The sequence below is a fragment of the Cupressus sempervirens genome, chromosome 6, assembly GCF_028749045.1.
Source record: "Cupressus sempervirens isolate cs-2001-9-10 chromosome 6, ASM2874904v1, whole genome shotgun sequence".
NCBI lineage: Eukaryota > Viridiplantae > Streptophyta > Pinopsida > Cupressales > Cupressaceae > Cupressus > Cupressus sempervirens.
In genome coordinates this window covers 546413485-546557663 of record NC_143123.1, presented here as the reverse complement: position 1 = coordinate 546557663, position 144179 = coordinate 546413485, and positions in this window count along the sequence as shown.

The window sequence follows — 144179 nt, the reverse complement described above, 5'->3', positions numbered from 1 at the left end:
GAAGATTTTGGTTTAAAGCTTAGGTGTGTCATTTGAATTTAGAAGCTGATATTGTGGGTATGGCTATCCAACTTGAGTGATTATTCCTTTTTGTTATATTTTAAATTTTTTGCTTGATTTGGGCTCAACAAAATTATGCTAGTTGCTTACTTGCTTCAGAGAAAAAAAAAATAGAGCATAGTATTGACACTAGACTTACAAACTACAAAGCTACATCTGTCATTCATAGCATTCTTGCAGAAACACAGAAACTTCAATACTACCAATTCTTCTTGACTGTCCAAGAGGAATAAATTGTCTCATAGTTGCAATATATTTCAACCCAAGACTAATGGTGTTTGGGTATAACATTTATATCATTTGTTCCCATTATCCTATAACCAATGTTGAACATTAATAAGAAAATTACTTCAATGAAAAACACAAATGGTCATCTACTAATTGCCCCCTTCCAACCCACAACCTCAATTAGTTATGCTATCTAGAGTTAACTCCTTTGATGTTTGATGTAACTTTTATTGCAAATTTGGAAAGATGGCAAGGATTCGGAAATTGTTTATAAAATGCAATAGATAGCATAATGCCATTCAACCAAGCCATTCCACAATAGTGTATAAAAAAATATTTAAGACATGTGATACACATTGTAGAAGCAAATAAAGGTAGCATAAAAGTAGCATTTGGATGTAGGAAAACTTATTTAAGTTCAATGTGAAAAAAATTCAACAATAATTTGACTTGTGTGTGATTCCATAATAATGAAGTACACCACAAAGTTATGTCCCTTGTTATTTCTTTCCAGTTTGCACACCTGTCTCATAAAGAATAGCTAGTAGAAAAAATGAATTGAAAATTTAAAAGTAAGAGCTAATTGTGATGCTAAGATCATTCCTTCATGCATTACAAGTAATTTTTTTGAAGAGAAAACTTGATCCTTATGCCAAGGAATATCATGTCAGATCCAATAGTGCTAACACTGATTACATAAAGATGATTGTAGTTACATTGTGGTCTAGTTATGAAAATCAAAGTATAGTGCAAATTTTGAAAATTATTTTTCAAAAACTTCCATGCAGAGATGACTCTAGAATACATTTATGTTTATTGGTTTTAGTTGCAAGTAAATAATGCTTATTACTGACACAATGTTTAGTGCATATGAATTTGTCGCATAGAAACTTGTTTTAAACTAAATTACGATTTGTGGGTTGTTTTTCCCTTACATCCTTTACTATCCTTGCTCATCATTTTGTGACTTAGCAAAGTAGCCCAAGAAGCAACTAATCTAGGTACTTGGTCAAGTAAAACATGTTTGCCCATGTTTTATGTTTAGTGGAGTCAAGAAATATTTTACTCTAAAAATATGTTAAGGTACAAAATGCCTCACAATTTTGTAGCTTACATGGTGTCCCTTGCTCGACATAAACATAATTTTCTACAATTGGTAATGAGAAGTAGATGTTATAAATAATAATAGGTCCTTGAATCATAGCCACACTTCTATAAATATATTCTAGCATAAATGGAAAGGCCATTATTGTAAGAACTAAATAGCCACCAATCAATAGATAATGCTCATCTTTTACAATTCAACTTCTCCAAATAAATTTTGTAAAGTGACAATGAAATCTTAGTTAGGGAACATATGAAGAACATGAGTTTAATTTAGGAAACTTGTTCAAGAATGTTATTTCCAATGACCAGATGGATTCAAGGGTGGGTTGCATACTAAATGAAGATATGAATGTCATGGAATGGGTACATTTTACAGATGGGCCAAGGGGTTTCATTTCTATTCCAACTTAATGCTATCATGAAGACATTTCAAAAAGATTGGTGCCACAAATTGTGTTTATCATATGCAACAAGGATTAGAGTGTTCTTAGGATGTAATTGATGGAATTTTTGCATAGATTATTTTGTGATTTCAAGGGGTATGCATACTATGTCATAATATTTTGTCCTTATGCTTATGTACTGGTCTAACTTTGATGTTTGTGTTGAACTATTCTACAAGGGTGTTGAATAATAGGCTTGTCCAATTGGAGAGCTAGAGTTCTTCCCTAGACATGGATTCCATGTTTGAAATCCAATATGGGGAAGAAAGGAGAAGATTAGGATGAATATAATCATTTCAATGATTCAGTAACCTTGAAACCCATCGACAAAGTCAAACCTCAGACATGAATGATGAGAATGTATGTTGGTAAATTAGGATTTTATTTTATTCTTACCTTTAATTGAATACATATTGCAAAGTTCTATATTTTAAATTTCAATCATTGTTTTGGTGGAGATTCCTTGTGTTTGAAAATTTCATTTTTAAATCTATGTTCAACATGGATTTGGGGATGTTGGGTTTTGAAATCATATCAAAATAACTCCTTTTAACCTTATTAAATCTACAACATTTGTGCCAACCCTGCTAGGAGTTGTGGAAGGCAAAAGGACCCACTATTGAAAGAGCTTTAGGGGAAAGACTACCTAAATCACTATCTAACTATCCTTAGTAATATTCTTCATAAAATAATAAAATAAATAACTATCCATAGCAACCTCTTTTCCAAATAGAGTCTCTTTTTCTTCTCACCATGCCTTATCTGCACCAAACACTTCTCTCATCAACAAACATTCAATATTGGGTTCACTGGATCTCACATCCAAGTCCACATATTCCATTACATAGAATCTCATCAACCACGTACTTACTGCAAGGAAAACAAATTTCCTTTATACCAAGTCTTAAAACTAATTATTGAGTCACCCTTGAGACTTTATCAATTTACAATTATAATGGGACCACACTAAGATAATATATTACACGTTACATTAACAATTAAATAATATTATCAACTCTCAATCTTCACAATTTTTCACACATGCAACATCCAGATGTGCATGTTTGACCACTACATCCTCATCATGACTTCTTCCTCTGTATAACTATGCTTAACTAGATTCTATCTTTGTTAGGATATATAATCCAAATGTCAATAACTACATCTTAGGAACTCAGTCTGAATAATGTCTTCAATAAATCTGAAAAACTATCATCTATCTTTTTATTTCTATAGTTGAAAACAGATTGATACAAGTATGAGAATGTGTTTCAATCATTGTTTTGTCACTGATGTCAAACCTGCTACTTGCTAGGAAGACAACTTCCTTGTTGATTTGAGTACTATCATTTATTTGATTGATGAGGAGGTTTTGATCAAATGAGATAACAATAGCACCTAGAGAAAAGGTTGAGTTATGGTATGAAAAAGGAGTACAAAGATTAGTTAAGACAATGATGATATAGTGCATTGATTATCTACTTAATGTTTCAAAAGACAGATACATTGATTTAGTCTAGAAGAACAAGTAAGAAGAATTGAGTCTACCAAGCTTGATTGAGTGGATAGCAGGTGCTGAGAAAAGTTAGTACAAGCCAAGTAGAAAATTAGTTGGAACTGAGCAATATCAAAGTTTAATGTATCTTGAGTGATATAGTGTAAGTTAAGTAAAGTTTAGTTGATGTTGAGCACCATTAAACTTTAGTGTTTTCTGAGTTATCTAGTTGATACTGAATGGAAGAATAGTATGGAAGCCAAGTGACGGTGTATTGATGCTGAGAGTCAATTTTCATGTTAAATCATGGATTTGATGAATTTGAGTAGACTATTTTATTTTCTTTAATTTTTTGAAGGGTGTGGAAGATAACTATGTTGAGTTGGTGGCATAAAATTCATGGTAAACCATTTTGAGGTGAATTTAAAAAGGATTGAAGGAGAAGTTTCTAGAAGGGACTAAAATTAAAAGATGGGTAGATTCATTGAATCCTACCTAATCCTACCTAACCCTAAAATGGACAATAGAGGATGAACCGCAAAAGATCTTAATTTTCTATTTATAGAGATGACTGGTTAGAAGCAAAAATTGTCATGTGTGAGAACCTAAGGAAGATAAGGAGTCTAGGGTATTGCATCATTTAGAGACCAAATACAAGAGACTACTATTGGAAAGAAAAGCGAGAAGGCTTAAGGGTATGAATGCTCGAAGGGTGAACAAGCTATCAAAGCTGAAGTGTGTGAAAGCCAAATAGAATGGAGGACTAAAACATTGATACATAATCTATAATGTGAGTTTTAAGTTGTTATTAGATATAGCCTTACTATTACTTTCTAATCATTGTACCAATCTAGGGTAAATCCTTTGATTAAGGTTGACCTAATAGTCATTTGTAAATCTTTTATCTAGGTGACATTCCAAGTGAATGATCTAAACTCCTCTAACAAGGCTCACTCATAATAGGGTGATTAAAATCCTCTAACTAGGTCACATTTAATAGTGTGTATTGTAACCTTTAACAGGGTTGGCTTTTTATAGGACACCACTTCAGAAGAGTGAGAGTAAGTAGCATATTACTAGTGGTTTCTCCCAAATTGAGTTTTCACATAAAATTATTGTGTCAAATGTGTTATTGAATCTGTTATGTTTCACATTTACATTTATGCAAAGTTGATTTGACAGTAACCTAGAAAGTTTAAGTGATTGTATGATCTAATGGATGCATGCATGAATATGTTATATGGAAATGAGTTCACTAAGTTGTGAAAATTTTTATTTGTACATCTAGACTTTGCATCTAATTCACCCCCCTCTCAGTTATTATAAAGAATTCCAACAATTGGCATTAGAGCCATCTGCTTAAAAGGACTAGTTTGAAGGTACTCAAAGAAAAAATATCAAGATGTCAAAAAGAGAGGTACCCAATCTTAATAGAGACAACTTTTCTACATGGAAAAGTCTAATGAAGCTACACCTAGGAGGTCTTGAAGACTATGCACTCTCTACCATTGCCAATGCGCATGTTAATCTTGTTGGAGCCCTAACTACTAAAGATCTGAAAAAGAAGAAAGAACATAACCAAGCAATGTTGGAGATTGCCTCTACCCTAAGCTATGCCGATTTTGATGATATCAAAGATTGTGACAGTGCAAAAAAAATGTGAGATGCTCTTCACACCATCTATGGAGGTGATGCAAATATTTTGAGAGCCAAATCAAAAAGTTTTATAGGTAAGTTTGATGATATGAGAATGCAAGGTGAGAATATTGCTCAATATTGCTCTAGGATAAAAGATGTTGTTACTGCTATAAGAGGATCTACCGGTAAGGTAGACGATGAGACTATTTTAAGAAAAGTTTTGATAACATTACTACCCACCTATGCTATTAGAGTTTCTACACTATAAGAACTGAGCTGTATACTAGGTTCTAATCTGACTCTTGAAGGTTTGGCAGGTAGGTTTAGTGGTTTTGAGCTATCCAATTTTGACAAATTCAAATTAGACAATGTTGAATCTGTTTTCAAAGCTAAGCCGTCATTAAAGGAACCTAATGAAAAGAAGAAGAAAAATGTAAAATATGTTTCCAGTGATAATGGTAGAGATAAGGAGGATGTAGAACAACTTGAAGCACTACTAGCAAGGAGATTTCATAGAGGTAAAGGAAAATTCAAAGGTAAGTTACCTATCATGTGTTTTAATTGCAATGAGGTTGGTCATATTGCTGCTAGATGTCCAAAGAAGAAGAATTATAGAGGTGGAGACAAGTAAAAAAGTAGGAGAGATGAAGATAACAAAGATTAAAAAGAAAAAGGCAAGAAGTCTTGCTACATTGCAAAAGAGGAAACCAAAGATGAATCTGACGATCATGGTGACGTAGTGGTGTATGTTGCAATGAAGGATGATTTTGATGAGGATGAGGCAACTGCACTAGTGTCTTGTGTGAACAAGAATGACAGATGGATCATTGATAGTTGGTGTTCACATCATATGACTAGAGATAAAAGTAAGTTCATGACCCTGAATTATTATGATGGAAATAGTGTAAGGTTTGGTAATGATGCACCCCGTCTGATAAAAGGAAATGGTTCTATCAAAATCATAGAAAATATTTTATGTGACAATGCTTATTATGTTGAAGGACTTAACTATAATTCATGGAGTGTGTCACAATTGAATAGTTCAGGTTGCAAGGTTGAGTTTGAGAACAAGATTGCTAAGATATATGATACTAATGGAAAACTAATTGGAAAAGGTGATCAAACTAGAGGTAATCTATTCTACCTTGATATGGATGATGCTACATGTCTAGTTGTAGAATTTGATGATGTGTGGTTATGGAACAAGAGATTATGTCATGTTAATTTTGATAACTTGGTTAGTAACAGTAACATGAGAAGAGTCAAAGGTTTCCCTAAGTTGAAGAAACTTGACAATATAATTTGCAAACAATGTCAGTTAGGCAAAATGACAAAGTCTAGTTTTAAGAGTAAGAATTATACCTCTAAAGGAATTTTGGAGATTGTTCTTACTAACTTGTGTGGACCAATTGATGAGAAAATCTACAGAGGCGATAAGTACATTATGCTATTTGTTGATAATTATTCTAGGATGATGACAGTTATGTTTCTAAAACATAAATTTGATGATGTCCAAATGTTTAAGTGGTACTTAGAAAGAGTTGAGAAGGAAACTGACAAAAGTTTGAAATGTTTAAGATCTAACAAAGGAGGATAATTTACATCAAACGAGTTTGAGATGTTTTGTAATGACAGAAAAATAAAAAGACAAACATCTGCCCCTAGGACCCCTCCACAAAATGGAGTTGTTGAAAGGAGGAACAAATCTATAATGGACTATGCTAGGGCACTCATGATGGAGAAGTATTTTTCTTTGAAATACTAGATAGATGTTGTAAGTATAGTTGTATATACCTTGAATCATGTGCAAGTCAAGAAAGGTACTCATTCCACACTTTTTGAACTATGGTATGGATACTCACCCAATGTAAAATATTTTAAGATATTTGGAAGCAAGTGTTATATTTTCAAAGATTTCAAGAATTGTAGACTAGATGCAAAAGGTGAAGAAGGTATATTCATTGGCTATTCCACAAGAAGTAAAGCTTATAAGTGTTTAAATACTAATACTAACAAAGTTATGGAAAGTGCAAATGTGAAACTTGATGAATATACAGAAGTACATAAGGCTGAACCTATGAAGGAACCAAAGGAATAAAAATCATTTGTATACTTTTATGAAGATCCGCCTATTGATGAAGATGTTGTAAATCAAGTTGCAAATCAACAAAAAGTTTCAATGACTGCTGAGTAACATACGATGAATGCCAAGTTGCATTCAGGAGCTGAGCTACAATCAGGTGCCAAGTTATAGAATGAAGTTGACTCACATTCTAATTCTGAGATTAGTGTACATGAAAGAGATGTTGAATTACTTTACAAAGAAGTACATAGTTATTTAGAAGTTGATAGACCAAACGAGGAAAATCGAGCAAAACCAAGATTGTCAAAATATGTCAAAAGACATCACCTTGTTGTACAAATTATTGGAGATAAAGATGTAAGATCAATGACAAGAAACAAGTTGAGAAATGATACATGTTTTCTTAGCATGCATGAACCTAAAACAATGAAAGATGCCTTAGAATATGTGGACTGGATTAAAGCCATGAAAGAAGAGATTGAACAAATTGAGAAGAATAAAACATAGACACCAGTTCCTAGACCAGAAGATAAAAAAGTGATTGGCACCAAGTGGGTGTATAGAAAAAAGTTAGATTAAAATGGTAAAGTTACAAGGAATAAGGCACGATTCGTTTGCAAGGGGTATGCACAAGAAGAAGGGATAAACTATGGAGAAGCATTTGCTCTTGTTGCAAGATTGGAAGGAGTAAGAACTTTTCTTGTTTACTCTACATATAAAGGTTTCAAAGTTTATCAAATGGATGTTAAGTCTACATTTTTGAATGACATATTGGAAGAAAAGGTTTATATAGAACAATCAGAAGGATTTTTTGATGCTAACAACAAAAACATGGTATGTAGACTACACAAAGCTTTAAATGGTTTGAAACAAGTACCAAGAACATGGTATGAAAGACTTTACAATTATCTTGTGAAAATTGGATTTGAGAGGACTGATGATAACAACAATCTATACCTGAAGATAGAAAAAGGAAAAGGTATTTTACTATCTCATATTTTTGTTGATGATATCAAATTTGGAGGACAAGATACTTTATGTAAAACTTTTGCAAATAAAATGAAGAAAGAATTTGAGATGTCTATGTTTGGAGAGATCAAGTTCTTTGTGGGTTTGCAAGTACATCAGATAAAATATGGTATATACATCACTCAGTCAAAATATGTAAATGAGATACTTTTTTTTTTTGGATTGGAAGATTCTAAGCCACTAAGCACACCTATGGTGACTTGACATAAATTCTCTAAGAATGATGATTCAACTGAGGTGAATCAAACATTGTACAAGTCTATGATTGGAAAATTGCAATATGTAGTACATAGTACACCTGATATTGCATTATCTGTTGGGATAGTTGCAAGATTCTCTACTAATCCCAGGGAGAATCATTTGATGGCTATTAAGAGAATAAGGAGATATCTGAAAGGAACATAAGACTATGGTCTATACTACAAGAAAAATGATAAATTTGAATTGAGAGCCTACAATAATGCTAATTGGGCTGGAAATATCGATGACAGAAAGAGAACTAGTGAAGGAGCATTTTTCTTAGGAAAAAGGCTGGTTACATGGACTAGCAAGAAACAAAACTACATATCTCAATCTACTACTGAAGCTGAATATGTTACTATTGCAGTAAATTGTACAAACATTATATGGATGAAACAACTACACAAAGATATGAAGGAGGAAATCACTAAACCTATGATACTTTATTGTGATAATATAAGTTCTATTAATATATCAAAGAATTTTGTGATGCATACAAAGACTAAGTACATTACAATCAAGTATCATTACTTGAGAGAGTTAGTTCAAGATAAAGAGGTGAAGATGGAATATGTGAATAAGAAAGAGAAAATAGTTGATATCTTCACAATAACATTACTTCAGGATGCTCATGAGTATCTAAGAGGTAAACTAGGGGTGATACCCCTATCCAAGGATATTTAAGAAGCATGAGAAGTGTCCTGCATCAACTGAGATGATTGACATATGTTATACATTGATGCAGTGGATCTTACTTTAGGAGCTGCCTAAAGTAATCAAAGAGTTGGAGCTACAAATCAATCACAAGCTAGGTGACAGAGGGAGAAACTAAAAAATGTTCATATCTACATATTAAGATGACAAGTCATTGGAATTGTTGTCAAAGAGGGAGATAGAAGATACAAGAAGCAAGAGATAGAAGATATAAGAAGAGAGAGAGTTATTTTGAAAAAGAGAAAGGAAGAAAGCAAGAAACATGGAATATCTACTCAGAGGGAGATAGTGTACTTGATGATTACTATAGAGAAATGGTTAAAAGATTACATCTACCTAGTAAGAGGGACATATTACTGAGGGAGATATAAGAAGTGATCAAGAGGGAATCATAAGGATGATTTGATTATTTGTTGATTAGAACAAAGTTTTGTAACCAATATAGAAGATGAAGGTTGATGATAGAGGTAGAGATTTCAATACAAGGAATTATTTACTTTTTGGTATTATTGTTGGTTGTACTAGTTATACTAGTTTTCCATCAATGCCAAAGAGGGTGATTGTTGAAAACAGATTGACACAAGTATGAGAATATGTTTCAATCATTGTTTTGTCACTAATGTCAAACCTATTATTTGCTGGTAAAACAACTTCCTAGTTGATTTGAGTACTATCATTTGTTTGATTGATGAGGAGGTTTTGATCAAATGAGATAACAATAGCACCTAGAGAAGAGGTTGAGTTATGGTATGAAAAAGGAGTACATAGATCAGTTTAGACAATGATAATATAGTGCATTGATTACCTACTTAATGTTGCAAAGGATGGATACAATTATTTAGTCTAGAAGAACAGGTAAGAAGAATTGAGTCTGCCAAGTTTGACCGAGTGGATAGTAGGTGCCAAGAAAAGCTTGTGCAAGCGAAGCAAAAAATCAATTGGAGCTAAGCAAAGTCAAAGTTTAGTGTATGCCGAGTGATACAGTGTAAGCCAAGTAAAGTTTAGTTGATGCCAAGCACCAATAAACTTTAGTGTTTACTGAGTTATCTAGTTGATGCTGAGTGAAAGAATATTATGGAAGTTGAGTAACAAAATATTGATTTTGAGTGCTAGTTTCATGTAAAATTGTGGATTTGAAAAATTTGAGTTGACTTAATTGTTTTCTTGAATTTTGTGAAGTGTGTGGAAGATAACTATGATGAGTTGGTGGCATAGAATTCATGGTAAACCATTTTGAGATGAATTCAAAAAGGATTGATGGAGAATTTTTTAGAAGGGACTAAAATGAAAAGATGGGTAGATTCATTGAATCCTACCTAATCGTACCTAACCCTAAAATGGAAAATAGAGGATGAAGGGAAAAAGATCTTAATTTTCTATTTATAGAGATGACTGGTTAGAAATTAAGGTTGTCATGTGTGAGAACCTAAGGAAGACGAGGAGTCTAGGGTATTGCTTCATTCAGAGACCAAACATAAGGGATTGCTATTGGCAAGCAAAACAAGAAGGTTTAAGGTTATGAATTCTTGAACGATGAACAAGCTATCAGAGCTAAAGTGTGTGAAATTCAAGAAGAATAGAGTACTAAAAAATGATTTGTAATCTGCAAAGTGTGTTGTACATTGTTATAAGATCAAACCTTACTGTTACTTTCTAATCATTATACCAGTTTGGTATAAATCCTTTGGATTAAGATTGGCTTAGCCATCATTTGTAAATCCTTTAATTGGGTGACATTCCAAGTGAATGATCTAAACTCCTCTAACAAGGCTCACTCTTAACAAGGTAATTGAAATCCTCTAACTAGGTCACATTTAATAGTGTGGATTGTAACCTTTAATAGGGTTGGCCTTTCACATGGCATCACTTTAGAAGAGTGCGAATGAGTAGCATGTTATTGGTGTTTTTTCCCAAATTGGGTTTCCACATAAAACCATTGTGTCAAATGTGTTATTGAATATATTATGTTTCATGTTTACAATTCTACAAAGTTGATTTGTAAGTAACCTACAAAGTTTAAGTGATTGTATGATCTAATGGATGCATCCATGAATATGCTATATGGCTATGGATTCATTAAGATATGAAAAGTCTTATTTGTACATCTAAAACTCACATAACTAATTCACCCCCTCCCAATTATTCTAAAGAATTCCAACATGTGCACTTAACCACATCATGAAGACAATCTATAGAACACTTCTTCAACCATGTATAGCCTCATCTTCAATCCTTTAACCATGTGACCTCCATCTTTGGTTGCTGCTCTATCAACCTCTACATAATAACACATATGTTGACATCAAATGATAAAAAAAAGTCATGAATGCAACATATGATCACTATATCATCTCTCTAGCAATGTTAGGATACTTGCACAAAGGAATACCATCAACATTCATACTAAAAGAGGTTTAGTCTCCATGATATTTTTTTGTGAAATTAAAATCCATTAGAAAATATAGGATCATAGGTTTAAAGTGTTTGAATGGAAACCTTACTATCATCTAGGATTATCTCAGATGGATCTCTAACTGGTTTGTGTATCACAAATGATGACCTTGGATGGAGGAGTAAAGGATACATACTTAATAAAGAAGTAAGAAGGGAGCATTTTATAGGATCCATGGGCTAAAGCTCATAACATGTGCAGATAATGAGATGAACAAGCTTGTTGAAGAGAATATCTATTATGCTCCAACAAGGACATGAGTTCATGAAGCATTCACCCTAGTTCAATAGAATATGGATCACTATCTATTAAAGGAGAGATTTCTTGGTAGTTTGAACTCAAAATTTGTAGCCTAGCCCTAGTGAAAAAATTGGAAGGCAACAATATTTCTTATTTATAGGGGAAAGTTTAGATATAATGGACGATTTTGGCATAGAGCATTTGTAACACAAGCTTGCAAAGAAAGTATTCAAGATGAATGAGTAGTTTGGTAATACAAGGAAAATAATAATGAGTTCTTATGCTATCAAAGCTACACAAATGATTCCAAAATTTTATTTCTTTAAATGCCATAATAGAAATAAACTCATATAAATGGCTCATCATTTTTACCTGATAAAAATAAATCATGGCACGAAAAGGCTAAATAATTTCTTATCAAACACAAATGGTTCAGAGTTCAATTAACTTCTTATTTTTTTCTCATAATCAAGAAAGAGTGCACACAAAGAAACCTAGATTCACATAAAAGAGTATACTAGAGTGAAATGATGCCCAAAATTCTATTCAAAAAATATGATATATTTTTCTTTATTTTTTAGTTTTAACATTGTAAAGTTTGAGAAAAAAAAGATTCAAAAATTAGGGGGCAATGACCATGGGCATGCACAGATGCTTGTACTACTAGTAAAAGAAGGTGCATGTGATGGAGCCCTACAGTCAGATCCACAATTTCCATTTTCCCATTGCAGTGCTAGACCTTCTCCACCTCTATCCACATCATTTCCTCCACCACATTTCTGATTTGAATCTCAATCTTGACATGGAGCTTGAAGGCGGGGACCCTTACATGTTTTTCCCTCTTCCAAGGCTCTTTTGAACAAAGGGAGTGACAAAATATGTATTCTAGAATGATACGAATGAGGTATGCAATTTAGAATGATACCATATGAGGGCTTGAATAGAGAGAGGTTCTAGTGATGAGAAAAAATGATTTAAAAAATGTGAGGATGATCTAGATAAAGTAAAGGTCTCCATTAGCGTGACATTTTTTAAAACATTTTCCTCCTAATTTTGATTTGGAAAAAAAGATTTTTCTCCTTGCCTTTTTCGATGGAATCCAATAAAAGATTAGTTAATTAATGATTTTCCAATTTTAAAAAAGTCTGAAAATAATAATCTATGTAACACAATCAAGAAATTAATTAATTCTAAAATATTAAATTGTTTAATGAATTTACTAAGTTTTATGCACCTAAGGAATGCATAAGTATTCCCAAAAAACTAAATAGAGATATATAAAATAATAAATAAAACTTTAATGTGTAGAACAATAAATATCCTAAACAAAGTAAATTTAATATAAAAATTCTAGGTTGAAGTACTTATGAATTATTTCTTATTTGATAAATAAGATTCCTACATCTAAATATGAAAATGAAAGATCATACGTAATATGTATAAAAAGAAATGTTACTATTTCTCACTTTATAATTTTCTTCTAAAACAAATTCTCTTTTCACCTTGAAAAAAACATTTGTTGTCAACTAAAAAAATCTATAACTATCTAGCTCAATACAATTGCTCTATTCGAGCAGTGTAACATATTTTACAATTTCAACTAAATAGATATGTGGAAAAAAAGTTCACATTTATTTTATAATCATATAATTTAAGGAATACCCCTATGTCCAAAAAAAGTGGGAAACCTTACTGGTAAGACAATTGCTAATAGTGTAGAGTGCCATATCATTTGATTGATGAATATGATTTGAAAAGAAGAGATAGCAAGGTGAGCAAGTGAAGTTGTTGAGTAAAGAGGAGTAAGAATGAACATTAAAGTTACAATGGGCACTTGTTCAGTTAGTATTTGACAAGATAATGTGTTTCTTGATCATTATATTGAGTGAAGAAGACACATGAGTTGAAGCATAGAAGATTTTTTGAGTAAAACACTAAGTTTAAATGAGTGATAGTTTAAGATCAATGAAGAAGTTAAAGCTAAAGATTAACTAATTTAAGAGATAGCTAGGAAACAAAAATTAGCCGAGTGATATTTATCGCCAAGCAAGTTGGAGAGAACATTGAAGTAGTGACCAAGCACAGTAAAGGACAAGTGAGCCAATGTAAGTCGAGTGAGAAAGAATCATGGGAGACTGAGCTACATTGGGATCACCGAGATGGAAAACATAGTGATGACTGAGTGTCATCATTTTAACACTTTGTGAAAGAATTGAGTTTTAGGCGACACACTTGAATTTAAAGATTGGTCAAAATGCACGAAAGATGAGGATTGATGAGCTAGCATATTTAATGCATGAATTGAGTTTGTTAAGTGATCAAAGGTAAGGATTTTATGAGAAGTTTCTAGAACTTTCAAGAAAGAAGTAGAAGGACAAAATGAAGGACAAATTCAATGAACTTGATCAAACCCTAAGATCTACAGTGATGTTTAAGTGGCAAAAGATAAAAGATACCTATTTAAAGAGGCATAAGAGATGTTTTATGGTTGCTGATTGGTGAATTTGTGAAGGACTTTTGAAGACTAGAGTAGAAGATGAAAATTGAGAAGTTGGTGAATAGTGATTGCTTGAAGGGTTTCCAAGAAGGTCAAAGATGGAGTATATAATGAAGTCTAGTCAATGAAATAGGAATGAGCCAAATGGAGATATGAACATGCAAAGTTCAAGTTGGATTTTATTAGATCAACCTAGTTGTTACTTTCTAAACATTGTGGTAGTAAAATCCTTTAATCAAGGTTGACTTAATAGACATATTGTAAATCCTATAATCAAGGTCGAACTCTAATGGAATGATCTGTAGACCTCTAACTAGGACACTCTTAACAAGGTGATTAATCCTTTAAGAGGGTCACATGTAATAGTGTGTTTTGGAACCTTTAATGGGGTTGGCTTTGAACCAAGCTCACTTTAGAAGAGTGAAAATTGGTAGCATGTTACTTGGTGTTAGATGAATAAGTTAAATTTAAGATGAGTTTCTATATTGGCGAAGTGGATTTATGAGTTTGAATAAGTTGTTTGAAGTAGTTAATAGTTGAATTGGTACATTTAGACCTGAGGATAATTGATTCACCTCTCCTCTCAATTATCTTATGATTCTAACAAAAAGCTCCTACCAATTGTTAAAAAAAATTGTTCAATTATATATTGTCTTTGATGTTACACAAAATGTCAAGTCTTTATCGAGCAGTTAGTGTCTACCGAGCTCACTTAGGCATCAAAGGAAAGTTGGCATGGAACCAATGCTAACTGAGCTCATTGGGTTATTAAAAGAAAGTTGGCACGAAACCAATGTTAACCAAGCTCACTCAGTTACCAAAGGAAAGTGTTTTCTGAGTTAGTGTTGATCAAGTTAGGTCAGCTAATGAAGGATTTTTCTATAAAAACATATTGAGTCTAATGGATTTATTTATTAGTTCTAGTTGACTCAAGGGTTGATTATTGATTGTTTAAAAGTGTATTCAAGTTGACTTGATAAGGTAATTCATATAAGTATAAGGTCAAGTTGAGGATTGAAAGTGTGAACATGTGGAATTGAAGAAGATGAATTAAGTAAGCGAATTAGAAGGACATCTGCAAGAAGAAAGAGTATCCGAGTTAACTAAGCTACAAAGAATATTATGATCGAGAAGGATCAGGTAATCGAGCCAGAACTAAGATCTAAAATTAGAAAGATAGCTTCATCATCAATTAGGTCAATTCATTGTTACTCTCTAATAATTGTAGCAGTAAAGCAAATCTCCTAACAGAGTTAGCTTAACACCTATTCATCAAATCCTCTAACAAGGTGATGTTTCTAGATTGAAGTGTTTGAAAACCTCTAACATTAAGGCCACTCCTAATAGGGTGATCTAAATCCTTTAATAGAGTAACACATAACGGTGTTTTTTTAACCTTTAATAGGGTTGGCTTCTAACAAGACTCACTTCAAAAGAGTGAAAAACAATAATTAGTTGCAATTGGTGGTTTTCCCAAATTGGGTTTCCACGTTAAATCTTGGTGTCTCACATGTTCATCTTATTTTCTTTATGTTTCTACAACTAAGTTAATTAAGGTTAATCACACCTAATATCTTAAGTTTTTCATTGTTAGTATTAACCGAGTGATTACTGAGTAATAGTAATTCTTAGAGTCAACCAAGTGATTATGTTCTAATCGAGTTATAACAGTTTCAACAGAGTTTTGGTCTTTTATTATTGACATCTTAAGGGACTTGGATTTTTTTTTTGTGGTAACTAGTTCACCCTCCCCTCTCTATTACTCCTCTTACATTTCCAACAATTAGTATTAGAGAATTTGGTGCCTGTAGATAAGGTTTCAAGGACCTAAGCTAAAGATTAAGATGATTTACAGAAAGGAAATTCCTAAGTTGAACAGAGATAAGTTCAAAGCATGGAAGGAACTCATGAAAGTACATCTAACAACAATTTGAGACTCAAGCATAAAATATATGAACACTAAATATGTGGCACCTATTGGAACTTTAACTATGGAACAAATCATAGAAAAGAAGAATCATAGCATAATGATGATTGATATTGCCTCTACTCTCAAATATGTTCAAATTGATGAAGTCAAAGATTGTCCTACTACTCATGCAATGTGAACCAAGCTAACAGATATCTACAATGGAGATGAAAATGTAAGGAGAGCTAAGGAAGAAAGTTTAAGAGGTCAATTTGATCAAATGAAGATGATAGAAGATGAAAGCATTGCAAAATATAGTGAAAGAATCAAAGCAAGTGTAAGTGCAATCAGAGCCTCAGGAGGGTAAATTGATGATGTGACTATGGTAAGCAAGGTACTCAAAAATCTTCTTCCTATTTATGAAATTAGAGTTTTAGCTATTATAGAAATGAGATGTGATCCCAAAAATGATATAACTTATGATGCACTAATATCAAGGTTGACAACCTTTGAGTTAGACAACTATGATGACTATGTTCCCAACTCTCGTAATATTGAGTCTGCATTTCAAGCTAAGCTATCACTCAAAAAGAAAGTTGGAAATTCTAAAAGAAAACAATCTAATAGTGAAGATGAAGAAGATTATGATGATGATCTTGAAACCATTGAAGCCCTTCTTGCAAGAAGATTTCTTAAAGGCAAAGGAAAGTACAAAGGTAAAATACCTTTAGTCTATTTTTCTTGTGAAGAAGTTGGTCACATTGCTACAAGGTGTCCAAATAAAGAAGGAAAAGAAGAAAACAAGTACAAAAAGTACAAAGGCACAAAAGATTTCAAAAGCTACAAAGAGAAAAAGGATAAATGTAAGAAATCTTGTTACATGGCTATAGATTTTGATAGTAATGATGAAGATGAAATGGTTTACATTGATACTAAAGATGAATAAGATGATGAAAATGATAAGATGGCCCTCATTTCTCATATTAGCAAGGATGACACATGGATCATAGATAGTGGTTTTTTATCACCACATGACTGGCGATAAATCAAAGTTTGAGAACTTGGTACACTATGATGGTGGAAGTGTTAGATTTGGCAACGATGAACTCTATTATGTAAAAGGAAAAGGATGCATTGCATTAACCAATGAACTCAGATGTGATAATGCTTATTGGATTGAAGGAATGAAACATAATATACTTAGTGTGGCACAGTTGAACAACATTGGACTCAAGGTAGAATTCATGAATGGAAAGGCCAAGTTGCTAGATAAGAAAGAAAATTTGGTTGGGACCGGCAATCCAACAAAAGGTAATCTATTCTATCTTGATCTAACTGAAAGTTCATGTTTCCTGCTTAAGTAGAGGAAAGTTGGTTATGACATAAAAGGTTGTGTTATGTGAATTTTGATAACTTGGTCAACATAAACAAGAATAGAAGATTGAGAGGCATTCCAAGCCTCAAGAAACCTAACATGGGCATGTGCAAGAATTGTTGAATTGGGAAGATGGGAAAGAAAAGATTCAAAAGAAAGAATTATAATTCTAAAGAAATTCTTGAGCTGGTTCATATAGAACTTTGTGGACCTATTGGCATAGAAAGCTACTCTAGAGATATGTACTTAATTTTATTTGTTGATGATTATTCTAAAATGATGAAAATAATGTACTTGAAGGATAAATTAGAATCTTTTCGAAAATTCAAGTGGTATCTGGATAGAGTGGAAAAAGAATAAGAAAGAAACTCAAATTTCTAAGGTCAAACAAAGGAGGCAAATTCATCTCAAATGAATTCTACAATGAAAGATGAATCAAAAGATAGGTATCTGCACCTAGTACACCTCAACAGAATGACATAACACAAAGAAGAAATAGATCCATCATGGATTGTGCAAGGACACTGGTGTTGGAGAAAAATGTTGTAATCAAATACTGGAAGGAAGCAATCAACACAATAGTTCATACCTTGTACTGAGTTCAGCTGAAGAAAGATTTAGAGCAAACACTTTATGAGTTATGGTATGGCTATAAACCCATGTCTATTATTATAAAGTATTTGGAAGCAAGTCCAAGGAGTTTATCTTAGCTGGTTGAAGCAATGAGTTCTCATTATGGACACCTTGGTTCAAATCCCAAGAGGGACATCTTTGTGGAATTCTAAGTTGTGACTCTTGGTCTTCTATTGGCTGTATTTGTCTCATTTGTAAGAAGTAGATTCTAAGTTGGTCTTCCAATTGTTGTTTCTAGTGTGATTTCTTGAAAGGAGCTTGAATAAGTTGTAATTTTTGCTCTTACAAAGCACCCATTATGTAAATGATCTTAATATAAAAAAAATGTATTTGGAAGCAAATGTTATATCTTAAAAGAGACAATGACTGGAAAATTTTATGTGAAAAGTGATGAAGGAATATTTCTAGGATACTCCAACAAAAAAAAAGCATATAAATGTCTAAATCTAACTACTCACAAGGTCATAGGAAGTGCACATGTAAAGATTGATGAGTTTGTAGAAAGAGTGAAGAATAAAGCAGCAAAGAACTTGAAAACTATAGAAACTTTGTCTACTATGAACTTGATACTTTACCTGAAGTTCAAACTAATGCAATTAGGAATCAATAGTCTTCACCACCCAAGCCCCCAAAATCTTTGGTTCAAACCAAGTTGTAGCTAGTACAACCTAAATCACAATCAGGACCTAAGTCTCTATCGAAAGGACCCAAGTTTCAACAAGAGGAAACTGAGTCATAGTCTGAAGGACCCAAGTCATAGATAGTGGGACCCGAGCATGATTCAGAAGATCATTTTGAACTTGGTGAACCCAGTCATTCAAGTCCAAAATCCAAAGAGAAGATACCTATACTTGCTAGATATGTTAGAAGGTGTCATGCACCCAAGAAAGTCATTAGAGATCAGTTAAAAGGAAATATGACAAAAAATAAACTAAAAGGTACATGTTTTAGTACTAGATTTGAACCTAGAATTATTAAAGATGCATTAGACAATGAAAGTTGGACTGAGGCAATGAATGAAGAGATAGAATAAATTGAAAGAAATAAGACTTGGTCTCTTGTTCCTAGACCTAAGGAAAAAATGTAATTAGCACAAAATGGGTATTTAGAAATAAGTTGAATGAGAATGGATAAGTGTCGAGGAATAAGGCAAGTCTAATACGCAAAGGTTATGCTCAAGAAGAAGATATTGACTACGGAGAAATTTTTTCTCTTGTTGCAAGAGTAGAAGGAGTTAGAACACTACTTGCTTATGCTGCACATAAAGGACTCAAAGTATATCAGATGGATATAAAGTCAACTTTCTTGAATGGAATCCTAGAAGAAGAAGTCTACATTGAGTAGCCCAAAGGTTTCATTGATCCCAACAAAAGGAATATGGTTTTTAGATTAGAAAAAGCTTTGTATAGTCTCAAGTAAGCTTTGAGAACTTGGTATGAAAGATTGCATAGTTATTTGGTAAAGATTAGTTTTCAAAGAACAAATGACAACAACAACCTATACATCATGGAAGGATGACAAAAGAAGATATTACTGTATGCATGAATTTGTGGGCCTCTGAACTTCACACACACTTCAATGTGGTCATTACCTATGGAATCATCTTGAGATAAACATGTGGTCATTTATCCAAGACACCCGATAGTGTGACCTGTTGCCTTCTATCTAGAAGGATTTTTCCTATGAGCTCTTAGAGTAAGATGCAGGCAACCAGACCTTTCTAGAATGAAAGATTTATGCAAAGAAAAATGAGTGTGCAAGTAATCTATATGATATGAAATCTATTCTATTGAACAATAAAAGAAAGCTAAGCTAAATGTATGCATCATCAAGCTAGATAATTTAAAACATTATGCAAAAGCACATGTAAAAGCTTATAAAAATAAGTATTCAATTTGGTAGCAATTCAATATCATCATAATTCAACCTCTATAATGAGGAATTAGGAGTCTCTTAAATAGAATTCTTGGAATCCATCAATGGTTGAGATCAACTTAGATCAATAGTCAGGACTAAAGCCAAGATTTAGTCAAAGTGGAAGATTCCCAATACAGATGCAGTTAATTGACTTAGATCCTGAGTGCAAGTTATAGTTAACTTAGATTCACTTTAGTGTGAGAGTAAGTGAATCAAGTCACTTCTAATTTGAGAAGTAGTTAACTGAGAATTTCCATTTTGAACTGAGAAATAGAATTTGGAAAAGATATTCAATTTAATAAAATGCGATATGACCTCATAAATGCCTTTTCTATTTAATTGAATAATTACATTCAATTAATTAAAATAAGCATAGTTATTAAATTAAACATTTTTAATTCCTTAGTACATTAGCCTTAGGAGATAATTTAATTTAATTAAAGTATAAACACTTTAAATTAAATTAAATCTTAATCAATAGGTTTAATGTGACTAATATGAGTCAATACTTTAGGAATTAAATAAATAACATGATTAATATAGATTAGGGTTTTCTGCATTTGATAATTAAGTCAAGTAGCGAATATCAGCGTAAGATTTGCCTAGTGAAATAGGACTTTAGAATTGATTAGAATAAACTAGAATTGGTGATCATGGAAATGAGCCAATTTTGGGTTATTACATTTTCCCCCTCTTTGAATGAAAGCTAGCAACACATTCGATTCAAAGAAAATTAGAAAGTGTGATGCACAGATCAGGAAATAAGATTGGTTCTGAAGTTGATGTCACAGAGACCACTTGATAAGCTTTTAAAAACCATCTCCAAAATGAAGCTTAATCCTAAGGAATCCAAGTAGAGCACCTAGATACCTAAATTAGAATGAAGTTTAACCTTTAAGGATCCAGACAGAACATCTAGATACCCGAGATTGATAGCATTTTAAAGGTTTTCTTCAGAATGAAGTTTGACCTTTAAGGATCCAGATAGAACACCTCGATACCTGAATTGATAAGAGATAAAAAAAATCCAATTATGAGTCATAGAATCATCCCAAAAATGGGGCTTGATCATCAGGAGTTTAGGTTTAGATTGTTTTGATACCTATCCATTGAACTCTTTATAAGATGTAATAGATGGAAAAGATGCTAGAAAGAGGGAAATAAGATGCCTTAAGTGATGAGATGCCCCAAGTGATGAGGACATAAGATAAGAACAAGATACCCATGATCAATAAAGATTTAGATTAATTTGGAATTTAAGTTCAATGATGTAATCATCCTGCCCCCTCGGGAGCGAAATCAAAAGATGACACACTATAAATATGATGTAAGCAGTATGTTGAGAGATATAGAAAAATACGAGATTCAACAAAATGTAGAAGAGATTAGAATGATCAGAAGAAAATTTAGAGTTAATTCAACATGATTTCAAGGTCCTAAAGACGAAGTTTGACCAAAAGTTTACTTGAATTGACCATAGTTGACTTGAGTTGACTTTCTCTAAAATAAATTTTGAAAACATGATGAATTTTGAGTTGAAAAAATTCCAAGAATCACAAAGTATCATAAAAATTTGGACTACACAAGCATTCGATCGTGTCAATCCAAAATTTTTAAAACATGTTTTTGAGCCACTTAAGTGTGTTAAATTTCAAATTCTATCCCAAAAATGGATTCAGAATGGTCAAATTAGCTAGAAGGTGATTTTTGTGCAAATCAGAGCACTTTAAAAAATTAGGTCAAAACCTATATAAGGGCACATGGGGTCATTTTCAAATCATTTGTGCATTTTATCTTTAGTGGAGAAGAGAGCTCTGAGAGAGATATGGTAGTCTCAGTGCGATTACATTATTTCAAGCACTCTAGATGACACAGTCGACCAACAAATTATGGACCTCTGGTGAGTAGTTGACAAACTCACTTTGCATTTGAAATTTCACACATTTCAAGGTTTTTTAGCACATTTTAGGCATGTTTTTAGGTTTGGTCAATCGATCTTTATGTGAGGGTGTCCTTCCTTGTGCGAGCCCAATGTTTCTTCATGCGAAGATCGACTAGCCTGGTGTTTCTTTTCGTGCGTCGATGGGAATCTCGTATGGGAGATACCCACCTTTCGTGTAAGATGCACAAGATTTTGGGCACTCTTCACTCAAACTTTCATTGCTTCTTGCACAAGATTATGTTTCTTTGTGCGAGGAATTGTTTTCTTGTGTGAGAACATGTTTTCTCATGCGAGAGCATGAATCGTCATGTGAAAAATTGCATTTTGTGTGCTTTCATCATCATTTTGCTTCCTATTTTCCATCTTTTGACTTGTCAAGTGAGTACTAACTATTTCTATGTTGTTCTTGTTCGTGTGTGCAAATGGTCTTTGATGACGTCGCATTCAAGTCACATTATCCACCATACGGGGCTCTGTTGAAGAGCTTAGATGATGTCGATATGGCATATATTGATCATTTGGGACTTACCTCTCTATGCCAGATCCCAGTAGTGTTGGTAAATCATGGCCTCTTGACATCATTGGTGGAGCATTTCCATTCAGAGACAAACAACTTTCATCTTCGATAAGGGGAGATGAAGATTACACGAGAGGATATTTACCGTATATTGTGGATACCCTTCCATGGTTCGAGGGTAGTCTATGACACAGTGCCCTGAGTAGGTATAGAGGCACTAAGGGCCATATTCCAGTGGGAGTTGGTGATAGGGCAAGCCATCACATGTGATGAGATCGTCCATACCTATGGTACTACTCATAGGATGGTCTCAGTGTTAGCCATTTTCATTAGCTACTTCCTAATGCGAAACAAAGGATAGCATGGGCTGGAGTGTGGATGGGGGATCATGTTGTAGCAGATTCTTGATTCTCTTGAGTGATTTGGATGGGGCCAGTGCATGCTGGCACACATGTTCTACGAGATGCACAAGATTGTTTATCATGAGTGGAAGAGCATGGCTGCTAGAGTATATGTTTTGCAGATTTGAGCATGGGAACACCTGCTAGTGATGAGGCCCATTTTTGAGGATGCCCATGAGCCTATGGGGCCATACATATGTAGATACAGAGGGTAGCTTACCTAGGTAGGCCTAGGTAAGACAGAGCATTGGAGGATTCATCTCAATGACCTAGTCTCCATTGTATGGTAGCCTTGGAGAGAGATTGAGGATTGGGATGATGCTCCCAAAGAGCTAAGCTAGATGTTCTCCTTGTGGCCACTATTAGGCTAAATGACCCAGATTATTGAGAGATTCCCCATCACACAGGTGTGAAGACAATATGGGTGGCCACAAGATATCTCCCAAGAGTACTCTGCCTATGCCAGGTTAGTCTAGGACTTGACATGGGGATGGCCAACAAGGTCAGACCTTGGGAGATCTATGATCGATGTGCGCAACTTAGTTGTGGCACAGTGGAACTACCTCCTAGATATTGCAGATGCAAGGATGACACCTGCATACCAAGCATATTTTGTTAGTCACCCTTCTCCCAATTCACAGATCCAGTGGGGATGATAGCATAGGGACAATCGCAAGCGCTCATACAGGGTCCAATCTAGCAGCTAGCATAGCAGCAGGCACCATAGTAGCAGTCACCACAAGGTTCATCACTGTAGGTGTGAAAGAGGGTCTAATAGGTACAGATTCCCCCATGCTAGATGGGGTCTGATCCAAGTGTTGGTGGTAGTGGTGGGGAGTAGGGCCGATAGTAGAGGCCGTGAGTGGAGGAGTAGGCACCTGAGTAGTAGCTCGAGATGTTGGATTAGGAGATGTAGGAGTAGCCTGCTATTGGGCCTTAGGATTTCTTGAGGAGGGCGATGGAGAGGATTGGGTAGGGCTCCCGACAGTTGGGAGATCTATATGTACAGGTGGTGGTGAGGGATGTGTGGATTGTGGAGCAAGACCATGAGATCTAGAGGCTGTGAGAGTGAGTTGTGGCAGTTGAGGGGAGGGCGGAGATGTTACAGGATGAGGTGAATTGTAGTTAGCCCAAGCAACCTATTACTTCATAGCATATTCCACAGTAGTGCCCAATGAGGCTCAACAAATGCCACACTTCTCTTAGTATGCACAAGATTTTGAAGGTGTGCACCCACCAGCTAGGCTAGACATGTGTCCTCCTCCTCTTGCTCCTCTAGGAGCTAAGTGCAGTGGACATAGTTAGATCTTTGATGCTCTTACATTTGAGTTTTGTGATTATGGCTATGTATTGATTGGTGTGCTAGCACCATTTTGTGCCATTTTTGATCGGTAGCGCTCATTTTTTGTATTAACACATTCTTCAATATATATGAGATTTTGGAGCTGAGTATCAATGTGTTCATGTCATTTTCAGTCTCTATCTTTTGCTTTGATTTACATGAGATGTTATATGCTATGAGTATGGAATGCAAAATATGATGTTGATGTATGAATGCACATTCGATTTGAGTTGTTTATGTAGATGAAATGACTTTATGGATGTATGGAATGAAATGTACAGGTGAATGGATTGACATCTCATGTAGTGTTCCATGTTTTTTCTTGACAGTGACAGGTATCTCAGTGAGGAGTGTGGGGAGACGAACCAAAGAATCAAATGCTTGTGTAATCGCGAAGTATCATGATATGTTGAAGAGACTAAGAATCCCTCAACATAGAAGATGAAAGTAGATTTACAATTGAATCATATGTTGAACTAAGTAATGCAATCCTATGTGATATGCAACGTTAAACTAGATGCAACCCTAGGTCTAGTTACCAAGTCTTGACAATTTATCATCACTGAGCATAAGACAAAATCCCATACATTGTACAATTCCCACTAACATTGCAATATTGGAAATATGAATAGGACATATTCTATAGGTTTGTCAGGAGGAAATGTAAGCATTCAAGGAACAAGAAGCTAGAATGACCAGAACATTTATCTCTTTTGATGTAGCAAGTTAACATAAGCATCAGAGCATAAATGCTAGAATGACCAAAATGTTGCTTGCACGGAAGACACACCAAACGCACTAGAGATCTGTCTTATGCTAGGCATTCAAGACTTATTCTATCCACAAAAACCCTTGCATTTTCAACCTAAGATAGAAGTGTGCTAGGTATACTCGTAGTGACCCATACGTTCACTTAACAAGATGAGTATTAGTATGTACTGTAGCATGAAGAGTTTAGTCCAACAGACAAGGAGAAGAACCAATGTTATTGACATATCCATATAAAAGGAGTCGAGGTACACCCAACCATCAAATACGAGATGGAGGTTCTTATAGTGGACACCCCTCTTATAAGAATATGTCATCTTATCTAAACTAAATCACAAATAGAAAGAAAAGAAAAGATCATGCCCCCAATCATTACTTCTCTAGTCAGAAATGACATCATCGAGTTGCTCAGGGGGACATGATGAAAGCAAAAGCAAAAAAAACAAAGAAAACACTCAACAATCCAAACAAGTATGTCATTTTGAGTTCAATATTTGTCATGGGATTGATGTCAAGTATTAATGTCCAGAACATAGATGAAAGAAATCTCTTTAGTAGGGTGACAATAGTAGACAAACACAGCCAGAATGATTGGTGACTGAGGTCAAAAAGGAATCTTCGAGGTGAAGAAGCCAAAGAGAACTGAGTGACGGTAGACAGATGCAACTAGAATGACTGGTGATTGACACAAGAGAGATCTTCCATAAAGGAATCTTGAAATGTGACATAAGCAATAGTAGGAAGATGCAGCTGAAACAACTGGTGACTGTTGCACAAGAAATTTTATTAGAAGAATCTTGAAAAGTAGTGACACTAGCAACAGTAGGCAGACATAGCCGAAACAACTAGTGACTATCGCATAAGAGATTCTATGAGGAGAATCTTGAAAAGAGTGACACTAGCAATATTAGGTAGACACAGTTGAAACAATTGGTGACTAACACAAAAAAAGACCCTATGATAGGGAAGGTTAGGGCCTCCAAACTGTGACAAGGCTCAATCCATGGATACAAGAGCAAAAAGTAGGAAAAGCAGAAAAGCAATTGTACAGGAAGCCAAAACATATGCTGCCAGATGGAGCATTAGGAACAAGAGGTGCCTATTTGCCAAGTTTTCACCTTCTTGGTAGAGCTTTCATTTTTTGCTACCATGATGCCTATTTTCAGGTTTTCACCAATGGCACTTTTTATTATTTTTCAATTTTTTTTTTTTTTTTTTTCTCTTTTTCTCTTTTTTTGTATTTTTAGAATTTCCAAAAAAAAATTGGTACTACCAAGGTGCCTATTGCTTGGTTTTCACCAAGGTAATAATTTTTTTTCAGGGATTTTTCTAATTTTTAGGATTTTTTTAGGACATTTAGATATTCACAAAGAGCTTTTACAATAAAATCAGCTATAAAACCACTTTAGGTGGAGAGTGTTAACAGGATCCTTGAGCACTTCTTCCTCGACTATAGAAAGCTGGTAAGCACCAGATCCATACACTACAATGATTAGGTAAGGACCAAGCCAGTTTGGTTTAAACTTCCCTTTTTGGACTCATTGTTGTTGATTCTTAGGATTTTCTCTTAGGACGAGATCACCCAGTTGGAAGTCACGTGGCCTAACTTTTCTATTGTAGCTTCTTGACATTTGCTATTGATAAGCTTGCAGATGATCCCATGCCACTTGTCGATGTTCATCTAGTAGAACTAGCTCTTGAAGCTGAGCTATCCTACAATCTTCATCAGTAATAAGGCCTTTCATAGAGATTCTCAGGGTAGGAATCTCAACCTCTATTAGAAGCACAACATCCACTCCATAAAACAAAGCAAAGGGCATTGTACCTGTCGAAGTCTTGATGCTTGTCTTATACCCCCACAAGGCTAGATTAATTTGGAGGTGCCAGTCCCTCTGAGATTTACTGACTATGTGATGGAGACTCTTAAGGAATGACTTATTGGATGCCTCGGCCTGGCCATTACTCTCGGGGTAATAGATAGAAGACCAATATTGTGTGATTTTGAATCACTTGCATAGTTCCTTGAGGTCTTTATTTTTGAATTGTCCTCCATTATCAATAATGATGGAGGATGGTACACCATACCTGTAGATGATGTAGTTTGTGATAAAAAGAGCTACAGTTTTTCCATTTTCTATTGTGAGAGGTACTACTTCTACCCACTTTGTGAAGTACTCTGTAGCTGTGATAATGAACTTATGTCCATTAGAAGAGGTTGGGTGAATTTGACCCACCAAGTTGAAGGCCCATTGTTGAAATGTCCATGTTGTAATAGATGGGATCAACTCCTTGGTTTGAGCATTAACCAAATTCTCATGGAGCTAGCACTGCTTGTAGGACTTAGCATACTTGATTGCCTCTTGCTCCGTTTTAGGCCAATAGTAACCAACTCTAATGAGTTTGCAAGCTAGTGTCAAGCCATTTGAGTGTGATCCACAAATACCCTCATGAATGTCAATTAGTGTGCATTTGGAATCTTTGGGTTCTAAACACCTAAGGAGTGTTCCGTCGAGACATCTCCTAAACAGATAATCAGCAATAATAACATACCACAAAGCATTACAGATAAGGTAATGTTTCTCATTTCAGGTTAGATCACTTGGAATGGTTTGGTTACGGAGATAGGAGTAAATGTGATGGTAGTAGGATGAGTCTTGTCATATGATAGAATAGATCATCTTGGAATTAGGGGTATCATAGGAAAGGTAGTGTAATGCTTCCACCAGGAACTCATGTCAGAGATCATTTTCAAGCATCTGTAGCAAGGAGGCCAAAGTAGCCATAGCATCAGCTGCTTTATTATCTGCTCGAGGAATTTTTTGGAAGGTGATGTGCACAAAATACTTCTTTAGATCATCAACCATGCATTTGTAAGGGATCAATTTATCATCCTTTGTTTGATACACATCATTAACCTAGTTGATTATGAGCTAAGAGTCCCCAAAAATATCTAACTAATCCACCCTCCATTCATCTACAATTTTCATGCCATTAATTAAAGCCTCGTATTCAGCAATTTTGTTTGTACAAGGGAATAGAATCTTGTATGCCTTGGGTAATGAGTACCTCAGTGGCATGATTAAGAGTAATCTAGCACCATATCCCTATTGTGTGAAGGACCTGTCAAAGAGCATTACCCACGTTTGGTGTGTGAGTGTCAAAATTGACTCATTAGGGAAATCAATGTTCATTAGGAGAAGATTCTACATAGGTGCATCTACTAGCTGATCTACAATTGCTTGTCCCTTGATGGATTTTCATTCAACATATTGAATGTCAAATTTTATGAGTATCATGACCCACTTAGCCAATCATCCTATGAGAACTGCCTTACTGAGAAAGTACTTCAATGGATCTATTTTAGCCACTAGCCACATTGTGTGAGCAAGCATGTAGCATCTCAATTTTTGTGAAGCAAAGACAACTGCCAAGAAAGATTTCTCAATGATGCTATAATTCCTCTCATAAGAGATCAGTGTGCAACTCAAATAATAAATAGCTCTCTCCTTGTTATCATTGTCCTCTTGAGCTAATAAGATTCTTAGAGATGTTTTAGTTGCTGAAATGTACAAAATCAAGGGCTTCCCATAGATAGGAAGCATCAAGATTGGTAGATTGGCAAGATATTGTTTTATTTGTGTTAAGCTTTGCTCACAATCTTGACTCTAGTTGAATTTCACACCCTTATGTAAAGTCTTTGTAAAAGGCTATGATCGATCTACCAACTGTGAGGTGAACCTACAAATAGACTAGAGTCTACCTTGCAGACCTCTCATCTGGCTGATGTTTTGAGGTGGGGCCATACCCATAATTGCTCGAACTTTCTCTGGATCCACCTCAATTCCTTTAGCAGATACAATGTATCCTAGTAATTTTCTTGATGTGATGCCAAATGCACATTTCTTAGGGTTGAGCCTAAGAATAAAATTTTCCATGCGATCTAGGATGGGTCCCAAGTCTTGTAGATGAGTATTGCATTTGGTACTTTTGACCAAGGTATCATCTACGTAGTCCTCCATGGTCTTATGCATCATGTCATGGAAAATTGTAGTGACCACTCTTTGATAGGTACACCAACATTTTTCAAGCCAAATGGCATTACATTCTAGTAGAAGGTTCCCCATGCACATGTAAAAGCAGTCTTTTCATGGTCTTCTAGCACAATTTTAATCTAATTTTAACAAGAAAACTCATCCATGAGTGAGTACATTTCATATCTTGCTATCATATCCACTATCATATCAATGTTGGGAAGTGAAAAATCATCCTTAGGACATGCTAAGTTGAGATCACAGAAGTTAGTACAAATTCTAATAGATTTATCATGCTTGGAGACTAGGAAAATGTTCAATATCCATTAAGCATAATCAATTGTACAGATGAATCCTACTTTCAAAAGTTTCTCTAGTTCTGCTTTGATGAGTAATGCAACATGAGGATGCATTTTTTGAAGTTTCTGTTTAACTAGTTTAATGCCTGGTGTGATGGACAGATGATGCATGATTAAATCAAAATCTAGTCCTAGCATGTTAGAATATGTCCAAGAAAAATTTATCTTCTTCTCTCGGAAGAAGGAAATGAATTCTTCCCTTTGTTTAGGAGACAATGATTGTGCTAGATGTATCATATGAGGATATTATTCTATACCCAGGTTGATTAACTATGTTAGCTCTATCAACACTAATGATCTCTCTTGAAAGTGACTCAGAAGTGCATCAAATATCTCATCCACAGGTGCCTCAAAGAGGTTTTCACCCTTGGATACATCTTTTTTTTTTTTTATTACTTTATTGGGTTTTGACACTGCCACAATGTGGTTTTCACCATTAAACCTTTTGCATTTTTTCTTTTTAATTGTATGACTGAGATATTTGATGTCAACTTCAATCATGTTGATGCTCTGGTCACTGGTGGAAGACATTATAGGTTCAATAGCATTTAGGTAACAGGCAAGAGCATAGTCATTTTGGAATGTGGGGATTTCACTAGATGCATTAGCGTTCTAATCTATAAGCTCAGGATGTGTGAGTGAAAGAGTAGTGGCAGGTTCAATTGCATTCATGGTATAGTCATTGAATGCTTGGACTAGCAATTCAAGTCCTATGATGACTTCATCCACAAGTGTGTTCAAATACCTTTGAGTACTAATGTTAGGAACTGATGACTTGAGGACACTAGTTGGATCAGATCCATTCAACCTAACCCTAGAAATTTTACCCACTTCAAGTTGGTTTTCATAGACATGAACTTGGCCAATATCTTTATCTATAGTCACCTCTGAAAGAGAGTCAAACTCATATTCTTTGGAATCAATGTTGCATGGTGACAGGCTATAGAATTCCTTGATAGTGATGGGGACATACTTGCCTTCATCATCTAGGTTCTTACACAAGTACTCAATATGCAATGACTAACAAGACTCTCCCTTTTTTTAATGAGTACTATGTAGATTATTATTGTCCATAGAAGAATCACTAGTATCATCCACAGTGTTGACATGTGGCACAAAGTCATTTGGCTTAGCAAAGAATTTAGCAAGATCATGAGGAATAGGATAAGGATAAGGATCCTCATCATTTGAATTATCTTCTTGAGTATCTAACTTAGCTTTTGACTCATTTTCAGATGAATCTTCAGACTCTGGTATGAATTTTTTAGCCCCCAAATGAAAGGGAACCTTCTTGAAGCCTAGACTAGATGTATCTCTATTTCTTCAAGCTATTTCCTTGATAGGATCAACTAGACCATTGTTATTGCAACCAATAGGACTAGTTACCTTATAGTTGAAGTGCTTCATGAGTCTAAGACCAGGTCCATATTTCTCAGGAGTGATCTCTCGAGCTTTCTCAGTTAGGTCTACTAGAGTATCTTCTTTGTAAAGCCATGCAGAAATGGCTCTGTTTTCACTTTCATCCTCTAGGGGAACTGTAGCCTTAACAAAGGTGCCATTATACTTGGTTTGAGGTGTCAACACAAATGGTTTCTTTGCCTCAAATGGTCTCCCATAATGATGAGGGGACTTAGGAAGAGATGTTAATGACAACACTGGTTTGATATGGTACTCCCCCATGCTAGTTTCTTTCATCTTGAGTGACTAATTTTTTTTCAGCTTGTTGTCATGATAATTAATAGATTCCTTGTTGTGGGGAAAAAATTCTCAGCAGCTTTGAGCATATTGCAGGTATAGCTAGTAGTGGCAGGAATGGTGACTTCGGAGCCATGAAATGGGAATTTGATGCATTGGTGATATGTGGATGGCACATCACGCATCTCATGTATCCATGGTCATCCTAGCAAAATGTTATAAGCCAAGGGAATGTCAAGCACTTGAAAAATGACATCCATTTCTACAGGACTAACGTGAAGGGGTAAGACCACAAGACCTGGAGACTTTCATTCGACTTCATCATACACTTTGATAGTGATCTTGCATCGAGGATCAATAGAGTACTTAGAATAATTCAATTGTCTAAGCAAAGAGGCAGAGACAATGTTCAACCCAGTGTTGTTATCAATGAGAACCCAACAAACACATGTTTGATGTATCATGATCTCAATGTGTAGGGGTTGATTGTGTAGGTGACTCAATGAGTTATTATCCTCCTCAGAGAAGGACATAAAGTAAGGTGAGGTTAGGTGACCTACCATAGATTGAAATCGCTCAAGCTCAAGATCTTGAGGAACATTTGCCTCAGTTAGGGCTTTGTCCAAAATTTTCCTATGAGCAGGCAAGATTTTAAGCAACTCAAAGATGGATATTTAAGCATTAGTTCATTTCAATTGATTGAGAACACTATAGCTAGTTACTACTGAATTCATTGCAAGTTTTTCTCCTTTTCTAGATGGACCAACAAGGGTTTTGTCTTTATGTTGTTCATTATCGGGAGCAAAAGGTGCAGGGCCTTTGAGCACCAACTTGGTACAAGAGCATGTAATAGCATTAGCACAGTGTTGCGAAGGTGTGTTGTGCATTATGTTGGAAGTAGGGCCTCTCAAGACAAATGGTGTCTTGGGTTTACTGCTATCTTGCTTTCCCTTAATGGTAATGATGTCATAGTATTCAAAATTCATAGGTTCAACCATGTTGATTATCTCATCATCATTGTTAGAATATGTATAGTTGACCTTGTTGTTAGGTTTTGGTTTTGAAATCTCTCCTTTTTCATAAGCCAAGAAGGACTCTTTAAATGCCTTGTGATCTGAGTTCTTGTTATGTCCATCTACCACAATGTCACCAGCGTCAATCATGTCCTGGACTTTGTGGCATAAGTTTATGCAGTTGCTAGTTTTGTGCCCCTTATTTTGGTGGTACTCACAAAACACATTTTCATTTGACCATGGTGGGCATGGTTGCGGATCATAAGGGAGAGAGTTTTTCAATGGTGAAATGAGCTTGTTTTGTAAACCACATCCAAATGTTCAGCCAAAGGTGTATACTCTCATTTAGGGCATGTAGCCCATGAGTTTCTTGATTTATTCCTAGACATCTTGTTGTCAGGAGGAGGTTTCTTAGCATTTTTGGCCACATTGAGACCATCTATGAGATTAAAGGATACCTTAGAAGGTTTAGGAGTGACATTGTCATGAACCCTATCATGTACAATTTCTCGATTATTGTTGACATACTTGGTTTTGTCCTTGTTGGGTGTGGAGCCTTGTTTTGTGTCCTTTTGAAGAGTGAGTTCACCTTTCTTTACCATGAATTCCTCTATGCAGATGGCTTGTGTGATCATGTCTTCAGAGGTACGTGGACCTTGAAGTTGGACTCTATACCCAAAATCAAGTAGGAGATTATCAGTGAAGATGTCAAGCTTTTTCATTTCTGGAATGTTGCATGAATACTTAGTGTAAAGTTGTCTCCACCTTTGGAGGAATGTGAGGAAGGGTTCCCCAACCTTCTACTTAAGGTTACATAAATCTTGAATATTGACAGGGTGTTGAATGTTATGAGAATACTGCTGGACAAACAAGTTAGCTATTTCATCAAACATTTTGATACTGGAAGGCAAGTGTGAGAACCACTCCAAAGACTAACCACCTAGACCTCTGGGGAATAAATGCATCAAATATGTCTTGTTATGCATAAATTCCATAGACATGACACCAAATTCCTACAAGTGATCTTGGGGATCGATGGTTTCAAAGTATTTGTCATACTTAGGTAGTTCTACTCCTCTTGGAAAAAGAGGAATGTCTATGCTCTTGTCAAATGGAAATGGACAAAGAGCGTCTAAGGTGTATGTTTTGTTAGAAATGCTTTAGAATAACTCAGGTGGGGGGGGGGGGGGGGGGTGTGAATTAGTTATTCAAGGTTCTAATGTCTAATTCAAACTTTTTCACTAAGCGTAGTGAGCCCATTCAACTATTCATTCATCCAAGCTTTAACTTTCCTAATCAGCAAGTTACTATAAATCAACATGCAAGCATAACACATAAAGAATCAATACATAACATAGTGATTTACATGAAAAACCAATTTGGGAAAAACCATTAGTAACATGCTACTCAATTCTCACTTTTCTGAAGTGATGGCCTGTGAAAGGCTTGCCCTGTTAAATGTGACCTTGTTAGAGGATTTATCCGCCTTGTTAGAAGTGGGCTTGGTTAAAGGACTTTAAAACATTCACTTGAAATGCCACCCTATTAAAGGATTTACAAATGGCTATTAAACCAACCTAAGTCCATAGTATTTTCATATGTAATAAAATTGCTAGAGAGTATTAGAAATAATTTGACCTAATTACAACATACAACTTAACTTGCAGATCTTAGATAGCTCTTCAGCTCCTTCACATTGCTTGGCTTTCAGTCTCTGTAACTCTGATTGCTTGCCCTCTTTTGAAGCGTAGTCTCTTTGAGTCTCCATGCTCAACATACCAGTGCAATCATCTCTCTTTGAACACTTATTGAAGTAGACCCCCTATGCTCTTCCTTCTCCTAGATGCCTTCTCCCTGACACCCTTTTGACCACTTCACAATTTGGCACTTCAACAGTAGCTTCTTGGTCTGTCACTCCTTAAATAGAAGTCTGGAGTTCCTTTTCGCCCTCGATTCTTCCTTCTTTTAATTTTAATTCATATGGATTAGGTAGGATTCATTGAATCTAACCCATATTTTGTTTCCTCTAGAAACTTCTTGAATAATCCTTTTGAATTTGCTCAAAAATGGTTTACATAAAATTCTGTGCCACCAACTCATCATCCTTTTCCTTCAACTAGTTCACAAAATTCAAGTTAACAACTATGTCAGCTCAGATTTGGTAAATCTTTGACATTTCTAATAATGCAACAACTCAACACTATTGAAATACTGGTGCTTGACACATACTATGTTACTCGGCATCAACTACATTTTATTGATACTCGACACCTACTCAGATTTTCTAATGCTCAACACCTATTACTTTGCTTAGCACTTGAACTTCACTTAGCACCTGAAGTTCATTCTGCACACACTAGATTTTACATTTGCTTGGCTCCAACTGAGAATTTTCTTAGCTTCAATTAGCTTGCTCGGAAACCACTATTGAACTTAATTTAAGCTTTACATTCAACCTTATTACAACTTATTCCTCCAATGTTTCTAAGTGTAGCCAACCTCTATATCTTCAAGTATGTTATCAATACATCATTTAACCATTGTCCTAACTGATCCTTGCACTTCTTTACAATATCATAAGTCAACCTTTCCCTTAGGTACTCTTGTTACATCTTGTTGATCAAATCCTCTTCATCAATCAACTAAGTGATAGTACTTGGATCTTATAAGAAAATGTCATTCTTACACATAATAGGTTTGACATCAATGACAAAACAATGATTGAAAACATTCTTTTAACAACAATCTTCCTCTTTCAATCAATCTTCTTTATCAATGATCTTTTCAATCAGATTTCCAACAATCTCCCTCTTTGGTATTGATGGCAAACCAAATTGATCAACCATTAGACTAAACTATTTAACCAAGTTATCAACATGCTAACTAGTTTAGAACAGTAAGTCAAATGCCAAAAAGTAATTCTGTAACCATCAGTTTTCACATCTCCCTCTTTGTGCTAACTTCTCTTCTTAGATGTTGTATCCTTTTTCTTTCCTTTCTTTCTTTCTTTCATTCTCTCTCTCCCTCTATATTTATTGCTCATCTTCTGCTATTTTTTGTTCTGATTAGTTTCTGCACTTTCTCCTGCTATTGATTAGTTTCTCTACTCTTTCTCCCTCTTTGACAACAATGCCAAAGACATACTATTCCAACATCTTAATATGCAAGTGTAGCTTTTGCAGGTTCTTTCACTTTCTACCTCTGTCACCTTACTTGTGACTAATTTGGAACTTCATCACTTCAATTACTTTAGGCATGAATCCTAAAGTAAGTATCCTTTACATCAATATGTAATATTTCAACAATTAATTCATTTGATGCATAGGAGTCTTTCCTTTTCTTCAAGTAGCCTTGGGTAGGGTATCACGCCTAAATTACCTCTAAGATACTCAAAAGCATCTTTAGGTAGTGTTTTTGTGAAGATGTCAACAATCTATTCATTTGAGCTAACATATTCCATCTTCACTTGTTTGTCTTCCACCAATTCTCTTACATAGTGATACTTGATTGCAATATGCTTGGTTTTGGCATGCATTACAGGGTTCTTTGATATGTTGATAGCACTTTTATTATCACAATAAAGTATCACATGCTTATTTACCTCTTCCTTTATACCTTAAAATAGATGTTTGATCCATACAATATTGGTGCAATTGATAGTAGCTGCAACATATTCAGCTTCTGCTATGGACTGTGAGGTACAACTTTTCTTTTTATTGGTCCATGTAATCAATCTTTTTCCCAAGAAAAGTGCTCCTCCACTAGTGTTTTTTCTATCATCAATATTACCTCCCCAATCTGCATCAATGTAGGCTCTTAGCTCAAACTTTTCCCTTCTCTTGTAGTACAAACCAAAGTTATCAACTCCTTTTAGGTATCTCAATATTCTCTTTATTGTCATCAGGTGATTTTCTCTTGAATCTGCAGAAAATCTTGCCACTATCCCAACAACTAATGCAATGTCTAGTCTACTATGTACAACATACTACAACTTTTCGATCATTGATCTATACATTATCTAATTCATTTTAGCTAATTCATCATTTTTGGATAACTAATGTCTTGTTGCCATTGGTGTGCTAACTAGTTTTGACTCTTCTAATCTAAATGTCTTGAGTATCTCCTTGATGTATTTTGATTGGGTCACAAATATGCCATTCTTCAATTGATGTACTTGTAATCCAACAAAGAACTTGATTTCTCCAAACATTGACATCTCAAACTCATATCTCATTTGATCAACAAAATCTTTGCATAGAACACCTTTTCCTTCAAATATTATATCATCAACAAAGATTTTTGATATCAAAATGTCTTTACCTTTTTCAGCTTTGATATACAAGTTGTTGTTGTCATCTATTCTTTCAAATCCTATCTTCACAAGATATTTGTGCAATCTCTGATACCATGCTCTAGGTGCTTGCTTCAGACCATAAAGTGTCTTATGTAGTTTATAGACCATATCCTTATTGTTGTCATCAAAAAATACCTCTGGTTGTTCTATGTAGACTTCTTCTAGTATACTATTTAGAAAAATAGAATTAAAATACATTTGGTAAACTTTGAAACCTTTGCATGTAGCATATGCAAGTAATGTTCCTACTCTTTCCATTCTTGTAATAGGGGAAAATGTTTCTCCATAATCTAGTCCTTCTTCTTGTGCATAGCCTTTGCAAACAAGTTTGGCTTTATTTCTTGTTATCTCACCATTCTCATCAAGTTTGTTCCTAAACACCCATTTGGTACCAATTACATTCTTATCAGCATGTCTAGGAAGTAGGGTCCAGGTTTTGTTCTTTTCAATCTGGTCTATCTCCTCTTCCATAGCTTTATACTAGTCATCATCTTGTAGTGCATCTTTCACTATTTTGGGCTCAACCTTGCTCAGCAAGCATGATTCATCCCTGATTCTATTCCATGTCATTAGTTTGGCATCCTTATCACTAATGATTTGATCTATAGGGTGATGTCTTCTTACATATTTGGCTAATTTTGGTTCTATCCTTCTTTCCATTTTTGATCCTTTAGCATTAGAGTCATTTTTCTCTTCTCCATTTGGTACTTCATCATCTCTTTCATGTATATTATTTTCAAAATCATAATGTGCATTTCCCTCATTCTACAGCTTGACTTTTGAATGTAGCTCAACATTCACTAGGTGTGACTCAACTGATACTAAAATTTGTTGTTGATTCCCAACTTGATTAGTAGCATCATCTTCAATAGACATTCCTTCATAAAAGTATACAAAAAATGTATAATCTTCTGGTTTCCTACATTCATCAACTTGGACTTCTGCATGCTCATCAAAATTTATATTTGCACTCTTCATAATCTTGTTAGTGTTAGTATTCAAACACTTATATGCCTTACTTCTAGTAGAGTAGCCAAGGAATATGCCTTCATCACTGTTTGCATCAAACTTTCCATTTCTAGTATCTTTAAGAATGTAGCATTTACAACCAAATACTTTGAAATGTTTTATATTACGTTAGTGACCATACCATAGTTCAAAAGGTTTTGCATTTGTACCTTTCTTGACTTGGACTCTGTTCAAGGTGTAAACAGCAGTGCTTATAGCTTCCCTCCAATATTTTAGAGCAACATTTTTCTCCATCATCAAGGTTCTTGCATAGTCTATCATTGAGCTATTCCTTCTTTCAGCAATACCATTATGAGGTAGAGTTCTTGGTGCTGATGTTTGCCTTTTGATACCTTTATCATTGTAGAATATTTCAAATTATTTTGATGTAAACTCACCCCCTCTATCTAATCTTAAGCATTTTAGACTCTTTCTTGTTTCCTTTTCAACTCTAGCCAAATACTACTTGAACATTTGAAATGCATTAGATTATTTCTTTAAAAACATAGTAGTCATCATCCTTGAATAGTCATCTATAAATAGCATTATGTATTTGTCTCCTAGATAGCTTTGCACTTCTATTGGATCACATAAGTCTATATGGACTAGCTCTAGTACTTCCTTGGAAGTGTATGTTTTTCTTTTGAAGCTAGACTTGGTCATCTTCCCTATTTGACATTTTTTGCACATTGTGTTTTCAAGTTTCTTTAGTTTAGGCAACCCTCTGACCTTCTTCTTTTTGCTGATGCTAATCAGATTATCAAAGTTAACATGACATAATTTTTTATGCCATAACCACACATCATCAAGTCTAACAACAAGACAAGTTGCATCTTCCATATCTAGGTAAAACAAGTTACTTCTAGTTTGTTCACCTTTTCCTATCAGATTTCCATTAGTGTCATAGATCTTGGCAGTTTTGTTTCCAAACTCTACTTTGCAACCTACATTTCCTAACTATGATACACTCAACAAGTTGTAGTTTATTCCTTCAACATAGTATGCATTATCACATGAAATCTTCTCAGTAAGTTTAATGGAACCTTTTCCTTTGATTTGACATGGAGCATCATTTCCAAATTTAACATTATTTCCATGATATTGAGTAAAGGTAATAAACTTACTTTGATCTCCTATCATGTGATGTGAGCATCCATTGTCTATGGTCCACTTGTCATTCTTTTTAACACAAGTTACCAATGTTGTTGCTTCATCTTCATCTTTATCTAATTTATCCTTCATGGCCACATAGAATACTTCTTCATCATTCTCTTCAAAAACTTCTTCAATAATGTAGCATCATTTGCCTTTGTCCTTGTAGTCTCTTCTATCATCTTTTCTTTTGTTCTTGTATTTTTTAGTTTTTCTTCTATATAAATCTTGCAACAATATGACCTACTTTAATGCAATTGAAACAAATGATAGGGAGTTTACCTTTGAATTTACCTTTGCCTCTATGAAATCTCCTAGCTAGTAGTGCTTCAAACTGTTCCACATCTTCCTCATCTGTACTGCTATCACTAGATGCATGCTTTCCTTTTCTACTCTTCTTCTTTGATGTCACCTCCTCAATTTCTTTCATTGTCAACTTGGCCTTGAAAGTAGATTCAAGGTTCTTAGGTTTGTAGTTGTCAAAATTGGACAACTCAAATGTAGTAAGTCTTCCCAGTATTCCTTCAAAGGTCAATGCATTTCCTAATATACACCTTAATTCTTGGATGGTTGAAACTCTAATAGAATAGATAAGGAGTAGAGTTCTCAAGTATTTGCTATTGACAGTCTCTTCTTCTAATTGACCACTTAGACTTCTTATTGCACTTACCACTTCTTTCATTCTAGATCCATATTGAACAATATTTTCACCTTCCTCCATTTTCATGTCATCAAACTTTCCTCTAATGTTTTCTCTCTTTGCTCTCTGAACATTTTGATCTCCTCTATAGATATATGATAGGGCTTTCCACATCTTGAATGAAGTATCACATCCTTTGATGTCATCATATTCAACATAACTAAGTGCAAAGGCAATTTCTAGCATTGCTTGATTGTGCTCCTTCCTTTTCTTCAAATCATCTACAGTAAGAGGTCCAACTAGTTCTACATGTTCTATTCTAATTGAGATTTTTGCATAATCACCTATTGATTCAAGATGTAATTTCATCAGACTCTACCATGCAACAAAGTTGTCTTTGTTGAGCTTGGGAACTTCTCTCTTGGACATATTGATCTTCCTGCTTCTAGTACCTTGAAACTAAATTAGTAGATGGCTCTGATACCAATTGTTAGAAATGCTTTAGAATAACTGAATTAGTTATTCTAATTCAAGGTTCTAATGCCCAATTCAAACTTTTTCACTAGATGTAGTGAGCCCATTCAACTATTCATTCATCCAAGCTTTAAATTTCCTAGTCAACAAGTTATTGTAAATCAACATGCAAGCATAACACATAAAGAATCAACACATACAACACTAATTTACATGGAAACCCAATTTGGGAAAAACCACCAGTAACATGCTACTCAATTCTCACTCTTTTGAAGTGATGCCCTATGAAAGGCTTGCCCTGTTAAAGGCTTACAACACACTATTAAATGTGACCTTGTTAGAGGATTTATCCACCCTGTTAGAAGTGGGCCTAGTTAAAGGACTTTAAAACATTCACTTGAAATACCACCTTGTTAAAGGATTTACAAATGGCTATTAAACCAACCTAAGTCCATAGTATTTTCATATCTAATACAATTTCTAGAGAGTATTAGAAAATCTTTGACCTGATTACAACATACAACTTAACTTGAAGATCTTAGATCACTCTTCAACTCCTTCACATTGCCCAGCTTTCAGTCTCTACAGCTTTGACTGCTTGCCCTCTTTTCAAGCTTAGTCTCTTTGAGTCTCCATGCTTAGTGTACCAATGCAATTATCTCTCTTTGACTACTTATTGAAGCAGACCCTCTATTCTCTTCCTTCTCCTAGATGCCTTCTCCCTGACACTCTTCTTACCACTTCACAATTTGGCACTTTGGTAGCAGCAACAGTAGCTTCTTGGTCTATGACTCCTTAAATAGAATTCTAGAGTTCCTTTTCCTACTTGATTCTTCCTTCTTTTACTTTCAATCATATGGATTAGGTAGGATTCATCGAATCTAACCCATATTTTATTTCCTCTAGAAACTTCTTGAATAATCCTTTTGAATTCACTCAAAAATAGTTTACATAAAATTCTGTGCCACCAGCTCATCATCCTTATCCTCCAACTAGTTCACAAAATTCAAGGTAACAACTATGTCGGCTTAGATTGGGTGAATCTTTGACATTTCTAATAATGTAGTAGCTCAACACAATTGAAACACTGGTGCTCGGCACATACTCTATTACTCAGCATCAACTACATTTTACTAATGCTCGACACCTGAAGTTTACTCGATAGCTACTAAGATTTTTTGATGCTCAACACCTATTACTTTGTCTAGCACTTGAACTTCACTCAACACCTAAAGTTTACTTTGCACACACTAGATTTTACATTTGCTCAGCTTCAACTAAGAATTTTCTCAGTTTTAACTAGCTTTCCTGGCACCCACTAATGAACTTAGTTTAAGCTTTGTAGTCAACCTTATTACAACTTATTCCTCCAATGTTTACTAAGTGTAGTCAACCTCTATATCTTCAAGTATGTTATCAATATATTATTTAACCATTGTCTTAATTGGTCCTTGCACTTCTTTACAACATCATAACTCAACCTTTCCCTTAGGTACTCTTGTTACATCTTTTGATCAAATCCTCTTCATCAATCAACTAAGTGATAGTACTTAGATCTTATAAGCAAATGTCATTCCTATACATAGCAAGTTTGACATCAATGATGAAACAATAATTGAAAACATTCTTTTAACAACTATCTCCCTCTTTCAATCAATCTTCTTTATCAATGATATTTTAAATCAAATTTCCAACATGATTTTTTGGGTTTTTCTTTCTCATGCATCATCTGAGCCAGTTGGTCTTGCATGATTTTTAGTTGTTTTTGAAGTCTAGAATTCTTAGTTTCCTCTTCAAGCATGACAATGGTTTCCACATTGAAATGAGAGGGTAGCGTGGCTCCCTCTTGGGAAAGTTTGATAAAGTATTTTTCTTTCTCTTCATTAAGTAGGATTTCCATGACCTTTTGAAAGTTTTTCTTTTTCACGTTTTTATATTTATTTAGGAAGTATTTCTACCTTTTCTTGTTCCTCATCGGTATCATGGTCTTTCTCTTTATCATTCCTAGGTTGATCTTGGTGTCTACTGTGACTACCATGTTTAGGTTTGTGATCATCCATTGTAGGAATGTGTTCAATTTCAGTATGTAGCAATTAGAAAGGTCCTTTGAAAAGGAAGTCAAACGGTTTTTTCAGAGATACGAGACCTTTGCTAGTCTCTAGATCCTCTTGATATAAGGGATTCCTAGGTTTTCATAAGTTTATGAAGAACATTCACTAGACTCAAGGTGATTTGATAGGTGAGGGAGATTTTGAAGATGCCTCACTAGACAAACTAGATATAGATCGTGTAAAGAAAAGAAGGTGACCTCTACCGCGATTATGACCCCTAGCATGACCTCGTCTAAGCCGAAGGGGATAAAACATGTTTCCACTTCTTGTCACCATAGTCATAGACAAGGACAAGAAGAAAAAACTTGGATAAGGATCACACTAGAACTTAGTATCAATAGGACAAGATAAAAGTGATGTATACTAAGGCTCGAATAGTTTGATTTGAAGGCTAGAACATCCAAATATTATGACTATCAACTTGTGGAGTATGAAAAGCACTAAAGAACAAGAATCAAGACAACTAAAGATGAGACTAGTCAAATTATGGGTCACGAATCTTTAGCTAAGAAAAATAACACTTTTTGGAACTATTTTTAGATGGAGAAGTAGTAAACTAATGTAGGAAATAGACTTGGTACAGAGCGAGATAGCTCTAATAGACTAACTTGATAGTTTAGAGTCAAGATCTTGCACAAAGATCCTTTGAGAGGCAGGCAAGAAAGTACATAGGGCCATGCAAAGACTCATGATAACATAAAGATTTTGCATGAGGGTGTGCTTTAGGCTGCACGAAGAAGTGAAAAGTTTGACAACAAAATAAGGACATTGAGGTAAGATTTTTCCCAGGGATGTGCAACTATTCATGCGAGAACCTAGACAGAGCCACGTGAAGAAGTGATAGGAAAAAAGTATCTCGCATGAAGTCTTGCAAAATTGTGCATGAAATTTAGGACCAGACTGACAATAGAGTTGGATTTCGAAGAGATTTTTGATAGTTTTGAACTATTTTGAATAGATTGGAGGTTTTTTTGACAAATAATAGATAGATTGCAGAGTTGATTTTTAGATTTGTGAAGTAGCGTTGGGTTTCAAATAAGACAAAGTGTTTTCAACAGGACATGAGAAGTAAGCAATAGTTAAATACAATCCAATTGAGGGAAAAGCAACTCAGAGGAATGGGGGAGTCTTGAATTTTAGTTTGTTTAAGTAGGTTTGGACATGTTTAGGACTCAATAACAAACATGCTTTATCCCTAGAAATAGAAAATGATAGAGAAGGAAAAACCTTTGTCCCACAACTTATACGCATGCGTGCACCTCACATAGCCATGTCACCCCTTAGAGAGTGCCCATGTTTTTGGTGTATTCAAAGGGCTCAATAAAATATACACTAAGTGAACACCCTTGTGGCAAGGGTCAAGTACATATACCACCTTCAAATGCCTAGTAGCATGCCTATGGTGAGTTCTATAGGAGAGATTCTTCCCCCTTCTTTCATAAAGATTATTCCTCCTTTCGAAGGTGAATCAGGTGGCTTATAACTAAAGGTTTTTACTTGGCTTCCATTTGTGTTAATCCCCAGTGGCTCTGCAAGTAGGGTTGAGACCAGCAACCCACACTAGCATCTGAGAGTACACACACTTGCTTAGCAAGACTGGGGCCGCTGCTAGCTAGTGCAATAGACAAAGCCTCCTCTTGATATGTGATATCAAGAATCAAGAGGAAGAAATTAATATGGCTTTGGATTCTTTCACTCTACAAAGCATTTTTGATTATAGTGAGTTGGAATATCTGGTGAAAGGAGTGTTCTCACTTGAGTCATTCTCAGAGGTTGGATCACTCTAGTAGGCCCTTTAAAGGATTGACTCGGACTAGTGGTCTAGATCTCAGGGTCTAAGTTTTTAATTTCCCTCAAGGGGAAAGTGCATAATCCTCTACCTTATCACCTCACCCAAACACAAAGAACATGTTAATTACTGACTTAGCTTAATCAATCTAGACTCATCCTTCCTAAAGATTTTGATCCCCTTGAAAGGAAACCATCATCTCATCATAGAAAAGGATTAGTGCTAGAGAACCACTAATTTGCTTGCCTCCCTTGGAATGCCATCTTTCAGAGGCTTCTAGGTTTCTGATTTACCATTGGTCATGACCTCCAAGTGGTAAAGAGTATACTCCCCTATTCCCCTAACTTGTACCCTAAGAAGTTCACAAGCCCTAATTAAAATATGTTTAGAAAGCATGAAAGAAGACACATTGTTTAGTGGGTTTTAATGTTGTTGTTCAACAAATGTATCTTCAACAATCATCCTGCAAAAAAATAGTCAATTCATGTTTGGAGAGTTTATCTAAGGAATCTTCATCAAATGTCCTACAGACAACTGTTAAGCTATAGAGAACCAAAAAAAAAGAATAATGATGCTTCAAAGAAAAAAAGGTTAGTAAAAATTAATGAACAACATTCTAAAAAATGACAAATTAATTATGTTTTTTTAAAACTTTGAGCGAAATCTTGCATAGGCCCGTGTGAGATTTTTCACCAACCCACATGAGAAAATGAAGTGTTGCGTGAAGACATTTGCAATAGGGAAATTTTTCATGCAAGAAGGTGGAGAGCAACGTGCAAGATTCTCAAATCTTCGTGCAAAAATGAAATTTATTGCACAAAAATTTGGAAATCTATATAGACCAGTATGACAGAGTAATGAAAATGATAGAAATTTAGATGAATGAGGCCAGAAAAACTATTTTTCTCGGCCCCATGGTCGGTGCCAGAAATGTATGCATGAATTTGTGGGCCTCTAAACTTCACACACACTTCAATGTGGTCATTACCTATGAAATCATCTTGGGATAAACATGGGGTCATTTACCCAAGACAGCCGACAGTGTGACCTGTTGCCTTCTATCTAGAAGGATTTTGCCTATGAGCTCTTAGAGTGAGATGCAAACAACCAGACCTTTCTAAATGAAGGATTTATGAAAAGAAATATGAGTGTGCAAGTAATCTATATGATATGAAATCTATTCTATTGAATAATAAAAGAAAGCTAAGCTAAATGTATTCATCATTAAGCTAGATGATTTAAAACATTATAGAAAAGCACATGTGAAAGCTTATAAAAATGAGTATTCAATTCAACAACAATTCAATATCATCAAAATTCAACCTATGTAATGAGGAGTTAGGAGTCTCTTAAATAGAACTCCTAGAATCCATTAGTGGTTGAGATCAACTCAGACCAATGGTTAGGATTGAAGTCAAGATTAAGTCAAAGTGGAAGATTCCCTATACAGATGCAGTTAACTAACTCAGATCCTGAGTGCAAGCAATAGTTAACTTAGATTCACTTTAGTGTGAGAGTAAGTGAATCAAGTCACTTCTAATTCAAGAAGTAGTTAACTAAGAATTTCCATTTTGAATTGAGAAATAGAATTTGAGAAAGATATTCAATTTAATAAAATGAGATATGACCTCATAAATGCCTTTTCTATTTAATTGAATAATTACATTCAATTAATTAAAATAAGCATAGTTATTAAAGTAAACATTTTTAATTCATTAGTACATTAGCCTTAGGAGATAATTTAATTTAATTAAAGTATAAACACTTTTAAATAAATTAAATGTTAATCAATAGGTTTAATATGACTAATACGAGTCAATACTTTAGGAATTAAATAAATAGCATAATTAATGCAGATTAGGGTTTTCTACATTTGGTAATTAAGTCAAGTAGAAAATATCAGTGTAAGAATTGCCTAGTGAAATTAGACTTTAGAATTGATCAGAATAAACTAGAATTGGTAATCATGGCAATGAGCCAATTTTGGGTTATTACAATTACTGGTATAAATCTTTGTAGATGACATATTATTTATTGGACATGATGAATTGCGAATTTTTTTTTTTGAGGAAATGAGTAAGGAATTTGAAATGTTAATGATTACACACGTGTCATGATGCAATGGGTTAAATATGGTTGTGGGCTAGTCTACAAGCCCATTTGATCTATAACATCAATTACAATATGTCCCTAGTAGTTCTCGGACCCCTAGGGACACATGTCACAATGTAATGGGTCAAATGGGATTGTGGGCTAGCCTATGACCCCATTTGACACATTGCATTGATTAACCTATGTCCCTATGGGTCCTACGACCCCTAGGGATAAATTTTGTGATGTAATGAGTCGAACAGGGTTGTGGGCTAGCCTACAACTCCATTCAACCCATTGCATTGATTACCCTATATCCCTAGGGGTCCTAGGAACCATAGGGACACATTTCATAATGTAATTGGTCAAATGGGGTCGTCATCTAGCTTATGATCCCATTCAACACATAGCATTGATTACCCTATGTCACATGCTGCAATGTAATGGGTCAAATGAGGTTGTAGGCTAGCCTACGACCCCATTCAATGCATTGAATCAATAACTCTATGTCCCTAGGGGTCTTAGGACCCCTAGGGACACATGTTGTGATATGTTGGGTTGAATGGGGTCATGGACTAGCCTACAACCCCATTCGACCCATTGCATCTGTTGGAAATTTGATTGAAAAGCTCATTGTTGAAGATCAAAGAGGGAGATTGTTGCAATTAAGTAAGATTTTTGTCAAAAGAATATTTTCAATCATTGTTTTGTCATTGATGTCATACAATCTATTTGTGGGAATAAAATTTGTTTATAAGATCCAAATACTATCACTTAGTTGATTGATGAAGAGTATTTGATCAACAAGATGTAACAAGAGTACCTAAGGAAAAGGTTGAGTTATGGTGTTGTAATGAAGTGCAAGGATCAATTAAGATAATGGTTAAATGATGTATTGATAACATACTGAAAGATATAGAGGTTGTTCACACTTAGAAACATTGGAGGAAGAAGTTGTAATAAGGTTGACTGCAAAACTTAAACTAAGATCATTAGTGGGTGTCGAGCAAGTTAGTTGAAGCTGACCAAATTCTTCGTTGGAGCTAAGTAACATGAAATTCTAGTGTGTGCCAAGTGAAGATCAAGTGCTGAGCATTAGGAAAATCTTAGTTGGTGCCAAGTGATCTTCAAGTGCCAAGCATCAGGAAAAATACAGTTGATGCCAAGTAACACTGTATGTGCCGAGCACCAGTATTTCAATAGTGTCAAACTGCTACATTATTTCAAATGACAAAGATTTTCCAAATTTGAGCCAATAAAGTGGTTACCTTGAATTTTGTGAATGAGTTGGAAGATAAGGATGATGACCTGGTGGCACAAAATTCTATGTAAATCATTTTTGGGTTAGATGTAATGAATCCTACCTAATCCATATGAATTGAAATTAAAGGAAGGAAGAATTGAGCAGAAAAAGAACTCCAAGACTTCTATTTAAGTAGTCATAGACCAAGATGCAAATGCTGCTAATATTGTTGCTATTGAAGAGCTAAATTTGCGAAGTGGTTAGAAGGGTGTCAAGGAGAAGACATCTAGAAAAAGGAAGAGCACAAAGGCTCTACTTCTACAAGTAGTCATGAAGAGATGATTGCACTGGTACATTGAGCATGAAGACTCAAGGAGACTAAGCTTGAAAGGAGGGAAAGCTGTTAGAGTTGCAGTGATTGAGGGCCAGGCAATGGTATGAGCTAAGAAGTGATCTGAGATCTGCAAGTTAAGTTGTATGTTGTAGTCAAGTCAAAGATTTTCTAATACTCTCTAAAAATTGTATTAGATATGAAAAATCCTATTAACTTAGGTTGGTTTAATAGCCATTTGTAAATTCTTTAATAGGGTGTCATTCCAAGTGAATGTTGTAAAGTCCTCTAACTAGGCCCACTGCTAACAAGGTGGTTAAATCCTCTAACAAGGTCACATTTAACAGTATGTTGTAAGCCTTTAACAAGGCAGGCCTTTCACAGGGCATCACTTTAGAAGAGTGAGAATTGAGTAGCATGATACTGGTGGTTTTTCCCAAATTGGGTTTTCACATAAATCACTATGTTATGTGTTATAATTGAATGTTGATTTACAGTAACTTGTGATCAAAAAAGTTAAAGCTTGGGTGAATGAATGGTTGAATGGGCTCACTATACTTAGTGAAAAGTTTGAATAGAACATTTGGACCTTGAATAATTGATTCACCCCCCCCTCAGTTATTCTAAAGAATTTCTAACAATTGGTATCAGAGCCATCTGCTGATTTAGTTTCAAGTTACTATAAGCATGAAGATCAAGATGTCCAAGAGAGAAGTTCCCAAGCTCACAAAAGACAAATTTACTACATGGTAGAGTCTGATGAAATTGTACCTTAGATCAATAGGTGACTATGCACAAACCTCAATTGGAATAGAACATGCAAATCCAATAGGATCTCTTACTGCAGATGATTTGAATAGAAAGAAGGAGCACAATCAAGCAATGTTGGAGATTGCCTCTCCACTTAACTATGAAGAATATGATGACATCAAAGATTGTGACACTACATTCAAGATGTAGAAAGCCTTATCAGATATCTATGAAGGAGATCAAAATGTCTAGAGAACAAAGAGAGAAAGCCAAAGAGGAAAGTTTGATGACATGAAAATGGAGGAAGGTGAAAATGTTGCTCAATATGCTACATGAATGGAAGAAGTGGTAAGTGCAATAAGAAGTCTAGGTGGTCAATTGGAAGAAGAAATTGTCATCAACAAATACTTAAGAACTCTACTCCCTATCTATGCTATTAGAGTTTTAGCCATCCAAAAGCTAAGGTGTGTACAAGAAAATATACTAACCTTTGAAGAAATAGTGGGAAGACTTACTGCATTTGAATTGTTAAATTTTGATAACTACAGACCTAAGAACCTTGAATCTGCCTTCAAGGCCAAGATGATAATAAAGAACACTGAGGAGGAGACATCAAAAAAAAAGAGAAGAAAAGGATAACATTCATCCAGTGATAGCAGCACAGATGAGGAAGATGTGGAATAGTTAGAAGCACTACTAGCCAGAAGATTTCATAGAGGCAAAGGTAAATTCAAAGGTAAGCTCCCTATAATATTTTTCAATTGCAATGAAGTAGGTCATATTGCTGCAAGATGTACATAGAAGAAGAACTAGAAAGAAGGAAACAAGTATAGGAACGAGAGAGAAGATGATAGAAAAGATTATACACTAATACATTTGGCATCATTTTGCAATGGCTATGTGTTGCAATTACAATAGAAATGTGTCACCACTATGACATTCATAGACGTCACTATTTTTTAGTCATAAATTATGATATCTATCCCATACTATCGCAATTACGACGCATATCTATCGCTATGAAACTACTTTATTGTAACATCAACCCCATCATAATTCTTGCGAATGACATCACAATAGCAACGAACATCAGGTAATTGCAATAGTAGTTGGGGCATCGCCACTACAGAGACCCCGTCACAATTCTTGTGGCTGACATCGCAATTGCGACAGATACCTTGGCAATTGTGAATGCAGTTGGGCGTCGCTGCTATAGCAACCCCATTACAATGCTTGTGGCTAATATCACAATTGTGATGGAAACCCTTGCAATTGTGACTTCAGTTGGGTGTCACTGCTATAGAAATCCCATCGCAATTTATGTGGCTAACGTCACAATAGCAACAGATACAAAGTAAAACAAAAAAAATTTTGTTGGCTTCCAGCTACATCAAACCAAATCAAACCTCCTAAACCCTGTGTAACTTCATTTGGTCGCATCTTATATTTGAGCAGGATGGTTTCTTATTGGTGCTCCTTCCATTATTTCATGATATATTATTATCAGGCCATCCAATCGGGTATAGGACAAAGATGATTCCTGAACAATCGAATTAGCAATATGGTCGATCTGCATTGTATTTGGACACTTGGTTTGATGTTCATCTCATCTATTCCCATTCATCATAGGATCTTTATTTGATTAGACCTCAATAGAAAACATTGAGATTTCTCGAGCCCCAAGCCCAAATCATGCAGGCTTCAATCTCCACATATCATAAAGCCTGTATATAGAGTTGAGCATCCCATAGCTGGAAGCTTCACCTGCATCAGCTCTCAGATGGTGTGAGAATGCTTAGCTCTATATATAGGCTTTATGATATGTGGAGATTGAAGCCTGCATGATTTGGGCTTGGGAAATCTCAATATTTTCTATCAAGGTCTAATCAGATAAAGATCCTATGATGAATGAGAATCAATGAGATGAACCTCAAACCAAGTGTCCAAATGCAATGTAGATCGACCATATTGCTAATTCGATTGTTTAGGAATCATCTTTGTCCTATAGCTGATTGGATGGCTTGATAATAATATATCATGAAATAATGGAAGGAGCACCAATAAGACACCATCCTACTCAAATATAAGATGTGACCAAATGAAGTTATATAGGGTTTAGGAGGTTTGATTTAGTTTGATGTTGGAGGTAGTTGAGAATGACATAGCTGGAAGCTTCACCTCCCTTGTCTCCTCCCTTTGCCTCACTCCTTCTCAGGCCTTAATATGTCATACTTATGTTGCTTAAATATTGAGTACTGACAATTTTGCTAAAATTGATTCCTTACATTTCTCCTTTTAGAAGCTTTCTTATAAAGATAAACTATGATGGAAACAATCTCTTGAACATGCACACACTTTTTTAGCTATGGTGGACTAGGAATGTGCAATATATATTTTGTGCACTACAATATCATGTAGTGAAACCGATTATACAAATATAGAAGTAGTGAAACCATGGAAGCAAAATCCAGTAAAATTGGGAAGGTTTAATGAAAACAAATATTATGAAGAAAGATTGCAATGATGTGGCATTAGATTGAATACATCGATATATGTAATTGGATCAAAAATATCTCTGGATATTAGTGCCAGTAAAGCAACATCATAATTTTCTTAGATGTGCATATTGATCTCATCATTTTTTATCTAATTAACGTTACTTGAATGATTTGAACAAAAACTTACATAGAATAATAAAGCTACTTTGATTTTTAATCCATGTCACTCAGGTAGAAGAAAAGAAGAACAACTTTCTTGTTTAATATGTATAGCATACCTAAAATGCACCCATAAAGCCCCATCTCAGTTGATTTGTTGTCAATCTTGGGATGACAACAGAAATTACTGGCATAGTAGGCCTATACTTAGCAATCAACTTGGGGCAAATAAAACATAAATATCATGCTGAGAATTAGAATGTGTAGATGTCTTATCTTAATATCAAAAAATCAAATTCAGATATAGAACAAACCTTAATTGCATCATGAAATTTATTTGAAAGTTCCAACTATTTCTGTTGCCCTTCTATTGAGACCTTTCTACATTCTTCCTATAAAAAACAAAGCCCAACCATCAAACTATCATGATCATACTTTAAAAATTTACTATTTTTCTTTTGACTTCACATTTCAAAAGTTAAATCACAACAAAAAAACAAAGATCTATTTTGCCAATTTCATAAACACCCCTGAATCTAGAGAGGCATGCTTGGGAAGTAATTTGTTCCCTATCACCTTAGAATTGAAATAAGAAACTAGTTTGTGTTCAAAAGAAAAATTGAGACCATAAACAGACAGAATGACAAAATAACACACAAAATTTAGATATTATAATTTATTATCACAGTTTGAAATAGCAAAATTTCATAACAACAAATGATTAGGGAGCTCCATGAAAGTTGGCTTACATGTGCTTTAAAAAAAATGTAATTTCATATTATCCCTTTGCAACTTTCACTAAAATAAATACACAAAACATATTGAGATACAACCCAAGCTAACTTTAGTAAATAAACAAGAAATAATGTTTAGGAAAGCCATGAACAGTAATAGCTCCTTTAAGTAAAAGTTGCAAGAAACAACTTATATAAAACACCCTACTAGGAAGCTATGGTGAAATTTAGAAAAAAAAATGAGGATACAATTCATAACTTTGTTGAATGCTGAGGATACAAATCCAGTTAGGATAGGCTTGAACGGGAAGATAGTTGGATCAAAAGGAGTAAACATTGAATTCGTAATTTTTTAAAAATGTGGAGTATATAAATTGAATAAGGATAGATTTGCATCTTTTCATTAAAGAAAGTTTTAATCAAACCCTATTAGAATCTACTTGTTAAGATCGATCTTCAATCTCTTCAATCCAACTTTCCTACTATTCAACCCGACTTCTTGAATGCTTTTCTACTTGAGCTTCAACCCATATCAATGGCTTTACCTGCAAAGTAATAAAAACATATGATATGAAACCTACTTTAGAGAAATAGAGAAATATTTAGTATCTTATTGAGCTTCACTTTGTTTCGAGAATAGTTTAATATTCTCTACTAAACAGGGCCAACCACACGAAGGTGGAAGCTCATTTGGCCCCACCCCCTCCCCCTAACATCACTCTACGTTCCTCATTAAAATCTAACATTCATTCATTCTTTCAACCATTAATAAAATGTAACATTCAATCAATATCACATGATAACATTCATTATCACATTAGATTCGTTAACACACAACATTCATCAATATTATGCATTAACACATAATTCATGAACATTCATTAGCACATAATTAAATTCATTGAGACATAAAATTTAGTCATTATCAATTAAGGTATGTAGATGACAATCATTTCTTTTTTTTCTTTCTATTTCTTTTTTCTATGTAAGCTATAAGAGGAGCATCAGTGTCATCATCAATTCCCCCCTCACCAGTTGTTATGTTCTCTATTCTTGATGATCTCAAATTCCTATGCTGTTGCAAAGGGGGGTCCTCTGCAATAACAAATAAAAGAATTAAATTAAAAATAATTTATTATAATTGTTACAAGTATTTAATTGTTTTAAATAACATAACTATGGAGCTCTTTACCTGATCTGACCACATCATTTTGTCTGGACTCAATGTTAACACGCTCATGAACATCGACCCCTCGATCCTCTGCAGTTACTATACAAAATGTTACATTAATCCAAACACCGATTGCAATTACATATAATTTTTTAAATAGAATATGTATACCTCCACCATTGGGATGCACATCATGTGAACCTTCAGCATCCATAGATTGTGTAGAAGGATTGTCAGGCTGCATTCCAACATCCTACACATTGTTATCATTGCTTGCTTAAAAAAGATATACTCACTTTATATTGGAACTTAACATTAAATAGACTAATTGGTAAAGTATTCAATTTGAAATAAATTTCATTTAGCTTATTTACTTGTGGATCAGATGCATCATTATTAGAACCTTCCACACTGATTTTAGCTCCTAGCCATTCAGCCACGGCTTTATAGCCTTGTTGGAAGCCAATTCTCTTATCCTCTTAAGTGAGGCATCTCTTGAACTCTGAGCCCTAAATTTTTGTGTGGTATGGTGAATTTTACTTGCATTGTTTCATGAACTAATGGAGGGTAGTTAAAATATCAAAAGGAAATACAAAAGTTGCAAAGTTGCATTAGCAACTTTTTGCAAAATGTTACATTTTAATAGAAACCACTCCCAACGGCTGCAACTGCCATGGGGTGGTTCTACCTACTTTTTACAAGCCTATAAAGGCTCTAAACATCCATGGGATGAATAAAAATCTATGTACTTGCTTCAAAATCAATAAAATCTACTATTTCTGGGCAATTTTGACTTTTTTCCATATTGTACAGACTCCTGAAGGTTGTACAGTGGCTGTTTTGCATTGAAAAGTTGGACTTTGCATTTTAAGAAGTTTTGACCTTGGTTTCAAGGAAAGATCTATTTGCATTTGCAAGTTATCCATTTTTATTTCTTGCTGCCTGTGAAACCCTCAAAACAAGGGTTGTGGCCAAAGAAATGGCCCTAGTTTGAACTCCCACCGTTGGAATTTTCTCCAATTTGGTATGGAGCAAACTAGGGAAATGTTTTATCATATGTCAATAGCCTAGAAGCAAGAGGTTGCAGCAGGTAATTTTAAGAGCAAGCCCTAGGTCTAATAAGACCCATGTATTAGACCTTATTTGTTGCAATTTGATGAGTTAGAGTGAAAAAGGGAAGTTGGGACTTGGTGTGGAGGCAAGGAATCTCAAATTTGGCTAGGAGGACATACTGAAGTTGAAGATTTGACCCATATTTTTAACCCTTTCATTGTAGACCAAGCCTAAAGTTGCTAATTAGGCCTAAGTGCATGATTGAGGTTAGGGTATGCTGGAGTGGAGTAGAATTTTGAAACTTTTGGAGTCTTTTGGCACTTTGAAAAGGGTGTTTGAATTTTCCTTTTGTTTTCCTTGTTCTTTGTAAACATTTTGAGTTGGTGAAAAACAATGTTAAGAAACCTAAGTGCTTGTTAGGTTGGTTGCAATAGTTTGCATGGTAAATAGTTAGCAGGGTTTCCAACCCTTGTTACACCTTATTTTGGTCATGTTGGAGTTGTTCTAAACTATCTTTGGTGTTTGGGAGTCCTGGAGGATCCAATTGCACTCTTGGTTGGGTGTGTAGAATAAAGGTCAAGTGCTACAATCTGCCCTGTGACTGGTAACAACAAGTTTTCCTTAGACCTGATTTGTTTTGGGCTGTGTTGATGTTTTTTTTGGATTCCATTTATGTTAGAGGGTTGGAGTTGTCCAAAACACTTGGTGTCAAGGTTGGGTGTATGAGGCCTTGAATGGTACAAGGGAGAAGTAACTAGTATGAAACCTTATGTGATGAGTTGGGTCCATGAATTAAAGGAGTAGTTGTAACATCCTATTAGTTCCTTGTTTGAAGGTGAATCAAGCCTTGAATGTTGTTGTGGAGAACAAAGGATTGGGGTGATAACTTGAATTGCTTAGTTGTTCCAAGGTGCTAGTATTTTGTTGGTGCTTCCAAAGCGTGTTATTCTGCATCATATATTGGTGTGGAGGAACACTGAGATCCAAGTTGAGGATCAAGAGCATAGACAAGCTAGTCTATCCTAGCATTTCCCATCACAATATATAAAAATTTTAGTACAATTTTTCATTTACTAATACTTACAACTCATTCTTGAAGTTTTGAAAAACTACCAGAGTCGAGCTTGTGTGTCTCATGCTTTTCTAGTCTTGCCTTTGTTGCCTCTGATGTGTCAGACAATCTATGAAAAGTTTGAAATATGTTAGATAGCATAAATATAGAGGTTAATTAGTACATAATTACATTCTCAATAGTATTACATACCTTTCTCTACTCTCTACTGGTGTAATTTCTTTTTTCATGTCAGCTTTATACTTTCCATCCAAAATTAGAGCCTGCCACTCAGCCTCAGGAACATAGGGTGGACGCTTGTACCTAGGGTTAACCTGTAAATTTTTTTTGTACTGGTCCCTAATATACTTCAAACATATACCAGATTTTTCAAGGAGCTTGTTTCTCTCAAATGCATGAGGTCCAAAAAGTTGGGTCATGCTCTCTATAAGATCATCCTTCAACTCTATTTTTTGGTTATTCCACCTCTTAAGTAAAAAAAAAACATGTTAGACTCGTAAATGAAGTGAAGCTACCTTTAATATAGTTCAAGAAATGGATGAAAAGGAAAACTATTCTAGCAATGATATGAAATCAAAATAGTGGTTTGGGGTTTTAGTTAGGATATGATGTTTGACTAGGTACACAGGGTGGGCCCAAATATTTGCAAACACTCATCACTAAATTTTCTCCAAAAAACATCATTCCCTACAAAACAATCATGTGATCATTAGTCGATGAAGAGTGATCAAAAACTAAATTACTATTATATCACTATAGAATAATAATAACTTTAAAGCACTTGGAACTTTGGCTACGTTTAATGGAATGCCTTCATCGTCATTGATGATCAATATGACATCCTTCACCATTCCCATACTACAAACATAGGAACATCCAGGAAATGATGTTGTAGCTCCTATTACAAAAATTTTCATAATTTTCATAAGTCTTTGTCACGAAGTATAAAACAACAAATGATAATTGATGTTAAAAAGTTGTGAAAAAAAAACTATTTGTTGCTGTCATAAGATAATTATGAAGGGCAGTCGGCATCCAAGGAGTCTTTGTTTAGTTTGATGAGTTAGTTAGATGGGAAAAAGGCTTGACAAGAAAGGTCTTTACAAGACACAAGTATTGTAGTTGAGAAAAGGGGTGTGTGTGTATGAAGAAAAGATATAAATAAAAGAATTATGCACTTCACTATCACAGGGACAGTTTTCTAATTTGCAAGATTCAGACTGGTAACTCAATAAGGTTCTTGCCATTCAAAAGTTACTATTTTTCTTCTTGAAGAGATTGTCATGTTTGGTTAACTTTTTGCAAGGGTTTTCTAACTTATTCTCAAGAAAAACTACTTTTTAGATCTTTGTTGTCACAGGAAATGTGACAGTCTATCACTGTTTTGAAGTAATTTGGGAAAATGTGCCTCTCTCACTTTCTATGATTAAAATGTAACTTGTGGGAGAGGTACTAAGGCTTGTAAATATGATGACTTTAACATGAATTAGATTTAGGTTACAATGAACAAAGAAAGGAACGACAGGGTGACTATTAAACCAAACAATGAAGGTGCATTTGCAAGGCACCACATGGTGAATATGATGATCTGAGGGTTGGAATGACTAAATACTTCTTGAAAACATCTAAGAGGGTTTTTTTAAAAGTGTTTGAGCCATTAGAAAGATTTTATAAGTTGATTTAGGGTCTTTTTTAGGAAGCCCTAGGTTAGAAACCCTTAAAGAGAGGGTTTGGTGGAAACGTATCTAGAAATGCATGGAGGGTTGAACAAGTTGAGGAATCCTACTATTTATTAGATGCCTTAAGGTTGTGTAAAGGTTTGGGAGGTTGATAATAAGCACAAAAGGTAGTTTCTTTGTTAGGTAAGAGCTAATTAGGCCTAATTGATTGTAGAGATGACCATAGAAGGGTTCATCAATCACAAGTTGAAAGGTTGATATTTGCAGGGGTTTAAGAACTCATTAAAGGGTATTTGAAGAGGTGGAGAAGTTACCATGGTGTTTGAGAAATTTGGAAGAAAAATACAATTTTCTTGCAAGACAGGGCTAATAGGACAGTCCTACAAAAGGAAATTTTGAAGATTGGTATAGAGTTGATGCTTGGTAGGGGTTGGAACTCCTTAGTTATGCTATTTGAAGGTTATTGAGGCATTGGAAGGATCAGGAGAATCCTTGAAGACAAAGATTAAGTGTTGATTGTATGAAGGGTGAATTAGGAGTGTTCCCAATGAAAGGGAAGTTGAAACATGGACAAAGTGAATTGAAAGTTGTTCAAAATGAATCAAGGAAGTGAACTTGTTACAGAGGAGTGTTTGGTTGATATCCTAAAATCAGGGACTTCTTATTGATCCTTGAGTTGAACTCTAGTTCCTTGAGTGGATTCCAAGACATTGTTGAATCCTTGAGTAACTTATGAAGGGTGACTATTGGGAAGACGCCATATCAGATATAGATCAGAGCCAATAATTACAACATAGTTTTGGCAATGGATATATATATATATATATATATATATATATATATATTGAAGACGATGAAAGCATTGATTACTACTAAGGAAGATCAAAGAAAGACAACTCAATTTATCATGAAGTAACTCATACACATTAGAAAGGAAATCATACTTGATGTAAGTTTATAAGGCTCATTTGAAATATCAACTACATCACTGTAGATTTATTATCACATTAACCATTCTATGAAATCAAGGACATTATATTAGACAATTATTTCATCAATAAAAGAAATATTTATTCACATCTCGTTGCATGATCAAGCACATGAATATGGTGCAGGGCACCTAACCTAGGAGGTCTTGGGAACCCACCTAGTCCATCCTTCCTTGAAGCCCTAGCCTAACTTGATCAACTAGGCCTAGGTACCAAGCAGCAGTTTGGAGGATGTTGGAGCAAGATCATCCTAGAAGCTTTTGGGATTCTAGCAAGTGTCTTAAGAGGTTCCTAAAATAGTGGAGAAGTTCCTATGCCATGGAGGGATATTTGGTGAAAATACAAGAATATAGATTGGAAAGACTACAAGGATTGTAGGCCTAGAAGTGCAAAGGATTGTTGTGGATTTGGTAGATTCTAAACAAACTAAGGATTGTGGTTGGACTGAAGGTCTTGGTTGTTGTCACCATTGCTTGTGTCAGTGAGTGAAGTTTTTGAAGTGGATTGTCCCATTTGGGCTCAATAGTTGTGTATACCCGGTGTGGGTAAGGGGACTTATACCAAGTCCTAGATCAAAAAATTGGATTGTGAAAGCCTTCTGAAGGCTAGTAGAAGAAGTAGCTGCTAGACTCTGCATCATAATATAATTGCAATAATATACTACAAGAGAAGATGATTTTCAATATTACAATCTTTCATAACTAAAGACAACTAATTGAAGTTTGACCTATAACATAACCTTGTATATCCAAGCTATGAATGGAGTCGAGTTCTTATGTTTTGGAATCCTAAAATTGTGAAAAAGTTTAAACATTGAGTGACTACCAAAGGGGGGTCATTACGATCTACATCGTAAACACATGACACTTAAACACATAACAAAAGAGAGAAAAAGAGGGATTTGTGTACTAGTAGATGGTGCAATAATTGATGCCTATAAGTTGCGTGTTGTCAACTCAGTAGTTGGAAAGAGATTTATGGTTGTCCTAGATGGAGGCGGCATCATCATAGGATACAATTGATTTGAAGCTGAAGAATAAAATTGTTAGAGCATGCATAAATATAGAATGTGTGGACTAGCATGGACAAGATTCTTAGAGCATTCAAAAAAAGGATTGTTTGAGCACGTATTGTCAATGATTATGATCATTCCTATATATACTTAGTGGAAAACACAAGTGGTGAATGGAACATGCGATCTACCTGAACCACTTGCAACACCCTCATCATGGGAATGGGACTCAAAATCACGCACAAAACTCTATAAAGACAACGCATCCATATTTTAATTAATGCCATAAAAGAGCATAACATAAAAACCATTATTGAACTCTTGTTATAATTAAAAATTTCATTAATACTTACTTTTAATGTTTTAGAGGTGTGCAACAATTTAGATCCCCTGTCTTTTATTTCTTGAGTAGTAGGCTTTATGGTTGCCAAACGTATAATTTCTCTGCCAATTTTCTTTAGCAACTTTTTAATTGAACCGATCGGGTCATCGGTCTCTACTAAATCAATATGGAAAGGGTCCTCCTCAGGGGGGGGCTACTAAGGTACTACAGGTTCCTTTCCCTCCCTCTGACCACTAGTCCTCTATGACAACAATAGTATTAGTATTATCAAAATTACTCCAAAACAATAAAGAAAACAACATTAAAAAATAACATTTTTCTTCTATCTAGTTTGCACAATTACAATGAGATTTACCTACTCATGTGTAGATGAGGCGAGAACATCACCAGCATCCCCTTTGGGTGGTTGCTCAATATTGTGCCCCTGTATCAAAGATCAAGTATAAAAATGTTAGCCAAAAATTTATTGACTAAATGGTATGTTGGAGTCATTGATTAGAAGTTGGTTTAATAGTATATACCACCCCATGATAGTAGCCTCATTTGTATCTATTCGGTTCAAATTGTAATCAAGAAGAAGCTCTTCCCCTGCACGTATTAATTTTATCACATAGATGAATACACAATTTCCCTCGTGCACCTCAAATATGCAATTGGGTTGCTTTATAGGTGACCTAGGTGGTGTACTATTTATAAAACCCACAATATTCCCTGTTGCTTTTGGCCTTCAATTAATGTATATAGCCACACTTTTACTTTGATTATTGTCTTGCTGTTGTATATAATTTGCCGAGAGGGCATACCTATGCATACCTTTTTTATATTGAACAATATGCATCCAACTTTTGTAATTGTAACATGGTCCAACATACTCCATCAATTCAGAAACTTTTTTGTAAGACACCTTTATGCCATCCATTGAAAATAGGCCCAAACCATCTAATGATTATGGTGCTATGTGATATATCCTCTCATTAACACAAAAATTAGTGTTTATTGGAGGAAATTCCTTGGGTACCCAATGTTTTTGTAGATTTAAGTACCTCAAGGGAACCTCGATGTTGCCTTCCATCTCATCATCATAAGAACATGACCCCCCTTGACCAAGGAAAAATTTCATGTGTTTATTGAATTTCCTTCTAGTCCTTTGACCTCTAGTTAATCTCCCTGTTCTAGATAAACTGCATGTCTCACTTTTCTCTTCTATTCCTATATTTCCCTCACTCAAGGAAGACACTTCTGACAAATACCTATTCACTGGTACCTACAAATGGGAGAGATCTTAGAAGACATCAATCTTACTATTGATAAGTGTATTAAATAGACTGTCTATAAGGAGTATTGACTTATACCTGTCGATCCATGAGACTGTGTAGGATGCTCTTGAAAGGGGTTCAGTTTCCTGCAAATGTAATTCAATTAGCGTGAGCATAATCACATCATAATCATAATCAAATCCATCATAAGCATCACATAAAAATTAAAAACATTAAAAGGTACACAATATAACACTTAAATCAGGCTCACATTATAAGCCTACTAGGGAAGTAGGCCTAGTGAAGGGCTAAAATTGGGTTTTTGTATCAGCTAATGAGTTGAGGGCTTAGTCACCTTGGGGACATGCTATTTGAAGTTTTTTGATGTGTGTGGAGGTGGAGGAAACACCTAGTTATGGTGAAGTCAAGTCTGGTGCCTATTGAGGCATTGTGAGCATTTGATAGTTTGTTGATTAGATTGCTTGGATGAATCCATTGGATGGATTGAGGGACATTCATGGGATTATTCCAAAGATGTAGAACCTAAGGTGGCATAAGGATTTGGTGTGCACTCTAATAGGTTATGGAGTTGGCTTGGATCAAGGAGAGGGATCTTATGAAGATGCCTAGTTGGTATTGTGAGAACACTATGGAAGTCCCTCTTGTTATGAATGATTGCAAGTCCACCTAGGGTCTCTGCATCACCTATAGAGGCATAATTATTAACCAACAAATTGGGTAAGCACTTATATTATGTTTTCCCTATGAATTTTATTCTAGGGATAACTCCCTTTTATAGATATTTAATGAATTCCCTTTTCTAAACTAAACACTTACAAATGCTTTTGACCTAAAAGAAAATAAGGCTCAATACATTCACACATCAATATGTGTTTTAAATAGTTTTATTTAATTAATTTAGATTAGTAGTATTCTATTTGTAGTTGAAACTTGTAGCTTTTAAATAGATAATGAATAAACTATGTAACCATATAAGACAAATATATTTCTATCAAGAAATGAATATTAAATAGATTAAGGATTGATGGCATACCTCTAAATTTCATCATCATCATCCTTGTCATCATCATCATCATCATCCTCCTTGCCATCATCATTGTCGTCGTCATCATCATCATTATCAACATCATCATCATCATCAACATCAATATCATCTTCATCATCATCATCAGTAGCAACATCATCATCATCATCTTATTCTTCTTCTTCATGAAAATTTGTGTTAGGAACATCATCCAATAACTGTCAATTGTGATCACCATCTACATCATCTTCTACTTCTCTGGTATCTTCTTCTTCCATCGCATTATAATTTATTGGCCTTCCTCTCGGTTCATGTCTAACAAAAAATGAGCAACCCAGTTTATGTGGAACCTCTGAGTAAAATACCTACTCACATTGGCTTGGAAGAACATAGGGCTCATCCCCAACTGGCTCAAACGACCTTGTATTAATCATTGTAAATCCATTATCATGTTCAATAATAGTTCTATCAGGATCATTTGGATTAAGTCATAGCTTGTACCATTTGACAATAAAGAGTACTAATTTGAAGGAACTAAAGTCACACTCAAGTATATCATCCAAAATGCCATAGTATCAATTTTAAGACTCTCAAGGATGTAAGTCATTTCTAGGTGAAATATTAGTCACTTGAAAGACTGCAGTTATTCCTAAATCACAAGTTTTCTTTGTGTCATCCAACACTTCGAGGCAAAATTTCTAACCATTATAGAACATAGCCTTGTGATTTTTAAGCTGCAATAATATGTGAAACATGTCAAAATTATTGTATTGTGAGTTGTTAAACATATGGGTGATTAATAAATTTGTACATACCTAGAAATCTCTTAAACCACGTGCTAAAATTATTTCCCTTTGTGTAACATTGGAATTCCCATTACGATGAGCTTCTTTAACCAATGAAGACACACCTTCCCATGTTAATGTGCAACTAGAATGTTGACATCGTTCAATCCATATTGTCATCCAATCAAGATTGTTTGCAATATACAAATGTAGTGCATCCCACTCTCGAGCACCTGTACAAAAAAAAAATAGACAACTTACAACCGATTTATTTTGAATATTAAGAAATAATTTATTACAATAACATCTTATAATTTATTACCTCTCACTTTCCTCAATGTGCCTTTCCCCATCAAGTACTCCCTTTCTAATTTTTTAAAAGGCTCGAGATCCCAAATGTGATCTACATGGATATTTGATGCAAACTTAGGAAGATATTTAGTAATGTACACCATAGTCTAGTATACCATATATCCCTCTACCATAGAACCCTTAGGATGTGCTCTTTGTTGAACCAAAGCCTTCAAATATTTCAAGTGCCTCTCAACCATCCACATTGACCTAGTGTGTACAGGTCCACACAATTCAATCTCCTTAACTAGGTGTATGAGGTAGTGTTCCTATGCATTGAAAAATTTTGGAAGTAGACACTTTTGCATTTCACATAGTAAATGAGGAATTCTTCTCTTCCAATAGTTTATATCTTCTTTATGGATTTCTTTAGATGACAACACCTACATTAAGAGATTCAAGTCACAAAAAATATATAGATACGAGACTTTACAAAATAATATACAATAGATTACATAGAAAGAAAAACAAATCGTGAATATAATAAATATATACAACAAATTGAATAGATATTATTGCTTACCTCATGTATTTTCCAAGATTGTATATCACTTGTTTGATGTTATTGTTGAAGTGCTCTGGGAGAGATAGAGGAAGCATGTACTGCAGTAATTATAAAACAATCATTTCATTTTTTTCTAATATAACATAACAAACAGTGCACATAGTTTATGAATATATTGTAAATATAGAAGAACATAACTTACCTTGATGAAAGTATGCCAATCATGCGTTTTGCACCCTGACCCAAATTCACTTTTTTTTATTATATGAGATTGTTTATGTTCACAACAAATCTTGTGGGAAATCAAATTTTTTGTATGACTTCTTTTATGGCATCCCTTTATTGCTCCGTTAATAACCAAGGAAGGACACTTATATTAATCTGATCTTTGTTGCTATTTGAGTGAATGCAATTCTTCAATGCACGATTGGATTCATGAATGTCATTACAAATTTTGGTAATTTTTTCTTTGTCATGCCTTCCATGCAATATTTTCCACAATGTCTCTGTTATATTCTTTCCAATATGCATAGTATCAAACAAATGCACAATTTGTAAGTGCTCATAGTAGGGCAACCTACTAAATTGTCTCGGATAGATTTTTAGTCCATTTGGAAGGTTGTCAGTACTGCCTTGACGACCTTCACGATCATCAATTACACAATTAGTAAACAAAAATCACAATAGAAATATAAAAATTACAAACATAAACCATTAGGTGGAACGACATTACCTCAATGATTAATTCTATTATATTCCAACTTCCATAGGCAACGTGCCATTCTTCGTGGCTTTGATGTAGTCTCTTCTTTCCCATTGAAAAGATGTTTTTGTGTACTTCGATACTTATGATTCCTATGGACGAAGTTTCTACGCTCATCAAACACCTGCTTTCCTAAACTTTTTGAATGACGAGATTTGATCTTTGGACCACAAATTGGACATGAAAATTTTCCCTTTGTTTGAAGACCTACAAGATAATGATATAATTGGATTATTAAATATGTTGATTTTTATAAATAGAATTATCGTGCGCAACTTGAATTCACTATAACATACCACAAAAATGTGTTAGCCCTAGGGCATCATGTATTGTCCATGCAAGTATTGAATGGAATTGAAATTGTCTTTGTCCTATTGGTCTAGACATGTCATACATAGTGACACCATTCCATAACTCCACCAACTCGTCGATAAGAGGCTCAATATATATAGTCATATCTTTTATTTTATATTTACCTACTTGAATGAATAGTAACATTACATAATTATTGTGACCGTTTTACTACAAGATTTGTAAGTACATGTAAATTAATAACTATCAAATGATAAGATACCTACAACAATCATTGCCAACATAATGTGCTCCCTCTTTATTGACATCCATGGAGGAATGTTATTGTTGATAACAAAAATAGGCCACACCAAGTAAACAGATCTCATCTCTCCAAATGGATTAACACCATCTGCTGCCAATGAAAGCCTGAGATTACGAGGTTCTTCTTTGAAGTGTTGCCACTTTTCCTCTATGTGCATAAATGTCAAACCATCTACAAGGATTCAAATAATGTCATCTCAACTTCTATTGTGTGCATGATAATCCATAAATTGAGCCAAGCTACTACACCTGAATAATTGTCGCATCTGTGGAATAGTGGGGATGTAGCGAAGAACATTTTGAGGCATCTTTTTGTTAGTAGATTTGTTCGATATCTACTCGTATGACATACAAGGCATTGTGTTGCAAATTCATGTTCTATATAATATATATTATGATCATTGGGACAAGCATGTATTTCTTCATACTCCATTCCAATATCTTTCATAACAACAAATAATTCTCGATATGAGTGATGTAGAATATTTGATGGTGGTAATAGAAACTCACCTATCAATCTACAACAAAAAATATAAGTTGTTAATATAAAAAATATTAGTGGTATATTATTCACCCTTTTTTAACTATAAAGACATATATGACATACCTTAACATATGTGACATTTTTATGTTGGATAAACCATTCATAACCTTCAAATTCAACAACAACAATACAACATAGAGAAGAGTTGTTTGGGAGTCTTTGTATAGGGGCTCGTATGCCTTCACAAGTAGAGGTACATCGAGGCTATCATCATCATCATTATTAGATACGCTTGGACTAAATGTGTCATGGATCAATGTATTTATACCATCATCTTCAATTGTGTTTTCTGGCGCATGATCATCATCTTCCATGGGATCATTATCTTCACCTTGGATATTCACACCTCCATGTTCCTCCACTTCAAAAACCATATTCTTCAGATTGTTGTGGTTCATATCATGTACTTCCCTAGGGAGATCAACCTATATAAAATATATTAACATAAATAAACCACGATCATCAACTCATCATCAAGTGATTTCATATGTATATAAATTGTTAAAATGATATAATGAACAACTTACCAGTGTATGATAGTCATGCCCCCCTTCAATGTGACCATTCTCCCTACAATGTCTCTTAACTGTTTTGATTAGCAATCTTCTATGGTTTAAGCCCTTACAAATTTTGCAAGGACAATAACATTTTCCATCACCTTTTATTTTCAAGTTAGACCACAATCTAGCAATTGTCTCTCTATTTTGTTCTTCACTTATATTATCTGACATGATCGTCCTTCATAGGAAGCAAAAATTAGGCTATGAAAACTTTGGTCTACAACTTTCACAAACTAAGTAAAACTTTTGAAAGTACAAAAATCTTCTTAGACCTAGCTAAATACTTTAATATTTTAAAAATACTTTCTTTGACTTTATTTCTAAGACATTTAACCCAATCACCTTTTATAACATTCAGTCAATTGCTCTAGGCAAATTTGTGGATAAGATTATTTGTAAAACTTTGACCAACCACCTGAAGGTCTTATTTCAAGAGAGCTTACAACATTAAGCCACTAAAAGCAATTTCAAAACATATAAGCTAAAAGTCTAGTTAAAATATACATTAGATTAAAAAATATACTTCTCTCCTAAAAATGTGCATAAATGGATAGAGTATGCATCTCAACACAATATCCAACATCTTTATCTCTCAGATTGTCTTACAAATAATTTCTTTACTAATCACTCTACTAATCCAAGATATGTAAAAGAAGATATCCTTGATCTCTTTTCATGTTTACATCTTGTCACGCTTAATCTGGGTGACTACATTCTCACCAACTTTCCAATTGGTTTTCTTGGGTTCCCCAACCTCATTAGTTGTTACCTCTCTCATGTTCAAATGCCAGATGATTCTTTAGCCTCCTTGGTATCTTTCTCTCCCCTTCTTCAAAAACTTGTCATGACATATTGTTTGGGGCTAATTCATGTAGTAATCTCTTCATCATTTATAGAAGATCTTAATATCTGCAAAATTGAGTTTGTATTAGTTGATTGTTCCAAACTCAAAGGTATGGATGCATTTATGATTAAGGATCTGAGAGTAAATGGTACTTTATTCTATGAGCTTTTTTATGCAGTTTCTCATCTTGAAATGTATTGTGGAGACACTTTAAGGGAACTGCGACTGGAATCCACACCTAATGATGGCTATCTTAGATATAGGGAATTTCTAGCAAGGTTTCTTGACATTATAGGTAATTTTCAATCCCCGAAGAAACTTCACATACTCTTGCAATGGGAAGAAATGACTTTTCCATTATTCAAACTATTTCATAGACTTCCAAATCTTCAAATGTTCTCTGTGTTTGACTTAAATAGTTAGGTATGTTCAAACATAAAAAATTACATATCAATTGTATAAGTTTCTTGTTTTAGGTAGTATGTCTTGAATTGAGGTAGATAATAGATAAATGTGGTTCTTTTTAAAGTAAGTTATCATAGTTTGTCTTAAATTCTTAAATTATTCATTGAAATGCAAGAGATGGTTATACCTATTTACACATCACCCCTCCACATCCTAATCTCAAGAAAATGACCATCAAAATTTTTGAGTATGGTAAAAAATAAGTTGAAATAATAAGTTGCTTACTTTAGAGTATGCCCTCTCTTGAAGCATTGGAAATTAATCTTGATGATGAAGATGAAGACTATAACGATAACAAAAATCAATTTTTGAAGCTCTTGGAAGATATTAGGCTTCTGAAGAGACCATCCCTACCTATCCATGTAGTGAACATGAGCTCCTATCCTATCCATGTACTAGGCTGTATGCATACTCCAACCCTATCCAAACAATAGGTTGAAAAAGATGGCCTTTGGCTGTTCATTTTTGGTTATTTAATCTTATATTACTTTTCATTTGTAATTCAAAAGTTGTTTATGAGGAATTGATGTTGTTTATGCTGATTATGTTCCTCATGCAAATTAAAATGGATTACATAAATGATTGTTGTTTGGATTCTAGACTTAGAGTGCAATTTCACTTTCTTGAAATTTTCAATGAATTGAAATATCTGGTATCATTTTAGCAACATTTTTGTCCTTTGATATATCCTAATTTCTCAATGTTTATAGAAATTCATTACTGTATGATGTAATGTACTAAACTTTCTTAATATTTTCATATTATCTTAGTTGAAAAAATAGTAGACATGTTTTGAAACAAACTAACAACAATCAGTTGCTTTGTTAGATATGTATGCAACATTAACTTCTTTGTTAGATATGTATGCAACATTAACTCTGTTACCTATAATTTTACACTGTTGTTGCTGTTTATTTCTTACATTAATAGGAAAAAATTCTCTGCAATTTTATCCAAACAAAAATTGTCAATGATTTCAAAAATTTACTAAAAATTGTTGCCATTTCAAAATAATTTAGATTTATGTGTTCTCATTTGACAGAAATACTTTACCATCATAGTCCCTCTCTATCTAAAGATTCTCCAAATCATATGCATAGGAATGGAAAGACACCCTCAGCATTTCTCCACATCCTCTCTCGGGACTATAAAACCCACACTTAGCAAACTGAATCTGAAGCATATATATCCTTTACAAACATTAATGCAAAAATCTCATGATAGTTTAAAATAGCTCATAAGCATTTCCTTGTAGTAGGGCTCAGGTGACCATGTGAAGACCTCATATGTATTGACAAATTTTCATTACATTAATAATGTCTAATAAAACCATAACTCTAGCAACCAAATATAAGGTTTTGGTATAGAAATTAAAATGTACAAAATAATCACAAATCACAAAAGAGCTTTGGCCATTACCTTGGAATGTTTCCTTGTAAACACAAGCCAAATCCCCCTCCTTTAAATAATAGCACCATGACCTACACACTGGTCTCCATTGCACATGCTCGACAAGCATCAAAATGGTGGCATGCCGTTGAAGAACAGTGCACCCAATGCTTGAATGCAGGCACACATTTGAAACATTACCCTCATCAAATGAAAGTGTAGGTAATATTCAAAATGTAGGCTTTCCCAGCTTGGAATGTAGTGTCCAATATCAAATGGAATGCAAGCATGTGCAAAATGTAACTCCCATTTGATAAAATGACGTAGGTTGCAAATAGTGGATGTGCCCTTGCCTTGAAAAAATGTAGCCTCAAAGAAAAATAGCGCACCCTTCTCTAGAAATCGTAGATGAATATGTCATGACAAAAAATGTTTGAAATGGAAGATGAATATGTCACAACAAGAAATGTTTGAAATGGTGGATGAATATGTCGCATAGCATATATTGTATACCTGAAGGAAAAAACCCACAAAATGACCAACACTTTTTTTTTTTTTTGAAATTATAGCTCGATGACATCACAATTGTGACATCATCGGGCTATAATTGAAAAAAAAAAAGCCAAAAACACATTACATTTTCCTGCCATCGCAAATTGACCCCTAATGTATTAGTGATAAGGAAAAAGGCAAGAGATGCTACATTGTTGAAGGAGATTCTGATGAGAATGATGATGAAGTAGTCTATGTGGTCATGGAGGATGAATTAGATAAAGATGAAGATGTAATAATAACATTGGTTACCTATGTGAACAAGAATGACAAGTGGATCATAGACAATGGATGCTCACATCACATTATAGGAGATAAAAGTAAGTTCATTACCTTTACTCAATATGATGGAAATAGTGTTAGATTTGGTAATGATGCTCCATGTAAAATCAAAGGAACAGGCTCTATTAAACTCACAGATAAAATTTCATGTAATAATGCATACTATGCTAAAGGATAGAACTACAACTTATTGAGTGTATCATAGTTAGGCAATGTAGGTTGCAAAGTTGAATTTGGAAATAAAACTACCAAGATCTATGAAACTGATGAAAATCTGATAGGAAAAGGTGAACAAACTAGGGACAATATATTTTACCTAGATATGGAAGATGCAACATGTCTTTTTGTTAGACTTGATGATGTATGGTTATGGCATAAAAGGCTGTGTCATATTAACTTTGATAATATGATTAGCATTAGCAAAAAGAACAAGGTCAGAGGGCTGCCCAAATTGAAGAAACCTAAAAATAAAATGTGCAAACAATGTCAACTAGGGAAGATGACTAAGTCTAGCTTCAAAAGAAAAACATACACTTCCAAAGAAGTACTAGAGTTAGTCCATACAGACTTATGTGGTCCAATAGAAGTGCAAAGCTACCTAAGAGATAGATACATAATGCTATTTGTAGATGATTATTTGGCGATGATGATTGCTATGTTTTTAAAGCAAAAATCTGATGCATTTTAAATGTTTAAGTGATATTTGGCTAGAGTTGAGAAGGAAATAGGAAAGAACTCGAAATACTTAAGGTCAGACAGAGGAGGTGAGTTCACATCAAAAGAATTTGAGATATTCTGCAATAACAAAAGTATCGAAAGGCAAACATCAACACCAAGAACTCCACCATAGAATGGTATTAGTGAAAGAAGGAATAGGTCAATTATTGAATAATCTATAACCTTGATGATGGGGAAAAATGTTGTATTAAAATACTAGAGAGAAGCTGTAAGCACTACAGTCTACACAGTGAATAGAGTTCAAGTCAAAAAAGGTACAAATGCAACACCTTTTGAATTAGGGTATGGCCATTCACCTAATGTTAAACATTTCAAAGTATTTAGATGTAAATGATATATTCTTAAATATACTATAAATGGCAAGTTTGATGCAAAAAGTGATGAAGGCATATTCCTTGGATACTCCACTAGAAGTAAGGCATATAAGTGTTTGAATACTAACACCAACAAGATTGTGGAGAGTGCAAATGTAAATTTTGATGAGCACGAAAAAGTTCAAGTTGATGAAACTAAGAAATTGAAGGATTATAGATCCTTTGTATATTTTTATGAAGGAATGACTATTGAAGACAATGTTGCAAATCAAGTTGGGAGTCAACAACAAATTTCAATATCTGCCGAGTCTCAGCTAGTGAATGCTAAGCTGGATTCAGAAGCTGAGCTACAAAATGTAGAAAATGCACATTCTAGTTCTAAGAACAGTATACATGAGAGAAACAATGAAGTTCTAGATAAAGAAGAACAAAATGACTTTGAAGCTAAAGGATCAAACATGGAAAGAAGGACAAAACCAAGATTAGCCAAGTATGTGAGAAGACATCACCCTGCAGATCAAATCATCGGTGACAAGGATGCTAGGCCAATGAAAAGAAATAGATTGATGAATGAATTATGTCTACTAAGTAAGGTTGAACCTAAAACAGTGAAAGATGCACTACAAGATGATGACTAATATAAAGCCATTGAAGAAGAGATAGATTAGATTGAAATGAATAAAACATGGACTCTAGTTCCTAGACCAGCTGATAATAATGTGATTGGTACCAAATGGGTTTTTAGAAAAAATCTTGATGAAAATGGTGATATAACAAGAAACAAAGCCATACTAGTTTGCAAAGGCTATGCACAAGAAGAAGGCCTAGATTATGGGAAAATATTTGCTCCTATTGCAAGAATAGAAGGAGTAAGGACATTACTTGCATATGCTTCTTACAAAGGATTCAAAGTGTACCAAATGGATGTGAAGTCTACTTTTTTGAATGGTATACTGGAAGAGGAAGTCTACATAGAACAACTAGAGTGATTTGTAGATGAGAAGAACACGAACATGGTTTGCAAACTACACATGACACTTTATGGATTGAAGCAAGAACCTAGAGCATAGTATGAGAGATTGTACAAATATCTTGTAAAGATAGGATTTGAGAGAACAGATGACAACAACAACTTGTAAATCAAAGTTAAAAAAGGTAAAGACATTTTGATATCAAAAATCTTTGTTGATGATATAATATTTGGAGGAAAATATTCTCTATGCAAAGATTTTGCTGATCAAATGAAGCATGAATTTGAGATGTCAATATTTGGAGAAATCAAATTCTTTGTTGGATTACAAGTAAATCAATTGAAACATGGCATATTTGTGACCCAATCCAAATAAATCAAGGAGATACTCAAAAAATTTGGGTTAGAAGACTTAAAATCAGTTAGTAGACCAATGGCAATAGGCCATAAGCTATCCAAGAATGATGAGTCTATTGAAGTGAATTATGTAGGAGTTGATGAAATCCAACTCCGCAGTCGCCAAGATCACCTACATGCAATTAGCTTGCTGAAGAGAAACCGAAAGAGCAAGAGCATGAAGCAAACAATGCAAGAGGAAATATTTCACAATAGGAAAAATGAGATTGCTATGTGAATGGAATTATTTACAATGAGAGAGAGACCGTTTAAAAAGGCCTCATGGAAGCTTGTAGAACAAGCTGGAAGGAGGTAGAGGACAAAAACGATAACTCAGCACATATCCTCAAAAAGTGGAATATGCTAAAAAAGGAGAAAACTCCCGAGTTGTCAACAACAACCACTACATGCATTAAATACTAAATATGCATTAACCTAAGTAAGATTAAGTAATAGAATAAATAATTAATAATTAATTATTTACTCTAACACCCCCCCTTAAGTGCAACTTAGGGGAATGCCTTAAGCTCCTAAAACTAAGATGAAATGCATAATGGGTCCCGGCAACGAGGCCATGTTAGGTACCCATGTACAATGCAACCTCTGTAAAACGGAGAAAGAGGGAAAACCCTATGGGAAAAACCCTCCTCCAAAAAAGAGGTAAAAACAACATGCTAAAAAAAACATGAAGTGAAGGAAGGAAGGCCTCAACCAATCCCCCCAAGGACAACTTCCGCCAGAAATGTCTCAAGAGACTCTCTCAAAACCATAAGTACAACCAACCCCCCCATGAGAATAGACACCAAGCCCCCCCCATAATGATGGAGCTCCTGTAGAAATGATCGAACCAATGAAACTCCAATTCGAAAGGAACAAAGGCATGAAACAAGGAAATCCCTGCGTGAGAGGAGCAATTGGAAAGCCTAGCTGATGTCCAGAAGAGAATGCATGAGGAACCGAAAAGGGAATCCCCAAGGCAGGTGCGATGACATTGTCATGAATGTCCACTGAAGTATCTGCAACAAGTGTACCTGGAGTCTCAATAAATGAAGCTGGAAGATCAGGTAGAGCAGAAGGAGAATCTTGTAGAGAGGAAAAGCCCTCATCTGGTTGTGGTGTGGCAGTCAAAGTAGGGATCTCAGGAACAATACAAAGGTTCAAGTGTCCTGACTGCACCACACGATGCTCCTGCGAAGGAGATGGTGGACCAAAGTGTGAGAAGGTATAGAGATGAGTGGAAGGATCAACTGCCCCTATAGCAATAAGATCTCCTGTAGCACGATCTCGAATGAAGACTGAATCAGTAGTGAACTCAACTGTCTTCCCTGATCCACTGCGTGTAATCTGAGAAATTGAGAGAAGGTTGGCAGACAAAGATGGAACATACAATACATCATTGAATATACCATCTTGGATGTGAACTGAACCTTTCCCACAAACTGGTAATGCAGTGTTATTCCCCATGAGAATGTGAGGAATAGGAGAAGCCTCAAGAGTGGAGAAGACACCTTGAGAAGATGTCATATGGTGAGAAGCACCTGAATCCAGTATCCAAGGAACCTGTGAAGAAGATGCAATAGAAGCCTGTAATGCATGACCCTTTCCAAGATCTGATGTAGATGTTGAAGAGGTGGAAGAAGCCTGAAAAGAAGACCCTTGTGAGGTAGAAGAGGATGGAGAGGAAATAGTGCTCTTCTGAAGGAGAGCGTGCAAATCAGCAATCTGTTTCTCATAGCCATCACACCTCTTCTGAAAACAACGTGCCTCATCATGAGATCCTTTCCCACAATAGGAACAGGTAGGATTTGCGGTCTTCTTTTTCTCCTTCTTGTTAGAAGATGATGAACTAGTAGAAGAGGGATCTGATAGCTACTTCAACTTCTGTTCCTGTGTAACCTTGGAAAGCAATACCTGTGACTGAGAACTTGAAAGTGAATCCATTTGAGTAATCTTTTATTGTTCACGGGTTAACCGATTACAAAATATCTCAAATGAAGGCATCCTATGTCTATCACCCAAGGCATCCATAGTGGAGTAGAAAGTGGAAGAGAAGATCTGATACTGTCCCTTTAACTTTGAGAGTACCAAAAAGATACACTCATCATCTGTTTTGTTCTTCCCACATCCCTGCAAAAGTGTACGTAGAGATTTGAACTTCATCAAGAAGTCCTCAATGGTGGGAAAGTGATCAGGTGTCAAAGAAGTTAATTCTGCATCCAACTGAAGTGCTCGAAACTCATTCACTTGTCCAAACAAAGTCTGAAATCTTAGCCAATAAGCCCGTGGAGTAGTCAAACCATCCAAGTGAAACAACAAGCTGTCTGAAATGTTGAGTGCAATAAGCCTCATGGCTTCATCCATCTTGTTCCTGTGTTGTAGAATCTCAAAAGGTCATTGGAGATTAGGCTGATGCTCATCCAGACAAGACCATAGACCTCTTGACATTAGAAGTCTAGTCATTTGTGCCTTCCATGTGTGGTAGTTGTGTGGTGTGAGACGGGATATAGATGGATCCGCCATTGAGAGAAAGAAGAAGACGGAAGTAGAAGGGTCTTAACTGAAGTAAATTACAGAAAAGAAAGACACCCCCCAACAAACGTACAAAAATATCTCCCAAATACCACAAAAAAAACAACTAAGGAAAGCAAAAACTGGAAAGGAACCTGGATTTGTTGATGCAGAATAGGAAACAGAAGCCTCTACTTTGACACAAAAAATGGAAGCTCAAACGAACTCAAAATCATGCAAAACTAGTACCAATGTGTCCGTCTCTGAGTCAGCTTTCCGACGCTTCTTTCGGATCAAAAAAAGACCTCTGTATGCTCAAGTTATAGCCAAAAAACCGACTGCTGCTCCAAAAATACACTTGTAGGAGAATTACAGATAGTGGCATAAATTTGACGGCCGTATGCCCGTCACAGACCAGTCGCCGGCAAAAAAATCCGATTACCGGCAAGGTGATGTCATATGCCGAGAAAGTGATGTCAGCGCACTAGAATATGACGTCAGCACATCGGTCCACGTGGCGGTCGGTGGTTGGAGAGGCTGCAGGGCGGCGGAGCAGCGGAAACTGCCGGTGGTGGTGGCGCCCGGGAGGAAAACCCGGTGGCGCTGCTGTCTGCGGTGGCGCAGGCACCTGCGCCCGGGCGGCGGATGTTTGGGGTGGCGCCGCGGCGGGGGCCGCTGGCGGAGCAGCCTGTCGGAGGCACTGCGGCGGCCGAAAACAGGTTGGCCCGCCGGTGGTGCTGCGCTGGTGGCGGAGCGCTGGCGGCGTCGGGTTGGCCCGCCGGTGGTGCCCTGGCGGAGCGCGTTAAGGAAGCCTTTTTTTTTAATTTTAAAATTGCAAATCGTCCGTACAGTCCGTACGGAAGCTTCCGATGTAAAAAAATTTTGCCTTCTGGAGCTCTGTCTCCAAAAACAGAAAGTTTTATATGAATTTTGACTGTAAATGGCCTTCCGGATCCAATGGTGATGCCCGTTTGGGCTGAAAGTGCTCCAAAAATTCGCTCTAGCCCTGATTTGAAGAAAAAATGCACAAACAAACTAGGGTTTGTGACTTCAAATCACGGCTTCACAAATCCTTCAAACAAGAAGCAGCAGGGAGGCTCTGATACCATGTAGGAGTTGATGAAATCCAACTCCGCAGTCGCCAAGATCGCCTACATGCAATTAGCTTGCTGAAGAGAAACCGAAAGAGCAAGAGCATGAAGCAAACAATGCAAGAGGAAATATTTCACAATAGGAAAAATGAGATTGCTATGTGAATGGAATTATTTACAATGAGAGAGAGACCGTTTAAAAAGGCCTCATGGAAGCTTGTAGAACAAGCTGGAAGGAGGTAGAGGACAAAAACGACAACTCAGCACATATCCTCAAAAAGTGGAATATGCTAAAAAAGGAGAAAACTCCCGAGTTGTCAACAACAACCACTACATGCATTAAATACTAAATATGCATTAACCTAAGTAAGCTTAAGTAATAGAATAAATAATTAATAATTAATTATTTACTCTAACAAATTAGACATTGTATAGATCAATGATTGGAAAGCTATAATATGTTGTACATAGTAGACTAGAAATTACATTAGCTATTGGAATAGTGGCAAGATTTTCTACAAATATAAGAGAAAATCACTTAATGGTAGTGAAGAGAATACTAAGGTACCAGAAAGGAACTAATGATTTTGGCTTGTACTACAAGAGGAGTGAAAAATTTGAACTGAGAGCCTACACTGATGCAGATTGGGGAGGTAAAATTGATGATAGAAAAAGTACCAGTGTAGGATCACTTTTCTTGGGAAAAAGGTTGATTACATGGACCAGTAAAAAGCAAAGCTACACCTCAAAATCCACTACTGAAGCTGAATATGTTGCAGCTGCTATAAATTACACCAATATTGTATGGATCAAAAATTTGTTGCAAGGTATGAAGGAAGATGTAACTAAGCCTATGATACTTTATTCTAATAATACAAGTGCAATCAACATATCAAAGAACCCTGTAATGCATGCTAAAACCAAGCATATTGCAATTAAGTATCACTATGTAAGAGAGTTGGTGGAAGACAAAAAAGTGAAGATCGAATATGTTAGCTCAAAGGAATAGATTTTTGACATCTTCACAAAAGCACTACCTAAAGATGCTTTTGAGTATGTTAGAGGTAAGTTAGGGGTGATACCCCTAGCCAAGACTACTTGAAGTAAAGGCAAGAATGCCTTGCATCAAATGAGCTGATTGTTGAAGATTTTATACATTGATACATAGGATGTTTACTTTAGGACTCATGCCTAAATTGGTTAAAGTGCTAAAGTTCCAAGTTAGTCACAAGCAAGGTGATAGAGGGAGAAATTAAATGAACCTACAATAGCTAAACTTGCATACTAAGATGCTAATATGTCTTTGGCATTGTTGTCAAAGAGGGAGAAATAGAAAAAAATTGATCAAAGGGAGAAATTGTGAAACTGATCACATGTTGATGATCTAGTAATCAAAAGTATGAGGGAGATACTGAACAAATAAAGATAGAGAGAGAAGCTGATAGAAATAATCAACGGTTGATCAGAATAGTAGAAGAAGATGAACATTACAGAGGGAGAGAAATAAAGAACAAGGATACAACAGCTAAGACAAAGAAACATAAATGAAGCAATCAAAATAGTAGAGGGAGATGTGAAGATACAATTAATTTTTTGGCATTTTACTTATTTTTCTAACCTAGTTAGCTTGTGGTTAAATAGTCTAGTCTAATGGATGATCAGTTTGGTTTGTCATCAATGCCAAAGAGGGAGATTGTTGGAAATCTGATTCAAAAGCTCATTGTTGAAGATCAAAGCGGGATATTGTTGCAATGAAGGAAGATTTTTTTCAAAATAATTTTTTCAATCATTTTTGTGTCATTGATGTCAAACCTACTATTTGTGGGAATGAAATTTTCTTATAACATCCAAATACTATCACTTAGTTGATTGATGATGAGGATTTGATCAATAAGATGTAACAAGAGTACCTAAGGAAAAGGTTGAGTTATGATGTTATAATGAAGTGCAAGGATCAGTTAACATAATGGTTAAATGATGTACTGATAACATACTCAAAGATACAGAGGTTGGTCACACTTAGAAACATTAGAGGAAGAAGTTGTAATAAGGTTGACTGCAAAGCTTAAACTAAGATTATTAGTGGGTGCTAAGAAAGTTATTTGAAGCTGAGAAAATTCTTAGTTGGAGTCAAGTAAAAGGAAATTCTAGTTTATGCCAAGTGATTATTAGGTGTCGAGTGAAGATTAGGTGTTGAGCATCAGGAAAATCTTGGTTGGTGCTGAGTGATCTTCAGGTGCTGAGCATCAAGAAAAATATAGTTGATGCCGAGTAACACTATATGTGCTGAGCACCAGTATTTCAATAGTGGCAAGCTACTACATTATTTCAAATGACAAAGATTTTCCAAATCTAAGCTAAAAAATTGGTTACCTTGAATTTTTTGAATGAGTTGGAAGATAAGGATGATGAGTTTGTGGCACATAATTTTATGTAAATCATTTTTGGGCTAATTCAAGAGGATTATTTAAGAAGTTTCTAGAGGAAACAAAATATGGGTTAGATGCAATGAATCCTACCTAATCCATATGAATTGAAATTAAAGGAAGGAAGAATCAAGCAGGAAAAGGAATCATAGACCAAGAAGCAAATGTTGTTGATACTGTTGCTGCTGAAGAGCCAAATCTGTGAAGTGGTTAGAAGGGTGTCAATAAGAAGACATCTATGAGAAGGAAGAGCACAGAGGCTTTTCTTCTACAAGTGGTCATGAAGAGATGATTGCACTGGTACATTGAGCATTAAGACTCAAGGAGACTAAGTTTGAAAGGAGGGCAAGCTATCAGAGTTGCAGTGGTTGAAGACGAGGCAAAGGTATGAGCTAAAAAGTGATCTGAGATCTACAATTTAAGTTGTATGTTTAGTCAGGTCAAAGATTTTCTAATACTCTGTAGCAATTGTATTAGATATGAAAAATCCTATGGACTTATGTTGGTTTAATAGCCATTTGTTAATCCTTTAACAGGGTGGCATTCCAAGTGAATGTTCTAAAGTCCTCTAACCAGGCCCACTTGTAACAAGGTGGTTAAATCTTCTAACAAGGTCACATTTAACAGTGTGTTGTAAACCTTTAATAGGATAGGCCTTTCATAGGGCATCACTTCAGAAGAGTGAGAATTGAGTAGCATGTTACTGGTGGTTTTTCCCAAATTGGGTTTCCATGTAAATCACTATGTTATGTGTTAATTTCTTGTGTGTTATACTTGCATGTTGATTTACAGTAACTTGTTGATTAGAAAAGTTAAAGCTTGGGTGAATGAATGGTTGAATGGGCTCACTATACTTAGTGAAAAGTTTGAATAGGACAGTTGGACCTTGAATAACAGATTCCTACCCCACTCTCAGTTATTCTAAAGCATTTCTAACAACATCAATTACCCTATGTGGCTAAAGGTCATAGGGACACATGTCACGATGCAATGGGTCGAATGGGGTCATGGGCTAGCTTATGATCCTATCTGACCCATAGTATCAATTACCCTATGTCCCTATGGGTCCTATGACCCCTAGGGACACATGTCATGATGCAATTGGTTGAATGGAGTCATCATCTAGCCTACAACCCCATTTGACATATAACATTGATTACCCTATGTCACATGTTGCGATGCAATGGGTTGAATGGGGTTGTGGGCTAGCCTACAACCCCATTCAATGCATTACACTGATTACTCTATGTCCATAGGGATCATAGGACCCCTAGGGACACATGTCATGATACATTGGGTTGAGTGGGGTTGTGGACTAGATTATGACCCCATTCGACCCATAGCATCGGTTACCCTATGTCCCTAAAGGTCTTAGGGACACATGTCATAATTCAATGGGTTGAATGGGGTCATGGGCTAGCCTATGACCCTATTTTACCCATAGCATTGATTGCCCTTCGTTCCTAGGGGTCCTAGGACCCCTAGGGACATAGGGTAATCAATCATATTGTAATTTAATAAACTATATAATACTATGGGATAAATTCTAATACTATGTAGTAATATATATTATAGTAATATATATTTAATATAATAATAATATTAATATATAGATAATATTTACAATATTATAGATAATATAGTATATATAATACTATATAATAATATATATTATGATACTAATATACTATCTAATCATATTTAATATCATATATTTATAATATTATAACAATAAAATTTGTTATACAATAAAAAATAATAATAAAAATAATAGTATTCAAATATATCATTATATTTTAAATCTGAAAACATATTTCTATATGTTAGTTAACATTTTTTTAAAATGTATAATTATTTCCCACCTTCTCAATTTTTGGAAAAAAAATTGCCACCACATTTTGGGTACCCGATTTGAAATTGATTACTCAATCTCTAGGATCGAGTACTGGATTTTGGATTGAGTACCTGATTAGGCTTGGTATTTACCAAACCTCTTTGGTCAACTCAAAAAATGTATTTGAGACATGTTTCTATGACATTCATACTTCGAGTAGCCATCTGACAATATTTTTTCATCCAAATTCAGTGAAATGAAAAGAGTTTTTTGATAATACTCTGAAGAATCCATCAATATAATTGTTGTCAAATTATGAGTTTGATAAATATTTATTAGTTTATTTTTAATGAAGATGTCTATGAACTGGTTATTGACATATTGACTATAAAATAGCTATAACTTTCAAACAATATAACATTTTTGAAAACCAAAAGTTGCGTCGCATTCTATGCTTCGCCTAGTGTAAGAAAAAAAGAGAAAGAAAAACATAATTTTCTAAATTTTTCAATTAGTTAAGGTTGTCAGACATGGGAGTTTTTTTATTGTAAAAATAGTTAGAGTAGGAAATTTATTTTTAATTATTTATTTGGATTAAAAATACCCAAAAATATGCATCACATCTAAACACAAGTCTAATTTTTATATCTATAATTATATTAAAATATATTACCATTTTATTTTGATTAAGTTGGTTAGACATAAACCTACTTTTTATTTTTTCCCTGAAATTTTTGTAGTATTGCATTAAAATCCAAAATTTTGATAGATCAAATATTTTTTCTCCAAATAAGGCCTAGTAGTTTATAAACTATATTAAATTTCCTCAAAAGTCTTTTCTTACAACTTTTTGATATAAACCCCATAACTACTTTAAAATTATGTGCCAAGTTAACATAACCCTGATTTGCCAGTTTTTAACTGCCACTTAAGGCCATAGTTTGGTTGACCATGATCCTACATATACTCGTAATATATCCACAACCTCCTAGAATTATTAGTTAAGCTCTAAACTAAGTTTAAACAACTACTTTTTAATATAAATCCTCTTAATTAATATTTTTAATTCACAAAATCATAGCTTCAATGAGATAAATATAGCATGTGGTTATTGAGAATAGATTGAAATCAGTAAAAGAGGGATATTGTTGAGAACAGATTGAAGAAGATCATTGAAGAAATATTATTTATATGTTTCAATCATTTTTTTGTCACTGATGTCAAACTTGCTATTTGTTAGTAAGACATCTACTTACATGATTTAAGTACTATCACTTATTTGATTGATGAAGAGGATTTGATCAATGGATGTAACAATAGCACATAGAGGAAAGGTTGAGTTATGATTATGTAAAGAAGTACAAGAATTAGTTAAGATAGTGATAACACGTGATGTATTGATAATATACTTAAGGTTACAAAGGTTGGTTACACTAAAAAAGTTTAGAAAAAAAAGTGAAAGAAATTTTTTCTGCCAAGCTTGATTAAGTGGATAGTAGGTGCCGAGCAAAGTCAGTGCAAGATGAGTAGAAAATCAATTGGAGTAGAGGTAAAAGTTCATTTTAGTTTATTTTGAGCACCAATAAACTTTATCTCATGCTGAGTAATTTCACAGAGGATGCCAAGCAATGAAGTATGTGCTGAGCATTAGAAGTAAGTTAATACCAAGTAGTTGCATTATTTGAAAGATCATGAATTCCATTGATCTAAGCTGACAAGATTGTTTTCTTGGATTTTGTGAACCTGGTGGAAGATAAGATTGATGAGCTGGTGGCATAGAATTCAAGGTAAGTATTTTTTAGGTGAATTCAAAGAAGATTCAAGGAGAAGTTTCTAGAAGAGATATGGAATAAGGGGTAGATTCATTGTATCCTACCTAATTTGTCCTAACCCAAATTGGACGATGGAGAATGAGTGGTAAAAGATCTTAATTTCCTATTTATAGGAATATCTAGTTAGAAGCAAAGGTTGTCATGTGAAAGAACCTAAGGAAGACAAGGAGTCAAGGGTTTTGCTTCATCAAGTGACCTAAGAGAAGAGTCTACATTGACATGTTAAGCAAGAAGGTTTAAGGGTATGAATGCTTGAAGGGTGAACAAGCTATCAGAGCTAAAATTTGTGAAGATCAAGCAGAATGGAGGACTACAATAGTGATCTTTAATTTGCAAATGGAGTTGTAACCTTTTATTAGATCAAGCCTTACTATTACTCTCTAAAAATTGTATCAGTCTAGGGTAAATCCTTTGGATTAAGGTTGACCTAACAATCATTTGTAAATCCTTTAATTAGGTGGCATTCCAAGTGAATGGTCTAAATTCCTTTAGCAAGGCTCACTCCTAACATGGTAATTAAAATTATTTAATAGAGTCACATTTAACAGTTTGTATTGTAACCATTAATAGGGTTGGCCTTTCATAGGGCATCACTTCAGAAGAGTGAAAAAGAGTAGCTTGTTGCTTGTGGTTTTTTCAAAATTGGGTTTCCATGTAAATCATTGTGTCAAGTGTGTTGTTGAATCTATTATGTTTCATGTTTACATTTCTACAAGTTGATTTGACAATAACCTATAAGATTTAAGTGATTTCATAATCTTATGAATGTATGGATGAAGGTAAATGTTTTATGGGTTTAGTAAGTTGTGAAAATTTTTATTCATACATCTGGACCTTGGTCAACTGATTCACCCCCTACCCCCCTCTCAGTTATTCTAAAGTATTCCACTAGAAGCATGAAGATCAAGATGTCAAAAAGAGAAGTACCCAAGCATAATAGAGATAACTTTCTTGCATGGAAAAGTTTGATGAAGCTACATCTTGGAGGACTTGGAGATCATGCACAATCTACCATTTCTACTAAGTATGTTGATCCTGCTAGTGCCCCAATAGCTGAGGATATGAAAAAGAAGAAAGAACATAACCAGGTAATGCTTGAAATTGCATCTACCCTAAGCCATGCCAAATTTGATGATATCAAAGGTCTTGATCGTGCAAAGAAAATTTGGGATGACTTAACCACCATCTATGGAGGAGACACCAATTTTTTGAGTGCCAAAGCTGAGAGTCTCAGAGGTAAGTTTAATGATATGAGAATGGAAGAAGGTGAAAGTATTGCTCAATATGTTGCAAGGATAAAAGAATTTGTTAATGCAATAAGAGGAGATAATGGTAAAATAGATGATGATACTGTACTAAGAAAAATTTTAAGGACATTGTTTCCTATATATGCTATTATAGCTTCTACAATTCAAGAACTAAGATGTATACCAGAGAATAATCTATTAGATAAAAAGCCTAGCTTTACTTGGAGAGAACCAATGATGAAGGCTATTGGCCAAATGGCTATGGCTTCAATATTTCTTAATAAATATATCTCGAGCATACTCTCTACTTGATGACTGACTCAATAGACTCTAAACTCACAAGGAAAGCTTAATGACTTGATGCCCTCTATGCTTTCACATGGACTTATTTATAGCTATCTTAGTAGGTAAGAATTAATGGGAACCTAGTGACTGGGTAAGGTGGTATGTCCTTAAAGTACAACAGTGATGACCACTTACAAAAGTAGATTCACACTACTTACAAAAGTAGATTCCCACTAACTATCCATACTTCCACTTGATGAGCTAGCTAGCGATGGCAGAGTAGGGGTCAATTCACCATGATCAAACATATCCTCCCATGTGAGTGGTCTCCACGTTGCCAATAAAGTAAACTAGTGATGAATATTCCAATCATGTTGATCATCATTATTTTGTAAGTGGGGAGCAAAATAAGATTCCCATAGTAGGCACATCTTGGTAATGACATGAAAACAAACTTCAAGATCAAGAGGATGATCAGGATTAACCTTGTCTGGTCTAGCATAATTAAAGAAATCAATTACTTGCTGAGTACATGGGGCTACACATTGGATTTTCCATGTGAAGAAAGGTCTTCGAACAAAATCAAGAAATAATAGATATTGATGATCATTCTGAATTCGAAGAATAGTAAATTCTCCACTATTGTCACTATTGATATATTTTGGCTATGTCATACTTCCCAAATTTACCAGAGTATCAATGGCATATTTTGTAGAATGGAAAAACTTTTGGTTCATTCCTTAGAGAAAGCATTGTCTTTGGGAAATATAATGCAGGGAAGAAAAAAGGACATTGAACTCCTTTTCTATGTGGAAACCATAATAAGGAGGCTGAGAGGGATTAACCATGAAGACTCTAGGAATTGTTGACTGAGATAGTCCACAAAAATGTTTTCTTTTCCTAGGATATGCTAGACTTCATAATTATACTGGTTCAGATATGCTTGCTAGTGAACATATTTCCCTCTTCCATCCTTCCTTCCATGATCCTTTTCTTTAAAGGTAAGGAATGTGGTGTAGTTTGTGCGAATGATAAATTTTGGTAGATGCATCAATCTTAGTGAGAATTTCTTGAGACAACAAATAACACCATAAATTTCCTTATCAAAAGAAATCCATTTTTTAATATCTGTAGGAAATACTCCACTGGTGTATTAAGCAGTGTATTCTTTATCATCCTTGACAAAACATAGATATCCTCCCCATGCTACATTAGAAACATTTGTATATAAGATGAAGTCCTGGGTCATTGGCACTGTCAATGTGGGAAGATTTTTGATCTTGTGTTGGATCTTTTAGACTACTTCATTGTGGATTGCTAACCATTGTGGTTTTCTCTTAGTGAGAAGCTATTGTAAGGGTTCTCGGTCAAAACCTACATTTGGATAGAAATTATTTACATAATGTAATATACCTAAGAATCCTTGCAGCTCCTTAGTATTTAATGGAGGCTGAAATTCAAGGATCTTATTCTTAATATGAGGTTGAACCTCAAGTTGTCCTTCTTTAACTACCATACCTAAAAACTTACAAGAGTCTTGACACCATTGGATTTTTGACAGGGATAGAACAATCCCAGAATCCAGACATAATTTATAAAAAATATTTAGATGAGACCTATGCTCTAAATGTCTTTGCTAAAGATTAAAATGTCATCTATATAGACAAAAAGAAAATCATTGCAGCTATTGAAAATTTTATCCATTCTCTCCTCAAAGTAGGATGTTGCATTCATCAAGCCGAATGACATTATAGTCTATTCAAAATGTCTGAATAGGCAACTAAATGTGATCTTATGTTAATCTTCCTTCTTTACATGGATTTGGTAAAAACCTAATTTATAGTCAAATTGTAAGAAAATCTTAGAGTTAGCAACCTTTTACAACATATAAGACTTATCAGGTATTGGATAAGGGAATGGAATAGTTATATCATTTAATGGTTTATAATTAATAACCATTCTTTTCTTTCCTCTCTTCTTCTCTGATTCCTTATTAACCATGAATGCATAACAATTGAAATTAGACTAAGAATGAACAATATACTTCCCATTTTTGAGTTCTTCAATTGCTTGTTGCATATCATCATAGTCATGCACTAGAATAGGAATCTTTTTTCCTACTCTTCATCTTTGCTTCAGGCTTGATCTTTATTTCCATTTATGGCATTTCTTTTTCTGAGAATTTTTGTGGATCGTCAGAACAAACATTTTGTATGATCAAGGCTTTTAAGTCTTCAAGAGGTTCTATGGTCTAGATCATATTAATAGAGGGAAGTTTTTTTTGTTGCATATACCAATTTGGGAGTGCTTATCTTTTCTCCTTGTAGGGTAAACATTATAATTTTTATTGTACAACCATAAGGGGTATACCTATCTATAAAGTTTCCTCCAAGTAGTACATCTATAGGCATCTATTGCATGGAAAAGAAATCACATTTAAAGGTTTTTACTTCTATCTACAAGGCTTGTTGGTGGCAATATTTATCATAGCTAAATTGGTTACCTTGGACATCACAAGTAGTATACATAGTTATTTATGTTAGTTGTTCCCAATTATTAAGGATTTTCCTCTTACAAAAAGAGAGAAAGGCTCAAGTGTCAATCTGGGCATCATATTGTTTGCCATTTATTAGAACACTAATATACTTGGAAAATTTCCTTGTAAGGAGATGTACTAAGTATTGTGGTTCTAATCTTGGAGTACATTCAGGTAAGATGGTCATCACCATTCTTGCTGTACTCGGATCATGAATATTAAGATTGATAATTTCTTCATCTTTATATTCTTCCTAGATCCTAGAGGAGAGTTCATTAACATTTAAATCAGAGTAGGAGGGACCTTCATCTATATCCTTGATAATAACATTAGAATGTTTACTGGAAATTAATGTCCTAGGAGTGGAGATATTTTGGTATGTATTCAGAGCTTGCACAATGTGGTCTGGCTGAGGTTCAAACTTGTAGAGTTTTCTCTACTTTTTTTCTATTGTGACAAGATTAAATACAGGGGCTTGTTGACATACCTATTCAGAATGCTCTATATTTTGATACATGTTCAAGTTCTAAAATTATTCTATAAGTTTTTCAAATTGAGGCTTCTTCTAGAAAGGTGGCTGATATGAAATCTTTGGTGGCTACTATTGCTGGTAGTAATAGGAAGAATAGATAGGTTCATCTTCACCAACTTCATAGTCATTGTACTACCATTTATAACTTCTTCTTACTTTTTTGTTGCTATTGTGCCAGTTATTGAATCAACCTTGTCCTCATCTGGAATGGTTCATGTATGCATCAAGTAAATCCTCATGTTCTTCTACTTCAAGCTATTGTTCCACAGCTTGCAAAGTGTTGGCAAGATCTTCTAGAACTTCTTTATCTTCTTCAAGAACTTCTTTTGCATCTTCTAAGATAGTTTCAAAAATATTATCTTGCATGTAAATATCTTCTTCTTCATCTACTACATCCTACCATGCTACTATAGTTGGGTCAAAGTAAATGGCTTTAATAGCTATATTTTTGTAGTGGCAATCAGGGGCTTTATGACCAGGTTTATTACAGATATAGCAAATAATCTGATTGGACTATGGACAAGGATGAGAATTCTTGCAAAGAAAATGATCCTTAGGTGCATATGACTTATAGTGAGGAAAATTTCAAGTTTGAAAGTAGATTTTCTTGTTCTTATGGTGCTGTTTGGTTACATGGCATTGAGTTTTGGTGAAAGGATTGCAGCCAAAATTTTTAAGGAAAGTAGGAGCAATGTGTTGTGCTTCATGCTTTGTAAAATTCTACTAGTATTTATAGTTATCAATAAACTCAAGAATTTGGCCCTTGGAAAATTGGATGGGATCAGAAATAGGACACTCTTTGAGGGTCAAGGATTGGAGATCTAGATACTTCATGAACTTATCAGAAATATTATAAGCTAAACCTTCAAGATATTTTATTTTTTCCAAATTGACTTGTTCTTCACTAGTTAATTGATACAGAAGCTTTCTAAAATGCTTTGAGTATGCAAAGAAGTCCTTTAAATCACAACAGTTCATTTGGAGTATGTCCTTGATTATCCTTTCATGTTTATTTATGAGTTCTAGGCAAAACTCATTAACTAACTCATTCCTCAAATAATTAATGGGAACTAGTTGAACTTGTTGCTGTATAGTATTACCTATAGGATCCATAATAGTCTAAAGTACAAACTTTTGATAGACTTTGGTATCCTTTTCAGTAGCTATCTTGCTGTTCCACCATGCTCTAGTTATTCCCCATAAATAACTAACTACAAATCTATAGGTATTGTCTTGATTGGTTCCAGACAATGTTCCTATGATTAGAAAAGTATTGATCCAACTTCCAATTTTCTATGGAGGATCATCATCATTGTTAATATCTAAATACCAACATTGTATATTGCAGCTTGTTTGCATCATTAGTAGGTGATCTCTTTGAGAGTGCTTCTCTGGAGCTTGTAGAGATGCAGGTAGCACTAAGGTTGTCCGAGCAAACTATTTTTCTTGATGAACTAGCCAATCTAAGGATGTAGTCAAATCTTGCAAAGAATGATCTACATGTGAAAGACTGTTGACTAGTTTATCATGAATTTTTTGCGTATGTTCTACCTGGGTTGTAACAGCTTGTAACTCATTAGCATTCTTATGTACATTATTCAAGAGTTTTTCTATTTGCAACTTATTTTTTCTTAATGAGTCCTTAGTTTCAACTATTCCAATATGGTTTTCAACAACTATACTACCAAAATTTTATACATTAGTATTCAGGGTAGCTAAAGACTGCTTGAGAGAAATCACATCTGTACAAAGATCATCAATGTTTTATTGTAGATGATCACAAAATTTTCCAATAAAATTATTCTATTTGTGATTAGAAGAGGGTTCCTTTTCTTCAATACTCTTGGGTTGGAAAGCATATTGAAACATATAAACTATCCCATGTTCATGTTTAAATTGTCCCTTTACAAGTGACCATCTACCATTCTGATAATATGCATTTTCTTGTTCCTTATACCATTTCAAAGTATCAACTCTTGGTAAGGGATCAATCATATGGACAAAAGGATGATCTCTTTTTAACTTCTCTTTTCCCTTACAAGTTCTAGCCTATAATAGTTTAGGGCTCTCATGGATCTGAGGACTAGTATTTAGTGGTGCTTCATCTTCAATTTCTATATAGAGTTGGGATTTTTTTTGGCTAGAGGTACTTCTATGTGAGCTGAAAGAGGAACATGCATCTATGAATGGTGAATCAGGTACAAATGGATTTGTTGATTTCATGGACAGGGATCTAGGTAAGATATTTATCTCATTTTGGGATACATGATGAACTAGTTTGGTTGCTTCTTATAGTCTGGGCTTAACATTTTTCATCCAATCAAGTTTCCATCCTACTAGGATTTCTATAGTATTAACATGAACTTTCTGAAGTTGGAATTTTCCATTTAGGTTCCTAGCATAGGGTAAATTATCTAATATGGCAAGATTATTTGTATTTGTTAAGCTATACATGACTTGTATTTGGATAGAAGCATACTTAAAGGCACCAAACATATTCATACCATATAGTGAGCTAAAAACACCCTTAATAGTTCAATGAACCATATTTAACTTTAGAACAAGACTTGTCTTTACGCTACTATCAAATTAGGATAGTATAAAAAACACATAGAATTTTTTGTCATTCTAGATAAACTAGATATTTGGCACGCATGTTTGTAATTGACTTGTCTCCTATCACACAGGGCTAAGTAATAGAAAAGACATATGTTTTCAAGAACCAATGATCCTATGGTTACTTGAATAGCACCAAAATGTAAGAAATTCATTTCCCTATGACTTCTAATATATTCAATTTCTTTTGGAGGGAAGATGGGTAGCATTTTGGCCTGGTAAGTTTGGGCAGGATCATACTCTAGTGTGAGTTCTACTATTCTCATGTAGGGAATGACAATTGACATGAAAGTAGATTTAGACAAAAAATTCTTCAATTTATTAGGAGTATTTGTAATCTTCTTATAAACACTACTAGGCTTTAATTCAGGAAGAGTATATGTACTTACTTGCCTAGATAAGACCTTTTCACAAGTCTGTATGTCTGAAACTTCTTCAATGTTCAAATCTTTGTCAGTTGGTTGGATCTTAGGACCTTCAAAGAATCCTTCCATAAAGGCTTCATTAAATCTTTCAATACCATCTTGAGTACCAGTTCTATGGAACTCAACCATTTCTTTTACCAATTGGGATAATGGATAGACTAAGACACTTACAAGGGGTTTTATGGGAGAGATAAAACAAATACCAATAACATAATAGATAAAAGGGTAATAAAATTCTCAAATCCCAACACAAAGTGTAACCCTATAGAGATGAACTCTTCATGCTTAGATAATATCTCAATTTGTGAATAGAAATGGACAAATACTGATTGCGTAGAAGATACCCTAAATTTAAAACCAAGGCTCTGATACCACTTAGATAAAAAGTTCAGCTTTACTTGGAGAGAACCAATGATGGAGGCTGTTGGTTGAATGGCTATGGATTCAATATTTCTTAATAAATATATCTCAATACATATAGAGAAAAGAATTGGACTTGCAAGGTCTAATTTTTTATTCTCTATGAAGAGAAGAGCATACTCTCTACTTGCTGACTGACTCAACAGCCTCTGTCGCTGGTTCTCTCCAAGTAAACCAGAGCTTTTTATCTAAGTGGGTATCACTTGAAGGTCTGGTAGGTAAAATTACTACTTTTGAGCTATCTAACTTTGATAATTACAAACCTAAAAATATTGAATCTTCTTCCAAAGCTAAAGTGTCATTGAAGGAACCTATAGAGAAGAAGAAGAATTACAGAGGTGGTGACAAGTACAAAAGTAGGAGAGATGAAGACAACAAGGACTACAACAAAAAATGCAAAAAGTCTTGCTACATTGTTGAAGAGGAAATAAAAGATGAATATGATGAGCATGATGATGAAGTGGTGAATGTTGCAATAAAGGAAAATTTTGATGAAGATGAGGCAACTGCATTTGTGGCTTGTGTGAACAAGAATGATAGATGGATCATTAATAGTGGATATTCACATCACATGAGTGGAGACAAAAGTAAGTTCATTACCTTGAATTTTTATGATGGAAATAGTGTAGGATTTGGTAATGGTGCACCATGTTTGATAAAAGGGAAAGGTTGTATCAAACTCATAGATAAGATTTTATGTGAATATGCTTACTATGTTTAAGGGCTTAACTATAATCTCTTGAGTGTGTTACAAGTGAATAATTTGGGATGTAAGGTTGAGTTTGAAAACAATATTGCTATGATATATGATACAAATGGAAAACTAATTGGAAAGGGCGATCAAACTAGAAGTAATCTATTCTATCATTGATATAGAAGATGCTACTTGTCTAGTTGTAAAATTTAATGATGTGTAGATGTGGCACAAAAGGTTATGTCAAGTTAATTTTAATAACCTGGTTAGTATCAGTAACATGAGAAAAGTTAGAGGTTTGCCTAAGTTGAAGAAGCCTAATAATATAATGTGAAAACAATGTTAGTTAGTCAAAATGATAATGCCAAGTTTTAAGAGTAAAAATCATACCTCTAAAGTATACTAGAGATTGTTCATACTGAATTGTGTGGAACAATTGATGTGCAAAGTTACAAAGGAGATAATTAAATTATGTTGTTTGTTGATGACTATTCTAGAATGATGACAATTATGTTTCTGAAACAAAAATCTTATGCTTTCCAAATGTTTAAGTGGTACTTAGCAAGAGTTGAGAAGGAAATAGGTAAAAGTTTGAAGTGTTTGAGATCTGATAGAGGAGGAGAATTTACATCAAATGAATTTGAGATATTCTATAATGATAGAGGAATCAAAAGATAGACATCTACACGTAGAAGCCCTCCACAAAATGGAATTGCTAAAAGAAGAAATAGGTTTATAATGGACTTTTCTAGAACACTCATGATAGAGAAAAATGTTGCTTTGAAATACTAGAGAGAAGCTGTAAGTACACCTATCTATACCTTGAACCATGTACAAGTCAAGAAAGATACTCATTCAACACCTTTTGAACTATGGTATAGATACTCACCCAATGTAAAATACTTTAAGGTATTTTGGAAACAAATGATATATTCTTAAAGACTTCAAGAATGGTAAACTAGATGCAAAAAGTGAAGAAGGTATATTCTTAGGATATTCCACAAGAATTAAAGCTTATAAGTGTTTAAATACTAACACCAACAAAGTTGTGGGAAGTGCAAATGAAAATTTTAATGAATATATAGAAGTACATGAGGCTGAACCTATAAATGAATGATAAGAATACAAATCATTTATATACTCTTATGAAGGTATGCCTGCTAAAGAAGAACCTACAAATCAAGCTACAAACCAATAGTAAATTTTAGTGAAAGTCAAGTCACATACTATGAATGCCAAGTTGCATTCAAGAACTGAGCTACATTCAGATGTCAAGTTACAAAATGTAGTTGAAGCACATTCTAATTCTAAGATTAGTGTACATGAAAGAGATGCTAAGCTACCTTATAGAGGTGACACAGTGACTCTAGAGATGAAAGACAAATTGAAGAAACTAGAGCTGAACCAAGATTGTCCAAATATGTCATTGTCCAAATATGTCAAAAGGCATCATCCTACTACAAAAATTATTGGAGATAAAGATGCCAGAGAAATGACAAGAAATAGATTTAAAAATTATAGATGTTTATTGAGTATGAAGGAACCCAAGTTATTAAGAAATGCATTAGAAAATATGGACTAGAGTAAAGCCATGGAAGAAGAGATTGAACAAATTGAGAAAAAACAAAACATGGACTCTAGTTCCTAGACCAAAAGACAAAAATGTGATTGGCACCAAGTAGGTATTTAGAAACAAGGTAGATGAAAATGGTGAAGTCACAAGGAACAAGGAAAGATTAGTTTACAAAGGATATGCACAAGAAGAAGGAATTGAATATGGAGAGACATTTGCCTCTATCTCTACATTGGAAGGAATAATAACTTTACTTTCTTATTCTCCATAAAAAGTTTTCAAAGTTTATCAAATGGATGTTATCTACATTTTTGAATGACATATTAGAGGAAGAAGTTTACATAGAACAACTAGAAGGATTTTTTGATGTTAATAATAAGAACATGGTATGTAGATTACACAAAGCTCTATATGGTTTGAAACAAGCACCAAGAGCATGGTATAAGAGACTTCATAATTATCTTGTGAAGATTGGATTTGAAAGGACTCATGATAACAACAATATGTACATGAAGATAGAAAAAGAAAAAGATATTTTCTTACGTAAAATTTTACATAGAACAATTAGAAGGATTTGTTGATGTTAATAATAAGAACATGGTATGTAGATTACACAAAGCTCTCTATGGTTTGAAACAAGCACCAAGAGCATGGTATAAGAGACTTCATAATTATCTTGTGAAGATTGGATTTGAAAGGACTGATGATAACAACAATCTGTACATGAAGATAGAAAAAGAAAAAGGCATTTTGTTATGTAAAATTTTTGTTGATAATATCATATTTGGAGGTCAAGATGCTTTATGTAAGGCTTTTGCAAATGAAACAAGGCAAGAATTTGAAATGTGTATGTTTGGAAAGATCAAATTCTTTGTGGCCTTGCAAGTATATCAGATGAAATATGGTATATTTATACATCACTCAGTCAAAATATGTCAAGGAAATACTATTTTTTTTTGGATTGGAGGATTCCAAACTAGTAAGTACACCTATGATGATAGGACACAAGTTGTCAAAGAATGATGATTTAGCTAAGGTGAATCAAACATTGTACAGGTCTATGATTAGCAAATTGCAATATGTAGTACATAGCAGACTTGACATTGCATTATTTGTAGGTATAGTTGCAAGATTCTTTATTAATCCCAAGGAGAATCACTTGATGGCTATAAAGAGAATAATGAGATATCTAAAAGGAACAAAGGAGTTTGGTCTATACTATAAGAAAAATGAGAAATTTGAATTAATAGCCTATATAGATGCTGATTAGGGTAGGAACATTGATGACAGAAAGAGCACTAGTGGAGGAGCATTTTTCTTAGGCAAAAGGCTGGTTGCATGGACTAGCAAGAAACAAAATTGCACCTCACAATCTATTGTTAAAGCTGAATATGTTGCTACTTTTGTAAATTGTACAAACATTGTATGGATCAAATAGTTAATCAAAGGTATGAAAGAAGAGATCATAGAACTAGTAACTCTTTATTGTGATAATACAAGTTCTATAAACATATCAAAGAATCCTATGATGCACACAAATACTAAGCACATTGCAATCAAGTATCATTACCTGAGAGAATTAGTTCAAGATAAAGAGGTGAAGATGGAATATATAAATACAAAAGAGAAAATTGTTGATAGCTTCAAAAAAAAATTACCTAAGGATGCTCATGAGAATCTAAGAGGTAAACTAGGAGTCATACCCCTATCAAAGGCTATCTAAGTAGCAAGAGAAGTAGAGGGTTTTACTTTAGAGGGTCTTACACATTGATGTAGAGGGTCTTACTTTAGGAGCTTCCTAAAGTAGTTAAAGAACTAAAACTTCAAATCAATCACAAGTAAGGTGATAGAGGGAGAAACTAAAGAAGTTTATAACTGCATTTTAAGATGACAAGTCTTTGGCATTGTTGTCAAAGAGGGAGAGATTTACTAATAAGAGGGAGAAATAAAATAATGAATTAAAAATTATCTTAGATGGAGATAGTTGCTAATCAGGAGAAGAAAGCAAGAAAAATCCTAATATTTACTTAGTAAGAGGGAGATACAAGAAGTAATTTAGACGGACTTATAAGGAAGAGTTTTGTAACCTATTCAAAAGATGGAAGTTACTGATAGAGGGAGAGATTTCAATAAAAGGAATTATTTTTTGGTAATTTATTGGTCTTACTATTTTAACCTAGTCATTTAGGTTGATTAGTTTGGTTTTCCATCAATGCCAAAGAGGGAGATTGTTGAGAATAGATTGAAAATAGAAAAATACGGAGATTGTTGAGAATAGATTGAAGAAGATTGTTGAAGAAGTATGATCAATATGTTTCAATCATGGTTTTTTCACTGATGTCAAACTTACTATTTGTTGGTAAGACAACTACTTTCATGATTTAAGCACTATCACTTATTTGATTGGTGAAGAGGATTTGATCAATAGATGTAACAATAGCACCTAGAGAAAAAATTGAGTTATGATTATGTAAAGAAGTACAAGAATCAATTAAGATAGTGATAAAATGATGTATTGATAATCTACTTAAGGTTACAAAGGCTATTTACACTAAGAAAGTTTAGAAGAACAAGTGAAACAAAGTTTGTCTTCCAAGCTTGACCAAGTGGATATGATGGAGACACAACCAAAGACTAGAATGAACACACAGGAAAAGGGAAAATATTATTATCAATGAAAAATTCCCTATGGGCTTACAACAATATGATTTTGGAGAAAGAAATCCTCCACATAGTACCTTCTCTCTAACTCCACTAAGTGTTGCCTTTACAATGCTAGAAATGTTCTTAAATAAGCCCCAAATGATTTAGGGTTAGGAATGCATTCTAGAATATGCCAGTTGGCATCCACCACCAAAATAGAAGGTTCCAAAAATCACATTAGAAGTCGGTGTAAAATTAGAGGAATCTAGAAATGGTAGTCGAACTTTTGGGAGGCATAACTTTTGAACCATAGTCTAATTGGTGAATCGTTTACATTTTTGGAAAGCTCTCGAACTGCTCTATAGCCATTCCCCCATTTTTGGCCCTGTACAAGGCCATTTAGTGCTCCATATCTGACTTTGAATTGCTCTTAGGAGGTCTCCAAAAACCAAAAAATTGTAATAACTTTCTAATTGTGAAGCCTTTTGACCTGATTCTTTTTCTAGAGTGTTCTAAATTACAAATATAACTATCCCTCCAATTTACACCCTCTAACTCACCATAATTATGGCTCAATTACATAGTCCTATTTTTTTGGCATTTACACATATCCCAAAGTTCTTAAAAAATCTAACCTAGAACACTAATAGTGGAACTATGAGAGTTGGAACCTTTATTTAACCCAAATGGTTATCCAGAAATGAAAATACATTAAACATAAACTATTTCTAAGCATATTTTTGGGTGATACAGGATTGCCCTTTCACCACTAGATGCTCCTACATCAGACACCCAGGGTAGATTGAAAAGTGACCCTGTCACTTTATGGTAGAGGAAAACCCAAATGGACAACCTCTGCTATTGATATCCAAGTTGAGTCCTCTATTGGTCATCCTTTCCACTTCACCAGGTACTCCTCATATTGCTTATTTCTGGTACTCCTGCCTACATGACTATCCAAAATCTCTTCTATCTCCTTCTTCTTAGAACTAGGAATTGGACATGGTTCCAGCATCAAAACCTTATCTGTGCCATCATCATGATATTTTGTTAAATCTACAATGTTGAAGATAGGAGAAATATGAGTCCCATCTGGAAACTCCTCCTCATATGCATTTCCTGAGTCATGTTTCTTCAAAATTTTATAGGGGCCAAATTTCTTCATCTTTAGCTTGTTGTAAGTACCCATTGGAAACCATTCCTTTTGTAAGTGTACCATAACCATATCCCCTACTTGAAACTCCTTATGTCTCCTCCTTTGATCATCCCTAGCTTTATACTATTGATTTATCTTGGTAATGTGTGCATGGACCTCCTCATGTAGGCTCTTGATATGTTCAACAAATTCTTCTTCCTCAGCACTTGTCCTCTCCCCTTGCTCCATCTTCCTCAATTCTAATACAGTCCTTGGACTACTTCCATACACAATTTGGAATGGTGATCTACTAGTACTCCTATTTGCAAAGTTATTGTAAGAAAATTTTGCTTGTGGTAGAATCAAATCAAACCCCTTGGGCTTATCTCCCACTAAACACCTTAGTAAATTGCCCAAACCTTTATTTACCACTTTGGTCTATCCATTACACTGTGGATGATGTGTGGAACTGAACCTTAATTCTATGCTTAAATTCTTCCATAAAGTCCTCCAGGAATACCCCAAAAATTTAGTATCTCTATCGGAAACAATACTCTTTGGGAGATTATGTAGTCTCACCACCTCTCTGGAAAACACATCTGCAATATGTATAGCATCATAAGTCTTGTGACATGGGATGAAATGTGTCATCTTAGAGAACCTATCAACCACCACAAATATTGAGTCATTACCCTTTTGTGTCAATGGCAATCCAAGAACAAAATCCATACTTATGTCCTCCCAAGGCTTTGATGGAATAGGCAATGGCTAATAAAGTTCAGTATTATGACTAAATCCTTTGGCTGCTTAACACACTTGACAACTATGCACAAATTTCTTCACATCTTGTAACAATTGAGGCCAAAAATAATGTTCTCAAAGAATGGCAATGGTCTTATCTTGACCAAAGTGTCTTGCCATTCCCCCAATGTGTTTCTCTTTGATTAGGCTTTCCCTCATGAAACTCCTTACAATGCATAATTGATTTCCCTTGAACAACGTACCATCCTGAATCAAACAGTCTAGCCACCTAGTTCTGTCTATAGTAATAGGTTCCCTACAAGCCTTCCATGCTTCAACAAAATCAAGATCCTCAGGGTATAGATGCTTAATTTTATCAAACCCAACCACTTCAACTTGCATTATTGTAAGCAACAACTGTCTCCTACTCAATGCATCTGCAACCCTATTAGACTTTCCACTTCTATGTTTCAACACAAATGTATAGCTCTACAAGAACTCTACCCACTTCATATGTCTTTGGTTCAATTTACCTTGGCTATTTAGGTACTTCAATTCTTGGTAATTAGTATACAAGACAAATTCTTTTGGCAATAAATAGTGCCTCCATTTTTTTAAGGCTTAAACTATTGCATAGAACTCCTGGTCATAAATAGAATACTTCTTTGCATCATTCAATTTTTCACTAAAATATGCAATAGGCTAACCTTCTTGGCTTAATACAGCCCCAAACCACTACCACTAGCATCACAATCTACCTAGAACACTTTATTAAAATTTGGAAGTGCCAACACAGGTTGCTTTATTGCCTTCTTCTTCAACAATTCATAACTCCTTACAGCTATTGTAGTCTATTTTAACTCTTTTCTATCTCCCCTTATTGTTTCAGTTAGGGGTGCACATATGCCACTGAAATTCTTAATGAATTTTTTTGTAAAAACTAACCAAACCATGAAATGATCTTACCACAGTAGGAGACCTTGGAGTAGATAATTCCAAGATGGCTTTTACCTTTTCTAGATCCATTGTTGAGACCCTTAGATGATACAACAAACCCCAAGTAGACTAACTTCTTTTTTACAAAGCTACATTTCTTCGAATTACTCAACATTTTCTCTTCCCTTAACCTTTCAAGGACACTATGAATGTGCAATAAATGTTCATCCAAAGTCTTGCTGAAAATTAAAATATCATCCAAATAGAAAATAACATATTTTCCTCAGAATTTCTTTAGTACCTCATTCATAAGCTGCATGAAGGTGCTTGGCACGTTGGTTAGTCCAAAAGGCATGACTAACCACTCATATAGACCCTCCTTGGTCTTGAATGCAGTCTTCCACTCATCTCCTTCTTGGATCTATATCTGGTGATAGCAACTCTTGAGATCTATCTTTGTGAAGTTCTGAGCTCCACTCAAGCAATCCATAAGATCATCCATTCTTGGCAAAGGAAATTGATACTTGATGGTTATCCTATTTTTAGCTTGAGAGTTAGTGTACATTCTCCACTCTCCATCCTTCTTTGGTGCCAGTACTACAGGTATTGTACATGGACTTAGGCTCTCCTGAATCAAACCCTTCCTCAATAGCTCCTGAACCGATCTATTTAGCTCCTTAGTTTTAGTAGGAGTCATCCTATGAGTATCCTTGTTAGGAAAACTAGCTCCAAGGATTAAATCTATTTGATGATTGATTTGCCTTACTAGTGGCAATCCTTCTAAAACATTATCAGAGATGACATCTCCATACTAACTTAAGAGGCTTGAAACTTTAGATGGAATTTCACTACTGCCTTCCTTATCTCTTCTAGGAATCAAAGCATAACACATATGTTGATGTTTCATACCATCCAAAAAATTTCTTCATCAACAAGACATATCCTAGCACTATTGTATACCTTTTCACCTTCCTTTATCATGGGTTATAGTTTGTGGTGAACTCCATCCTTAGTTAGAGAGTATCTATTTGCATGACCATCATGTACAACATGTCTATCAAATTAAAATGATCTTCCCAACAATAAATGGTAGACATCCATTGGAATAATGTCACAGAGAACTTCATCATGGTAATTACCAATCTTGAACTTCACCAAACACTTTTCACTGACTAGGACCTTATGATCATCCTTCACCCAAGCAATCTGATAGGGTTGGGGGTGTTTCTCCCTTATGAGCTTTAGCTTAGAGACCATCTCTTCAGACACCAAGTTTTCAGTGTTGCTACCATCAATAATCACATCACAACAATTATCCTTGCACTTGCACCTGGTACAAAACAAACTCCTCCTTTGTCTAGGTTTAGTCTTACACTTAGTAAGACCCTTTCACTTACAAGAACCTCTCCTCTTTCTACATCCTTAGAATGTGATGACTATGCATCTTCATCCACATGAGCAACCCTTTCTTGACCATTAGCCCTCCTATCTATCCTTCCTTTTCATTAAGGGCATTCAAAGGCACGATGACCTTCTTCATTGTAATGAAAAAAAGTACCACAAAAGCCTCCTCTTCTTGATCCTTGTCCACATCCTTTACTTCTTCCTCTCTAATCTCCAAAGTTTTGATTACGAGAGTTGTTGAAACCCTCATTTATCTAGTTTCTGCTAGTACCCACATCTTCATTTTTCTTTTGGGTCTCATTTCAGCCTCCAAATGACCTACTGCAACCCCTTCCTCCTTAACCATGCCCTCTTTGCTTTCCTTCAAACCTTTTATTTAGCTTCTCTTCAACTTGTAGGGAAAAATAGTATGCCTCTTCATTGCTAGTCATTCTAACCAGAGTTAACTCCTCTGGTATGCTAGGTTGTAACCCACTGAGGTAATAGGCAACCTTCTCCTTATTAGCTTCTATATGCCCTACCCAAATAAGAAGTTGATTAAATTCCTCTGTATGTTCCTAGAAATATTTTCTTTCACTTTTTAACCCTTGCATTTTCTTGAACAAATCAAGCTCATAATGAATAGGAATGAACTACTTCTTTAGTTTGTCCACCATGTGATCCCACCTTGTGATTTTCTCCTTTCCTCTTCTATTCCTTTCTAGCTGAACCTCTTTCCACTAGATTTTGGCATGGCCTTTCATTTTGGCCTTCACAAATTTAACCCTCTGAGGGTCTCTGACATCCTCATACTCAAAATACTCCTCTAGTTCATTGATCCAATAGATCAACTCATCCGAGTTTAGGGTTCCTGAAAACATACCCACATCAATTTTAGGTCTTTTTCTAAGCTTAGAAATGGCCCTAAAAAGCTTCTCCTCTACCTAATTTAGGACTTCCCCTTCACCTTTCCCTTCCTCTCCAATTTCTTCTTCTTCATTTTCTTCCTCACTTTCATTGTTTGCAACAACATTCAATCCTTTACGGATCTCCTATTGGAATGCTTGAAACTACCTCTAGAGGGCTCTAACTTCCTCAAGATTAATAGCTCTAGCCCTTCCACCATGCTCTCTTTATGGAGGCATCTTCTTGACTCAAACCCACAACCACATAGTCCTAGTGCAAATTGCCTCATAGTCGGCACTCTGTCTACACACTTAAGAAAACTTGCTCTGATACCACTTGATGGAGACACAACCAAAGACCAAAATGAACACACAGGAAAAGGGAAAATATTATTATCAATGAAAAATTCCCTATGGTCTTACAACAATATGATTCTAGAGAAAGAAATCCTCCACATAGTACCTTCTCTCTAACTCCACTAAGTGCTTCCTTTACAATGCCAGAAATGTTCTTAAATAAGCCCCAAATGGTTTAGGATTAGTAATAAATTCTAGAATATGCCACTTGGCATCCACCACCAAAATAAAAGGTTCTAGAAATCACGTTAGAAGTTGGTGTAAAATTAGAGGAATCCAAAAATGGCAATCGAACTTTTGGGAGGCATAAATTTTGAACTGTAGCTTCAATTGATGACCTATTTACATTTTTAGAAAGCTCTCAAAGCACTCTATATTCCTCCCCCCTTTTTTGGCCCTGTATGAGGCCATTTAGTGCCCCATATCTGACTTTAAATCACTCTTAGGAGGTCTCTAGGAACCAAAAAATTGCAATAAATTTCTAACCGTGAAGCCTTTTGACCTGATTCTTTTTCTAGAGTGTTCTAAATTGAAAATATAACCATCCCTCCAATTTACACCCTCTAGCTCACCATAATTATGGATCAATTATATAGTTAGCACTTTGTCTACACACTCAAGAAAACCAGTCGGCACTCTATCTACACACTCAGGAAAACTTGCTCTGATACCACTTGATGGAGACACAACCAAAGACAAAAATGAACACACAGGAAAAGGGAAAATATTATTATCAATGAAAAATTCCCTATGGGCTTACAACAATATGATTCTAGAGAAAGAAATCCTCCACATAGTACCTTCTCTCTAACTCCAATAAGTGCTTCCTTTACAATGCCAAAAATATTCTTAAATAAGCCTCAAATGGTTTAGGGTTAGGAATACATTCTAGAATATGTCACTTGGTGTCCACCACCAAAATAGAAGGTTTTAAAAATCATGTTAGAAGTCTGTGTAAAATTAGAGGAATCTAGAAATGGTAGTCGAACTTTTGGGAGGCATAACTTTTGAACTATAGCTTCAATTGACGAACCGTTCACATTTTTAGAAAGCTCTCAAAGCACTCTATAGCCCTCCCCCATTTTTTGGCCCTGTACGAGGCCATTTAGTGCCCCATATCTACCTTTGAATCACTCTTAGGAGGTCTCTAGGAACCGAAAAATTGCAATAACTTTCTAACCGTGAAGCCTTTTGACCTAATTCTTTTCCTAGAGTATTATAAATAAAAAATATAACCATCCCTCCAATTTACATCCTCTAACTCACCATAATTATGGATAAATTATATAGTCCTATTTTTTCAACATTTACACGTATCCCAAGGTGCTTAAAAACTCTAACCCAGAACACTAATAGTGGAACTATGAGAATTGGAACTTTTATTTGACCCAAATGGGTATCCATAAATGAAAACACATTAAATAGAAACTATTTCTAAGCATATTTTTGGGTGATGTAGGATTGCCCTTATACCACTGGATGCTCTTGCATTAGGATAGTAGGTGCTGAGCAAAGTCGGTCCAAGCTGAGTAGAAAATCAATTTGAGCCAAGTAAAAATTTGTTTTTGTGTATGCCGAGGAAAAATAATGGATGTCAAGTAAAGTTTAGTTGATGTCGAGCACCAGTAAACTTTAGTTCATGCTGAGTAATTTCACAAAGGATGCCAAGAAATGTAGTATATGTTGAGCATCAAAAGAAATTTAATGCCAAGTGACTACATTATTTGAATGATCATGAATTCAATGAATCTGAGATGACAATTTTTTTTTTTAGATTGTGTGAACCTAGTGGAAGATAAGATTGATGAGTTGGTGGCATATAATTCAAGGTAAACCATTTTTAGGAAAATTTAGAGAGGATTCAAGGAGAAGCTTCTAAAAGAGGTATGGAATAAGGATTAGATTCATTGTATCCTACCTAATCTATCCTAACCCTAAATTGGATGATAGAGAATGAGCATAAAAATATCTTAATTTCCTATTTATAGGAATAGCTGGTCAGAAGCAAAGGTTGTCATGTGTGACAACCTAAGGAAGACAATGAGTCAAGGGTTTTTCTTCATTAAGTGACCTAAGAGAAGAGTCTACATTGGCATGTTAAGCAAGAGGGCTTAAGGGTATGAATGCTTGAAGGGTGAAAAAACTATCAAAGCTGAAATATGTGAAGGCCAAGCAGAATGGAGGACTAAAATAGTGATCTATATTCTACAAATGGAGTTATAAGTTGTTATCAAATCAAGCCTTACTGTTACTCTCTAAAAATTGTATTACGCTAGGGTAAATCCTTTGGATTAAGGTTGACCTAATAGTCATTTGTAAATCCTTTAATCGAGTGACATTCCAAGTGAATGGTCTAAAGTCCTCTAACAATCCTCACTCCTAATAGGGTGGCTAAAATCCTTTAACATGGTCACATTTAATAGTGTGTATTGTAACTTTTAATAGGGTTGGACTTTCACAAGGCATCACTTCAGAAAAGTGAAAAAGAGTAGCATGTTACTAGAGGTTTTTACCTAATTGGGTTTCCATGTAAATCATTGTGTCAAGTGTGTTGCTAAATCTATTATGTTTCATGTCTACATTTTTGCAAGTTTATTTGATAGTAACCTACAAGATTTAAGTGATTGCATAATCTTATGGATGAATGCATGAAGATAAAATTTTTATGGGTTCACTAAGCTCTAAAAAGTTTTATTCATACATCTAGACCTTGTATAACTAATTCACCCCCCCTCTTAGTTGTTCTAAAGTATTCTAACAGTGGTCATGCAAAGAAAACAAATTAAGAAAATAAATGTCTTTAAAAGAAGCACCTACTTCATCCTTTTACACACAACTTTAATTATTTCATAGCAACTAAAAACAAGGATCAACATAGATGCAACAACTTTAGCTTAGATATCATCATTCTGATCATTCCAAGCCAAGTCCAAAAGGTCAAGATTGTATTCATTATTTTCTATGATTCTTTTTTTGGATAGAACAGTGATAGCATTGCACTTTATTTTAGCATGGGATTGGCCACCAGTAGAAGAAAGTATTCATGGAAGATTTAAAATTGTATTCAATGTTTCTACAATCATGAACTGAATACAAGGGAATTGTTTTCCATCTATGTCAGTATATTCATTACTTCCACACCATTTTTCTCTTGAACAAAAACCTTCATTCAATAAATATTAAAGAAAAAAATTAATAGAAACTTTATAACCATTAAAACAACTAAATCATGAGAAAGTGCAAAGCATTCAGCATCAAATCATGACCTTCACAAAATTCATATTTGGGACTTGAAATTTTCCAAAAAAATCAAAAATCAAAAGTACACCTTCTAAAAACAATATTCTATTCTTCGCATCAAGAAATAATGATAGTTGAAGCATTTTAAGAGTACCCTCACCCTATAATTGAAGTTGAAAAACATGAGAAGAAAAGAGTTGGGAATCAAACTACTAATTACACAAACATATAACCTTCAAACAATTTTTGCAATTTAAAGTAAGCACCTTCTTCAGAATCCATGGAAAAAAAATTTGGACAATGCACATATAGCACAAGGTATTTGGATATTTACAAAATACTTGGTAAGTAATTATCTGAGCAATAAATTGAATTTCTTTTATAGAATATTAACACACATCATTATGGTTTAAAGAATCAATGACATTAAGAGTCTAATTGTGCAAATAAGCTACATATAGTTCTCTTTGTTGCTTCAAGACATATTTTGAGCTATGTTCTATTGTGTATTCATTGATACTCAAATTTGACCTACATAAAGGTGTCCCCATAGAATTTTACTAGTTATCATAAATGTACCATTGTGATGTGGGTCACCTTGTCATACTTGTATTGTGTTTTATGGATCTTTAATACTGTACATATTCTCATATTTTGAGGTGTATATGTTATGGACAAATAAAGAAAACCCTTGGCCTATAAAAGGATGTAAAGTAGTTGGAAAAGTCTACAAAGAAAGAAACTATTAGAAAGTTGGGTATTGAGTTTTGTGCACCCTTATTTAGGATAATAAGGATTCCTGATGTAAAACATGACAAGAAACTTTGAGAGGAAAATTTATGAAAGTGAACTTTGACAGTGTACACATGATTTTCTTGTTGCTACTCTCTTTATAGCGTGCTTGAAATTGGGAACAAAATTACTTTTCCATCTTAGGAAAAAACTTTTCCACGATGTTTACTTTCATAGCTTCAGTATGTATTCCTACCATGGAACGTCTATTTGGGTTGCTTCCTTTGAAAAAATGATTCAAAAGCTACATTAACCTTGCTATGTTGGAGACTAAAACTATCATTATTAAAATCTAGTTCCAAACATTTTGATTCTCCAACCTAATAAGTTGCATCAAGGTTTTTTACTCACTTCCATTACTTCTCAGTACCTAACAGTGACAACAATTTAAACCAGTGGTGATGATTGTGTTAATTTTCTTGAAATGTAGAGCTTGTTGGATTATCTCTATCATATGATTTTTCTCTCAATTCAATGTTAGTTTGGTTAGTTTGGCTTTCTTTTTTGGTTGAAAATAAGATAATTGTTGTCAAAAGGATTAGATAGATTACAACTATTCCATTAGAGGTAGCATGGGTAGTTCTAGAGAATGCCTAATCTCCTAATTGGCCCTTTAAAGAAAATGTTGAATTGAAGGAGTTGTAGGTATGTTGTCAAAGATATAATATTCTATGATGCACCATCTTTTAGCTTGATGAAGATGCCCTGCATTTAGTCTCAAAAGAAAAAGAATGATATAAGCTAAGAATAGTCTTTCTATTGTAAATTAAATAAAATGGAATAATTTTTTTATATTATCATAGGCTCGTTATAGTCCAAATACTCTCCTAGTTCTAAAAGGCATAAATTTGAAGATCAGGGGAGGGGAAAATATTGGCATTTTAGGCCAATTGGAAGTGGGAAATTGACTCTCATTCAAGCTATGTTTTGGCTTGTTGAGCCTACTAAAGGAACAATAATTGTTGATCAAGTGGACATTACTAAGTTTGGTCTTCATGATGTGTGATCTCAATTTGGAATCATACCAGAAGATCTAGTTCTTTTTTAGGGAATAGTAAGAAATAACATTGACTCACTTGGATAATACTTAGATGATCAAATCTGGCAGATAACGCTATTCATCCCTTCATCCTTTTTCTTTTTTGCCCTCCTAAAGAAATCTAGAGTCTAATGTTATTCGAGATTTCATTCTTTTTACTTCTTTTCCCTCTTGAAAAGATCATGCCTATTTGACATCAAATGAACTAAAATTTCTTTTTTGTTTTTTTGGTGCTAGATCATGTTTTATCCTACTTGTGTAGCAGTGGTTTTGTTGTTTTCCCATGATAGGTTTCTTTTATCTTAATGTAATTTCTAATGTCCCTTTTAAAAATTAACCCAAATTTGTTACTTTTATATATCTTTCATTGTTTGAGATTTTAATTTTTTGGTGGTGTCAATCCAACAAGGGTATTTTTAAGTTAATTGTACAAAAACATTCCTTTTAAATATGAAAGGGTATTTGTTAATCCAGTAACTTCACAATATATTATAGTCCATTTGCATTGTTTCTTGATTGTGCATTATAAAGTTGTTGATTACAATGTGATATATTTGGGTGCTTACAAAGCCTTGCAAGATGTCATCTTGCCAATGTAGTTGCAAAAAAAAATGAGAAACCAGACTCCTTGGGTATGTTGCAACTAAAATTGAAGATACAAATGATTTCAACACTAGAAGTGCTAACTATATAATAGCTTCTGAATGTGATTTTTAAAGGCTAATATTGTTGCAATTTTTGTTATGAAGTTAATGAAAATGGAGAAAATTGGAGTGTGGGACAATGACAACTTCTTTGTACCATATTTCAAGATAAGTGGCATAATCTACTAAGGGCTAGTAATTTACTATTGTAGACTAGAAAAGAGGTAATTTTTTTCTCTTTTGTTTATTAAATGTTCATTTTGTTTTTTGATAAGCATTATGTTTAAAAATTAATTTTTTCCCTTGTACAAATTGCACTATGGTATCTTTCAAAATACTCTTAATAAAGCTAGTTGTTTGAACCAAACATTTAGCAGGGAGAGAAAGGATTCATGTTTGCAAGAGGCTTAAGAAAGGTAGGTAGAATGTCTAGTGCCTAATATTGAAGCACACTATGGAGTTTTATGATTTTTAAATATAAACTATATTAGATAGTATTTTCCTTGGTTAAATACTAACTTTATTATCATATTTGATAGTATTTTCTTTAATTAAATACTGATTTTTTTGTCATGGTATGCAACACTACCTTGTATGGCTTGGAAAAATTGTTGGCAATTTGACAAAGGAAGATGTTGTACATTTTTTGAAGGATGTTTCCAAAACTGTGGGATTCACTTGCCAACTTCTTGTCACCATGGGTAAGACACCAATGATACCATATTAATTGGTTTTAGCATTTTACCTATATGAATTTGAAGGTGATTTCTAATTGTGTATTTTGGTAGAACTTTAGCATTATTTTTGTTTCTTGATTAAAAAATGTAGCAGCAAATTCATTACTTATAGTCAGCATTACTAAGGTTTTCTATTATCAAATTTCTATATTCTGCAACATACACATATCAACAAGGTATGAAATTTTTCTTAGTTAACATTCCTTTCACTTCTTTTTCTTCAATTTTGATGGTCATTCTTGGTTCTACACTATTACTATATGAATCATTAAATGGTAACTACTTATAATGTCTCTTCAATTTATTTGGCTCAATTCTCTTTCCTCTTACTAGGGTTATTAAGAGTGGAACGTGATCTTCATCACATTCATCCATCCCCATATCTTTAGTATACATCCTAATTATTCAATCTCATGGTATGAATACCATGAAAGCTTTTCCATTATCTAAATCCCCTACTTTTTCCCTTATCAAAATGAGAATTTCTACTCATAGAAGAAATAATTTCTAATAGTAAAGGTTATTATGTTGGTTAGATATGTGGAAGAATCCTAAAATCATTTATTCAGTATGCCATGATAACAAGGGAGTAATTGGTTGCTTCATTAACCTATTCCTCCCATCCCCTATTTCTATACTAGAATAAATAAGCATCATTAGTAAATATTGGGTTTTCTTTCTCTTCACTAGTCTCAATAGATACTTCCCAAGTTGTTCCCTTCCCACTTCTAATTGTTAGAATGTTGTCAGCTACTATGGTTCCAAATAGATGGAGAGGACTATAACTATTACCTCTGATGGGTCATACACAATCTTCCAACTCCTTATGATTTTTAAGATTATTGATGCAAAAATAGTGAGAAGACATATGTCCATTTCTTGAGTTCTTTTTATTTTTTACAACTTATACTAATTATTTATTAAAACTAGGTATAAATAACTAAAGAAAGGATTGGGATGAACTCAAAAGATAAGAACTAAGACAATGTAGAAAATAACACACTATATGATCATTTTTAAAGGGGTTCTAGCTCAATGGAATAGCACCTACTTTACAAGTAGATGGATGGTGGTTTGATTGCATCATGCCATATTATGACCAAATACACTATTAAATATGCTACTAAATATTTGATCAAATATACTACTAGATATGCTTCTAAATATATCACTAAACATGTGACTAAATATACTAAATATGTGACCAAATATATGATTAAATATAATATGAAATGGGCACCCCTGGATGTCCCAAAAAAACTAAACCAAATTGCTAAAAGGAATTATGTCAAACAGTTTGCATTCAACTTCTTAAAACCCCTTATAACTCTGGAAATCAAACGTTTATTTGTTTGTTGTGTTTCGTGCATGGAATATAAACAAGAAAGAAACTACAATAATATGCAAAGTGGAAATGAACTGCTGCTAATAAAATGTTATTTTTAGAATTCATAAAACCAAATACATGGTAGATTTATCAACTCGCTAATTACTTTAGCAATATTGTCATAATACTCCAGCCCATGCTTACGAACTTCCTGCTACAATACTTTGTCCTCCAATCAGTCCACTACCTTCATAATACCATTCCCTCCAAGTGGCATAAGCGTCAGACAAGCAGTGAAGAAAATATGAGCAAAATATCAAATCTGCCTGTAGCCGGAAATGCAACTAAACTGCCTGATAATGAAGCCAATAAGAAAGAATTCCAAAGACCAAACCCCAAGGGAATGACGTATAGAATGTTACAAGAGAGGATAGACATCCTCAAATGCCAAGAACAGAGCTACAACTCATACACCAATTTCTTCTCATATTCAACCTGCCTAATGAAGCCACAAATGCTTCCTTTTATTCTATTTCCAAGGGTCTGCTCAACTCATATGGGCAATGTGGGATAAAATATGTGTAATATATAAAACATATATTAAAATACCCCTTATGTCTCCCTTGGGTACACATCACCATAAAATAAATATTAAAGTAACACTTTAATATTTTACAATTAAATTAGATGTTACTTTAATAAAAATTCAGGCATTAAAATGTATTAGCAATCGGACTTCGAATAATGTGAGTGATATCTCATCGAAAAGCTCTCACCGAGGAGTATCGAATCCAATCACCAAAATTGACCTGCACTGTGTCCTACCGACTTAGTATGCCTAAAACTGAGTAAATCAACTTCATTTTGGCCCAAACTGAAAATGACTAGGCCAAAACATTCCAGGATCCCATTAAACCCTTTGTTAGCCCTCGGGACCATGTAGAACAAGGCTAACGCACACACTCTTGGTCAACTGCTAAAATGGGGACATTACAGTCCACCCCCCTTGAAATTGCTTGTCCTCAAGAAATCTCAGTCCAGCCTGTTGAATAACCTGCTCACTCTCCCATGTAGAATCTTCCTCTGACAGGTCTTTCCATCTGACCAAATACTCCTTCATTATCCTATTTCTAAGCTTCCTCTCTCTGGTGTCCACAATAGCCTTGGGTACTAACACAAGCTTCCCCTCCTCATCCAAAGGGGGTAAATCTGTAGAAGGCATTACACTCTAACTGATGGCTTTCTTAAGCCTAGACACATGAAACACATTGTGCACTCGATTGCCCTCTGAAAGCTCAAGCTCATAGGCGACTTTGCCCACTTTGCGAATCACCCTGTAGGGATCATAAAATCTAGGTTTCAAATTTTCAGCTCCACTCTTCTTGAGCGATGACTGTCTATATGGTTGTAGCCTCAAGTAAACCATATCCCCTACCTCGAAGCTATGCTCTATTCGGTGCTGATCAACATACAATTTCTATTGATTTTGGGCCTATTGTATATTCTCTTTGAGCACTTTCAGGATGTCCTAACTATCTTGCAATAAGTTTTTGGCTTTGGGCACTCTACTGTCCCCCAAAACTAAGTCCATGAAGCTAGGTGCTTCATAACCATAGAGTGCCATAAAAGGAGTCATATTGATGGACATATGATAAGTGGTGTTATAACAATACTCTCCCATATGCAACCATCTGATCCAAGCCTTTTGTTGTGTAGTTACATAGTTCCTCAAATATCCTTCTGCCCATTTATTCACAATCTCTATTTGCCCATCTATTTGCGGATGATAACTAGTGCTAGGTGTAAGATCAGTACCATACAACCTAAACAACTCTTGCCAAAAAACACTCATAAACTTACTATCCCGGTCGCTAACAATGAATCTGGGCAGCCCATGTAACCTGAATATCTCTCTAAAGAAAAGATCTGCCACCTGTGTTGCTGTGTAAGTGGATGGAATAGAAAATAAGTGAGCAAACTTCATCAAGCGGTCCACCACCACATAGATGCAATCCCTTCCCTGTACTCGTGGTAAACCAGTGATGAAGTCCATCGAAATACTTTCCCATTTCCTATCAGGAATGGGCAAGGGCTGTAATAAACCTACAGGAAATGTGTGCTCTCCCTTATTCTGTTGACAAACCACACACTCCCTGACATACCTCTGAACATCATCCTTGAGCCCTTTCCATGAGAACCACTCTCGGATCTGCCTGTAGGTCTTGAAGACCCTCGGATGTCCAGTTGTGGATGCATCATGAAATGCCTTCAGTATCACCTCTCTCAAATGTGATGATGGAATCAAATAAACCCTATCCTAAACTCTGACCAATCCATCTATCACCTCATAGCGATCATCTTGTATGGTACTTGAAATCAATTCAGAAGCCCAAGCATCTCCGACATACTCTGCTATAATCCGATCTCTCCAATCTCCTGAAATCTCTGCCAGAGCACATAAGTGAGGTCTTCGAGATAAGGCATCAACCACCACATTTTTCTTACCTTTGAAAAAATCTATGTCAAAGTCATAATCCTGCAATTTAGTCACCCATTTTTGTTGCCGGTCATTAAGATCATGCTGGCTCATGAAGTATTTAATACTGTTGTGATCAGTCTTGATCACAAAACGTCCACCTACCAAATATGATCAAAATTTGGCCAATTATGGCCAACATCTCCCGATCATAGATAGAATAATTTTTCTCAACTCCTCGAAGCTTCCTACTCTCAAATGCAATGGGATGCTTCTCCTACATCAATACTGCTCCAATCCCATCACCTGATGCATCACAATGAAGCTCAAAAGGCTTCGTGAAATCTAGTAGAGCTAGAACTGGACATGAAGACATTACCTACTTGAAATGCTCAAAACACCTCTGTGCTGCCCCTATCCACACGAAAGCTCCTTTCCTGGTAAGATCTGTCAAGGGTTTAGCAATCTGTGAGAATCCCTTAACAAAACTCCTATAAAAACCACATAAACCAAAGAATCCCTTAAGCTATGTAAGGTTTGTGGGAGTAGACCACTCTACAATAGCTCTAATCTTTTCGAGATCAACTTGAATGCCATCTGCACTAATGATATGCCCAAGGTAAAGGAGCTCAGTCATGCCAAACTTGCATTTGGATTCCTTGGCATACAATGACTCTCTCTCCAAAATAGATAACACCTCCTCTAGATGATGTAAGTGCTCCTCCCAGGTCTTACTAAAGACCAAGATGTCATCAAAGAAGATCAAGACAAATCTCCTCAGCTGCTTCCTGAATACCTGGTTCATACAACTTTGAAATGTAGCAGGTGCATTGGTTAGACCAAATGGCATAACCATGAACTCAAAGTGGCCATAGTGACATCGAAAGGCTGTTTTCTCAATGTCCTTTGCTCTCATCCTGATCTAATGGTATTTGGATAGCAAATCAATTTTGGTGAAGAAGCATGCCCCATGCAACTCATCAATTAGCTCATCAATCCTAGGAATGAGATACCTAGTTTTAATTGTTTTCTTATTCAGTGCCCTGTAATCGATGCACATGTGCATCGTCCCATCCTTCTTCTTTACCAATACTACTGTTGAAGAAAAGGGGCTCTTATTGGGCCTAATATGCCCCATCTCCAACAAATCCTTAATCGCCTTCTCTATCTCATCCTTGTGTTTCTTAGGATGACGATAGGGAGTAATCATAACTGGTTTGGCTCCCTCCTCGAGCTCAATAACATGTTCCATCCCTCTGTCAGGAGGAACCCCATGAGGAATATCGCTAAATAATTTAGCATGTCTATCAAGTATCTTTTGGATATCTAGTGGATGACTCTTTTCTTGTGGCTCTGGCGAAGTTGGCATAATGTAGCATTCTGCCGCCCACTCTATGTCATCATGACGAAAAAGTCTCTGCATTCTCCTCAAGGAAACTACTCTGCAACCTCCATCTGAAAGTCCTCTAAGTACCACAGTTCTACCCTCATGCTGGAATCTCATCTCCAATTTTTCTAGATTGAGTGTGAACTCAACTAGTGAAGCCATCCATGTCATGTCAAGGATGACATCATAATCTCCCATGTCCACAACATAGAACTCATCCTCCAACTCGTAGCCATCTCCAAACCTGATGCGAAGATTAGATATCTTTCGAGTGCATAATAACTTATCACCGTTAGCCATGATGACTCTAAACCCATCATGCTCCTCTATCTGTAACCCTCTCCTAGCTACCAACTATGCATCTATGAAGTTATGTGTAGCCCCAATGTCGATAAGAGATATTACTTTCTGCCCCTGGATACTACCCCTGACCTTAAATGTGATTGCCTTTTGGGCCCCTGTCAAGCGTGCCAATGATCTATCATCCTTAGGAATGTTTCTCTCCTCTATAGTGTTACCCTCATCTAAATTAGAGTGCTAATCCTCCCCTTCTGACTCTAACTCTTCTGCTGAAAAATACTCAATTTGATTTTCCTTAGCCTTGAGAGAACATTTATGAGATAAGTCCCAAGGCTCTCTACAATGGAAGTACAACTTCTTCTTTCGAAGTTCATTCATAGTTTCATTGTCTAGTCCTTTTAATCCTTATTTGGGTTTGCTATACTCTTTCTGAAATGGTTTTTTGTCTTTGTCCTTGCGGTAGGAAGAATCTGTTGAATGGTTTTTTCCTTTGTATACCGAAGGGGCTAAATCTTGTGCCTTTTTAGTTGCTTGAGCTAAGGTGAGTGGATCATGTCCCTTCACCCAACCTCGTAATGGATCAGCAAGACCATCACAAAATAACACCACCAATCTCCTAGGAGAGATATCAGTAACAAGTACAGACAAGCGTTGAAACTCGGCAATGTAAGCATCCACAAAACCTTACTATTTTAACTGTGCTAGCTCCTTGAAATGTAACTCGAGATCCTTAGTGTCAAATCTCCCAATCAATGTTTCAGTGAATTCCTCATAGGATGTAATCTGATTATGCCCCAAAGTCACCATGCCATGATGCCACCATTCATGTGCAACACCATCCAAGTGCATAGCTGCATGCTTGATAGCCTCCTCCTTAGGCATAAGATTTAGTTGCAAGTATGTATCTACCTTCTGCACCCAAGCTCGTGCAGTCATCTTCCCTAAGGCATCATAATAAGGTAAAGAAAGTTTTCCAACTTTCTTCCTCAGCTCAAAGTTTTGATTCCTCCCTCCTGCTTTAGGCATGTGTCTCATCCTCAAGTCCATATAATCTCTAAGAGAAATATCTGCCTGAAACTCTAGTCCACTAGCCTCCCAGTCCCTCCTAAACTGATCCTGTAACTTGGTAATTTGTGGTTTATTTATTGGTTGAACTAGATCTCTGGGTGGGAAAGTGGGTAGAAGAGGTCTCGAGCTCGCAGTCCGCGCTGGGCATGCAACGTGTCTAAAGTTATCAGCCTCATTCCCATTGTTGCCATGTCCATTATTACCATTAATGTTATTCTCAGGACCATTGTTGTTGCCTTGGCCTCCATGGTTATTGTTTCCCCCGTTGTTATTGTTTCTGTTGTTAGCATCACCTAGATTAATATTGACACCCATCTGTCTAGCCATGAGCTGTAACATCATGTCCATTCGCCTATTCTGCTCCTGTTGCATACGCTGCCCTTGCTCTAATGTATCCAGTAACTATCTGAATAGTACCTCCCCCTGATCTGGACCAGCATTTCTGCCTCTACCTAATCCTGTATTCCTGTCATCTCGATGACCCATATTATTGTCCTAATCAAAGAATATCTCCTCTGTGTCTAGATGGTTGGATTCAATGTCCACCTGTATGAATGTACTAGATTTTTTGCTTTGCAAGTCTGAAATCCTATTTTGTCTTGCTCTGGTATCGCAGAAATTATAAGACCCCTGTCGCATGCTCAAACATAAATGCTTAGCCTGTGTTTTTTATTTATTTTTGATTTTAGTGTTTTGACATTTTGTCAAACACTTTTTCCCTCTATCCGGCTATTCCAAATTCCCTATAAGACCTCCACAAGATGGCAAAACTCATAGCTCTGATACCATTGAAATGGGCACCCCTGGATGTCCCAAAAAAACTAAACCAAATTGTTGAAAGGAATTATGTCAAACAGTTTGCATTCAACTTCTTAAAACCCCTTATAACTACGGAAATGAAACGTTTATTTGTTTGTTGTGTTTCGTGCATGGAATATAAACAAGAAAGAAACTACAATAATATGCAAAGTGGAAATGAACTGTTGCTAATAAAATGTTATTTTCAGAATTCATAAAACCAAATACATGGCAGATTTATCAACTCACTAATTACTTCAGCAATATTGTCATAATGCTCCAGCCCATGCTTACAAACTTGCTACTACAATACTTTTTCCTCCAATTAGACCACTACCTTCATAATACCATTCCCTCCAAGCGGCATAAGCGTCGGACAAGTAGTGAAGAAGATATGAGCAAAATATCAAATTTGCCTGTAGCCGAAAATGCAACTAAACTGCCTGATAATGAAGCCAATAAGAAAGAATTCCAAAGGCCAAACCCCAAGGATATGACGTCTAGAATGTTACAAGAGAGGATAGACATCCTCAAATGCCAAGAACAGAGCTGCAACTCATACACCAATTTCTTCTCATATTCAACTTGCCTAATGAAGCCACAAATGCTTCCTTTTATTCTATTTGCAAGGTTCCGCTCAACTCATATGGGCAATGTGGGATAAAAGATGTGTAATATATAAAACATATATTAAAATACCCCTTATGTCTCCCTTGGGTACACATCATCATAAAATAAATATTAAAGTAACACTTTAATATTTTACAATTAAATTAGACGTTACTTTAATAAAACTTCAGGCATTAAAATGTATTAGCAATCGGACTGCAAATAATGCAAGTGATAGCTCATCGAAAAGCTCTCACTAAGGAGTATTGAGTCCAATCACCAAAATTGACCTGCACTGTGTCCTGTCGACTTAGTATGCTTGAAACTGAGTAAATCAACTTCGTTTTGGCCCAAACTAGAAATGACTAGGCCAAAACATTCCAGGATCCCGTTAAACCCTTCATTAGGCCTCGGGACCATGTAGAACAAGGCTAACGCACACACTCTTGGTCAACTGCTAAAATGGGGACATTACATAATACTAGATATACTACTATATATGTGACTAAATCAAAATCTAAATATGTGATTAAATATACTACTAAATATACCACTATATATACTACTAAATATACAACTAAATATACCACTAAACCAATGGTCAAAATTAGAGATCAAATACATGACTAAATTTTCCTAGTAGTAAATTTAGTAGTGTTATAAACAATTGGATATTAACTACTACTAGTCACATGACTAAGTGTAGTCACATATATGAAAATTTTAGTGGTTTTTTTAGTCACATATTGTTATTTTTGTACTAGTGTATAATCAACAACTAAACCAATTTAACTAGATTATGGATTGTTTCTTTGTAAAAATATCTGCTATGACATGTTTTTTCAAGATTTCTTACAAACTCTACCCATTTTTTGTGATTTGCATTATTTTTGTGCAGGATCTTGAGGTAAGTCACTTAGCAAGGGTTGAGTGAGTTCTATTTTATTATTATTTGGATTCTAGACTATGTATGCAGTTTGATCAATTTTTCTATTGTGCTAAGATGTAATAAGAACCTTAAAAAAGATCTCTCTGCATACATACATAAATACACACACACACACACACACACACACACACACACACACACACACACAAGTGTGTGTGTGTATGTATGTATATATTCACATCTATACACATATACATATGTGTGTGTGTGTGTATATATATATATATACATACATACATACATACATATATATATATATATATATATATATATATATATATATGTACATACATATACATATTTATACATATATATATATACATATACATATATATATACATATATATATACATATATATATATGTATATGTATATATATGTACATATATATATATATATGTATATGTATATATATGTACATATATATATATATATATATATATATATATATATACATACATACATATCTCCATCTACTGCATCAACACAACTCCCATTTCATATTCATTACTTATTTGGACTATCTTTCTCCCATTGATAAGTTTTTTATAGTGGTAGAGAACTAATTATCTTAGTTGTTGATGAGAACAAATAGACATTATTGTTTATCTTAGGGACATAAAGAGAAGATATGGGTGCAATGAAGGAAATGTCATAATTTGTGTTTCATTTATGCCTCTTCATTTTCATTTTGTTCAAGGCAATCCCATCAATGCTAATAGAAAATAATAGTGTACTTTCTAAAAGTTTATAATTGTTCAACAAAATAAATGTTTTATAAGAAAATGCACCCGAAGAATTTTTAGCTTACACTAGTACATTATAGGTCAATTTTTGTCCTAAATTTTCAACCAACCTAGGTATAGAGTTATTCAATACCTTTTTCTTGGTTTTTATCCCGAGTTGGTCAAAAATTTTACCAACTTAGGGTTTTTTGCATTGGTCCAAATTTTGACCAACTCGGGTTCATAATCAAAAAAAGAAAATCATAATTCATATTTCTTAGATTTTGTGGCATTTGTTTTTGGCAATGAAATCCATTCAATATTCAAACTGCATCAAGATCTCAATCATATAAGTTGTTACCAAGAGTTTGGACTATTACAGTCACATCTCTACTCTAGATTAGGATTGGTTTAGAGTATATTGCAACATTTAAAACTTACAAAATAGATGCATATCATTAGGAGACTTGTCATAATCCTAACACTCTGCTTGTATCAATTGTAATAACATATTAATAAAATGTTGATCTCTAATTTCTACTCTCAATTTTGTGTTATCTTTGTGTTTTTGTGTTATTTAGTGCTTGGGACATTTTAGATAGAAGTAGCTCTTGGAGCTTAACATTGACTGCTATCCTTCTCTCACTAGTGTAGTTATTTCATTTTCTCTCTTTTGGAGGGGGTTCTTGTCCTATGTGGTTTTCTACTTTTCTTCTATTATAAAAGATTGTATGTTTGTCCATGGGTACTTCATTAGGCCTTGTAGTCAAGACCCATCCATGCATCCATCATTAGGGTTATGAAATATCTATACTAGTACCCACCCTAAAATTTTGTAAATAAATTTCCAATTTCTACCCTAGATTTCTACTTAGAACCCTAAATTCTAGTTCTATTTTCTACATGTGGGAGGTGTTTGAATGATAGGCCTAGCTAGGGAGTTTATCATTTATCTACCTTGTAGTGAGGATTGAAGGAAAGTTAGCTACTAAAGAATTGGAATTCATGATTGAGAGTGCAGGTGGAGATATTTCTTTCACTTTCTTTTGTTTGTCAAATTTCTAGGTTTTGTTTCTAGGAGTTTCCAATATCACAATCTTCTCTTGCACAATTCTTTCTTCATTCTAATTATAGAAATGTTTGTGGTGAAAATTCTAACATGATAAAACACAAGAATGTTTTGGTATACATTAAATTGTTGGGAAATGATTAATTTATTCTAACAAATATTCTATCAGGTCTTGTGAAATTTTTTAATATCACCATTTTGGATAACAATTAATGATTACTAATTTACTAATTCAAAATGAAATTGCATCAATGCTATGAACTATGTGAGTGTTTCTCTATTGAGGTGGGTTGAATAGACTATGAGTCCCATAGGAAACTTGTGAAGGAATTTTTTTATCTAAATATATGGTCAATGGTTGTGTGAACTATGTGAGTGTTTCTCTGTTGACGTGGGTTGAATAGATTGTGAACCCCATAGGGAGCTTGTAAAGAAAGTTTTTTATTTAAATATATGGTTAATGGTTTTGAGGTCTATGAGATCATTCAAGAAATCTAGCCTAGCTCCATTCATTAATCTAGTCCATCTTATGATTACTAATTTACCCCTTAGACTATCCCACAAAATGAATGAACTCCAACAACTAAGATCCTATATATTTCAAACATATTAAACTCTTCAAAAGTGAAAATAGGTTATTTTATTAAGAACTGGTGAAAACAAATAGTCCAACAAGGAACTAAAAATACTAGAAAAGAAGTTTGAAAATGATTGAACTACAACTCAACTTACTGAATGTGTGAGTTGAAAATCCTCGTAAACATTCAACATTGTCCTATCATTCTCTTGGTAACATTAAACCTTTTAATATTGGTTCATAGGATGGAGTTATTAAACTTTTTTTTTTGAATTATCTTATCTATATTAGGTGTTTCTTCCTTAAATAGGGAAAAAGTAAAATTTCATTCAAACAATGTTTTAGAAAAGATATGGAATTTCAATGCAAGTTTTATGGATTGAACTATGTGTGTGTGTGTGTGTGTGTGTGTGTATAATCTATATGTTTAAACTAATTCCCAGTGAATTATCATTAAAATAAGAAAAAATGATTACTAAATAGTGAGGTTCATATCCACAATTCTATACTCATATTTTCCTCATTCTAATGATGAATATTATATATTATTCAAAGCGTAGATTAAAATTATATTTAATGATATGATTGATCTTCTCAAAAAAAGGGAAAAATCATTTTAATTGGAACCATAGTTTTAAGGAGATAAGAAAATGATATGTGTCTTATATTGAAAGAGTCCAACTTGTTCCTTGTCGATGCCCTAAAAAAAAAAAGACTTTTCAAGAATAAGATTTTGTTAGTACTTTTTATTAAGAGCCATAAGCAAATATACTCATATCACACTGACTAAAAATATACTTAATCACTATCCATGGTATCTTCTAGTAATGATGTCTCATTATATCAGAAAAAATAAACTGACACTTAATAAGGAAACTTCTTTTATTATAAATATCATATTATAGAGGAAAATATACTTGCAAGAAATAATTCTTTCTTACAATCTTGTGTGTTCCCACTATGCCTTTTTTTGAATGTGCCTACCTTGGTAATTTCTAGCTTCAAAGGGCTTCACAGTAAATCATGGCTTCTCTGTGATCTCACATTTTTAAATTGTATGAATTTTACTTATTTTTTTGGAGATATTTTATTTAGCTTAGGGATCTAGTTTGTGTTTACATCAGATGGCTTTTGCTAGTGTCATGGTAACAATTTGAATTTTGGATCAAAATCAACGAGGGTGACTTTTATGCCCATAGTATATTCTTTGGTTTCTCATCACCATCTTCCTCCATAGTTAACTTCCCTCTCTTTATACCATCCTACTAGACAACCTTCACCAAAAGTAAAATCACATTAGAGAGGATCCTACACACATTCCAAAGTTTGATATTCCTATAGAAATAATCATACCTTTAGAGCACCATTTGTATTTATTAGTCTGACCATAGGGTTTGGACTGTTAGAATTTACAAGTGGGAAGAATACTTCTGAGAGGGAGGGGGTGAATCAAAAGTACAAAACTTTAAGCTATAAAATTTTTAACTAAAATTAATACATGCATGTAACATTTCTAATTAACATCAAAGTAAAGGCATGCATTAAAATAGACAACACAATATTTGATCACCCAGAAACCCTCCAAAATGAGAAGGTGACACATATAGAAATTTTGACTTGCTAGGCACTTATAGAAATTTTTTCTTGCTCAGCATCTATAGAAACTCTATCTTGCTCGACATCTATAGTTTACTCGACACATATATTGGCTCAAAATCTATTAGTCACTCAGCATCTAAATGACTCGACACTTGATGAATTTCTAGCTCAACACATATTTTGACTTGACATCTATATTATACTTAGCATAAACTAAGAAAATTTCTTAAGTGTGTTGACACTCAATTGTCAAAACCAATTTGTGACTAACAATCTCCCCCTTTGACATGAGTGTCAAAAGCACTTAACTATACATTATGAATCTAATCTCTTCGAGTATGATACATATATACAAAACTTCAAAATTGTTCAAAATTTTGTGAAGGACTTTACACCTCAAAATTTGTAACTCCCCCTGAGTTGATGTGCCTTTTCTATATCCAAAACTTCTCATGCTGAATTTGTCTCATGCTGATTTTGATATGCCTTGCCTTGTCATTCTTTCTCTTATCTACCCTATTCTCTCTGCTTCTATTCTAACTCCCCCTTTTATCTTCTTAGTTCTAACTCCCCCTTTCACACATCTTCCCTTGTAGTTATGATTTCCTTTTGGATTTCTATTTTTCCTCCTCAAAATTTATCTCCCCAAAAATGTTATCTCCCCCTTTTTGACACATATGTTGAAGGGTTCTATACATTAACTGAATATTTTTCCAAAAAGGATTTATTTACCTCCATTACCATCCTCAAAGCAGCATCCCAATTTTCTACTACAATTTCTAGTGATTTTATCTGGATGCTGACTCTGCTGCAAGGTGAACTAGGCCTTCTAATGTAGAAAGATTGGGGTCTTTCTTTAACACATTTTCAGCATAGGCCAGTTCTTTCTTCAAAATTTCCATGTGTGGGGTTATGGAAGATTGAATCTGTATCAATTTTGCCTTTGTATTTACCTCATCTATTGTTAACATAGCTAGTTCCTTTTAAGTGTGAAGCGTAGTGTTAAAATGCTTCTCACTCTGAGCTAGATCATTGGGTAGTTTCATGCTTGATATTTTTAAATTCCTCTCCAAGCTCATTATTTGCTGGCTAGTTTCCTATGTGAAAATTGATGGGTCACACGATTTTGAGTTCAATGAAAATATGTTATCAAGTACTACCTTTACATTTTCAATTTTATTTGCCAGCTCAACTTGTGAAAGTGCAATTTTAGTAGAGATTTTCTCATTTAGCTTAGCCTAAAATTTCCTTTTTGACCATTCTAGTAGTTTTACATTTGTATCAAGGTCTTTATTTTGTACCTGGTGCACTATACTGGATAGTTGCTCCATGATGGACTTAGACTCATTAGGTACCTACTAGACAAATGAGTCTAGAAAGATATCTTTTATCTCAATTAATGTTTTCCTTTGTTTATACTCATTTCTAAGTATCTCCTATTTCTTTTTCTTTTCCAATGCCTCTTGCACTTCATTTATCTGTTTGATGTTCATGGTTGCATAGTCATACTTAGGAATGACTATTTCTTCATCTAGAGTAGGGTCTCCATAATGAAGCACTCTTGCAACCTTTGTAGAGCTTGAGCTTGGTACTAAAATTTGAAGTGGTATTGCCTTAGTGCTCAGCTTTTGAGATGTAGCAGTTGGAGTCCCTATTGTAGGAAAATTTATTAATGTTTGTATTGCCTCTTGCTCCTTCTCCTTAGGACTTTCCTTGTCCTCTTCAGATCTTTCCTTATCAATTACTATGATCTTTTGGGGTGCACTTTGTTCTTGTGCTATAGAGATAGAGGTATATATCTATCCAATTTTCTCCCTTGTAGGCTCTGTCTCCCATGTCCCTTGTGTCTTTTATTCAATCATCAAGACTTGAACTATGGAGTCAACCTTTGATGTGTCTACTACTATTTACACTCTTGGTTGTTTGCTTGTGATTGTAGGGGTGTGAGAAGGTGGTTCTTGTGGATTCACCTTATCCCTTCTGATTTCAGCTATAGCCTTTTATAATTCTTCCACACTCACCAAGACTGGATTTGTACACAATTGTTCTTGTAGTGTAGTCTAGTGAAGGATCTTTTTAAGATCCTCTGCACTTAATGGATTTATGTTCTGACCAAAATTGTGGGGAACATCTCACATAGTTACTATATCTATAGGTTTGGGAATTACATGTGGAGGACTTGGTGGTGGAAATTGTGTGTTTTCTACACTCTATTTTGTTTGCTATTGTTTAGCAGTTGCCATATCATCTTTTTGTGTTTCCTTCTCCATTGCATCATCTGCCTTATCCTTTTCACCTTCTTCTTCCTTATCATTGTCCTCTTCTTCTTCATTGTTTCTTCCCTCAAAGGGATCTGCCTCTCCTTCTTTCATAGTTGTGAGGCCATAAATTAATTTCCACATTTGAGTGGACTTTTTGACAACATCTTCAATTTTATTCTAAAGTATACTAAATGGTCTATATTTGGGTGAAAATTTTCTCCCATGCTTCTTATTTGCCTTGCTAATTTTCCCTTTTGTGAGTTTAGGCATTACTCAGGCCAATGTTGACTCTCTTATTTCTTTTTCCATATTAAGGCAATAATACCATTTATTTTCTACAATGGAATATAACTCCTTAGGCATTGAATTGCCAAGTTTAAGTGGAGTGTTCTTGAACTTGGTCATCATAGTGTAGACTAACTCTTCAACTATGTTATGTTCTTCTCTAGTCAACTTATTAAAATCAATGCCTTTTAGGCTAGATAAGTTTGCAGCATCTCTAATTTTATCACATATATTTTCTAAGTTATACTTAGTGGTGTGACTTACCACTCTAAATTGGCCTATGTCATCAAATTCAATTCATTCTTCATCTAATTCAGGAGGTGCAACATACTTTCTTCTTAGCTTCTTCTTGGATGGACCTTTCTGTTGGGCTTGGCTTAGCCATCTTCTTACCTTTGTCTAGAGCTCCAGGCTATTTTGGAGATTTTCTCTTCTTTGACTCAGGCTTGTTAGGTGCTTCCTTGGCTTGCTCTTCCTCCTCAACACCCTCTACCTCTTCTGCATCTTCTCCCATGCCTTAGGTTAATGCAAGTGGCTCCTGGCCCTCTTCTTCTTCTTTTTCTTCTTCTTCATCTTCTTCTTCTTTTGCTTCTATTGTCCCTTCTCCAAATCTAGCCTTAAGCTTTTTCACCAATCTATCCTTTTTCTTTAGAGTTGAGGTAGTTTTCAACTCCATGTCCACCTTGGATCTAACAACATTATAAGTGCCAAAGGGTTGAGCACTTTTATCTACTTCCTCTAAAAGTAAAGTTATTATTGTTTTAGAAGTTCATCAATATTGATTTCATATCCAAGTGGCCTCAGCCATCTCACCCTTGGTACTACTACTTGGATATATGTAAAGTCAATGTCCACTAAGAAACAAATGTCATTGATGTATTGCTCAACAAGAGAGATAGGTATTCTGAGTCTCTATTTCATTGACTTCCTAAAGTCTTCAAAGTAGCTGGTCATTATAGTTTCAAAATTTTCCCCCATCTGCTCTATGTACTCATTGACTTATACTACTATTGACCAATTTGTCTTCTAGCTTACCTTTCCAAAAGAGGGGAATTCATTCTGAACATAGAAAAATAAACATATCAAAATTGATCCAAATTTAGATTGAGCACCCTTGGATCTCCTTATTGCTCCCAAATTCTCCATAATTTGTTGTAATTGTAGTTTAACTAGATCATATGTGTGATCCTTTTTGACAATTTTGTATCCAACATCAACTGCAGTACAAGGTACACTATTCAGTTGGCTTGACTAGTAGAATTTATGGGATATGATCCTAACAAAAAATTCTACAAGAGGATCTTTTATAGTGTCAATTGTCATCCCTCTCTTGTTACACTTTGCCCCAGTGTTCTTCTCTATGGATTCTTTAGAATCACTCCTTAGGGTATTTGACCATTTTAGGGTTGAATACCTAGTTACCCTATGCATAATTCCTTTTGACAATTTGATCAATCCATCCTCCAACCATAGGCATCCATCATGGATTCTACTCAACACAATTCTTATCCATTCCATTTTAAATATTGTAGGGAAATTTAGGGCACAGGTTAAGCCCTTCCTTTTGATAATTTGAAATTCTTACTTCAATACCGCATTCTCACAAATTTTATCATATGCTTTCTGAATCTCCATGTCACCAATTGCTCCAATCTTACAATTATAACACCTTCTAATATCTTGCACCATGACAAATTTAGGTGGAATTATAGATAGAGCACCAATTGGGTCATTTTTGTAGGCTACCTTAGGGATTGATTTGAATTCTAGCTGTCTTACATCATTACTAACCAACTGAACTTCAAATGACTCCTTATCCTAGGGTTTCCTAGAGCTAGATGCCATTTCTAAAAACTAGGGTTTGAAGATGTAAAAATGGTGTAACTGCATAGCTCGACACTAGTGTAAATATCTTAAATTGATGAATCAATGTTGAATCTTAGCTAGAATCTTCACAAAAGCTTCAATCTTTGCTTGGAATTCATTTATGTGCTCTTCTTGCTCTTGTTCCATGTTTGTGGTGATGAAAAATGATAGAAAACTCAACCTTATACCTTTCATTTAATAGCATTTAATTCTTAGTGCATATACAATTGTCCACTCGGCTCCTTATGCAATTCCATTTTACTTGGCTCCAATTGATTTTCCAATCACTCGACATTCACTAGAGTTTTCCTTCACTCGGTATCCACTGCTAACTTGGCTTCTACTAACTTTGGCATACAACTCAGCATATACTAGGATTTCACTTGGCAACTAAAAGTAACTTTTCATGAAAGCTTTTGAGGATAAACTTGCATCTTTATTTATGCTATTTATATCCTTTGTAGTACTGACTTGTCTTAAAACTAATGTATGATAAAGCATTGTATATAAGTTCCTCGTACCTTCTTTTGCTTCGTTAGATAAAGTGTTACCACTTGACCTTTTAGGTGAAGTAATCCCTCCATTTGATGTGTTGCCTCCATCTTTCTTCTTACATGTTTTATTCATCTCTCCTCTAACATGCTCAACATCTACCTTACCTTTTCCCTTATTTGAGTCAGAGTTAGGTTAATTTTCCCTTGTTGGGAAATGCTTGCTAATGTGACCAATCTTCAAACAACTAAAGCATGTGGTTTGGCTCAACCATCTACTGTAGCTTCCACTGAAATGTGTTCTTATGCAATTTTCAAGGATGTAGCCATACTCTTAACAGTAGTGATAGTTGTGTCTAGTGTTGTAGTCCCAATTAGAGGAATTTTCATGGCTTCTTCTCTTATTTGATGACCATGTGGGCTTTGATCTGCATTCAAAATCTTTTTGTCCATACTTCTTGCAATTGTAGTAGTAACCTTCAAATCTTGGTGTCCTAATGGTTCTAGTCCTATAGTCATGTACTTGATGACCTTGCTCATTGTACATGTGATAGTGACCCATGTTTTTAGGTTTGTCATGCTGATTGGCATTCTCACTATTGCACACATTAGAGATATTTCCCTTTTTACCACAAAAATGACAAGTGAGTTTTGTGTTCTTAACTTTTTTACTTCTTTCTTTTGCAATCTTAGATGACTCTCCTTTTTCAGTGCTGGTGTATCCTAGTCCTGAGGTGTCATTGCTAGATCTTGGTGATTTTAGTAGTTGTTTAAAGTACTTGATGGCTTCATTAGGTTTGTTGAAGCTTTTTGTAATTTCTTTTTCTCTTATCAAATAATTTTGAAGTAGTTCATTCTACATCTTTAGTATTGAGATCTCAATGTCCTTGACATTCAACTCATGATGGGCATTCATCATTTGGCTTAGGGTATCTAGCTACATGTTGGAAACTCTTGAAAGATCAGTTAAATTTTCCTCTAGTCTATTGGAAAGGTTTCTCTTATCATCTTCTATTATATATTTTTCTTTAATAGCTCTTTTCTTCTACTCAGTCACTTCACAAAGCATCATGGCTTGTGATTCTTGTTCAATCTTGAGAGTTCTGATCTCTTTTTCTTGAGATCTATTCTTCTCCATTAGGTTTACAATTGCTGCATCAAACTCCCTGGAATCTCCATTGGCAAACACTTTTGAGGTATCAATCTCCTTGTACTATGTATCATTATTATTTATGGTGATTTCTTTACTTCTCTTTAGGGGTTTCCTCAATTCTTCCCTAGCTTCTTCTACAGAGTGTAGAATAAGATGTATCTCAATCTCCTGATTCTCTATAATCTTCCCAAGCTTGTAGACCTCCATTTCTAGATATTTTCTTCAAGTTGTAAGGCTTCTCCTTGTAGGAACTTGGCTCTGATACCAATTATTGGAATTTACAAGTGGGAAGAATAATTTTGGTTCAACACCCCCCCCCTCTCAGAAGTATTCTTCCCACTTGTAAATTCCCTCTTAGAAGGTTCCTATGTAGGAAGCTAAGAAAAGGATTATGGACAAGGAAATTAGCACTATCCAGGGGAAGGTGTCTAACCTTGAAACTAGGCTAGGAAACATGGATAAGCAGCTTAAGCAAATGGTGGATAAAGTAACCAATTTCTTGAAAAAGAATGAGGCAGATAAAGGCCAGGATTCTCCCTTGGGGGCTAATTCTCAAGGACCTAGTATGTGTACCTAGGCCCATTCAAAGAAGATCGAGGAAACCAATAGGAAAGACAAGGTGAAAGCTACTACTAAAACCATGCATTCTATGGTGGACTAGGTTGTGAATCTGATCAGTACTCCTTAGCTAGTCGCTTGTTGTACCTTTGCTAGACTTTTGATATTTTTTCCAGCACTATCCTCTGTGACCTCCTTTTGTTGTTTGAGGTCTATTATCTTTTGTCACCCACCAAAGATTCAAATTTCAAACGTTCAACTCGTTCAACGGCTAATTCCCAAAGTTAGTATTATTTTAATGCCAAGCCTTATGTTATATTTTGTGGCCCACAGGTTCTCTGCCATTAGATTTGAGGAAGATCTACGAAGGGTGCCATCTTGCTATGGCAAAGTTGTATGAGATTTATGTTCGTGACATGGCACCCTGATGACATGTGTTTGGTGGGTCCAATGGGACGGGAAACATGTTTTGGTGATGAAAAAGTTTCACAATGGGTCGAAAAGGTTCCACAGCACTATGGGTGCTATGTCGCTATCGTGTGTTGGCCAAAAAATTTGCATAGTGACATAGCACCCAACTGAAAGGTCTGATGGTGGGCAGGTTGTGTCATCGAAAAGTTAGCAGCGGGTCAAAAAGTTTCACGGGCCTAAAAGTTCCAAAAAGTGGCAGGGTGTCATCACGCCAACAAAAAACTCACGAGTTTTCCGTTAGCGACATAGTGCCTGGTCAACACGTGGTGTGGCATGATTAAACAATACCAATTTCTATCAGGTTGGTGCTTCAAAGCCAATCAAGAGGTGCCAGGTGTATGAGCCAGAGCATATCAATTTCACGAGCCTAGCAATTTTCAGAGGGAAGGATGTGGAGAGTACAAGGTTGTTTTGATTGTCAGATTGAAATTAATCTATGATGGGCACCATCGCACTATGGAAAAGCTACACGAGATTTACAATAGTGACATAGTGCCTGGGTGCCACGTGTCCCTCAGTAGGGTCAAGCGGTACAAACCCTCCAAGTTGATTCCTTGTTAGAACAAAGTGGTGCTTCGTTAGGCCAATGGGGAACAACCATGTATGCTAGGTCAGAATACAGTCAGCGTCGCCAGTGCATGAAAGGGTTAAGATCTCCATCGTTGGATCTGCGAAGATCAACGGAAGGTGCCATTGTGCTATGGATAAGCCACATGAGTTTTATGTTAACAACATGGCTCTTCGAGGACACGTGTCCTCGTGGGTCTAGGTTCAGAGGCGCAGGAAATACAAATAGCGATACGTGGCCAATTTCTATTGATCGATGCACTAAGGAGTAGTAAATCTTGCTTATAATCAGATTAAGTCAGATCGATGGAAGGTGCCATGTCACCATGGTGAAGTTACGCAATATTTACCATAGTGACATGGCGCCCTTTCACCATGTGTCGATAGGGCTAGGTTGCAACAAGGTACATCGGTCAGATATTGCTAGGTGTCATTTGGGTGTAGAGTGGTTGCTGAGGTGGCACCAAATATGATGGGCCCACAATAAGAATAGTATAGTGGTACGACGACTCTCTACGATCGTCAAATTTAAGGCAGATCGATGGTTGGTGCTATCTCGCCTTTCGAAGTTGCACAGTAGATACCATGGCAACACAGCGCCTTGTTGACACATGTCTCGCTGGCTTGGCTAGGGTTGACGGTTAATGGATGATGGTTAGTGTGATCACCACAGTTAAAGATAATAGTTCGAAGGTGGTACAGTTAGTCCAATGTAAGGAATGGTTAGTGCGTGGGACCTTGAGGAGGTGGCAAAATAAAGAGAGGCGATTGGCCCGCATGGCCCAGTTGGTGCATAAGGAACTGGTTGACTATCTGACCCCCGCTAGTTCATGAACCTAAGGGGCAAATGTGATCGATTTTATTTTGTGATCTAATCTTCATGATCAATTCCACCAACTCATAAATGAATACAAAACATAGAAAGACACTCCACCATCTCAGTCGATCCATCTACCTAGTCGGAGTGCAGTTATGACGCGGTTCTATCTTCTACAGACTCTTTCTCGGAGGAATATCAGATTTTTTGGTACTTAAAACCACCAGATCTTTGATTGGATTTTTAGGGTGAGAAGTTAATGCCAGTAGTTGAGAAATAAATGCAATGCAAAAATCCTCAGTTATGCCTGAACTATAAAGGCAATTTTGTAATTTTTTCTAAGGGGACTCCTTTTCTGATTTCTCTACTATTGCTCACAGGTCTGTAGGGTAAAATTCCCTTTGTCTCTGAGCTATATAACATTTTGTATCATCTCCTTCATCCACAATGTGTATGTGCATCTATCTTGCCTCTCATTGGTGTATTGTTGAGATTTGTGGCTTACGTATTGTGTCTATTTTTGGCCTATTGAATAATATATAAGTGAAATCCCTTTCCTTACATTATTTAGTTTGGTTTCATGATTCATACATGGTTACTGATTGATATAAGTCTGGGTGTGTATGTCTTTTGAATGTTATCTTGGTCTTGTAGTGCATATATGGGCAGAAATGGGTCTGAATACTCTATTTTGGTGCATCACCTCCTTAGATGGACTAGGTAGATTTGCTTTCATGCTCTCCTTCTCCCTTTTCCTCTCCAAGAGTAGATAGGTGCGCCCTGATAGTAAGAGGAAGCCGGCCTTCTCTGGAGACTCAACTTCGCAGTTGAAGTCCCACAGCTTGGAGGTTGTTTCCATGTTTCACTAGGTTGTCCTTGCGCATAGGCCTTGGATAAGGGTGCAAACCTAAGTGACAACAGTTTTTGGCACGCCCGGTGGGACACTTTTTCAAAAAAACTTTAAAGTCTACTGGTGTCAAGAAGAAAGAGTTTTAGAGATTAATGCTGAAGAGGTAGTGCTAGCTTCAATATTCAAGCCTTTAAGAGGTTGATCCTTCAAAGTACTTGGTGACTCTAAACATCAACAAATCTAGTTACAGGCCAAAGTTGCAGAAATTCTTGCCCAAAGATGAAACAAGGGCGTCTTCTAGAGGTAAATTTCTATATCAAGAGCTTTCTCTTTCAAATCCTAGAAGAAGGAGGACTAGAACTTCATTATCACCTGTTAGGGGTGTAATAACAGTTAATATACCTGTAAGATCTACTTCTACTCATGTTGCTTGAACTCAGCCTAGATTGCCATCAACACTCATCAATAGAACACTTGTTTACATGGCACAGCCAAGAGTTCATGATTTTGCCACCTTTAATGGTGGAAGTCCTCTATTATTAGCCCAAAGACATGATATACTAGTATCTACACTAAAAAGTATACCCGATTTTACTGGTGAAACTTCCATCTCCCCTTTAGAGCATATCCAAGAGGTAGCAAATGTTTATAACATTCATGGTACCACAGAGGATGATGTTGCTATTATACTTCTAGCCTCATCTTTAAAAGGAAAAGCATTACAGTGGTATAGAGGCTTAGCTCATGGTTCTATAACTGATTGGGATGGACTAGGAGTAGGATTATGCAAACATTTTGAGGATAAGAGTGACCATTTGTCACTTTTAGAGTAGCTGACTACAATAAAAAGAGCCCCCCATGAGTGTATGACCGATTTTAACTATAGATTTCAAAAGACATGGGATAGAATACCCACTACAGTGAAACCTACCCTTGGTAATGCCTTCTTGCATTACCTTAGAGCTTTTAATAGTGATATTGCCACTACAATCCAAACTATGGGAGGAGATACCTTGCCTAATGCTTATGAGATAGCCATAAAAGCTGAGAACATCTTGATACAAGGAGGAAAATTGGCCCCAAGGCCCCCTATGCCTTTCTTTCCTGATGTTCCCAACCACCAACCAGCAATGGCCCCTCTTCCTACAACTTCTCCATCACAAGCCCTTCCTCCAGTTCCTCAAGCTTCCACATCCTCAAATGGGATAGATGAACTCAAAGAGATGCTCCAAGGTCTAGTGCTAAATACAGATAAAAGAGAGAAGACCCTGGATAAAAAATTGCAAGAGTAGGGGAGGGAGTTGAAGGACCAAGGGAAGAGATTAGAGGATAGTTTTTCTATAATACAAAAAATGAGTAACAAAGTGGTGGCCTTGGAAAGGCAACAAGCTCAAGGTGGCAAGCCTCCCCAACTGCAATATCAAGTTCCAAATGGTGGTAGGCCTCCTAATCAGTGGAATAGCTCTTTTGATCAGGGTAGGCAAAATAGTCATGCTTCTGCTTCAAGCTCAAATCAGAATAGAACTATAGTCCCTCAAAATAACTTGGCCCAAGATCAAGATTTATGTCCTTCCTACAACTATTCTTATGCCTATTGCATGTGCTAGAAGGTAGAATCTTATTTGGCCCTAACTAACTAAGAACCTATAGCAAAGCAATCATACAAGGAGGATTATCCCAAGGAGGTCTCATATATTCAAGGACGTGATGATTACTCTTTCATGAATCATCAGATTGGGGAGCATTGTAATGTAAACCAGGATTCTGTTGCCCATAACACTAGAAGTAAGAAGAGAGCTATGGAACATGATGCCCCTCCTTCTCCTAAGCAGGCCTCAACTTCAAGTGCTACACCTCATATACAAGCAGCAAATGAACCAAAAAGTACTTCATAGCAGCAAAAGAAAGATTCTAGAAAGAAAGATGCAAGTGATCTTTATGTTGCCCCATCTCAACCTCTTATAAATGCAGCTCCCAAAGTTTGTACCAAAGTTTCCAATACACCATTTAATGTGGTAGAGCAAATGAATAGGACAAATGTGAACATTTCCATGTGGGAAGAATTAGAGAAGATTGAACCCAAGGATTAGCCATCTACCATGGAGAGTGCCACAAGTCTAGTACAACCAGCAGGGGATGTGGAGACAAATAAAAAGGTTAGACCTCCTCTATTCTATGTTTCTCTAACTATAGGGGGCAAATTAGTCCACAATTGCATGATAGATTCAGGGGCTAGTAGCTCAGTAATGCCTAGGTGTGTTGCTGATGCTTTAGGAATGAAATATGAGCCCATTGTTAGGGATGTGTTACAATTAGATGGTAGTACTGTCAAAACTGTAGGTATCCTTAGGAATGTGGAAATGGCCCTACATGCATGCCCTGGTTGCACTATGATTCAAGAAATATCTATTGCTAAAGTCAAGCCTTATTTTTCCATCTGTCTTTCAAGAGACTTCACTGCTCAAATTGGTGGATTCATATCTACTGATTGGTCATATATGTCATTTAAGACTAGATATGGAGCCAATGCCTCAATCAGAGTAGAACCTCAAGCCCTTCATCACACTGAATCTTACACCCCCAATCCCATCAACATGAATTGCCCTATTCTAGAGATGGATGACAATGACATAGTAAATGAGCCTATCACTTCCATAGCAAAAATTTATGATTTCTTCTTGGATGAGTGGGAAAACGCATATCAGTTTGAGCCTATGTCAGAGACTCTTGAGACAGGCCTTAGTACATATTGCATAATAGAGAAAGATGCTCAAGTTCCTGGTCTTGTTGGGACTAATGATGATATAAATTAAGCATGGAGTATGTAATTTGATGGCTCAAGGAATAGAAATGGGGCAGGGGCTAGTGTTGTGTTGATCTCTCCTCCACAAATAAGATACTACTTCTCCTTTAGACTCCAATTTAGTTGCACCAATAATGTGGCCGAGTATGAATCTTTGATTCAAGGTCTCTTACTTGCCCAAAAGAGAGGAATCAAAGCCTTGAAAGTATATGGGGATAGTGAGTTGGTAGTTAACCAAGTGAGAAATTAGAATATCACCAAAAATGGCCTGCTCAAGTCTTACAAACATAGAGTCTGGGATTTGCTTGAGGGTTTCAATGCATTTAATATTTAGAGCATTCCTAGGAAAGAAAATAAACATGTTGATAGACTTGCAGCAGTGGGTGCAGCTTATGATGTACTAGGGAATCTTGAGGAAAAGAAGAAGCAAAAAATAAAGGTGGTAGTGAGGCCTGCCATCCCTGACAACAACACTCATTGGCAGGTGTTTGATTCTGATGAGCAAATTGTGAGTTTCTTGCAGAATGAGGTAGAATTCTCAGATAGAAACCAGTCAAGACTGCAAGATCAGTATGGTGATCAGATCATTCATCTCAGTTCTAACAAGTTTCCCAAGGGTCTCATTACCTTGGAGAGTGTCTTTAATCCTGATGATCAAATAAGGGGTAAAGGAATGAATCTAGCTACAGAAAAGGATGATTATGCCCTAGTTACAATTACTGATGGAAAATCTTTGAATATGGGGAAGGTATGTTCTGAAACCGAGCAAGAAAACTTCATTCATTTATGTTAAGAATTTAATGATGTATTTTCTTGGACATATGATGACTTAAAAGGGTTTGACCCTAGTTTTTTTTAGCATACCATAGACTTAATTGATAAGGCCAAACCAGTAAGGAAAAAACAGAGGCCAGTGAATCCTAAGATTGAGCCTCCAATGAGAAAAGAGCTATCCAAGTTGATAGAAGCTAATATAATATTTCCTATCAAACACTCATCATGGGTAGCTAACCTTGTCCCTGTAAGGAAGAAAAATGGAGAAATCAGACTGTGTGTGGATGTTAGAGACCTTAATCAGGCTTCTCTTAAAGATCATCATCCTCTCCCTTCTATGGAGAAGATTTTGTCCAAGGTTAGTGGTTCAAGGAGATTCTCTTTTCTTGATGGATTCTCTGGTTATAACCAAGTGTTAGTTAAGGAATCTGATAGATATAAGACTGCATTTACTACTAAGTGGGGCACCTATGCTTATTGCAAGATGTCATTTGGGCTAACAAATGCAGGTGCCACATTTCAGAAGGCAATGGAGATGGCCTTCAAAAAATTAATTGACAATTTTGTCTTGGTATACCTTGATGATATAACTATATATTTAAAAAATGTAGAAGATTATTTTAATCATCTAAGGCAGGTATTTATAAGATGTAGAGAGTTTGGGGTCTCCCTCAACCCAGCCAAGTGTGTCTTTGCCACAAGCCAAGGAAAACTATTGGGACACATTGTATCTGAGGATGGGCTGACCATTGATCCAGAAAGAACAAAGGCAATACTTGCCCTTCCTCTTCCTAAACACAAGAAGGGGCTGCAAAGTTTCCTTGGTAGAATAAATTTTGTAAGAAGGTTTATTCCTAATCTTGCTACCATGGTGAAACCTCTTACAGCTATGCTTAAGAAAGGTATGGTCTTCTCATGGGCCAAGGAAGGGAAGGAGGGTTTTAAAGAGATCAAGACATCCATAGCCTCAGCCCCTACTCTCATGAACCCAAATTTTGAAAAAGATTTCATCCTCTACACTCTAGGTGGTGAGTCAAGTATCTCTGTTGTCTTGATTCAAACAAATGATAAGGATGAGGAGCAGCCCATAGCCTTCTTTAGTGAAGGGCTCAAGGAATATGAAGATAAGTACAGTTATGTAACGAAGCAAGCCCTTGTAGTCATCAGAGCCTTGAAGAAATTCAAGCACCTCTTATCCCACAATAGGATCCATTTGTTGGTGCCCCATGCTAGTGTAAAGAACTTCCTGTTAAGCAAGGATATCAGTGAAAAGAGAGCTAGATGGATCACTAGGGTAATGGAGTATGATGTTGATATTCAAATTAACAAGCTAGTAAGAGGTAAAGGATTGTGCAAAGAAATGTTATCAGGCCAGGATCCAGATGAAGAGGCTTCTATGGTAATAACAGAGCAACAGGAGGAAGGAAATGGTAATGGTCCAAGGAGCTGGATAAATGATATGAAGAGCTTCTTATCAGGGAATGGATACCCTTAGGGATTGGACAGAACCAAAAGGAGACAATATAGACTACAATCCATTCCCTATGTTGTAATTGATGGTATCCTATTTAGGAGGGATTTTAATGGGATCCTGTTCAGATGCATTAAAGAGGATCAGGCTGAAAGGATGATTAAGGAACTTCATGATGGCCCTGATGGTGGCCATTTCTCTGCAAGAACAACTACCATGAAGATCATGAGGGCTGGTTATTATTGGCCATCTCTGGTCCATGATTGTTATGGATATGTGAGAAGTGTGCTTTCTTTTCAGGCAAATAGAGGCTTGCAGCTCTCCCCCTTCATCCTATTCAGGTGGATCAACCCTTTACCCAATGGGGGTTGGATTTTATAGGCCCCATTAATCCTCCATCTAGTGCAGGTCATAAATGGATTTTGGCTGCTACTGATTATTTCACTAGATGGACAGAGGCAGTTTCCTTGAAGGATGCCATAGAACCATCAGTTGTTGAGTTCCTTGATGGGATTGTATCTAGGTTTGGTGCTCCTTCTACTATCATCTCAAACAATGCTAAGTCTTTTGTTGGAACCTAGATTTGTGCATGGGCAATGAACCACAATATCTACCTAAGCACACCATCAAATTACTATTCCCAGGGTAATGGTTTGGCTGAGTCTTCCAACAAGAATCTAATTAGAATCATGAAGAGGACAATAGAAGACAATTAGAGGGTCTAGCATAAGAAATTAAGAATTTCTCTATGGGTTGATAGGATAACACCCAAGAGATCTATTGGGAATTCATCTTTTGTGCTGGTATATGGTAGGGAGGACAGACTCCCAATTTCATTGGAATTCCCATCCTTGGAATTGGCTCATTAGCTGGAATTGATGGAGGATAGTGCCATGTCAGTAAGAATGGTAGAGTTGATTGAATTAGAAGAAAAGAGAAACAAGGCTATGCAAACCCTAGAGACACATCAACAGTAGATGAAGAGGAATTTTGACAAGAGAGCTAGGGTCAGAACCTTTAGAGAAGGAGATTTAGTTCTAAAGTGGGATTCTGACAGAGCAAAACTAGGAAGACATTCCAAGTTTGACCCACTATGGAGTGGCCCCTATCTGGTTGCTAGTTGCAAGTAGGCTAATGCATTTTAGTTGAGCAGGCCAAATGGTGAAATTTTTCCCATTCCAGTCAATGGGATCTATCTAAAGCCTTGTTTCTGAAAATTTGAGTTCCTGTATATAGGTAGTTTAGTTTCTTTTCTGTTGTTTCCTGCTTTTCAAGAAGTGCACAAGCACAGCCGCCTCCCTATGAGTAGCAAATTTTGAGGTGTCTCAGGATTGCAGAGGAAGTTTTGTTTTTTTCTTTCCAGTTACAGTCACGGAGCTAGGATTTTCATGTTTTAATCTCTCACAGGAAGGGTTAGGGTTTTGTTGTTCTTGGATTCATACTTTTTTGACTCCATAGCCCAATGGATACATGAGGCCACTAGTCACACACATAGCAAGCTTGTGTCCCCTGTGAGTTGCCAGAAATGTTATCTTTTGTCACCTGCCAAAGATTCAAATTTCAAACGTTCGACTCGTTCAATGGCTAATTCCCAAAGTTAGTATTATTTTAATGCCAAGCCTTATTTTATATTTTGTGGCCCACAGGTTCTCTACTATTAGATCTAAGGAAGATCTACAGAGGGTGCCATCTTGCTATGGCAAAGTTGTACGAGATTTATGTTTGCGACATGGGGCCTTGATGACACATGTCCGATGGGTCCAACGGGCTGGGCAACATGTTTTGGTGAGGAAAAATTTTTGTGGTGGGTTGGAAAGGTTCCACGGCACCATGGGCGCTATGTCGCTATCATGTGTTGGCCGAAAAATTTGCATAGCAACATCGCACCTGAAGGAAAGGTCTGACGGCAGGCAGGTTGTGTCATTGGAAAGTTAGTAGTGGGTCGAAAAGGTTCACGGGTTGGAAAGTTCCAAAAAGTGATAGAGCGCCATGGTGCCAACAGAAAACTCACGAGTTTTTTGTTAGCGACATAGTGCTTGGTCAACATGTGGTGTGGTAGCATTAAACAATACCAATTTTTGCCAGGTTGGTGCTTCGAAGCCAATTAGGAGGTGCCAAGTGTATAAGTCAGAGCATATCAATTTTATGGGCCTAGCAATTTTTAGAGGGAAGGATGTGTAGAGTACGAGGTGGTTCTGATCATCAGATTAAAATTAATCTATGATGGGCGCCATCGCACTATGGAAAAGCTGTGTGAGATTTACAACAGTGACATAGCGTTTGGGCGCCATGTGTCCCTTAGTAGGGTCAAGCGGTATGAACTCTCTAGGTTGATGCCTTGTCAGACCAAATGGTGCTTTGTTAGGCCAATGGGGAATAACCACGTATGCCAGGTCAAAATAGAGTCAGCGCCGCCAGTGCATGAAAGGGTTAAGATCTCCACCATCAGATCTGCGAAGATCAATGATAGGCACCATCACGCTATGGATAAGCCACACAAGTTTTATGTTAATGACATGGTGCTTGGAGGACACGTGTCCTCGTGGGTCGAGGTTTGGAGGCACAAGAAATACAGACATCGATACATGGCCAATTTCTATTGATCGATGCATTGAGGAGCAGTATATCTTGCTTGCTGTCAAATTAAGTCAGATCGATGGAAGGCACCATGTCGCCATGGTGAAGTTACGCGATCTTTACCATAGCAACATGGTGCCCTTTCACCACGTGTCGGAAGGGCCAGGTTGCAACAGGGTATGTCAGTTAGATATTGCCAGGTGTCATTTGGGCATAGAGTGGTTGCTGAGGTGGCGCCAGATATGATGGGCCTGGAGTAAGAATAGTATAGTGGTACGATGAGTCTCTACGATCGTCAGATTTAAGGCAGATTGACGGTCGACACTATCTCACCTTTTGAAGTTGCATAGCGGATACCATGGCGACACAGCACCTTGTTGACACATGTCTTGCTAGCTCAGCTAGGGTTGGTGGTATAAAGATAATAGTTCGAAGGTGGCATAGTTAGTCCAACATAAGGAATGGTCAGCGCGTGGGACCTTGAGGAGGTGGCAAAATAAATAGAGGTGATTGGCCCGCATGGCCCAGTTGGTGCATAAGGAACTGGTTGACTCTCTAACCTCGCTGATTCATGAACCTAAGGGGCGAAGGTGATCAATTTTATCTTGCAATCTGATCTTCATGATCAATGCCACCGACTCAAAAATGAATGCGAAACATAGAAAGACACTCCACTATCTTAGTCGATCCATCTACCTAGTCAGAGAATAGTTATGGCACCGTTCTGTCTTCTCCAGACTCTTTCTCAGAGGAATATCAGATTTTTTGGTACTTAAAACCACCAGATCTTTGATTGGATTTTTAGGGTGAGAAGTTAATGCCAGTAGTTGAGAAGTAAATGCAATGCAAAAATTCTCAGTTATGCCTGAACTATAAAGGCAATTTTGTAATCTTTTCTAGGGGGACTCCTTTTCTGATTTCTCTGCTACTGCTCGCAAGTTTGCAGTGTAAAATTCCCTTTTTCTCTGAGCTGTATAACATTCTATATCATCTCCTTCAGCCATCAATGTGTATGTGCATCTATCTTGCCTCTCATTGGTGTATTTTTGAGATCTGTGGCTTGTGTATTGTGTCTATTTTTGGCCTATTGAATAATATATAAGTGAAATCCCTTTCCTTGCATTATTCAGTTTGGTTTCCTGATCTGTACGTGGTTACTGATTGATATAAGTCTGAGTGTGTGTATATCTTTTGAATGTTATCTTGGTCTTGTAGTGCATATATGGGTAGAAATGGGTCTGAATACTCTATTTTGGTGCATCACCTCCTTAGATTAGACTAGGTAGATTTTCTTTCGTGCTCTCCTTCTCCATTTTCCTCTCCAAGAGTAGATAGGTGTGCCCTAATATTAAGAGGAAGCCGGCCTTCTCTAGAGACTCAACTTCGCAGTCCAAGTCCCATAGCTTTGAGGTTGTTTCCATGTTTCACTAGGTTGTCCTCGCGCATAGGCCTTGGACAAGGGTGCAAACCTAAGTGACAACAACGTCTATTTCATGTTTGTTCTTGGTTTCTTTTCTTTGTTGTTCTTTTCTCCTGTTTCTCTCTAGAACTCTTCTATTGTAAAGGTTTTAGGTCCTTTAAAACCTATTTTTACTTAATCAAAACATGGACTAATGATTTTATTAAATAGTGAACTCAATTTTGCATAATTTGGTTCTTCATCAAATTTAAAATTTACCACAAACCCAAGAAACTATTTGAAAGATTGTGGAAAAAAGAAGCATAAAATATATGGTAATGTGGCCATGTTATCTAAATCAAGCTGCTTGAGTCTTTTTGTTAAAGAATATGGGCAAGCCGAATTTTTAACCTAACATGCCCTTCTTTGTGGCCAAGCTAAATTTGGTATTTTTCCTAAGTTTTACAAGATTTCCAATCGTGATAACTAATGAATTATACCAAATCAATGGAAATTTTATTTGATTAGATGGTGTGACAAAGCTCAAGAAAATAGTTCACTTGTAGTTATTAGAAATTAAGCTCTCTAACTTCTATTGGAAATATAAGATATAAAAGGTTACTTTGAGAGGGGAGGGGTGAATCAGGAACCAATAAAACTTTATTTTACTTCACCAAATAACCCTTCATATAATATTATGATCTAATTGCATGGATGAAAGAATGAAAGCAATAAATCATTCATAACACTTTGACACAAGGTATGGTGACCTAGAAACCTTCCAATTAGAAAGTAAAAATAGGGTGGGGATGATACCCACAAGATTTAGTATTGCACTATAAAGTTAACTTGTTAAGGCTTATAATTGACCACTTCTGGTGATCTTCCATGTTAGGAGAAATAAGGACTATGATGTCCACCTTGTTAAAGGATTTAAAAACATACAATGAAGTATGCAATCGGTTAAGAGATTTAGCAAAAGACTATTAAGCCTACCTTGTTAAAGGATTTGACTTATGCACCTATTATGATGAACCAATGGCTAATCTCTAATTTGCAACTCTAATTTTTCTAAATGAGATTACTTGAATTACAATGATCACCTAACCATGATAGATAAATCTCTATTCTCCCTTGTATTGCTTGTATCCTTCTTCAATTCATAGTCCTAATCATCATATTATTTTCCAAATTATTATTTAGATATGATATAATGCATTACATATATACCAATCAAATTCACAACTTACTAGAGTTGGCTACAATACCAATTTTCTCATAATTCACAAAGTTGGCCCAACTACTATAACTTGGGTTTTGAAGACAAACTTGGTGATATTGTAATTCATGAAAAAAACTATCAATGCTTGGTCCATACTAATCACTTCCAAGTAGCTCAAACTTGGTTAACATTGTGTGACTTAGTGAACACTAAGAAACTCAGTAGTTTTTGAATCGCTTGGTTGACACTACATGACTTGGTCAACACTAGATTCACATTATTAATGTTGCAATCTTGGTAGACACTATAGAGCTTGGTTAACACTATAGATCTTGGTTAACATTACAATCTTCTCTGCTTCCACTAAATAGCTCAGTAGCCTCTTCTATGCTTGATTTGCACTAAAATTTATCTCTAAAGCTTGATAAGCACTATGTAGCTTGGTAGACACTATATTCTAACTACTTGGCTAAGGAACAACTGAATCACTTGGTTAATGCTACAAACCAAATGATAAGCTTAATAGAAAATGTATAGCTTAGTAGTAGTATAGCTATTTTGACTAAGTGTTTATTCATCAATAGACAAATTGACCTTAATGTCAATAATCTCCCCCTTTGGCATTAGTGACAAAAATAATTATCAAAACAAAAATTTGATCATTCAAAACTATGAGTCAAAAATCCCTTTATCATCATTTTGTGTCATCAACTCGGTTTTGACTTCCAATTTCCATGGCTTGGTAACATACCTTTTTTTTTTTTTTCAAAATTACATTTGTAAAGATATTTTCTACTTATCTACATATTATATACTATCAACCTAGACATATATCTCTCCTATGTACATATATCTAGAGTATAGTATATTTCTCCTCCTTTACATATAATTTCTCCCCCTTTTTGACATAAATTCCAAAGGTTCATAATATCTATATATTAATACCAAAATGTGACAAGAATTTAGAATATACATTCAAAATTAGTTCCATAGTCTTTTCCCAATTCTCACATAACACCTTATCTGCATGCAATACAATCCAAACTTTTGTTGATAAGTCCACATGTGATTAGCTAATGAGAAGTTTTTATCATGGATGAGTGTCTTTGAATGTGCAATGTGTTTCTACAATGCATCCATGTTTAGAAGAATCATGCCCTAAATTTCTACAAGTGTGGCCCAGATTCTAGCTTCTTCCTTTAATAAATTTGATTACAGATTTGTTAGAAATTTGATTTTTGAATAATGTGTAGAACTATGACTTGTGTCAAGTGACCGATGGTGTGTACTTGCCTCCATATCTTCATCTATCTTGGAGAGTTTACCCTTGATATCCTTTGTCAAGATAGATGTGTCACTCAGTTTGACAAAAAATGAAACAACATTATTAATAGATATTTCTAGTACAACAAGAATAGTAGATAAGTCTACTTGATCTATGGCAATTCTCTGTGCAACTTATTCCAACACTCCATTCTCAAAATTTATTTTAGTTATTTGTATTAGTTTATCTTTTCCATTCAAGTCTTCATTATATTTGTGGACAATTTTTGCTAATTGGTCTAGAATGGGTTGTTTTCTATCAACCTAAATACTTAGAGCATCAATAAATATGCTCTTTATTACTTAGAGAATTTGATTTTATTTCTCCTTTTCTTCTCTAATATTTTGTTTCTTAGCTCTCTTCTTCAATAGTTCATGGTATCCACTTGATCAGGGGTGAGGGTAGATATATCCCAACTTGGAATAACTATATCCTCATCTAGATCAACTACTTTTACTCTTTCTTTATGCTTTTTCTTTAAAATGGTAGAAACAATTTGTTTACCCTTCTCTAAGACTTTAGTACTTAGCTGAGACTGGTTCTCAACTTTTATTGTACTCGCTATGGATATAATTGGAATAAAAACTATTGTAGAAATTGATGGACTAGCCACAAATGTAGAAATGACACTAACAATAGGAATACCTTGTTGTTGCTCGGTCAAGCTTGATGACTGAGGAACTTTTTGCTTGACAAATGAAGTGTTGGACACTTTAGTCAATGTAACACTCAACAAAATAGATCTAGAGCTTTCTTGGGTGCTTGGTATAGAAGTGGTATCCACAACCAACTTGGTAGAAGCTTTCTCTAATCTTGATTGCACTAAGGCTTTTCTCAAAGAATGAGGAAATGAGGACATGCCTGCTACTGCAATTTTCTCTGCATTAGTTTCTTTAATGCTTTGTATCTCTGGAAGGCTTCCTCTAGTAGCTTCATGTTCTTCCTCTTCATCATCCAGATTGACATCATCTAACTCATCATATTTTATTTCTACATCTTCTTCCATGTTTGCACCTTCCTTGTCATCAACATGAACAAAAAAGTCACTTGGTTGATGCAATTTATAGATTTCTTACATGAAGTTGTAGCTATCTTCACCACATATTCAATATCCTTAAGCAATATCATGCAAGTTTTTAACTTGAGAAAAACTTATTCTCACTTTGATTCAAGGATCCCTTCACTTCATTTTCACCAAGACTCTACATGAGTTGCCGCAATGTCTGTTCAAAGATGCCCTTGGAAATTTTCTTTGCACTTTCCCATCTAGGTTTTATTGCCTTCATAAGCTCATTAGGAATTTTTTGTGCAACCTCATCTAGTGAATACTTCTATTTGACCAACTTAGTCATGATGGCATCCTCAATCTTCCTTTTCTCTTCATCATTCCTTGTCTTATATTTGAGAAATTTGAAACAAGCCATGCTAGTTCCTTCTTCTATTTTCTTCAATATTTCTTGAAGTGTAGGTGTAGATCTTTTGAAGATAATCTACTTGGCTTCATCTTCACCTAACTTCTTCTTAGATTTGGTTGTCCTTCTAGTGAATACAACAAGGGAGGATTTGGCAGGTCTAGTTATGATGACCTTCCTCTTCTTCTTGGGAGGTTGTTCCTTCTTAGATTCAGATTCATCTACCTCATCATCTTCTATATCATCACCTTTACCTTCTGTCAGCATTAGAGTAGAACTAACTTGTTTGTGCTTTTCATTAACTTTTTTTATCCTCTTCCTTCCTTTATTTACTACTTGAGGTAGCTTGATATCAAGCTCAATTCTTTCCTTTACTTCATCAAATATTTTGAAATAGGTGCTTTAGGATCCATAGGCTCATTCAGTAGAGCTTCTATGATATCTTTGGTGTCATTGATGTTAACATCATAGTCTAGAGGCTTAACCCATGCTACTTAGTCAAACATGAAAAAAATATCTTGTTCATATTCTTCCACAAGACTCATAGGTATCTTAAACCTATTTTGGATCTTCTATTTGAATGATTCAAAATAATTATCCATTATGTTTCCAAAATTCTCACCCATTTCTTCTATATACTCATTGATCTGATATAAAATAGGAACATCCTTCCTCCATACTCCTATACCTTTGGAAAGGAAAAAAATTTGAACAAAGAAGAATAAACATGTCAAAAGGGAACCAAACTTACATGAGTTGTTCTTTGAAACTCTAATGCTCTCCATGTCTTGTATGCAAAACCCTCGACAAGGTTAAAGGATGGATTATTCTTCACTACCTTGTATGCAAGATCAATAGCTTCACATGATATACTATTTAGTCAACTAGAACTATAAATTTTGTGTGCAATCACATGTATGCAAAACTTCAACTCCATTTCTATTATTTAAATATGCTTCATGCCTCTTCCATCCCACTCAAAAAGACTCTACATAGCCAATTCAGCTCAACCTAGGGTTTTGGTCATCATTGATTTGTTTATCATTGGAAGCCTAGTGATTCTATGAATAATTTTTTTCGTAATCTAAATGGGTTGGTCCAACCATAACTATCCATTGTGAACACAACTTAGAATAAATCTAATCTATTTTACTTGAAAGTCTCTTGGAAAATGTGAAATATGCGTTAAACCCTTGGTTTCCAAATGTTGATGCTCAAGCTTCAATACACCATCCACACACAATTCATTGAATTCTTCATTCATCTCTAGGGTTCTAGGTTCCTAAATAGAACAATGGTAGAATGAATGGATGCCATCCACAAGTAATACCTTGGGTGGAATTTGAGGCTATGCACAAGCTTGGTCGATCACTTCTACAATTCTTGGACTCAACTTGAAATTTGGTGCCTTGCAATCAACTTCACGAACCATCATTTTAGAACCTTTCTTGACTTTGCTACTTGACGATGCCATTTCGTAGTAGGGTTTCTAAAAATGCAAAAAATATTCAACAACAATTAATTAAATAACTTGAGGCTCTAAATTTACTCTTCACAAATAGATTTAGAAATTTGCAGTGAAATAATGCAACTAATTTCTTCCTTTTTAACGAATTTTGTCTTTTTGATCATCACTAATGCTTCATACTTCATACTTGTTTAGCGATAGGTTTTCCTCCACTTGGTTTAGTCTTTAATGCTTAGGATACATCTACAACCTAGTAGTGTCACCAAAAATCAGTAGGAACTACCAACTCTATTTCTACAACCTAAAATAATAAGCAACTTGACCTTGCTTGGTAACATCTTGCAATTGACCTTTCTTGGTAAGGTCTCTTACTTGTTATCATGCTTATTGATCCTTGTACATCTTAAATGTTGATATGGATCTTTCTTCTTGCTAGCTAGAATTGATGTTAGATGACTTCTTTTGAATCATAGTTCTAGTGATCTCCATAGGAAACTAAGTTGAAATGATTGAGCCAACCAATTCATTGACTTAGGTGTCAGTCACTTCATGATCTTGGTTTTCATTGTCTAGAGATTTTGGTACCCATTTTTTCCTCATTTTTTTCTGATATTGTTAGCTTTGGCTTTCTTTTCATCTTCAATTCTACCTATGTTCATGTAGTTCTTGGCAATATGTCCAAGTTTTGTACTAAATAAAACATCTTTTTGTAGTATCTCTTTTCCTCATGTGATGTTTCACATAGTTTTCTCCAATGTGCCCAAATTCACCATAGTAGTGACATCCACACCATGTATTGTAATCCCATCCAAATATTGCTTTCACAATTTGTTCTGCTAGGTTCCACTTCTTGGTTTTTCACTCTAAAGATTTGTGTCCTTGTTTCTTGTAATTGTGACATTTACCTTCAAACTTAGGTTTCTCTTTACATTCACTTTCTCTATGAGCATGCTTATTGTAGCTATAACACTTTCTATCAAATTTTGATTTTCTATTACTCCAACATTTGTTTGATGTATGACCTATCTTACAGCAATGATTGCAAGTAGATCTTTTATTCTTTTGAGCTCCTTATTGAGATGATTCACCTTCTTCAGTGTATCCTATTCCAACTTTTCCTTTGTGTCTATATTGACTCTTTTCATTCAATTGATTCATGCTTTCCTGAGATTTCATCATTCTTTCATAGGTTTTCTTTTCAATGATCAGATCATTTTGTAGTCTTTCATTTTTTTATCTTAGATTCATAAGCTCTTCATTTGCATTAGTGAGCTGATTATGAAGTCTTCTTGTTGAAGGGATAGTTTCTAAATTATATTGCTATTTTCTTCTATCTCTTCTCTAGCTTTGTCTTTTTCTTCCAAGACTTCACATGATCTAACTAACTGGATTTCTTGTTCTCTTTTCAACTTTCTGATTTCTTCTTGAATATTGGAACTCTTTTCTAATAGGTCTTTGATTACTTTATCAACTTCATTTGAATTTCTTTCTAGACATATGTCTTCAATTCTTTCTTCAGTGTAGAGATTTTCATTCATTTGTACTGCAATATCTTTCCTTCTTTTGAATGATTGAGAGAGTTTCTCCTTTTCTTTCTCGAGTTGTCCAATGGCCAATTCTAGATCTAACTTTTTATTATCAATAGGCTTATCTAGTTTGTATGCCTCCATTCCCTCTAATCTTTTCTCAAGCCATTAAAATTATGATGTGAGAACTAGATGGTTTGATACTAATTGTTGGAAATATAAGATAGTCAAGGTTACTAAGAGGGGAGAGGTGAATTAGGAATTGATAAAACTT